This window comes from Myxine glutinosa, chromosome 7, assembly GCF_964187855.1.
Source record: "Myxine glutinosa chromosome 7, kmMyxGlut1.1, whole genome shotgun sequence".
NCBI classification, from domain to species: domain Eukaryota; kingdom Metazoa; phylum Chordata; class Myxini; order Myxiniformes; family Myxinidae; genus Myxine; species Myxine glutinosa.
In genome coordinates this window covers 140888147-141032325 of record NC_136267.1, presented here as the reverse complement: position 1 = coordinate 141032325, position 144179 = coordinate 140888147, and the positions used below count along the sequence as shown (strand labels likewise).

The 144179-nt window shown below is 46.3% G+C and overlaps 1 protein-coding gene across 1 annotated transcript; it reads left to right on the top strand.

The window, feature by feature from the left end:
* Window positions 1-83254: 83254 nt before the first annotated feature.
* On the top strand, window positions 83255-127557 carry LOC137430883 (potassium voltage-gated channel subfamily A member 3-like). The gene is made up of 3 exons (XM_068121652.2): window positions 83255-83670; window positions 121845-122805; window positions 127458-127557. The coding sequence occupies exons 1-3, from the start codon at window positions 83255-83257 to the stop codon at window positions 127521-127523; spliced, it is 1443 nt and encodes a 480-aa protein (XP_067977753.2). The 3' UTR covers window positions 127524-127557.
* Window positions 127558-144179: the final 16622 nt, after the last annotated feature.

Below are 144179 nucleotides of genomic sequence, written 5' to 3'. Positions count from 1 at the left end.
CAGATGGTGAATGCTCTGTACCCTTCAATGCCAGATGGCCTTACTAGTTTGAGAATGACAACAGCAGGATGGTGAGGATCAACGTTGAGCGCTACCGGGCCGTGCTCCAGAAGTTCCATAATGATCTTGCCCAAAAGGTCACCCCAAACCGGCTCAGCATGACTTGGTTTATGCAGGATGGTGCACCCCCGCATACAGCTAGTGACACCATCACTTTCTTGCAGCAGCCCATAGTCCAGACTTGAACACTCTGGATGACTGATTCTGGGGGGCTGCCAAGGGCTCTCTGTCTATGTCAACCGCTCTGCCACACTGGATGATCTGAAGCAGGAGGTGTCAGACTACCTCCAGGCAGTGCCACATGAGACCTACAGGAAAGTTGGACAGAACTCTGGAGTCAGGATCAATGCCTGTCTGAACAGGGGCACACATCAAGAACGTCAATTACAAGGATTTTGAGTAAATGCCAATTTCAGACCTTGGGCTCTCACTAACTCTGGCAGTGACTTACTGCAATAGCATTCAGTGATAGAAAATACCATGTCATAAGCTTTCAATAAATGTTCGGTTCATGTTCCTGGGGTTTCTGTTTTTGTAAATAAACGTTTAAAGTTGTATCACTCTTTTTGAAACACCCTGTATATAGGTATTGGATCAAAATCGCTTGTTTTAAATTTTTTGTTGGTAGTATATTTTAATAAGTTAGCTGAGGTGGTAAGCTTTTTTTCGCCAAACTCTTCCTTCACCCTTGAGAGTTGTGTTTTTAGATGAGCAGTATAATTATCTTTAAATCGATGTATAGGTTGTGTTTGTACCATTTTCGTTTTTTAAATAATTAACGATTAGTGCATTTGAGAGGTCATGTGACTCCTTCACTGATCTTACCAATCCTTGTAACATCGTAATTGTTATTTTTTTCACATCTGATATCATATTTGACAATCGAGCTTACCATATCAGGAATTATGTCGGTATCCAGCCTGAAATTCATAAATATTGGGCTTTTTAAAAAAAGCATTGCAATTTTGGATCTATCTCGGAGATGTAGTAAGGGAAACATATGAAAATCTGTTAACTAAATTGTTACCAAAAAATTTCTTCACCAATATGTTTGTAAAGGTGTGTAATAACATGTGTTAAAATGTTGAAGGTCAACTCCCGTGGGAAACCCAGAAAAAAAGCTGTTGAATTCGGGTACCGAAAAATTATTTTCGAGAATTTTTTTTTTTTTTTTAATCGGCCCTTAAGTAACTTATGAGGGGTCAAATAAGGGTTTTTCATGATTCTCAGTTGATTGTTAACATTTATATTTCACCACAGACACTCCTTTGTGGAAAAATAATTTCTAAATATATCTCATTTTCTACTTTGCAGGACATGGAGTCTAGCAATATGGATGAAGACGTTACTCCACCTGTGCTCAATTGCTTCATCTGTGCACGCTCGGATACACCAGCTGAAAGGCTCATACAGGCAACTCCAAAGGGATACTCAACTTTATTGAAACAAGCAGAAAATGTCAAAAATGTTACTGCTGTGGAACGTATGAAGGAGGCTCAAAAGGAAGGAAAACTGAGGTACCACCAGAAGTGTAAAAATGATCTGTACAACAACTTTGTTGCAACCACCAAGAAGTCAGCTCAAGCATCAAAGGCAGAGAAAGAGTCATCAAAGTTGAAGAGAAGACGCACTACTTGTGAGTTCAGTTCATCAACTGGCTGCAGTTCTAGAAGATCACAGTCAGTTGACCTCCTGTATAAGGATGTATGCATTCTTTGCAACCAACCAGCCCAGCTCTACAAAAATAATACAGCACAAGCTAGAAAGAAATACAGAGTGCCAGATAATTTGACTGCAGATACACTGAAGGCAAGCTTGCTGAAGACAGCACGGAGTCGCGGGGATGACTTGGGCACTGAAGTCACTGGATGCCTGGAAGGGATCAACGACTTGGTAGCAGTAGAAACACTGTACCATTTGCGATGCAAACTTATGTTTGCGAGAGGTGACAGTTTGTCCAAGACTGATGAGGAAGGAAAAAGGAAGAGAGGACAGAGGAGTATTGATGAGGAGCGAGAGGCAGTTTTTATTGAATTCTGCGAATGGTTAGACTCAGAATTAGAGCATGGGGTAATGAACATGGACCAAGTCCATGAAAAGCTGCAGGAGTTTGATCAGTCACCAGAGAAGAGCCTTTCTTATTCAAAGCATTGGCTAAAGATAAAACTTCTAGAGAAATACGAAGACACCTTGTATTTCACAACACAGGAAAGAAGGGCAGATGTACTCTGTCTCAAAGATGGCACCGACAATATTCTGCGAGCGCATCATGCTAATCTTGACCATGGAGATGAGAAGACTCAGATCATAAAGACGGCACTCAAGTTCATATCCAATGATATTGCCTTGATTGATTTAGGTCCAAAGTCATACCCCACCACACACAGTATGACTGACATCGATAGTCAGCTGACACTTGTTCCTGCAAGCCTTCAGATGTTCTTGAGACCGATTGTCAAGACAGACGAAAGAGTTGCCGTTTGGGGGCAGAATTTTATTAAGGCCTGTCGACCTCGGTCTGGAGTATTGCCACACCAAATGGGGCTTGCCATACAACTTGATCATAGATTTGGGTCAAAATGGATGCTCAACAAGTTCCACCGGCTGGGATACACCGAGTCTTACACGGAGACACAAAACTACAAATACTGCTTCCTTAATAGTATGAGTAGAGATGATGTTCCAGATACTTCTGGCACTCTTGACACCATTGTGGAGGAAACCGATGAACAGATCAATGATGAGGTTGCGGTTGATGCTGCGCTTGAGGATCAATCAGTGATGACAGCCAAAGTGCCAGCCAGTGAAAGTGAATTGTCAAGTAATGATCAGGTGGTCTTTATGGAGGTTGGGGAAACAAACAATGCAGTCACTCAGTTTGTTGGAGACAATATAGATTTAAACATTGTCTCTATTCACGGAAACACTCCCTTTCACTCAATGGGTTGGATCGAAGTCACCTCTCTGGCACCACCTTTGCCAGATCCACAGACAACAGCAGCTTTCCCCCGGGTGAAGTTGAAGGCACTCGACAAAGCTAAGATCCTGAGAGGAACTGAAGTAAAGATTATTCCATTTACGAAAAGGAAACAGATCAGATAATAACGAACGCGATCATGTTTCTCCCCCTCGCTGAGCTTTCCTCCTCCCTGGCTCATGATCAGCCACTCCTCACTCCAGGTGACACACTCTGGGCAGCGGGGTGGGTGATCAAAGCCAACGATCCTGAGTTCCCACACTCCAACTGGAATGGCTGGATGAAGAGAATCCATGCTAATGATGCAAAGCAGAGCACACAGATCGAGTTCCCCCCAGTTATTGAAGGAGACCCTAATGACCTCAACACCATCTTCACCACTCTGAAAGAGTGCATACGGCGCGCTGGGGTCGCTATAGTGACCTTTGATCTTCCGATTTGGCTGAAGGCTGTGAATATAATAAAGCAGGCAAATCTACCCGTCATTCCAAGGTTGGGTGGTTTTCACCTGCTGAAGTCTTATCTTGGATCAATGTTAATATCTTGGATAAATGTTAACAATCAACTCAGAATCATGAAAAACCCTTATTTGACCCCTCATAAGTTACTTAAGGGCCGATTAAAAAATATATAAATTCTCGAAAATAATTTTTCGGTACCCGAATTCAACAGCTTTTTTTCTGGGTTTCCCACGGGAGTTGAACTTCAACATTTTAACACATGTTATTACACACCTTTACAAACATATTGGTGAAGAAATTTTTTGGTAACAATTTAGTTAACAGATTTTTGAAATATCTCATAAAATGCCCTTACTAATGGTGACAGGTGGTTGCTCGTGTGTTCATAAGTTACGAATAGTGAAAAAATGACTTTAATGTGATCCTATAAAGTTTTGTCACAATTAATCTTATGCCTAGGTCACACATAGGCGGATATTTTGGCGACTACCGGCGACTGCCGGCGATCAAGATTTTTCGGCGACTACTGGCGATGTCGGGCGGTCAAATATGGTCAGGCGGCAGTATGGCGACTGCAGGCGGCCACATTGCGCCTGCATTGCGACGACGCCCCGAGTGGGATGGCGACTGTCGAAGATCGACGACGACTGCATTGCGGATGCACGGCGGCAGCGTGGCGACAGTCTGGTGGCTAGATTACGACCGATGGCGGATCGCGGCGACTGCATTGGGGCCGGGTGGCGGTTTACTCCGACGTCCGCAAGACTGCAATAAGACCGCCGGCGATTGGAGACGATTCACACATGATGATTGTGTGATCACACACAATCATTCACACATGATTCACACATCAAGAGACGATGTCTACACCGAACCTGCCACCAGCTGACGATGACGATGACTCTGGCAGTCAGGATTATTGACACATTAGTGATTACTTGTGGATATTTGTGCTATTGGATACTTGTGCTGTGCTATTGGATACTTGTGCTATGAACATTGTGATTCATTATTGGATACTTGTGCTATGAACAAATTTGTATTTATAGTAGGAGACCAGCCTGTAGGTCCCGTGACCAAATTCTGGGAACAAAGGTTTGAAAGTGTTTTGTGTTCCCTGATGAATACCGAACAATTTTGACTTGGGCTGCCCCCTTGAAAATGTCAGGCATTTCCGGGAAGGGTCAACAAAGGTCAAACAGGGGTCAAAATTCAAATATATTCCAATCGTGTCGATATGCATATCAAATTACTCGTCTAGTCATGAGGATTCCAAAAATGTATAGTTTGTTATACCTCCGATCTTAAATGAGGGCGCTATGGTCAAAAACGTCGAAATGTCAATGCACTTTTGACTGGCGGTCAAATTCACCAACACAGTTAACATTGTCCGATTCTAATGATTTTAGTGTCTAATAATATGTTTTCTGACATGGCAAATTCAAATAAGCAACTTTTAAAAGTAAAGGTGGTTGCCATAACCTTGAAATTTCAAAATGGCTGCTAAAAGGTTAACATAAATTAGCCAAAAACAACAATTTTTTTCCCAAACCCATGGATAAGAAATTATTAAATGTTTGTCACCGAAACATCACGAACAATTGAAACACTCCATTTTTAAAACAAAATAATGATTTTTAATTATGTGTATCATTTTTCTTTAGAGCACATGTTCGATATAATATTGTGTACCATATAAAGTGTATAGGTAAATGATGATGATGGGCTGTGAATATCTGGTAGTCATTTGTTCTGTTTCATGACGTCCACATACTAGTAATTTTTACAAACATTTCTTCTGTGTATTGATGTAAAGTAAATATGATTAGGATCCCCATAGGATCAAGACTAACATCTGCTCTGTATTTTTATATTTTAGATCTTCTGGGAACAATGTCAGCACCAAAGTCAACACCAGTACTGAAGCCTCAACCAAACAGAAAAAGAAAACGAGAGGAAATATCTGGACTATGTATTTTGTGTAATGAACAATGCGATGAAGATAAAAGCAACATTTCTCCTGAAGCATGGGAATGCATGAAGGGCAAAGCACAAGATTGGAAAGGGTTGCATAAATTTGGAACTGTTTATGATTCAGTCAATTGGGATGCAGGACCAAATGGTGTCTATTTTCATAAGGCATGCAGGACTGCATTGGCAGCTCAACGTGGACTTCAACAAGCATTAAGAAAAAGAGATCAAGAACAGAAACAACAAACAGTGGACACACAAGAAACGCATGCAAAAGACCAGCAACAAGCTGGACAATCTTCACGTAGCACAGGTCTCCTTCATGAAAAGAATCTGTGCATTTGGTGTATGAAACCAGAAGACTTGAAAAATTCCAAAACATTATGTATTATCCAACAGTTGAATGCGTGGAACACCTTCAAGTCACATACAATACACTTGGAAGATGACCAGATGAGAGAAAGAATTTTAACTGTCATAGATTCTACCCCTGATCCCTTTGCGTCAGAAATACGCTATCATCGTTCCTGCTGGATGAAGTATGTGAAGCCTCACTACAAACATTCTGATTCATCTGGTGACCGAATGCACTTACAGAACGTGCGACTTACAGAGGTTAGACAGATGTTTTTAGGCATGTCCGTACAGTTGTGCTGGAGATGAATGAGCCAAGAACATTACAGGGTCTTCTGGTTGATTATAACCAAATGAGTGCAAACTTTGGTTTTGAAACTGTGATGAAAACCAGCACTATAAAACAAATGCTTCAAAATGAATTCAAAGACAACATTGGCTTCCATGATCGTTTCCACAAGAACCAGAGCACAATTGTCTATGATGCATCTGCTGGTGGAAGTTACATTGAAGCAGCCATTTTTTCTTGGGCGTAGTGATTTGTCCACTGATGAGGAGGTAGTTGAGTTGACATGTCAGCATATGGAAGCAGACACCATTCTGTTGTACATATATTCCCAACTAAGAAAGTCGGGAGTAAAAGATGCCGTTGTCATTGATGCAGAAGACACAGATGTGTTGGTTTTAGTATCGTATGTGGCACATCAAATTGAAGGTATGCTAGGACTGAAAAGGAAGAAAAGCATAATTGATTGCGCAACACTCCTTGATAAGGATATTAGTGATATCATTATCCCATTTCACATCCACACTGGTGCAGATGCTATTTCCAGTTTCTATGGCCGTGGAAAACCATCAGTCTTTGACAGCACAATGAAGTCAGAAGAGGCACGAGAGCTACTTAGAGGGCTTGGGAAATGTCTCCCAGTGACATCACAAACTCTTAAACAGCTAGAGCAGTATACCATCAAATACATATACAAGGATAAATCAAGCAAGACACTCGCAGAAGCTCGGGCCAAAAAGTGGGAGGGGATGAAGAGGAAATCGACTCTCAGGATTCCTCCTGATACAGATTCACATAATTTGAAGGTAACACGGGCCAACTATCAGGCATTCATCATGTTAAACTTTATGAATCCAGATGCTCCATCATCTCCCCTTCAGCATGGTTGGAGCTTGAGAGAGGGCAAATGTTTGCCAATATGGTATTCACAGCCGGCACTACCTCAACGTCTACATGATGCCAGAACAAACCGCACTGTAGACTCTGACACAGATTCAGATACTAGTGATTGTAACAGTGATTCTGACTCTGATTCTGATGGATATGACACTGAGTAGGATGATGAACTGGGCAATAAAGCAAGATAAGCATCATTGGACAATGTGTTTAGAAATAACTGTGTTATTGTTGGCCAAGGATCCTGATTCAAGTCTTTCAGTAGCCCTTTTGCCAGCCATTTTGAAATTTCAAGGTTATGGCAACCACCTTTACTTTTAAAAGTTGCTTATTTGAATTTGCCATGTCAGAAAACATATTATTAGACACTAAAATCATTAGAATCGGACAATGTTAACTGTGTTGGTGAATTTGACTGCCAGTCAAAAGTGCGTTGACCTTTCGACGTTTTTGACCATAGCGCCCTCATTTAAGGTCGGAGGTATAACAAACTATACATTTTTGGAATCCTCATGACTAGACGAGTAATTTGATATGCATATCGACACGATTGGAATATATTTGAATTTTGACCCCTGTTTGACCTTTGTTGACCCTTCCCGGAAATGCCTGACATTTTCAAGGGGGCAGCCCAAGTCAAAATTGTTCGGTATTCATCAGGGAACACAAAAACACTTTCAAACCTTTGTTCCCAGAATTTGGTCACAGGACCTACAGGCTGGTCTCCTACTATTAATATGAACAAATAAATTTGTTTGTATTAAATATAAATTTCAAAAATCACTGTTTCGTCCTCGCTACAGGCACTCATCAGACGGCTAAAGCTACCGTTACAGTGTTTCTATTTTGCTTTTTTTTTTTAATCTTTATTTCTCTATTTTACATTTCACTTTATTCATTTCAATGATGTATGACATGAAGCATAAAGAATAAAGATGTTTGATGTACAATAAGAAAGTTAATAAAGATGTATCATTGTAATGTAATAATCAAACTTTTTTGCAGGGAGAGAGAATGGAAATAAAGTCCAACAAATTATTTCCACTGGTCCCAAGTCCCATAAATAAAGTTTCCAAAGGACCAAAGTCCCAAAAATAAAGTTCCCAAAAGTCCCAAGTCCAAACAATAAAGCCATATCCTTGTCGGCACCACAGGACCTCACTTCACGGAGACCCTCACACCATCCTGTCTTGCCATGGAATGGAGCTCAGCATGAGCCAGCAGTAGGTCATTCACAGCAATATCTTGGTCCAGTGCTGCCAAGTCATTCAGAAGGACCAGCTTCATCCTATGTTCATCATCCATGATAGATGTTGGTAGAGAGACCCTTGGTAGACCTTGACCATAGAACATACTGCAGTGAGCTGAAATGTCCACCCCTATTTATACCTGGCCAGAAAATCGTGGTATGTCGTAATGCAGTCGCCAGGCAGTCGTATCTCTGTCGCCAATGGCCGTAACTCGGCCGCCACTAGTCCTACTGCTGTCGTCGTCAGTCTCCCATAGCCGCAGGGGAGACGTGACAGTTCTTCTGTAGTCGATATGCAGCCGCAACAGTGTCGGCCCGTAGTCGGGAAGATGCCGCAGGAAGGCCGTATGGCATTCGCATCTCTGCCGTGCTAGCTGGTGGGGCGATTGCGGAAGACTATGAGCGACTGGGTTGCGGCCGCTTTACGCTCTTATTACGGATACCGACGACAGCATGGCGGTTCCATCACGACAGCATTGCGGATTTTTTTCCATTGCGACTGAGCGCGCCGTTTTTAAACATTTTAAAAACTTTTTGGCCCCTTTGCGACTCTTGCCGACTGCAGCCGACCTGGGGAGGATAACCACGACTACAGGCGACCGTCCATTACGGTTTCATTACGATTGTCGGCGGATGGTGGCGATTTTTTCAGTCGCCAGTAGTCGCCGACAAATCCGCCTATGTGTGACCTAGGCATTAGGAGCTCAGAGGAGTGAGGTCACAATCACCTGCTGCTTCAGTGAATATGTCGAAGGTGGGAGCATACATAGCCTTCCTTAAATAAATACGCTGCTATGCTTAGTTATAAGAATTGGTAATGTCTTAAGATTTGCAGATTTCAATCTAGATTTCGACACTTATTTAGTCTACTAGCTCAGATCCTCAAATATTAAGACTCAAATATTAAGATATACTTTAATTAGTCCGTGAGAGTACATCATGGTTCTAAAGCAAGGCATGCTTGAACATGCTGAAACTAAATGGTGGCTATGATTCATACTAGGTGAAGTTGGGCTGACCAAGGATAAAACCTGTTTTTGTTTTAATTTTAAAAGCTTCAAAATGGGTGTTTAAATTTACCCAAACACTCAGTTTTCATTCATGCACTCCCTTGGAGTTCGCTTAGTATGCATGCAGTGTTGGTTCGCTGGACTTCATGGTTTTGGAGTTACGGATGAGACATTGAGACACATCTTAAGAAATTTGGAGTTATGGATGGAGGTCGCTAGACTGACACTTAGACTGTCTGTCTGTCTGTCTGTCTGTCTCTCTCCCGTGACGCCTAGTCACTTGGAGATGGGAATATGAAGAGAGGGGGGAGAGAAAGATAAGGGGAGAAGGGAGGGGAGGGGAGGGGAGAAAGGATGGAAAGCCGCATGGTCAGGTTGTCGGCGACTAAACCGACATGCCTCACTGGCTTTGCTAGTGGGGAGGCTGACTGTAACACCCTACCAGGACCAAAACCAACACCTGGCAAAGGGCAGATGAGCTCCTCAGGGAGCCACTGGCCATCCAGTGAGGAGACAGTGTCTCCTAATAAACACCCATCCAGTTTGGACCAGTTAAAGTCATACCAAAGACTTTTGGTACATGCTGCTTCCCTGCTTAAAAAGGTAGAGCATGGACAATCCCCATCGGTTGACATCCATGGGGAGGAGGCAATTCCTCTTGAGGAAATGCCCCGCTGGGTACGGTGAGAAAAGCAGTGCCATCGTTAGGACTTTGCTGGCACCCAGAGTATCCTGGGAAGTGACGGTAGTGACATCACTTCCCCCAAGCTCATTGGCTGTGTTAAGTGTTTGTCTCATCAGGGGTCAGGGAGAGAGAGCGGTGGGGGAGAGAGAGGGGTGGGGGAGAAACAGGGGTGGGGGAGAGAGAGGATATTTTTTTGGATACAAAGTCGAGGCTTATGGAAGAGCTAGTGCACTGAATGGATCAGGACATACCAGACAGAAACAGGATGAAACACATGCATGCATGGGGAAGACGAGATTAATACAGACGATGCATGTGCTGGACAAGATGGATACAGAAGGAAACTCCAAGGATGGAAAATTGGAAGGAGGAGGGATTTGGATGGCAGATAACGAGGGTAGAAAAGATCATGGTTTTCGATTGGGGACGATCTGAGATCGTGAGGAACAGCTGTCCTAAAGACCTGGAGAGAAGAATGAGATTAAAGAAGATGTGGACGTTGATTCCACAGATGGGGAAAAAGAGGAACAAATGAGTGGAAGTGAGCAGTGATGCTGGATTTAGGTAGTTTTACCAGAAGGGGGTTAATGGTGGACCATGTGAGCCCTGCAAAAACAGCAGGGAACAAAGCATGGAAAGAGCAGAGGGTGCAAGACCAGAAAGGAGGCAGTAGGAAGACAGAGAGACCACCAACCTGTTTATTACATGAAGGTGGTAAGCTCAGACACTCAGCTGTACCATAGGAGATACCAATGATTTAAAGGCCTTGGTTTCTATGGTGTTAAGCTGAGCAATGTGTGAGTCTGGCGTGCCAGACCAGAGGGGAGAGCGATACGTGGTTTGCCCAAAAATGATCCTGTCTGACGGTGAGGCCCCAACGTTTAAATGACTGAACATCTTCAAGAGTATTGTTAAGGAAGTAGATGCGATGGATTGCCACATGATCTTTTCGGAGAGACTGGGTGAGAGTGTAAGATTTGTCAAGCTGGAACGACATATTCCAAGTCTCTGACTAACTTGTGATTTTATCCAGGTCTGCAAAGATGAAAGAGGCTTCTGCCTGCCTATCTGAAGAATGATACGACAGAGGGTGAAATTATCAGCAAAGGGATAAAGAGCATTTTCAAGAGATCCAAAAAGATCATTGGTGAAGATTAGAAATAGGACTGTATCCAAGACACTCCATTGGGACGCTCCACCTTTGACAGGAAAAGGAAATTAGAGGCACATGTTGTGTGTGAGACTGGAGGAGGTTGGAAAGCCATGTGTGAAAGTGGCCTTCAATGCCATAGGCAGGAAAGTTTGGAGAGCAAAGCAGTGTGCCAGATTGCATCAAATGCTTGAGATGTGCCTGCAGAGACAGTCCTGATTTCATGTCTGAGATTGAGGCCTGCCATCCATTGTAGGGAGAGTAAAAGCAGCCGGTACAAGGTGCAGTGACCGGGTGGGTCTGAATCGAAATTGATCGTCTGAGATTAGGCCGTTGGAGAAAAGGAAGCATTTCATATAAGCTGTGAGGATGGATTCCAGGAGGTTTCCGATTATTGTAGTTAAATGAATTTTAGGTCAATCTTTTTGGACTGCCACTGGTAATATGTAACCCAGTGCTACCTGCCGCATGGTCAGGTTGTCGGCGACTAAACCGACATGCCTCACTGGCTTTGCTAGTGGGGAGGCTGACTGTAACACCCTACCAGGACCAAAACCAACACCTGGCAAAGGGCAGATGAGCTCCTCAGGGAGCCACTGGCCATCCAGTGAGGAGACAGTGTCTCCTAATAAACACCCATCCAGTTTGGACCAGTTAAAGTCATACCAAAGACTTTTGGTACATGCTGCTTCCCTGCTTAAAAAGGTAGAGCATGGACAATCCCCATCGGTTGACATCCATGGGGAGGAGGCAATTCCTCTTGAGGAAATGCCCCGCTGGGTACGGTGAGAAAAGCAGTGCCATCGTTAGGACTTTGCTGGCACCCAGAGTATCCTGGGAAGTGACGGTAGTGACATCACTTCCCCCAAGCTCATTGGCTGTGTTAAGTGTTTGTCTCATCAGTGTGTGTGTGTGTGTGTGTGTGTGTGTGTGTGTGTGTGTGTGTGTGTGTGTGTGTGTGTGTGTGTGTGTGTGTGTGTGTGTGTGTGTGTCAGCTCTATTACGAGCTATATGTGTCAGCTCTATGTGTCAGCATTTGTTTGTCCGTCCGGTGTATGTATGTTCCTCAGAAACGTCCACCATTCAGAGCTGAGGATCTGGTCACATGACAAGGGGACAGCATTTAGTAACCAATAGTTACATATTTTACTAAAAGTAAATATAATAACCTTCTGTGGAACCTTTTGGGGTCCCAGCGGATGTCGTAAAGTAGGTAGGAGCTTTCAGAAATTTCTCAATATAATTATGAATTTGAAATGCAATCACCATGGACCTTGCTCCCGAATCCGGAAGTGAACAGATGATGATGGTTCGCTGGTTTGACATCTCAATACAATCATGATTTAACATTATATATTTGATATATTAACACTATAGTATTAATTTGTGATTGGAATGATGCTGTTTGGAATGAAAATAGAGATATTGAGTTTAAACCATAATGAGGCATTGAGAATGAGGAAATGACGTAAGGGTTTCCATCCGTGACATTCACTGATTCCCCATTTGCAGTTTCGCCATTGACTGCACGTAGCAAAATTCAGACTGGGTACGTTTTTTAATCCAAGTCCTTCACTAACCTGCTGTCAATGCCTGACGGTCGACTGAGGGTGGCACAGGAATGTCGAATTTATTGGAAAAAAAAAAAGTTACATTATTTGCTACCTGGTATTGGTAACTGGTATCCCCACCCAGATCATACTATCCTCTTCAACTAAAGTATCAAACAAGCTCTGCTAAGCCGTTATTAAACTATTGGTCTTTTTTTTGTTCTATACAAGATCGAGGCTCGTGTAGGAGCTAACATCAATCACAAAAAAAAAAAAACGGACACAAAACATACAATAAAGGGAGCGGAAGACAAGATGGGGAGAGAGAGGGAAGCACACAAGTACAACAGCAGAGAACAGGGGCAGCGGAAAATCCGTGGGAGGGAGGGGGCTTGGGGGGGAGGAGGCATGGGAAGGCGGGGGGTTTGGGAGGGAGGTGGGAAAGGTATAAAACACATGGACACTGCTAGAACTTCGAGGAAAGAAAGAAGTCAGAATTTCAAAAAAAAGTGGCTCTGGGGTGAATTAACAGGGGTAGAAGAGATCAAGGTTTTGGATGGAGGAAGCCAAGAGATGGTGGTGAACAGCTGTTTTATAGACCTGGAGGGAGGAGTGGGATTGAAGAGAGTGAGGGAATTTGTTCCAGAGGTGGGAGAAAAGGGGAATGAAGGAGTGAAGGTGAGCAGAGTCTTGATTTTGGCAATTTCACTAGAAGAGGGTTACTGGCAGATCTTGTGCGACCTGTAGGAATATTTGGGGGATAGAGCACAGATAGAGCTGGGGGAGCTAGGCCAGATAGGAGTCGGTAGAAGACAGAAAGACCACCTACCTGCCTGCGGTTAGTGAGTGAAAGGCCCGCAGAGTTAGCTTCATCATGGGAGATTCCAATGATTCTGAAAGCTTTGGTTTCAACAGCGTGAAGACGAGCTGGGTGTGAGGCAGGAGCACCGGCCCAGAGGGGAGAACACTATTCCATTGAGCTGCGGATGAAAGCCTTATATGTGGTGATGAGCTCAGATGTGCCAAAGGAGGACCTCGCATGAGGAGGATGACCTTTGCACGACGGACGTGTTTCAACCTCCTTTCTTCGGGTCTCGCTCCCTCTACATTCTCAGCGCTCAGACACTCCCGACCTCCTCCAAGACATGTTTATCCAATGACCTGGCCAAAGCCCTAATCATATATGCTTTTCACCCATCTCTACTCTTTTGTTGCTCCTTTCTGCGATTTGTGGAGTTGCCATCTAGAGACTTGTGTGTGGGGGAGAGGGGCGGCAGGCAGAGGTGGGGGTGATAGTGGGGGAGGTGGACGGGCGGAGAGTGAGAGATTATAGGGTCTCATTTTGTCACTCCGTTTTAGCTCGTTTCCATGTGTTGCATTGTGCTGTGGCTACTATGCAAATAAGTGCTTCTTTGGGACGTGGTTGTTTTCCAAGCAAGATGACCTAACCAGGAAGTTCTGCTGGCTGAAATGTCTTCTTGCAGCCGCTCCTCCATCCTGAGCTCTGTCCCCACTACTAATATATCCTGTCCATTGTGAATCCTTACTGATACCTCATATTCTTCAGAGGCATCTGCTGTGGGAGGCCTCAATCGTCCTGGAGATGCATCTCTTGTTGGCCCATGTCTCAAACTCATACAAAAACACACCAATCTCTGCAGAACAGTAAACTCGTCTTTGTGTTTTCATGTAAAGATCATTGTCCCTGAATACAGACCTACGAAGGGCTCCAAACATTCTCAAGGCACAAGCAATCCTATGTTGTGTGTCCGATGTGAGACCTCCATGTGATACAATAATTGTCATGATGTATGTGAAGTCAAGTGACTGCTTTGTCACATCACCGTTCAGATGTACTGTATATGGGCTGTGTATCCACCTCATCTTCACATTTCTCCTCCTCCACCAACCACTACAAGCACCTTCATTTTTGGGATGCTTATCACGAACACACACTCTAATGTCTCCTCGTCAAGTATATAAGCCTGGTGTTGGCTTAACGCTTAAGGTAGCTGGCTTAAGATCTCAGGTCCTTGAGTTTGAGCCCCTTTCGTGTCGTTAGATAACGCCAGATGTGTTGACTCAGTCTGTCATCTTTCTGAGGTCTGCAAAATGAGTACCGGCTTACTATAAACAGGGGACGCTGCATCAGCAGCACAGCCACACTTCCAGCCATCTCTTATCTTCCCCAATCCAAAACCTTGATCTTTTCTACTCCCACTAATTTCACCCCAAATCCACTTTTTGAGGTGCCGACTTCTTTCCTGGAAGTCCTTGGTGTCCTTGCGTTTTATACCTATCCTGCCCCCCCCCCCCAGGCCCTCTCCCTCCCACACATCTCCCGATGTCCCTGCTCTCAAATGTTGTGTTTGTGTGCTTCCTCCCCTTCTCTCCCCATCTTGTCGACCACTCCCCTTTTTATATACTTTGTTTGCTTGTTTGTTTGATTCGTTTGTTTGATAAATGTTAGCTTTCACGAGCCTCGACTCTGCATACAAAAAAAATTAAAAAGAAAAAGAAAAAAAAAAGACTGTAGGTGTTGTTGTCCTTTCACCAACTAATCTAATGCTACATTTATTCAGCACATCTACCTGGATGCTGGATGAGTTAGTCGTGTTTCTTCCAACTCTTGCACACCAGATTTAAATAAAGGTTCATTATAAGATGGAATTTGATATGAATTTTTTCTATCGATGAATACGCCTCTGCATGTGTTGGATGTAAACCCATCGCTAGATTTGATATCAACTAATGCACACATGAAAAATTAAAGGTCACGCGAGAAGGGGAGAGAGAGAAAAGAGTTGAGTGCAAGACAGACAACAGAGTTATGGTCTGCAAACGATTTTCAAAGGGTACATGCCCTTTGACTTACTGGGAATCAGGTGAAATCTCCTCCATCACATTCAGCAACCTCCTTTGAATAACCTATGCTGAACACACAAACACACCTACCTTTGTAAGCTAAGCTCTTCTACCTTCTAGTGGGGCATGATAGGTGACAAAAAAATGGGCAGATTGTTCAATTCTGGCAGAAGTTATGAAATTTCTCACAGACATAACTCATACTGCCTTAAAGTAAGAAAAAAAGGAGGCAGCAGTTTTGGGCACTTCAACCCCAAATAATTTTGGGCACGCCTGTAAGAACTGCCCACATACCGCTGAGAAATTATTATAATAGAACAAACGTGAATGGGTATGCATGTTTATATGGGACCAAAACGTCTTCTTCTTCTTCAAATAAAATGAACACACCAAAACACAGTCGGTGAACTTAATTACGTTTAGACTGCCGAGACCCCTCAAACCTCTGACGACCCTTTAAGTCCCCCAAGACCCTTAAGACCACTGAAGACCCAAAATACCCTTAAAGACACAAAAGACCCTGAAGACCCAAAATACCCCGAAGACCCCAAATACCCCGAAGACCTAAAACACCCCAAAGAACCAAAATACCCTTAAAGGCCCAAAGGATCCAAAAGACCCTGAAGACCGGCTTACTAGACCGGCTCCTTCATTCCTCTTTACTCCTGCCTCTGGAACAAACTCCCTCACTCTCTTCAAACCCACTCCTCCCTCCAGGTGTTTAAAACAGCTGTTCACCACCATCTCTTATCTTCCCCCATCCAAAACCTTGATCTCTTCCACACCCGTTAATTCAGCCCAAATCCACGTTTTTTTGAAATACAGACTTTTTTCTATCCTGGAAGTTCCAGCAGTGTCCATGTGTTTTATACTTTTGAAACATGACAGGTCATGTGAAACAGGTGTTGTTTCTAAAGGGTAATATGAAAGAGTAAATCTAAACGGTAATTATAAAAGGGCAACTCGAGAGGGTAACTCTGAAGGGTTATTCTAAACGGTTATTCGAAAGGGTTATTCGAAAGGGTTATTCGAAAGGGTTATTCGAAAGGGTTATTCGAAAGGGTTATTCGAAAGGGTTATTCGAAAGGGTTATTCGAAAGGGTTATTCGAAAGGGTTATTCGAAAGGGTTACTCGAAAGGGTTACTCGAAAGGGTTACTCGAAAGGGTTATTCCGAAGGGTTATTCCGAAGGGTTATTCCGAAGGGTTATTCCGAAGGGTTATTCCGAAGGGTTATTCCGAAGGGTTATTCCGAAGGGTTATTCCGAAGGGTTATTCCGAAGGGTTATTCCGAAGGGTTATTCCGAAGGGTTATTCCGAAGGGTTATTCCGAAGGGTTATTCCGAAGGGTTATTCCGAAGGGTTATTCCGAAGGGTTATTCCGAAGGGTTATTCCGAAGGGTTATTCCGAAGGGTTATTCCGAAGGGTTATTCCGAAGGGTTATTCCGAAGGGTTATTCCGAAGGGTTATTCCGAAGGGTTATTCCGAAGGGTTATTCCGAAGGGTTATTCCGAAGGGTTATTCCGAAGGGTTATTCCGAAGGGTTATTCCGAAGGGTTATTCCGAAGGGTTATTCCGAAGGGTTATTCCGAAGGGTTATTCCGAAGGGTTATTCCGAAGGGTTATTCCGAAGGGTTATTCCGAAGGGTTATTCCGAAGGGTTATTCGAAAGGGTTATTCGAAAGGGTTATTCGAAAGGGTTATTCGAAAGGGTTATTCGAAAGGGTTATTCGAAAGGGTTATTCGAAAGGGTTATTCGAAAGGGTTATTCAAAAGGGTTATTCAAAAGGGTTATTCTAAAGGGTTATTCTAAAGGGTTATTCTAAAGGGTTATTCTAAAGGGTTATTCTAAAGGGTGATTCGAAAGGGTGATTCGAAAGGGTGATTCGAAAGGGTGATTCGAAAGGGTTATTCTAAAGGGTTATTCGAAAGGGTTATTCGAAAGGGTTATTCTAAAGGGTTATTCTAAAGGGTTATTCCAAAGAGTTATTGTAAAGGGTCATTCCAAAGGGTCATTCCAAAGGGTCATTCCAAAGGGTCATTCCAAAGGGTCATTCTAAAGGGTTATTCTAAAGGGTTATTCTAAAGGGTTATTCTAAAGGGTTATTCTAAAGGGTTATTCTAAAGGGTAATTCTAAAGGGTAATTCTAAAGGGTAATTCTAAAGGGTAATTAAATGAAGAGTAGAAAGAAGAGTAGTAGAGTAGTAGTAATTAAATGAAGAGTAGTAGTAATTAAATGAAGATAAAAGCAACTAGAACACGACTCAGTAGAGCGCATACTCCCGCCGTGGGTTTAGTTGGAATAATACGTTTTGTTTAACATCCCCTCTCCCCAAAACAATAAATGAAAAAGAAAGTAAGCCCTAACTGTCAGAGAATTTATTTTGATATATCTCGGAATTAGAGGAGAAAAACATCATTTAAGAATAAGAATAAAAGCTTTAATGCAGTAAAACAGAAAAAATCTTTCTCAAAAAAATTTCCCAAAAAAATTCCTGGATCCGGAATAATACCCTGAGCTTCACCAAAAACTAATCAATTCTTCCTTATCCCAAGGGCAATCATCCCACCAACTTTCATCCAAATCCGTTCAGAACTTTTCCAGATATCTTGTTCACAAACACAAACACAAACACACGGACACGAGTGAATGCATTACTCCCTGGCGGGAGTAATAAACCTGAAAGTCGCAGAGCCAGAACCAGAATTATTTATTTGGTCTGGGAAGCTTATGTGAGGTTTCTTCTTCTTCAGCCTCTCACAACCCTGGCTGAATATGCGATCTTTTTTAAAAAAGTTGGAATTTTGCCAAATCTGTTTTATTCGTTTGTTAATATACCTCAGCCATTGACAAATCTGGAACTAAGTCTTTATAAGTTCATCAAATACTGACACCGCGAATGACATTCGCTGAGCTAAATGTTGATATCTCTTCTAAGGTTATTTTTAAAAATAAAAAAAAATTTAAAAAACCGTTTTAAAGCATTATACGTATCAAACGATACATTTTATGAAACAGCGAAACCTAATAGACACTTTGGTGGTTTTAAAATGACGGAATATGACTTTATTAGAGAAAAAAAAATCAACATTGAAGACGACGCTGCTAAAAAAAATACACCGCTCAAACGCATAACCACGAGTTTAAACTATATTTACAACAAATATGAAAACTATTTTCACATCACAATGTTAAATATAGAATATATAGAAGATAATGCAAAAAAAAAAATGAGCCCTATCTTCCAATGGTAAAAAAATCCTTCAAAATATTCCTGGACCGGGAATAATATCCTGAGCTTCACCAAAATCAAATCAATTCTTCCTTATCCCAAGGGCAATCATCCCACCAACTTTCATCCAAATCCGTTCAGAACATTTCCAGATATCTTGTTCACAAACACACGAACACACACACACGGACACGAGTCCCTGGCGGGAGTAATGAAGGGTAGAAAAGCGGGAGGGCCGACGGGAGTTGTGGGAGATATGTTGAAGGCAGCAGGAAGTTGGGGGTGTGAAGAGAATGACAGAGATCTGCAATCTGGTGGTGAAAGAAGGCCGCATTCCAGTGGATTGGGAACTGAGTACCCTCGTCCCTCTATACAAGGGGAAAGGTGACCCTCTGGAATGTGGCTCATACCGAGCGGTAAAGTTATTGCAGCATGGATTGAAGGTATTGGAAAGGGTGTTGGAGAGGAGGATAAGGAAGAAGGTGAAGATCGACGAAATGCAGTTTGGATTTATGCCAGGAAGAGGAACGACAGACGCGCTCTTTATTGTGAGGCAGTTGCAGGACAAGTACATGGAGAAGAGGAAGAAGTTGTTTCTTGGGTTTGTTGATCTGGAGAAAGCATTCGATAGGGTTCCACGCGAAGTATTGACATGGGCATTGAGGAAGGTAGGAGTGGAGGAATGGTTGATCAGAGTAGTGATGGCAATGTACAAAAGAGCGCGCACAGCTGTAAGGACAAAGGACGGGAACAGTGGTGAGTTTGAGGTGAAGGTGGGAGTGCATCAGGGGTCGGTACTAAGTCCACTACTATTTGTAGCTGTGATGGAGGTGCTGGCTCAGAACGTGAAGGAGGGTTTACCATGGGAGATGTTGTATGCAGATGATCTGGTGTTGATTGCGAAAAGTATGGATGGACTGAAGGAAAAGTTGAACAAGTGGAAGGAATGGAGACAAAAGGTCTGAAGGTGAATATCGGAAAGACGAAGGTGATGGCAAGTGGTAAAGCATGTGGTGAGGTGGAAAGAACTGGGAAGTGGCCATGTGCTGTGTGCAGGAAGGGTGTCGGAGTGAACTCCATTCAATGTACAATGTGCGCTGAGTGGGTTCATCAAAAATGCAGTGGTCTGAGAGGGTCATTAACCAGTGTGGCAGCTATATTCAAATGTAAGGTGTGCACAGAGGGAGCTGCAGATGGAGGAAATGTTGAGTTGGATCTTGGAGACGGCGTGAAGCTGGAAGGTGTGAAAACATTTTGCTACCTCGGAGACATGCTGAATGGAGAAGGTGGATCAGACTCGGCAACGGTTGCTGGAGTGAGATGTGCATGGAAGAAGTTTCGGGAACTGAGTGGCGTGCTGATGAGGAGGGGAGTGTCATTGAAGCTGAAGGGAAAGGTGTATGCTGCATGTGTGAGAAGTGTTATGATTTATGGGAGCGAGACATGGGTAATGAACGTAGAGCAGCAACGAAGGCTGGAAAGGGTGGAAATGCGAATGGTTTGGTGGATGTGTTGAGTATCGTTGAGAGAGAGGAAGACAAATGATGAATTGCGAAAAATGATGGGAATAGAGCCTGTGATTGATGCTGCGAAGAGGAACAGGTTGAGATGGTTTGGTCATGTGTTGAGGAAGGATGAAAGTGACTGGTTGAGAAGAGTGATGGAAATGAATGTAGAGGGAAGTAGAGGACGGGGAAGACCGAGAAAGACTTGGCTAAAGATGGTGGAAGAAGAAATGCGGGCAAGGGGGTTAAACAAGGAGAGATGCAGAAAATAGGGCAAAATGGAGAACATTGTCATGGGGGCCGCAAGGCTAACCCCCACTCTAGCAAGGACAATGGCCTTAAAATGCATGTTGTTGTTGTTGTTGTTGTTGTTGTATTATAAAGGGTGCTTATAAAGGGTGCTTATAAAGGGTGCTTATAAAGGGTACTTGTAAAGGGTAATTGTAAAGAGTAATTGTGAAGGGTGATTGTAAAGGGTAATTGTAAAGGGTAATTGTAAAGGGTAATTGTCAAGGGTAATTGAGAAGAGTGATTGTGAAGGGTGATTGTAAAGGGTAATTGTAAAGGGTCATTGTAAAGGGTCATCGTAAAGGGTAATCGTAAAGGTTAATCGTAAAGGTTAATCGTGAAGGGTAATCGTGAAGGGTAATCGTGAAGGTTAATCGTGAAGGTTAATCGTGAAGGTTAATCGTGAAGGTTAATCGTGAAGGTTAATCGTGAAGGTTAATCGTGAAGGTTAATCGTGAAGGTTAATCGTGAAGGTTAATCGTGAAGGTTAATCGTGAAGGTTAATCGTGAAGGTCAATCGTGAAGGTCAATCGTGAAGGTTAATCGTGAAGGTTAATCGTGAAGGTTAATCGTGGAGGTTAATCGTGAAGGTTAATCGTGAAGGTTAATCGTGAAGGTTAATCGTGAAGGTTAATCGTGAGGGTAAATGTAAAGGGTATTTCTAAATGGTAAATGTAAAGGGTAATTCTAAATGGTAATTCTAAAGGGTAATTCTAAAGGGTAATTCTAAAGGGTAATTCTAAAGGGTAATTCTAAAGGGTAATTCTAAAGGGTAATTCTAAAGGGTAATTGTGAAGGGTAATTCTAAAGGGTAATTCTAAAGGGTAATTCTAAAGGGTGATTCTAAAGGGTGATTCTAAAGGGTGATTCTAAAGGGTGATAGTAGTGTAATAATGTTGCTTCTGGGACACCTCCGTTTAACATGGGAAATCCCTATCTAATGTCATTTACCCCCTTGTCTTTTTCAAAAATCATAAACACCTCTATTTCTCCCACCCTCATCTTTATGAACCTTTTGTCTGTAGTACCTATCCTTAATGTTGTTCATTAGACCACTCAAACACTACAAATATTTGTTTTCTCTTATAGACCTATCATCCTTCTTCTACATATCATCTGGCAGATTAATCTTTGACCCACTCAAACATTGACCCATTCACTTCCATATTAATTCTTTCCCTCCCTCATTGCCCCTAAACACCTATATTTCTCTCACCCTGTTCTTTACGAACCTTCTAACCTTTTGACATGCTATCCTTATTCATTAGACCACTTAAACACCTGTGATCCTTCTGACCTTATGGACCTTTTAACCTTTTACTCTTAATATCATCTGGTGAATATAACCCACTCAAACAACGACCCTACAAATATTTGTTTATGCGTGGGAAATAATTTAATTCTCTTGCCACTCTCTTCACCATCTAATATATTAACAAAAAATATGTTTGAGTTTGGTTCTTTATTAAGATATTTTAACTGAGCTAAGATAAAATGGTAAACCTCCCTCAATGTTCTTGTTTGAGCACCTCCAGTGCCACATACCATTTTAAAATTAAAGTATATATTTTCCTGACAACCATAAAAGTTTTCCGTCCACTCAAAAATATTTCCATCTTTTTTACCCAATTCACCGGTATTTAAATTAATTCTCTTATTTGTTTTGTGAATTTTTTTACCAGTTGCCTTTTCAATTATACCTATTTGATATTTTTCACATTCATTATGTTTTCCATTTATATACCAAGGTTGATTACACCTCCACTCTTTAGTCTGGTTGATACTTGGTTCTATCATTTATATAATAGTAAAAAAGGCGGCGGTAGCCCGTTAAAATCCCCAACCCCCCCCCCCCTTTTTAACTTATCACTTATATATATCTTATCACTTATATATATCTTATCACTTATGTATATCTTATCACTTATATATATATCTTATCACTTATATATATATCTTATCACTTATATACTTATATAACCATAAGGGAGACTATCAATTCCATTTTCTAAAATAAACCTCTTATCATCAAAAGCCCCCAATGCTTTCTTATTTATCTCTTCTGAATATAATTGATGTTTATAACTTCTTATTCCATTAATCTTTCTAAACTCTTCTTTCTTTGTTGTTAAACAGTTATAATAATCCTTAAAGTTTATTGTTTCTTTAATAACATTTTTCTTTACACCTTTTAACTTCTTATCAGTCTTTTCAACGTTATTCACAATGTATTTATAAGCATAAGCCTTTGACCTCAATCCCACAAATTCACTCATAACATTTCCTCCTAATTCATCCTTGAACTTTCCAATCACCTTTTTATTTTTAGAAGAGAACAACTCACTCTCTGGACTGTAATTACTCGTGTCATAGATATTAATGTCTCTTTTCATGTCTGAATAAACATCGTTGGTATTAATTTTCAAAATAAAACTATCTGTATCCATATAAAGTAGATTAACATCATTTTGATATTTCTTCCTCAAGTTATTATAAAAGTAATCATACATTAATGACTTTGATAAATCAAGAATTGTTGTTCCAATATAAATAGGTTTGTTCATTTCAATACTCTCTTTAATCAAATGGATCGCACAAAAGTTCTCAGTAAAGACCTCAGCTCGAGTAAAACTCGGTCTATTAATTAATTTTGATGCTTGTTCCCAAGATGTTGATAGTCTGATATTTTGTCTTTTCCTCACATTCTCCATAGTCTTACCAAAGACCGCATTATTCATCAATTTATAAAAGTCTTTCTCAAAATCTGTTTTTGACTCTGTTCTTCTTTGTGTATTAAAATCAATGTACCCCTTTAACCAATGACTTTGATTGAACTTTAGAACCCTATGGATCTTCTCTACTCTTAGACCTTTTGATAAATATTGTCGCAAATTTCTTTGGTGTAGAACATAATTTTTCTTGTTATATAATGTAGTAAGTAATTTTTCTGTTGATTCACCTATATCAAACGATCGTTGATAATCACTCAACCATTCTTTCTTTGGACTTTCTTTCTCACAAGCAAATGGGAGATCTTTGTGTAGGTTATGGAGTTCCTCTGGATATTTTAAATCAATTTCAAAATAATAACCAACTTTTTCTTCATCCAATTCTTTTTGTGTAGAGATACATACATCTTGTAAAACGTTTTTGTAGTCTTTTTCCTTTACCCATCTAAGTTTTCCATAAGGAAGAGCCTGAGACATTGCCCAGCCATACAGGTTGTTCGCGTCATAGTACATCAAGTAAGAACTCTCTTTCGTTGAATCATAATTTGGAAGATATTTGTTATTTGCTTTTGCGTATCTACTCGAGCAGACTTGTGAAATTCCACCTCTTTTTGCCTTTTCAATCATCAAAAGCATATCAACATCGGTTATCAAATCCAAATCTTGTTTTGTCATTTTCAACATCGCACTCCAGGCCAATCCAGGTGCTGTGTAGTAGTGAGCAGGATCCAATCCATATCCAGTGCGACAAACAGATCTAAAGGCTTCAAATACATCGGCCAATAAAAGCACATCAGTTTTGAGATACAAATCGTGATACTCGCCAAGATTCTTGATGTTATATTTTTCCCAAACATTTTGTGCGTGTACATAATCTTTATCAGATATATGACTATTATTTAATTTGTTATAGAAATTTTCTTTTGAAGGAAGTTGTGTTTCATTGAATCTCTCAAATGAGTCCATATAGTCATAGGGGTAAATTCCCTTTTGTGTTAGAAAATCTTTATCTAAAAAATACTCTGAAAGACATGGAAACTCTTTTAGATTTTGAACCAAGTTAACCAATGGACTTGCCATGAATTTAAATGTATCAAGAAATCTGATATGAGTAATAGGAGATGTGTGAATTGTTTTTGTGAATGAAATGTATTTCTGATCCGTGTTTGGAATTGCTGAGATACTTCCAGAAGTCTTTGAGAGTTCCTTGATAAATAGATGTGTATCATAATGAGCGTTGTTATGAAGAAAGACAGGAATGAAAGAGGGGAGTTGATAATTAATATTACAACTTTGATGAGCCAGACCTCTATATTTACCAGTGAGATGACAATGGTCTCTAACCTTTAGACCTTTACCAATTTTCTCCTCACAAATATGACAGACATTGTTTTTTATAAATTCCCTTTTTTCTTTACTTGTTAAGGACATTGGTTTATTGGTTTCTCTCATTATCTTGGTTAATCGAACACAGTCTTTTTCTAGTCGTTTCACAAACTCCTCTGGGGTATTTGAGCCTCTATACATCTCTAACTTGTTATATTTATCACCAACGGATGATTTGATATAATAACAAAAACCACAAGGAGTATGTTTTTGATATTTATTTGTGTATGATTCTTTTGGATCTGGAGAAGCAGTATCAATTTTTTCTAAAATACTTTCAAAATCAGCATATATAACAAATGGATGTTTGATCTTTTTATTTTCATCTTTGAATGTGATCTTTGAGCCTTCTTTAGGCATATTGATTACCGTTGATTTATGTTCGCCACAATAATTTGAATGTTTATCTAATCTTTCTTGTGAATTGAAGAAGTTAAGACAACGCAAACAAATATATATTTTATTTGTTCTCTTACAGACTTGTGGTTTTATTAATTTAGCAATATCTTTGATGTATGTATAATGTGAATTTTCGTCTGAATTAAAATATAGAAGATTAATATGAGTTTGTTTACAATTGTCAGAAAGCTTTAAAACCTGAATGTTGTTTGTTTCTGTTAGACCATAAACATTAACTGATAAATTATTCATCTTTTCAAATTTAGGAATATCATTTAAAGTCATCGGAAACTTTAGATCTTTCGTATTTAATGTATTCTCATATTTTTTATAATGAGATACTCTTTCATCATGAAAATGTGGAGGATGTAAGTGTGCTAAAATAGACCAGAGAAAACATTTATTGTCTTTATTTTTGATATTGATAACTGCTTTTCTATTTTTGATAACACTGGGTAAATCAATGTAAGAAGAAGCTTTTAGAGGATCTGATTTAAGAATATGAATGTCTATGTAAATAATTTTTCCTATATTGAATCCACTTCCTACGATTGAATTATCCACATCTTGCTCTTGTTTAATAAGTTCATCATAGACTCCTGATGTTTTAAAATCTTGATATGAAGATATAAAGTGTGGCTCAGTTCTCATGTATGGTGCATCTATAACTCCTTCATCCTTTGTCATTTCTAATTTTACTCCCATATAAAATTTAAGTGGTTTCATTTCCTTTAGTGTTTTTTCAATCAACGTTTGAACAGCAGGTTTAACTATTTCTACAGCATCAACTATAGACTCTGGTTCAGGAGGTTTGAAGTTAAAGACTCTTATTTTAATATGTCCTTTGAATGCTCCATCAGAGTTTTTAGTTGTGATAAAATTTGATAAATGTAGATTTGTTTTAAGATGTATTTTGAAGCCTTTCTTGAGGATATTTTTATTACATGTAGAACAGTGTTTTGTTTCAGGTGGAAGAGGGGAAAGTTTGTTTAAAATGTTGTATGTATGTTTTGCGGTGAGAATATGTTGTTTATAATATTTTACTTCCTTCTCGCAAGTATCACAATAAACCATATTTATAGCGTGAGAAAACGTGGTGTTTTATATATATCACTGTGCTTAAAATAAAACACTTTTGAGCTTTACAGCTCCGTTTTATATATATCGCTGTGCTTAAACTAAAACACTTTTTCACTCAGAATCATCTAAGTCATAACTATCACATGAATACTCAGAATCATACTCAGAGTCATCAATAAAGCTACTCTCATAACTATCATTTGAGCACAAACTATTAGTATCATAACTATCATCTGTGTTCAATGAAATACTATCATCACCATCGTCCGAGTTCAATGAAATACTATCATCACTATCGTCCGAGTTCAATGAAATAGTAAAATCTTCACTGCTGTAATGACTCATATTTAATTAGCAGAAAAAACCTTTCCATCTATACCAATATACTTTCTTTCATTAACGGATTCAATCTCTACATTTTTAATATCAAAAGTTATCTTTAAATAATCTCTAACTATCATAGAACGAAATGACATTTCACCAGAAATATTAACATCATTCATTTTACTTAGATCTACACCCTTTGGATTATTAAAGAAAATACAAATGTCTCCTCTAGAATTATTAATGGTCTTATCATTCTTTTTCAAAGTATCGTGGTCAATCACTTTTTCAAGCTTTGAATAAATTGCCAGGAGTAGAGGAGAAACTTTTGTTAGATTTACTTTAATGGATGTCTTTCCAGGTATAGTTAGAGCTCTTCCTTTAAATGAAATAGAGGGGCTCATGTTATTTTCCATAACTGGTTTTACCCAAAAATTTCCATATTTATCTTTGTTCAATTTAACATCTTTGACATATTTTTCTATATCTTCCACCGAAGTAGAGATTGATTGAAATTTGTCTTTTGTGCTTTGAAACATTGTATTTATTAATGAATAAACTTGCGTTTAGTTTAAGTAAAAATTTACTTTATAAATATGATAAGTTCTGAAGGATATTTAGAATTTCCAGACTCTCCATATGATAAATTAGAGAATTGTCCAGCTTGTGATAGAATAGGGCTTAATAATGAGGGTTCATATAAACAATGTTTATTCTGTGATTATATTCTAATTAATGATAATAAGAAATATAAAAAAACATATAACTCTTTTAAATTAGAACCAAAAATGAATTACTTTACAAGATTAATAAGAGAGATGAATGTTAAGCATTATGGTGATAATACACCATTTCTTACAAGGAAAGAGACTCTTTGTATTGAGGAAATGTATAAGGGTTTAATGATATTTATTATTCAAAATAATTTTAATGGAAATGTTAATACAAGATACTATATAAATAAAATAATGAATTATTTTGAAATTAAACCCGAACTCAGGATAAAATATAGAGTTTCTAAAATAGCTCAAAAAAAGTTAGATGACTTGTTTTCCAAATATATAAATGAATGATTTTTTACCCGTTTGGGAAAATAAGATAAAGTTTAATAACCATAAAAACATTCCAAATTCATTGAGATGTCTAATAGTTGGTTCAAGCGGATGTGGGAAAACCTGTTTACTTTTAAAGATGCTCCTTGGTCCTAATTTTTTAGATTATGATAATTTAATAATTTTTACAAAGTCAAGTTTTCAACCCGAGTATCAACTACTCTCACAGGGTTTTAATGCAGGTCTTAAAAAGGAAGACATTATCGGTTTATTTAAACTTCAAAACAAACTGAATGATTATAATATTGAAGATATAATACAATTATTTTGTGATACACAGAAATCAAAATCGAAACCCATAACTTGTATTCTCAGTGATAATACGGATGATATACCTTCACCTCAAGATTTAGATAAATCAAAAAAGAACCTCGTCATCTTTGATGATTGTGTTAATGAGAGAAACCAAACAGTAATGGATAGCTACTATACAAGAGGGAGACATTCTTCTTGTAATTGTATATATCTTAGTCAATCATATTTTCAACTCCCTCGACGCTCAATAAGAAACAATGCCAATACTTTTATTTTATTTAAGTTAAATTCAATAGATGTAAATAATTTTTGGAGAGATAATTGCTCTACGTTATGTAGTAAAAAAGAATTTGAAAATTATATGAAACACACGATTGGAAAATATAAATATATTGTTGTGAAACAAGATGAGATACTAAATGATATTTTTCAATAAATAAATACAGAAAATGAATACCGAAGAAAGAGAAAGAAAGTTTAAGGAACATCAACAATTAGTTTCAAAAGTTGTTAAACAACAGGAAGAGATAAAGAAGAAACGGAGACAGAAACTAACCGGTGAAGAAGCCTTTGAAAGAAAACAAGAGAAATTCTTTAAACCACTTTTGAAAACTCAACACTCACCTACAGTTCCCACGGTAGAATTTACTCCGAAAAAACTTCAAATGCTCAAAGATTTTAGTCAGATAACAAAACAAGAACTTGGTGAATTAGAATATGATGACGAGGGATTATTTCGGAAACTTGAGCAGGTAAATCAACCCCCTAATTATGTTGTGGAAGCTCTTCAAAACAATGAATATTCGGCGGGTTCAAAAACCAGAGCAGGTCTCATTCCAACAGAAGAACCAGCAGTGTTTCATCTTGTGGAAGAAAAGGTATTGATATTTAATGATGAATTGATGTTCTTGAGTTCTACTCAACCAAATGTTAAATTAACTCCAAGATTAATGTTTCTTCTAACAAACCCCGGATTCAGCGGTTCAAAATATTTTGAGGAACCACTTGATATGGAAAGAGAGGAAGATAGGGTATATATTGAGTTGTTAAATGCACTTGATTATGGAGTTTCTGTTGCTGGTAAAAGTAAGAAGAATGAGAAGGAGAAACATATTATTGATGCTTTAAGTAAACTTGGTTCAGGTGTTAGTTTTCTTCCAAATGACCCATCACAATTAGTTAATAGGCTATTATTGTTGTTAGGTAGTAAGAAGGCTGGAAACAACAATTGTTTTAATGAATCCTCAGCCATTTTAGATCAGTTGATGAATATGAAAATAATTAATAAATGTCAATACAAAGATATTTTATTAGATATTAAATAAGATGAGAAGCACAATTCTTAGTTTTAATTTCACAACGAGCGATTACACAGCTTCATTCCCTTACCCACTACAACTTGACCCCCTTACCTCATATGAGGCATCTTTATTGTCGATGGAAACTTATAATACCTTGTTTAATATCACAGAGAAAAACAGCAAGTTTAGTTATAATCCAGGAAGTGGATATAAAACTATAACTGTTTCACCTGGAGCTTACGAGATTTCTCAAATATCTTCAGAAGTCTCTCGCCTTATGAAAGAAAAAGGTGATGAACCAAAAAATATTGTAATAGATATTCAAAAACACACTTCAAAATCAACTATTAAACTTAAAAATAATTATAAAGTTGATTTCACGATTGAAAATTCGTTTAGAGAGCTATTGGGTTTCTCTTCAAAAAAGATTGAAAATAACGGGACGTTTTACAGTGATAATGTTATCCAAATATCCTCCGGTATAAATTCAGTATTAATTCATTGTGATTTGATTGATGGTGCTTATAACGATGGAATAAGAACAAATACAATATTTTCATTCAGTGCATACTCAACCCCGATTGGTTATAAATTTAATATGGAACCAAAAAATCTTGTCTATTTACCTGTGTCAGGAAAAACCATATACAGAGTAAATTTTAGGATAACCGACCAAGATAATCGTATGATATCCTTTAATGATGAAATTATATCCATCAGAATTCACCTACGTGAAGTTTTTCAATAAATAAATAATGGTTATTGTGAGAAAACACGAGTTGGGAAAATATAAAATAATTACAGGGGAGGGCATGTTCCTTTCACCAGACTATACAAGGTATGTGGGTAGAGGATACTATAAACCTAAGAGACAACGAGGTGTAGGTCATCAATTTCGAAATAAAGGAGATGGGATAATTGATACTCTAATGGGTATTGGTTCAACCATCCTTAAACATAAAGACCTAATTGGTTCAACTGCTTCTGCCGTGGGCTCCGTTGCGGGTGCTATAAAGAGTATAAAAGATGCTCAAAAGGAGTCTCATAAATTACAAGCAATCAAAGAAATAAAAAAAGGTAAAACTCAACTATCTTCACAAGAACGACAAAAAATCATTAAAATACTTGGGTCAGGGTTTCAACAATTTTAATGCTATATAAATACAAGTATGGAAGCGATTGATAGTATCTATGATTTGGATGATACGATTATCATTTCAAACTCCACTAAAAAGGAAGACTATTTTAAGGTAAATGCTATAACAGGAACAGACTGGAATTCAAACGGAACAAAAAGTTTTGAAATAAATAATCAACAAACTTACTTGAATATAGCTGATAGTTTCTTGCTGTGTAAATTTAAATTCACTAAGGCTGCGAATAATACTAATGCTACACTCGTAAATGATTTCTTCTGGAAAATGTTTGACAGTGTCCGCCTGTATATTGGAACACAAGAGGTTGAAGCGGTTGATTATGTCTCTGCTACATCTGAAATGATGAAATTTACACTATATTCGTTTAGTGATAGAATGGGTAAGGGAGCTGTTGAAGGTTTTATTCCTGATATGTCAACGGGTACAAACGCAGACCCTGGTTATAGTCAAAGGAAGTCAATGTATAATGATGAAACAAAAGCAGTGAATAGTTTTACCGTAGCAGTACCTCTTAAAGGTATATTTGGATTTTGCGATTATGATAAAGTTTTGTATGGTCTTAAAATTAGATTTCAACTACAAAGGAATGATAATGTAAATAGGTTGCTTTTTGGGGATGAAAATGCTTTTGGAGACAACAATAAATTTGTTATTAATGATTTGTGTTGGTATATCAGTGAATATACTCCTAATCTTAAAACGGAAGAGATGTTAAATAGAAGACTTAACTCAAAGAAACCGCTAAATGTATCATACCTTAAAAGAAGATGTCAACACGTTAAACTGGAACACACTACCTACACTTGGAATTTGGGTGTTCTTCAAGGAAAGCCACGATACCTCTGGCTCATTTTTAAAAAACCAGATGGAGAGGACGGTACTAATAAGAATAATGCGCTGAGTGATAATGCTAAGGTGAAACAACTTCGGGTTTCTCTTGATGGCACATTTTATCCGCGAGATAGATTGGAAATTGATTGGGAAAAAAATGATTATGCGGAAGCCTACAAGTCCTACCAAAAGGTGTGTGAAAGTAATGGTAATAATGATCCTATTTTGGATATGGTTGCATTTAAAGGTTTATATACAATCTACGCAATTGACCTGAGTTCTCAAAAGGAAACTATAAAGTCTAATCGAGTGGATACTTCTCTATACATTGAAAGAGGGGAGAATGAAGAAGTTGATGCTTATTGTTTGCTTTTGGAGGAAACAGAATTACAGATTAATACAGATAATGGTGTTATGATTAATATCACATAGGTTTTTTCTCATAAATAAATGGTTGGGGTATATGTTAATCAAATCAATCTTAATAAATTAACATCTTGTATTCAAAATCAAAAGCCTTGTATTATTAATGTTAATACAATTCAAAGAAAAGGAGCTGTAAGAATTGATGTTTTACTCACACACACACAAGTAAAAACACTAAATGATGTTGGATCACTTAAAATTAAAATGACGAAACCTATGTTAAAGAAATATTCAATAGACGAGTCAAGGAGGATTTCTCCCGTTTCTAATTCCTTTATTTGCTGGTTTAAGTGCGGCGGGAGCATTGACTGGTGGTATTTCAGCAGCGGTAAAAACTGCTAACGAAAGGAAGGCACAACTAAAAGCTCAAAAAGAATTGGAAAGACATAACAAGGAGTTGGAGAAACAAATTAGTGGAAGTGGTGTAATTGTAGATTTTGCTCAAAAACTTGAAAGTCTACCTGATAAAGCTAGATTGTTGGTTGGTGATATGCTTTCCTCTATCGCTCAAGCGGGTGTTAAACTAACTAAACGGGGTAATGGATTGTATCTTTCTCATAAATAAATGGATAAATGGTTTAAACAATTTGGAAAGAATACAACGTCAAATATAGAACTAGCCAAGTATTGTAAAACACTAAAAATTGATAATGTGGTAATCTGTATGAGAGATGAATTAATACATATAAATAAGAATACAAAGAATATTATTATGAATTTAGACACACAGAATGGTTCTCATTGGGTTTGTATTCATAATAGTCAGGATAAATATTATTTTGATAGTTATGGTATGCCACCACCTGTTGAAGTAATACAATTCTTACAGAATGGTGTTTATCAAACATTTCAAGTTCAAGAAATTAATTCTAAATGTTGTGGTCAATTATGTTTATATGTATTATTTCAACTCAACAATAATGAAAAGTTTTATGATATCATTTTTAATCTAATATAAATGACTTATGTTGGAAAAGATGGTTCTATCTTTGGAAAATCCTCTCAGGATATTGATTTATCAAATTATTATACAAAGGCACAGGCTGAACGACAAAAATATAGTGTAAGTAAAAATATTAATATGAAGAATACTTATAAATTAATCAATTATCCAAACCCTACAGATGCGAATGACTTAATTAGATTAAGTGATTTATCACAATATATATTTTTAAAGAAAACAGCACGTTTTGTGAAAGAAGTAAAATTTACAACCACAACACCTGGTTATACTGACCATACACCTTTCCTCATTGAATTTAACTACCTGCTTACAATTGAATTTTATAAAGAAGGACATTTAGTTAATATGCGAATTAATAAATGGGGGTATGATATGCCTGATTTAGGGTATAATTGGTCTTTTTCAATAAACATAGAAGACCTACATGATTTAAATCAGTCTCGTAAAGAAGAATATTATCCACTTGGTGAAGATAAGGATTTATGTGGAAGTACAATTAGTAAACAACAAATACGTGATTTTAAGAAAATAAAAATATATGATAGTATAGCGATGGTTCGCATGACAAAGAAGGAAGGTAATGAGATAAGGATAGAAAGCCGAGGAATACAAACCGATTTGGTAGTGGGAAGATGGGGTGGTATTACCTGTCATAATATTAATCTCACATATATTTCTGATACATAAATGGCAGGAAGAAGACTACAAGAGAATTATAATTTTTGTATTCAAGGATACCTACAAGAAAAGGGTGCTCGGTATTACATACCTTATGATTTGGAGCATATACATGGGAATTTTGTCATAAAAAACTGGCCTTATACTGATATTGTTAAACCCACAAATAGAGACTTGTTTAAAATATTAAATAAAAATGAACTTCTCAAAGTTATGAAATATAAAACTCTTTTAGAAATCGTCAACAAATCTTATTGGTATCCTATTATGAGAAAAATAATTATAGATACAAGAATATCTCAAAATCCAGATGAGTATATGTATAATATTCTTTGGGGTTCAAACTCAAGGGTAGCAAGGGATGAGGAAGGAGTTGAAGAAGAGAAGGAGGAAAGAGAGAAAAAGGAGAAGGAGGAAAGGGAGAGGGAGGAGAAGGAGGAGAGGGAGAAAAAGGAGGAGAAGGAGGAGAGGGAGAAAAAGGAGAAGGAGGAAAGGGAGAAAAGGGAGAAGGAGGAAAGGGAGAAAAGGGAGAAAAAGGAGAAGGAGGAGAGGGAGAAAATGGAGGAGGAGGAGAGGGAGCAAAGAGAGAGGGAGGAAAAATATAAAAAGATGGAAATCACTGAGATTCATAAAAGATTGAGTGTATTAAAGCAAATAAATCAATCTCAACGCACCGAAGAGGAAATTAAAGAATTAACAACTCTTATGAAGATAATGGTTTCAAAAATAAGAACGTCAATGTCTTCAATTTCAGAGATTTAAACGAGAAAGTGGTGAAGAAGAAGAAGAAGAAGAAGAAGAAGGAAAAGATTATGTGATTGATGATGTTGGTGTCATTGACTTTAGTTAGTTTTTATTTGTAAATAAATGGAGGAGAGAGTGAAGGCATTCCTTAGGATTCTTTATGTTTTAAAAATAAAGATTGAAATGTATATGTTGAAAACCAAAAAGGTTTTGATACTCTGTCGGAATTTTTCTGATAAATAAATATGAGTTATTGTCTCAAATGTAAAAAGAAAACTAAATCTAAAAATATCTTATGTTAAAGCTAAAAATAATAGAGTTTATCAAAAAGGAATATGTCAAGTATGTGGCTCTAAAAAGTGCCAATTCATCTCTCCTAAAAGAGGAGGAGACATACAAAAGTTTCTGTCAGGAAGTAAATTTACAACAACTGGAATTCCAGGGGAATTACACCTTCCAGGGTATTCTTTCTGTGGTCCAGGAACAAACTTGGATAAAAGATTAGATGAGGCTGACAATCCTAAACCTTGGTCTAAACCTACAAATAGGGTTGACGAAGTGTGTATGAAGCATGATATTGCTTATGGGAAAACCACTAAGTTGACTGAAAAACATAAAGCCGACAGCGAAATGTTGTATAATTTGTCTTTGATACAAAATCCAACGTTGAGAGAGAAAGTTGATAGGTTTATTGTGAGAAATTTGATAAATGCTAAATTGAAACTTGGTCTTGGTTATTCCTCAAAAAACTATTAGGCTCTAATGATGCCATCAAGACTGAGGAGCTTTTGGCTGAAGAATTACACAAACCTATAATCACAAAGTTTAAAAGAAGGAAGGTTTATTCTAAATACACTGACCACATATGGTCCGCTGATTTAATTGAATTGAATAATGACAGGGGATACAGGTATGCTTTAACCGTTATTGATTTGAGGAGTAGATTTGCCTGGGTTGTCCCTTTAAAAAATAAAAGGGGTGATACTTTAATGTTAGCCTTTAAGCTAATATTTGATCGGGATAAAAGGAAACCAAAGAAGTTATGGACTGATGAGGGAACAGAGTTCTATAACAAAATATTCATGAAATTTCTTAAGGGGAAGGGTATTAAATTATACAGCACCTTTAATGAAGGAAAGGCAGTTGTTATTGAGCGTTTTAATCGTACTTTAAAAGAGAAATTATATAAAAAATTCACACAACTCGGTTCTCAAAAATGGGTGTATTTAATTCAGGATATTGTAGATAATTACAATAATACAGTTCATTCATCAACACAATCAAAACCATCAGAAACATTTACAAAATTAGAATATGAAAAGGAGATTAATTTGAGAAAGCCCAAGTTTAAAGTTGGTGATATTGTAAGAATATACAAATGGAAAAGTCATTTTGAGAAAGGTTATACACAAAAATGGACTCATGAATTATTTAAAATCATTGATGTAATGGATACAGTCCCTTGGACCTACAAATTATATGATTTAAATGGAGAAGAAATCTTGGGTTCATTTTACTCACAAGAATTACAAAAAACACAAGTAAGCAGATAATACCCTTGAAAATAATAAATAAATAAATAAAATGTAATGGGGATACGTTTTTAAATCTGTGAACCCCAAACACAGAATCCCACAACTTTTTAGTTGGGGCTTAACTTTTGTGTGTGTATAATGGGGATACGTTTTTAAATCTGTGAACCCCAAACACAGAATCCCACAACTTTTTAGTTGGGGCTTAACTTTTGTGTGTGTATAATGGGGATACGTTTTTAAATCTGTGAACCCCAAACACAGAATCCCACAACTTTTTAGTTGGGGCTTAACTTTTGTGTGTGTGTGTATGTGCGAGTGAGTCATAATAATATACAAACCCTAACCCAACCCAAGCCCTAACCCAACCCCATCCCTAACCCAAACCCATCCCTAACCCAACCCATCCCTAACCCAACCCCATCCCTAACCCAACCCCATCCCTAACCCAACCCCATCCCTAACCCAACCCCATCCCTAACCCAACCCCATCCCTAACCCAACCCCAACCCTAACCCAACCCCATCCCTAACCCAACCCCATCCCTAACCCAACCCATCCCTAACCCTCACATTCAAAATCCCAACCCTAACCCAATCCCATCCCTAACCCAACCCCAACCCTAACCCTCACATTCAAAATCCCAACCCTAACCCAACCCATCCCTAACCCAACCCCATCCCTAACCCAACCCCATCCCTAACCCAACCCCAACCCTAACCCTCACATTCAAAATCCCAACCCTAACCCAACCCCATCCCTAACCCTCACATTCAAAATCCCACCCAAACCCTAACATAATCTTTCTTTTCTTCTTTTTTAAATACGTATTTCTTTTTTTTTTTTTCCTCTTCCTCCAATTCTGTCTTTCAAGGCTTTTAAGTTTGAAGAAGTAGAAATGGGAAGAAAGAATTTTCCAGCATTTTCTTCCTCGAACTTTCTTGATATTGCTTAAATCAAGCGTCATTAAATAAAGAACATTGTTCATTGCTTTAGAATCCAAAGAGTCTCCAAGAGGAACCCCACAGGTAGAGTCTCCAAAATAAAACCAACTTTCCAAGTTCCCAAGGTATAACCACATTCCTGTTGAGCCTCCAAGATAGGTATCACATTCCGAGTCATCAAAACAAAACCCCCATTCCGAGTCTCCAAAACGAAACCAGTTTTCAAAGTCTCCAAGGTAAAACTCTTTTCCTAATTTTATGAAATTTAGTGAGTCTCCAAGGTAGGCTCCACAGTTAGAACCATCTAGGCAGACCTCATAATTAGTTTTTCCCAAATTTAGTGAGTCTCCAAGGTAGGCTCCACAGTTAGAACCATCTAGGCAAACCTCATAATTTGTTTTTCCCAAATTTAGTGAGTCTCCAAGGTAGGCTCCACAGTTAGAACCATCTAGGCAGACCTCATAATTTGTTTTTCCCAAATTTAGTGAGTCTCCAAGGTAGGCTCCACAGTTAGAACCATCTAGGCAGACCTCATAATTTGTTTTTCCCAAATTCAGTGAGTCTCCAAGGTATAACTCTTTGGCTGGGTCATCAAGGTAGAACTCGTTCAGTGGGTTTTGTTTTGATAACTCACAATAAGTATCATCATGGTAGAACTCTTTTTCAGGATTTTGTGGATCTCCAAGGTATAACTCTTTGGCTGGGTCATCAAGGTAGAACTCGTTCTGTGGGTCTTGGTTGTTCAAAAGATCTTCAAACAAAAAAATAACTTTATCCCAAGTTGTGTTAAAAGTAGAATTTTCATTTCGTAGCTCAGATACAATTTCCTCCATCGACAAGAGGTTCGAGTCCAGTTCATCAATCTGAAGGTTGAGCGCTACACAGGTAGTAGGACTCCAAGGAATAGCAAAGTTATCCCATTCCATTTCGGCATAGGAGTCCATTCTCAAGTGAAGCAGAAAGCGTGTTTGAAAAAGCCTGTGTGGTCGGTGCCTTTTATAAGAAGGGCTGGGTGTGTGTCATTTCCTGTGGAAATTCCCTGGGCGTGTCTTAACTGGAAATGATGTGATGGAAATTCCCTGAAAATGATGTTATGTATTACCTGGAAATGATACAATGCTGAAGAGTTTATAAAGTGGGTGGGACTTAGCAAAAGCGGGAGGAGCTTAGCAAAAGTGGGCGGGGCTTAGTAAAAAGTGGGCGTGGCTTAACAAAAAGTGGGCGGGGCTTAGTAAAAATGGGCGTGGTTTACCAAAAAGTGGGCGGGGCTTACCAAAAAATGGTATGTGGCACTGGAGGCGCTCAAACAAGAACATTGAGGGAGGTTTACCATTTTATCTTAGCTCAGTTAAAATATCTTAATAAAGAACCAAACTCAAACATATTTTTTGTTAATATATTAGATGGTGAAGAGAGTTGTAGGAGAATTAAATTATTTCCCACGCATAAACAAATATTTGTAGGGTCGTTGTTTGAGTGGGTTATATTCACCAGATGATATTAAGAGTAAAAGGTTAAAAGGTCCATGAGGTCAGAAGGATCACAGGTGTTTAAGTGGTCTAATGAATAAGGATAACATGTCAAAAGGTTAGAAGGTTCGTAAAGAACAGGGTGAGAGAAATATAGGTGTTTAGGGGCAATGAGGGAGGGAAAGAATTAATATGGAAGTGAATGGGTCAATGTTTGAGTGGGTCAAAGATTAATCTGCCAGATGATATGTAGAAGAAGGATGATAGGTCTATAAGAGAAAACAAATATTTGTAGTGTTTGAGTGGTCTAATGAACAACATTAAGGATAGGTACTACAGACAAAAGGTTCATAAAGATGAGGGTGGGAGAAATAGAGGTGTTTATGATTTTTGAAAAAGACAAGGGGGTAAATGACATTAGATAGGGATTTCCCATGTTAAACGGAGGTGTCCCAGAAGCAACATTATTACACTACTGGTGATTCTAAAGGGTGATTCTAAAGGGCGATTCTAAAGGGTGATTCTAAAGGGTTCCACGCGTGATTCTAAAGTTCCACGCGTTCTAAAGCGTGATTCTAAAGCGTGATTCTAAATGGTGATTCGAAATGGTGATTCGAAATGGTGATTCGAAATGGTGATTCGAAATGGTAATTCTAAAGGTTGATTCGAAAAGGTGATTCGAAAGGGTGATTCGAAAGGGTGATTCGAAAGGGTGATTCGAAAGGGCGATTCGAAAGGGCGATTCGAAAGGGCGATTCGAAAGGGCGATTCGAAAGGGCGATTCGAAAGGGCGATTCGAAAGGGCGATTCGAAAGGGCGATTCGAAAGGGCGATTCGAAAGGGCGATTCGAAAGGGCGATTCGAAAAGGCGATTCGAAAGGGCGATTCGAAAGGGCGATTCGAAAGGGCGATTCGAAAGGGCGATTCGAAAGGGCGATTCGAAAGGGCGATTCGAAAGGGCGATTCGAAAGGGCGATTCGAAAGGGCGATTCGAAAGGGCGATTCGAAAGGGCGATTCGAAAGGGCGATTCGAAAGGGGCGATTCGAAAGGGGCGATTCGAAAGGGGCGATTCGAAAGGGGCGATTCGAAAGGGCGATTCGAAAGGGCGATTCGAAAGGGCGATTCGAAAGGGCGATTCGAAAGGGCGATTCGAAAGGGCGATTCAAAAGGGCGGTTCGAAAGGGCGATTCGAAAGGGCGATTCGAAAGGGCGGTTCGAAAGGGCGATTCGAAAGGGCGATTCGAAAGGGCGATTCGAAAGGGCGATTCGAAAGGGCGATTCGAAAGGGCGATTCGAAAGGGCGATTCGAAAGGGCGATTCGAAGGGGCGATTCGAAAGGGCGATTCGAAGGGGCGATTCGAAAGGGCGATTCGAAAGGGCGATTCGAAAGGGCAATTCGAAGGGGCGATTCGAAAGGGAGATTCGAAGGGGCGATTCGAAGGGGCGATTCGAAAGGGCGATTCGAAAGGGCGATTCGAAAGGGCGATTCGAAAGGGTGATTCGAAAGGGCGATTCTAAAGGCCTTTTTTTTTCTTTCTTTTTTTTGTATCCAAGATCGAGGCTCGTGAAAGAGCGAACATTAATCACACAGAAAGACAAACAGACACACAAAACAAATAACATCGGGAGCGGTAGACAAGATGGGGAGAGAGGGGGAAGGACACAAACACAACATTTGAGAGCAGGGACCGAGAGACATGGAGACATCGAGAGAACTGTGGGAGGGAGAGGGCTTTGGGGGGGAGGCATGGGAAGGGGTGGGGGGTGGGAGACGTATAAAACATATGGACACTGCCAAGACTTCCAGGAAAGAAGTTGGAATTTCAAACAAGGTGGATCTGGGGTGAATTAGTGGGGGTAGAAAAGATCAAGGTTTTGGATGGGGGAAGATAAGAGATGGTGGTGAACAGCTGTTTTGAAGGTTGGGTTGTTCTAAAGCAGGGGCGGGCAACCCCCGGCCCGCGGGCCACATCCGGCCCGCGAAGGCTTAGCGTCCGGCCCGCCACCCTGCTAGGCTTTATTATTGCAATCCGGCCTCCCAGTAAAACTCATATCATTTGTAAATGTAAGAGTTTATATTTAGCCGGTCTGAATTCAAGAAAGGGACATTTTGTCTTCAGCACCGTCCTCTTCCGGAAGACATGCGCACGGGGAACTGTCTTGCCTAGACACCGCCTGCTTGCTGATAGGCGGTCTTTTCAAATCAGCCGGCATGTGATACGGACGTCCTTCCGATTCAGTCAGCTTGCGACAAACGTTGGTGTCTGGGACAAATAACTTGCAACAAAGAGGTAAGCGACGCAGAGTTCTCTAAACCTATTTCAATTTTCACTTTCTTTCAATTTGCTTTGTTTTGTTTGTTAGAACATGTTATTATCTTTCATTTGCTGCGTTTAAATAATTTTATTCTCCCTTTTTATTTGTAAAAATAAAAATATAACGAACTTTCTATTTGTAAAGAAAAAAAATATATAACGAACTTTCTGTTTGTAAAAGAAAAAAGAAATTGACGAACTTTTGTTTAAAAGGAAAACGAAATTGACGAACTTTTGTTTAAAAGGAAAACGAACTCTTTAAAAAAAAAAGTATGCAGACTGATTCATTTCCTGTATTTCAGTTTTACGGTGAAACTGTGTCATATTCAGCGTTGGCCACGTGCGCGCAAAATAAATACATTCATCTGTACAAATCGTCTTCCGAGATTTTTTGTGCCCCAGATTGCTTGCTGTTACATCATTTATTCATTGCTGATATACCTAATTTTCTTCCTTTTCAGCTCATCATGTCTGCGACCCAGCGTGTTAAGAAGAGGAAAGTGGACCTCGAGCGTCGGATCTTCAACCCTGAGTGGGAGAAGTACTTCTTCATCGAGCGCTTTGGACAGGCCCAGTGCCTCATATGCTTGAAGACTTTGGCTGTCCTAAAAGAGTACAACGTGCGCCGCCACTGGGAGACAGAGCACCGCTCGTCAAACTTCGCGTCGGTGTCTGCCACCGAAAGGAAGGACGCCATGGTTAGACTATCAGGCAACTTGGAGAAACAAACTTCACTCTTCCGCAAGCAGAATACTGAGGCCGAAAAGGTGACGCGCGCCAGTTATGAAGTCTCCCGCATCCTTGCTCGCCGAATGAAGCCATTCGCGGATGGGGACTTCATCAAGGAATGCCTCCTCGCTGTAGTGGACTCCGTCTGTCCAGAGCAGCGTTCCGCCTTTGAGAACGTGAGCCTTTCGTCCCGCACCGTTCGTCGCCGCATCGAGGATATGTCGGAAAACGTGCACGACTCACTCAAAACACGCAGCTCAAATTTCGTCGCCTTTTCCCTCGCTCTGGATGAGAGCACCGACACAAAGGACACGGCCCAGCTGTCCGTTTTCATCCGTGGCGTCACCGCTGACTTTCAAGTGTGTGAGGAATTCCTCCAGCTTGTCCCGCTGCGCGACACCACCACTGGGAAAGACATCTGCGACGCCGTGCTTCTGTGTGTTGATCAGCACTCCCTGGACCTCTCCCGTCTTGTGTGTGTGACGACCGACGGTGCCCCGGCGATGGTTGGTGAGAAGAAGGGCGCCGCTTCGCTGCTAGTGCGTCACTGTGCAGCCGCCGGATACACTCAGCCCATTAACAAGATGCACTGCATCATCCACCAAGAGTCCCTGTGCGCTAAGTCTGCCAACCTCGTTGGTGTCATGTCTGTCATGGTGAAGGTCGTCAACTCCATCCTCTCCCGCAGCCTTAACCATCGTCAATTCCAGGCACTGATGGACGAGGTGAACGTGCACTACAACGACCTGCTCTACTTCTGTGAGGTACGCTGGCTGAGTCGTGGGGCCATGCTGTCTCGGGTGTGCGACCTACAGCAGGAGATTGCCACCTTTCTACGTCAGAAGAACCTTCCCCACGCTGATCAATTCTCTGATCCGCGGTGGCTAGCTCGCCTGGCCCTGCTCACGGACATCACGGCGCACCTGAACACCCTCAACATAAAGCTGCAAGGCAAAGACATTCTCGTGACAGACATGTACGCGCACATCACTGCCTTCGAGGTTAAACTGCGCTTGTGGGAGGCTCAATTGGCTTCTGGTCAGTTTGTGCATTTTCCTCGCCTTGCTGCATGTGCCCCTGACGATGTGGACCTGGGCACTTGCGTTAGTGTCGTCAACTCTCTACGTGAGGAATTTGCTTCCCGTTTTGCAGGAGTCAGGGTGCTGGCTGCGGACTTCAAGCTTTTCACTGCTCCCTTTGACTTCCCCGTGGAAGACGCCCCTGCCTCCTTACAGATGGAGTTGGTGGAGCTGCAGTGCAACGATGAAATGAAGGCGAAGTTCCGCACCTCTTCTCCATTGTCCTTCTTCCGCGACACCGTTCTCCCTTCTAACAATTTTCAAAAATACATTGCCCATGTCCAACGCATTGTGGCCATGTTCGGCAGCACCTACTGCTGTGAACAGCTCTTCTCGAAAATGAAGTACACAAAGTCTCACCTTCGCTCCCAACTCTCGGACCGCCACCTCAATGACATTCTTCTGTTGTCTACCTCAACCATCGAGCCAGACATGGAAATACTTCTTCATGGCAAACAGCACCAGCAGTCTCATTGATTTGTAGAGTGTTCAATGCAATTTTTGTACAATCTATTCATGTAAACAAAATATAGTAATTCTGAGATTTCGTTTTTCACTCCGGCCCGCGATCTCCTTCCAAAAGTCTCATCTGGCCCTCACTCTGAAAAGGTTGCCCGCCCCTGTTCTAAAGGGTTATATGAAGGGTGATTAGAAACTCTAACGGGTTGTTCTAAAGGGTTGTTCTCAAGGGTTGTTCTCAAGGGTTGTTCTCAAGGGTTGTTCTCAAGGGTTGTTCTCAAGGGTCGTTCTCAAGGGTCGTTCTCAAGGGTCGTTCTCAAGGGTCGTTCTCAAGGGTCGTTCTCAAGGGTCGTTCTCAAGGGTCGTTCTCAAGGGTCGCTCTCAAGGGTCGTTCTCAAGGGTCGTTCTCAAGGGTCGTTCTCAAGGGTCGTTCTCAAGGGTCGTTCTCAAGGGTCGTTCTCAAGGGTCGTTCTCAAGGGTCGTTCTCAAGGGTCGTTCTCAAGGGTCGTTCTCAAGGGTCGTTCTCAAGGGTCGTTCTCAAGGGTCGTTCTCAAGGGTCGTTCTCAAGGGTCGTTCTCAAGGGTCGTTCTCAAGGGTTGTTCTCAAGGGTTATATGAAGGGTGATTATAAACTCTCAAGGGTTGTTCTCAAGGGTTGTTCTCAAGGGTTATATGAAGGGTGATTATAAACTCTCAAGGGTTGTTCTCAAGGGTTGTTCTCAAGGGTTATATGAAGGGTGATTATAAACTCTCAAGGGTTGTTCTCAAGGGTTGTTCTCAAGGGTTGTTCTCAAGGGTTATATGAAGGGTGATTATAAACTCTCGAGGGTTGTTCTCGAGGGTTGTTCTCGAGGGTTGTTCTCGAGGGTTTGTTCTCGAGGGTTGTTCTCGAGGGTTGTTCTCGAGGGTTGTTCTCGAGGGTTGTTCTCGAGGGTTGTTCTCGAGGGTTGTTCTCGAGGGTTGTTCTCGAGGGTTGTTCTCGAGGGTTGTTCTCGAGGGTTGTTCTCGAGGGTTGTTCTCGAGGGTTGTTCTCGAGGGCTGTTCTCGAGGGCTGTTCTCGAGGGCTGTTCTCGAGGGCTGTTCTCGAGGGCTGTTCTCGAGGGTCGTTCTCGAGGGTCGTTCTCAAGGGTCGTTCTCAAGGGTCGTTCTCAAGGGTCGTTCTCAAGGGTCGTTCTCAAGGGTCGTTCTCAAGGGTCGTTCTCAAGGGTCGTTCTCAAGGGTCGTTCTCAAGGGTCGTTCTCAAGGGTCGTTCTCGAGGGTCGTTCTCGAGGGTCGTTCTCGAGGGTCGTTCTCGAGGGTCGTTCTCGAGGGTCGTTCTCGAGGGTCGTTCTCGAGGATCGTTCTCAAGGGTTGTTCTCAAGGGTTGTTCTCAAGGGTTGTTCTCAAGGGTTGTTCTCAAGGGTTGTTCTCAAGGGTTGTTCTCAAGGGTTGTTCTCAAGGGTTATATGAAGGGTGATTATAAACTCTAAAGGGTTGTTCTCAAGGGTTGTTTCTCAAGGGTTGTTCTCAAGGGTTGTTCTCAAGGGTTGTTCTCAAGGGTTGTTCTCAAGGGTTGTTCTCAAGGGTTGTTCTCAAGGGTTGTTCTCAAGGGTTGTTCTCAAGGGTTGTTCTCAAGGGTTGTTCTCAAGGGTTGTTCTCAAGGGTTGTTCTCAAGGGTTGTTCTCAAGGGTTGTTCTCAAGGGTTGTTCTCAAGGGTTGTTCTCAAGGGTTGTTCGCAAGGGTTGTTCGCAAGGGTTGTTCGCAAGGGTTGTTCGCAAGGGTTGTTCGCAAGGGTTGTTCGCGAGGGTTGTTCTCGAGGGTTGTTCTCGAGGGTTGTTCTCGAGGGTTGTTCTCGAGGGTTGTTCTCGAGGGTTGTTCTCGAGGGTTGTTCTCGAGGGTTGTTCTCGAGGGTTGTTCTCGAGGGTTTGTTCTCGAGGGTTGTTCTCGAGGGTTGTTCTCGAGGGTTGTTCTCGAGGGTTGTTCTCGAGGGTTGTTCTCGAGGGTTGTTCTCGAGGGTTGTTCTCGAGGGTTGTTCTCGAGGGTTGTTCTCGAGGGTTGTTCTCGAGGGCTGTTCTCGAGGGCTGTTCTCGAGGGCTGTTCTCGAGGGCTGTTCTCGAGGGTCGTTCTCAAGGGTCGTTCTCAAGGGTCGTTCTCAAGGGTCGTTCTCAAGGGTCGTTCTCAAGGGTCGTTCTCAAGGGTCGTTCTCAAGGGTCGTTCTCAAGGGTCGTTCTCAAGGGTCGTTCTCAAGGGTCGTTCTCAAGGGTTATATGAAGGGTGATTATAAACTCTAAAGGGTTGTTCTCAAGGGTTGCTCTCAAGGGTTGTTCGCAAGGGTTGTTCTCAAGGGTTGTTCTCAAGGGTTGTTCTCAAGGGTTGTTCTCAAGGGTTGTTCTCAAGGGTTGTTCTCAAGGGTTGTTCTCAAGGGTTATATGAAGGGTGATTATAAACTCTAAAGGGTTGTTCTCAAGGGTTGTTTCTCAAGGGTTGTTCTCAAGGGTTGTTCTCAAGGGTTGTTCTCAAGGGTTGTTCTCAAGGGTTGTTCTCAAGGGTTGTTCTCAAGGGTTGTTCTCAAGGGTTGTTCTCAAGGGTTGTTCTCAAGGGTTGTTCTCAAGGGTTGTTCTCAAGGGTTGTTCTCAAGGGTTGTTCTCAAGGGTTGTTCTCAAGGGTTGTTCTCAAGGGTTGTTCGCAAGGGTTGTTCGCAAGGGTTGTTCGCAAGGGTTGTTCGCAAGGGTTGTTCGCAAGGGTTGTTCGCAAGGGTTGTTCTCAAGGGTTGTTCTCAAGGGTTGTTCTCAAGGGTTGTTCTCAAGGGTTGTTCTCAAGGGTTGTTCTCAAGGGTTGTTCTCAAGGGTTGTTCTCAAGGGTTGTTCTCAAGAGTTGTTCTCAAGAGTTGTTCTCAAGAGTTGTTCTAAAGGGTGATTCTAAAGGGTGATTCTAAAGGGTGATTCTAAAGGGTGATTCTAAAGGGTGATTCTAAAGGGTGATTCCAAAAGTAATTGTAAAGGGTGATTATAAGGGGCAATTTCTAAAGGGTGATTCCAAAAGTAATTGTAAAGGGTGATTATAAAGGGTTATATAAAGGGTGATTATAAACTCTAAAGGGTAATTGTAAAGGGTGGCACACTCACAAAAACATGACGAAATAGGTTCAGAAAACAGCTCCATCGAGGTGGAAAACGAGGAATTTAGGGGTCTTGGTGATCTTAAGGGTCTTGTGAGTCTTAAAGGGACTTCAAAGGTCTAATGGGTCTCAGCAGTCTAAAGGGTTGAAAGGTACATTCCAACAGTATGTAATTAATAGACATAGGTGTACTCAGGATGCAACTGATGTTCAAACAGTACGTAATCAATAGACATGTAGTCACACGGCCTCACCAACCCAACTGCCTCACCGTATTTTTTGTTGTTATGTACAGTATATAGGTAAAGTAACACAGAAATGACACTGGTGATTTCAGAAGACAGTTCACACAACAAGTTCTAAATGGATGCCCTGGTGCAGCAGGTAAAAATGGAACAAATGGATCCTCCTCGTGAAGTTGTCGACTGCATTTTTGAACCGGAATAACCAGTTTTGAGGTTGTCAATAGAGTGAGGTCTCCCCTGGTACACTCGATATTCTTCAGGTAACCCCAAATATAGAAATGAGGTGCGTTGGGATCCGGAGAATGGGGCACCCATTCAACATATCTCCTTCTAGAGACGATTCAATCATTGAATTTCTGTCATAGCCACCCCACCGTATTGATTTGGGGGAAGTGTGAAGTGTGGCTCCATGTTCCTCAAACCATTGCACAGCCCAGGGGTCGAAATTAGACGGCATCGACGGCAAAAGCCGGCGTGCCCAAGCTATTTACCGTGCTGCCCCCGAACTTTTCATGATCACTACGGCAGAGTTGCAGTGCCCTTTTTCTTCAGTTGCTGCTGTGCCCTTTTTGTCAATAAAGCATAATAATAGAGACCAAAGTATGAATAAAGTAATGATGAAAACAACAAACTGACTTCGTCGGCTTTCGTTTTCTCAGTGCATGTCGGAACTTTAGCGTAGTAAGCATATACATTGTCTAGGCTACCTCGTTTCCCGTTCTCTTACTGAATAGAGAATGTTGCAGTCCTACTATCGTCCTTGGGTACGGGAAACGAGGTTCAAGGGCATCCCATAATTTATATTGGCCCCGCCTACGACCATTCGTCATCCCATACGTCATCCAGCATCATCAATGAAACGCAAAGCATTATGGGCTACTATGAGCGCATAAATTACAGCGTGGCTATTATTGCCGACGTTTGCACACCCACGTCGTTGCCTACCAACCGCGCTGTATTAGCGGGGGTAATACTCATGGTTGGGACGGCCTTCCGATTGCTTCTGTCCCGACTATAGGTATTGTTGCGGATATGAGGATGGCATTTTTTTTATTGTGTGTTTTGGATTGTGGTAAACTGCTGTGTACCATTGGTTGGATATGGCCCCTCTTGCCTCCAGAGTTGTATAAAGGTAAAAAGGGCGTCTCGGTAATTAGTCCATAAGCATACACGTCAGCCAATCATAGAATGCCCCTGTTCGATAGCTTATATCTTATTATGTGTCTTAGGGTAAGGCTGTGTCTCCCATTAACTTAAATACTCCATTGTACCAAGTGAAATAAGAATAGGTCCCCTTTCATTTCATTTCGATGGCCAACTGCATTTTGGGCGGTTTTCTTCAACCACCATTGGCCACGAGGCAGGGTTGGGGAAGAAAGGCGGGTCCCCACCTCGTCAGAGAGGGGAGGAGTGAGCCAGCCCCACTCGACCAACCATGAACAAGGGGTTTGGCTTGAGAGGGCGGAGGAAGAGCGTTTGGGGGAGGTTCGCAAAGGTTGAGGGGCGGGGCCTATATAACCCACCGGCGGGGCGTTCCCGAAGCAGTTGAGACAAGGAGGGAGGAGACAAGAGCTGGGTCGTCAGAGAGTTGCGCTTTTACTGAGTCCAAAGAAAGAGCTGGGTCGTCAGAGAGTTGCGCTTTTACTGAGTCCAAAGAAAGAGCTGGGTCGTCAGAGAGTTGCGCTTTTACTGAGTCCAAAGAAAGAGCTGGGTCGTCAGAGAGTTGCGCTTTTACTGAGTCCAAAGAAAGAGCTGGGTCGCCAGAGCAGATGCGCTTTTACTGAGACAAGCAGCTCCGACCCGTGACTCCGCGCACACGACAGGCTCGGTGGCATCAGCGGCTGTCGAGGTCCAGCCCGACGTCCCGTGCGGGATCCAGCCTCAGCCAGCTCCGTGCCGTCCCCCCCCCCCCCACCCCCCTCCAGCCACACACCTCCTTCCAGCAATCCACTCTGCAATTCCCCGCGTGAGTCAGTGTCTTTGTTTGTTCTGTCCTGGGTAGGTAATTAAGCTTGTATAAGGAATTCACTGTGTCACCTGCGTCTCATGTCCCAGTAAATAATCGTGACTGCTCCTTTTTGCTTGTGTGGGTAAATAATAAATCCCGTTACTCTTCTGTACGTCTTCTTCCTCTTTGCATTCGGTCGCTTTAGAGTTTTCCCGATTGAGTAGCTGTGGCGCGATACGGCCAACGTTTGGGTTGAATCGGGTTTTAGTCGGGGAATAACTGTTCGGCCGCGGTTACACCACCGCTCGGTCAAAATAACATCTAATCCGCGGTCCGTAACAGTATGTTACAATCCCGCAAGGTCAGCGGTGGTGTACATCTGCCGCTGTACCTGTGCGCACATGTCTAGGAGAGGCTGTAGGGATCTCCAAGAAATGCAGGTTTTTCATTGGCTGTCGGAGGATTTAACGAGTTCTATGAGAATGAGGTCCTGATTGCGTTTGAGGTGTTTGACCCCAGCAACATGCCAAAGGGCAAGGACACCCTTGCTGCCTATGGCAATGCCAAAGTCACTTACCGTAGCAATCACTTTCAGCAAATCATTGAAAGAAATGGTTGTGATCCAAGTCAAATACAAAGAGAATGGCTGTCCTTGAAGCTTGACATCAGCAGAAATCATGGAGAGGAGTCCAATTTCCTAGGTCTCTGGAAGACCATTGACAGAAAAGGTCCACAAATACCCTAATATACTTCATCTGGTGCAGATCTGCCTTGTGTGCCCAGTGGCCACATCACATGTAGAGAGGCAGTTCTCAGCAGTGAAGCGTATTCTTGTGGATTGGAGGCTAAAACTGGGGTTGGGTATGCAGGAACACCTTCTGCGCATCAGCACAGAAGGGCCCGACCCCGACGACTTTGATCCTACACGTAGCGTTGCCAGGTGGCATTCTATGAGTGCATTTGGACGTAGGCCTGATACTACACCCCTCTCCCCCAAGGGTGATTGAATTGTAATCATGGATACCTGACTCAAGTCTGAGTCCGTATTGAGTAAAGATGATGTCTGATGATGATGATGAAAAAAGTTCAACTCCGTCAAACAAAAGTTCAACTTTGTTACATGGACATGATGACAATGCAGTTCTGACTGAGTTGAGTTGAGTTTTGAGAGAAATCAAATCTGAAACTGTTATTGAGATTCAAATTCTAAAAATACATTAATAAAAAGTTTAAGTTGATTTACTTGTTCTGTCAAACAAAGGTTAAACTTTGTTACATGGCCATGATGACAATGCAGTTCTGAGTCGAGTTGAGTTTTCTGAAACTGTTTATATTCTAAAAATACATTATTTAAAAGTTTAAGTTGATTTACTTGTTCTGTCAGTAACATTTCCCTGCCTGTTTAAGTTACTGACACACTTTGCCTTGTGCCCACAATAATAATTCTAGATTGCCTTGGTGCCCCCCAAACCCAAAAGAAAATGCCTTGGTGCCCCCCAAACCCAAAAGAAAATGCCTTGGTGCCCCCCAAACCCAAAAGAAAATGCCTTGGTGCCCCAAAAATTTTGAACTCATCAAAGGCAAACATTGCTGTGCCCTCCCTACAGAGTAATTTGACCCCTGACAGCCCTGTTGATGTAGCGATTTCTCGATATTTCAACCCAGAACTTCTGGAAAGCTTTCAAGTACCATTCAGTGGTTACGGTTTACCGATATCCCTTCTTCATTTTGAAACCAGAAAGGCCCAATGATGCAGTGCATTTTTGGCTGTAGTCCAAGAATGTCACTAGGCAAAATGTGCATCATACGTGTTTGATAACTCGTGAACCAAAAACATGGAAGAGATTACAAAACCCTGCTGGCTTGTGCACATTTGACCTTTGACACTTTGACCCAATTATTAGTGTTCTCCATATTCTCATAATAAATGTTAGTTGAAAATGTTATGACAAAAGTTCTAATGGTAAAAAGTTATGCCCTGGACAGCCAGCCACACACCCACCCCCCCCCCCCACACACACACACACACACCCCCCACACACACACACACACACACACACCCCCCACACACACACACACACACCCACCCCCCACACACACACACCCACCCCCCACACACACCCACCCCCCACACACACACACACACACACACCCACCCCCCACACACACACACACACACCCACCCCCCACACACACACACACACACCCACCCCCCACACACACACACACACACCCACCCCCCACACACACACCCACCCCCCACACACACACACACACACCCACCCCCCACACACACACACACACACCCACCCCCCACACACACACACACACCCACCCCCCACACACACACACACACCCACCCCCCACACACACACACACACCCACCCCCCACACACACACACACACCCACCCCCCACACACACACACACACCCACCCCCCACACACACACACACACCCACCCCCCACACACACACACACACCCACCCCCCACACACACACACACACCCACCCCCCACACACACACACACACACCCCCACCCCCCCCCACACACACACACACCCCCACCCCCCCCACACACACACACACACCCACCCCCCACACACACACACACACCCACCCCCCACACACACACACACACCCACCCACACACACACACACACACACACACACACACACACACACACACACACACACACACACACACACACACACACACACACACACACACACACACACACACACACACACACACACACACACACACACACGATTGCAAAATCCCATCTCCCACTGTGTCGGGGAAGAGCTAAAATCTTATAGATTATACAATTCTACATTCAGTGCTCAAAATGTTATATAATTATAAGTACAGACTAAAAATATCAACGTTTCTGTATTTTCATTTATACCATATAAGTATCTAAAAAAAGATGTATTTTCTGTTTTATAAGCCTTGTGACCTTTTTTTGAACAATCGGACTATCGTGAGTATCTCAATCGTATAAGTTGTTGAAAGCCTCTCTTCTATTACAGTCATAACTCATAACTGTGAAATAGCTTGAGTAAACATCCCTATTTAAGATTCCCATTCAGTTATATTTGTCCAAATTATGTTATTTGTTTCATCCATATTGCGGGTTGGGGGTGTGGTGGGGAAAGGTTAATATGAAACAGAATTAGAGGAACTAGTGAGGTACCTGTGGCCTGTGCTACGCACGGGTGGGAGGCCGGAAGCAAACAGACAATGCAGACACGGCGAATGCTAAAGCATGAAACCAATAAATTCCACATTACTGTAGCACCTGCGAACGGTGCGAACGGTGCGAACGGTGCGAACGGTGCGAACGGTGCGAACGGTACGAACGGTTTTGCGGTACCTTCGAACGGACAGACGGACGGACATTTGGTGAATTATAGTAAGATATACCTCAAAAGTTCAACTTTCCAATTGACAGAGACATATAGCATGATACATGAACTCAAAAGCACACGGCTTGGGCCCAGAAACATGAGGACTGAGGAGAGAACCGAAATTAAATAATACTAAAGCTCGACATTAAAACCCTTGAAACCACATAATACTTTGTTCCATAGATGCCCGATATATTTAATAATTTATGCACCGAATTATAATGAAAGAATACCTTGTTGCCTCTTTATGCTGAGCTGGGCTCTGAAGACGAGGTGCCGTGCTTGGATATTATAGGTCGTTCTCCCGCTCAAAGACGTGTGGCGAATGAATAAAAGGCGTACGGACTACTTTCGAACATGGTCTAAATAATCACACACGTACATTACAAAGTATTCCGATGCATAACTCTGGGCTTGACACACACATATTGTGGTAACAAAGTGTTCAACCTAAAGTATATCGATACAAATCAGGGGTAATATACAGCACTATTTCCTGATTACGTATGTACACAAAGTTGCGATGCGGTCTTCGCCAACAACGACGTACTGTATGACCGGAAATACGTCAGAAATCAATCAAGATAGCAGTTGATTAAATTTAACATTACCAGTTGCAGTACAACGAAAATGAAAATATATCATATAATGAGGCTATATTTAACAACCACTAAGGGAAAATATAATTACACGATGTTGTCATTTACAAGCGGTGTACGGATTGTAGGTCGTTCAGGACTCTCCTTCAATCAAGTTGTTTATCTATCTATAATTCCATTAATCTCTGTGTGTATGTGTGTATGTGTGTATGTGTGTATGTGTGTATGTGTGTATGTGTGTTTGTATGTTTGTCTGTGACCGCTGTTTCTCGACAACCACGGGTCCGATATACTTTAAACTTGCCAGGTATATTGCTGGGGACCCGAGGATGTGCCTTTTCAAGGTTTGAAATTAATCGGACAAGTACTTACCGAGCTATGGCGATTTAGCCGTTCGCCGTTCGCTTTGTTTGACGTTGCGAATGGACCAAACCATTGCATGTAAATAGAGGGGGGGGGGGGGTTCTGTGGTCGTTGCGAATGGACCAAACCATTCATGTAAATAGAGGGGGGGGGGTTCTGTGGTCGTTACTGCCACGTGGTTTCAAAGTTTTTTTTTGTTGTTGTTGTTTGCACGCATGTTTTTTTGCACCCACGTACGGGCACGCCCTAGGATGTTTACACACACACACCCCTACACAAATTTTTTTTTTTTTTTTTTTTTGGCAAGGAACGGGCACCCACGTACGGGCACGTCCTAGCTTATATATAGTACGGGCATGCCCTAGTTGACATAAAGACGATACCAAGCTCTCACAGAACACACGGTTGTGTCGTGCTGCCAGCAACCACCGAAGCCACGTCACCAGACGTCACTACGCAGTCCGTAGTACCAATCACAGCATCTCCCAGCCATTGAAATTATTACTCCCGCCAGGGAGTAATGCATTCGATCGTGTCCGTCCGTCCGTCCGTCCGTGTGTGTGTGTGTGTGCGCGCGCGTATGTGTGTTCGTATGTGCCCTTGAGATAAGGAAGAATTGATTAGTTTTTGGTGAAGCTCAGGATATTATTCCGGATCCAGGAATTTTTTGAAGAATTTTTTACCATTGGAAGATAGGGCTCAGCAGCGGCCACGCACGGCGGGAGTATGCGCTCTACTGAGTGGCGTTCTAGTTATGTTTGTATGCAACAAAACACTACTAAACTAAATCAAAACAATAAACACAATCAGACACAACTTGAACCACACATTATTATGTGGTGGGGCGGTGGGGCGGCTTAGCCCAAATATTCAAAAGAATTGTGCATTTTGTGATACAAGCACCAGATTTGGCACAAATGTACATTAATATGTTGCGAACATTTTCAGATATTGGGCCACTTGAAATTCCGCAATTTTTTTTTTCAAATTTTTTAAAATTTCGTAATTTCAAATTTTTCGGGTGACACCGTCACAATTTCGGTCTTCGAGGCCGGCCGATAGGCAAAGTGTGACCGGAAGGGACGAGGTTCTCCTGACCACGTGGCCCTCGATCTGGGAAGCGAGAGGCGCTCCATTAGTGGACGCGCCCCTCACGCCCGACTTTTGGGCGGCCCCGGCAGGCCGTTTGTTTTGACGTTCCGTGACAGGCCCCGCACCCCCACCTCCGGGCCGACCGGAAGCTTGTGCTGAGTACATCATACCTGAACAACTCAGTGAGGCAGAACACAGCAGTGCACACCAGGGTGACCCCTTCAGTGCATAAACCAATTAACCTGTCCACTGCAGGGCATATAGAAATGAAGTTATTTTCTGCATATAATAATAATATAAGTTCAGTTCTATATAACAATTTCTGTTATCACCACTACCACTACAACTACCACTACTACAAGCTTTGTCTGGAATTTTGTGGACTAACAGACAAACAGACATACAGACAAGCTGGGATCAAAACATTACCTCCTTCCACCATTGAGTGTAGAGGTAAACATCATGGAAATTATATCATGCCCTAGATTTAATTCATGCTTACCCGTGTATTTGCTTCACTGGTTCACAAGGTCTTTTGCATACATGTAATTCAGACTCTCGTCTTCATTGCTGACCACACAATGTTCGCAACATATTAATGTACATTTGTGCCAAATTTGGTGCTTGTATCACAAAATGCACAATTCTTTTGAATATTTGGGCTAAGCCGCCCCACTATATCGGCCGGCCTCGAAGACCGAAATTGTGACGGTGTCACCCGAAAAATTTGAAATTACGAAATTTAAAAAAATTTGAAAAAAAAAATTACGGAATTTCAAGTGGCCCAATATCTGAAAATGGTCGCAACATATTAATGTACATTTGTGCCAAATTTGGTGCTTGTATCACAAAATGCACAACAGGTTTGCTATGCTGCTACAATATAATGGGATCTGGGGTTACTGTTATAACTCTTAACCAAAATGTAATTACTGCTCAGTATAATTAGCTAAAACAGATAATCATTCAAACACAGAAAACAGAGAATCATTCAAACACAGAAAACAGAGAATCATTCAAACACAGAAAACACAGAATCATTCAAACACAGAAAACACAGAATCATTCAAACACAGAAAACACAGAATCATTCAAACACAGAAAACACAGAATCATTCAAACACAGAAAACACAGAATCATTCAAACACAGAAAACACAGAATCATTCAAACACAGAAAACACAGAATCATTCAAACACAGAAAACACAGAATCATTCAAATACAGAAAATACAGAATCATTCAAACACAGAATCATTCAAACACAGAAAACACAGAATCATTCAAACACAGAAAACACAGAATCATTCCAATGTCCGCCATTTCAATCAACGCAGTCTCTGCGCCAACATTACAAGGGCTGATTTCTGATGGTCATTATTCACTATCACAATATCTCAATGGTTTTCGAATCACACGGCCTGATCTGGTCGAGTACGGAGAGTTGTCCGGCCTTGTTGTCTCAGCACTCTTGTCATCCTTGGAGCTGGAGCAGCCGTTAGTTTCCATTACTGAAGCATCGTTGTTGAAATGTATGCGTTGAGCAGTTGGTAGACTTTGATGTGTTCGTTGGATCGGTTCGTCTTTCCAATTGACGCAACATTTGGGTGGATGAAGTTCACGCAAGTGTGCCCTGGTTCTTCGAAGACGCGTCCCGTTAGGCGTCTGTACTATATAAGAGCGGGGTTCGTTACAGCGAGCCACAACTTTCCCGGGGTACCAATGTGCGTGTCCTTGTTCAGCATCTGAACCCCATGTCCAATAGCCAATTCAGGTAATTCCGGCCCAGCCGTTCTGTTGTATTGCTTCGCCATCCGGTCTCCACGTTCCTTCAACCGTTCCTGAATTTCCTGATGCCTTTGCTGTGCAGGAACCAACAGACGGCTTGGTAAGTTGGTGTGTATAGGCCGGTTGAACAGCATTTCGCTTGGACTTGGGAAGTGGGAATCTATAGGTGTGCACCTCAGGTGTTGCAGTGCAATATCAATTTCATTCCCTGATCTAATACACTTTTTGATCATGTTCTTCACTGTTTGAACTTGTCTCTCAACCAATCCATTACTGCGTGGATACCTCGGCGATGTTGTCGTGTGTTTTACATTCCATTTGGTACACATATCACGGTATGGCTTATCCACATATTGAGGTCCATTGTTCGATATGATCTCCAGAGGTGGGCCGAACATACTGAGACATTCAGATGTGACCTTGGCTACTGCACTGCTCGTCGTGTATTCCATTCTCTTCACAACTGGGTACTTGGTGTAATAATCCGTCACCAAGAGGTAAGTCTGCCTGTGTAGCTCACACAAAGGCTACCTTTGTCCATGGTACCACTGGTATCTCATAGCCTCACGCCTTTGTTCTGGTTGATTCTCTTGACATGCCTTACATGTTCTGACAACTCTGTCAATGTCCAGATATATGCTTGGCCAGTAAACACATTCGCATGCTAGACGTTTTGTCTTTTCAATCCCCATGTGCGCCTCATGGAGCTGGTCGAGGATATCCTTACATAGCTGCTCTGGAATTAGTACCTGTCGACCTTTGAAGAGAACCCCATCACAAACACCAATTTCATCACGGTATGGCCAGTACGGACGTAGGTCCACAGGCAGCTCTGTAATCCTAGTAGGCCACCCTCGATGAACAACCTGCTGCAATGCTCGAAAGGTTCTATCAGCCTTTCCACACTCTCGGAGTTGGTCCTGTTTCCTTGACCTGAAATCAATGAGTTCAAAGCCATGATGATCATCCACATCATCAAGCTCAATACCATCTACACGTGTGTCCAACTGCAGTTCCTGATTGTTCTCTTGGTTCAGTAGCCTCGACAGTGTGTCTGATAGCATAATCTCATGGCCGGCCTTATACTCTTGATCAAAATCGTAGCCTTGGATTTTTACAAGAAGGCGCTGGAGCCGTGGAAGAGGCGCTTGTAAGCGGGTTGCTGATGATCATGACCAATGGTTTGTGGTCTGTGTATACCTTGAAGCATTTCCCAAACACGTAAGTATGGAACTTCTGTATGCCAGCAACAAGGGCCAGAGTTTCTCGTTCAATGTTTGAATATGCAGACTGAGTGGGTGTCAGAGTTCGTGAAGCAAAAGCAACAGGCTTGTCATTCTGCAAAAGGCATGCACCCAGTCCCTTCTGTGACGCATCAACTTCCAAAACTGTCTCCTTGTCATGATGATAGTATGTTCGACAGGCGTCTGCGTCAACACTCCGTGTCAGTTGCTCAAATGCAAACTGATGGTCTTCCTGCCACAGGAATGGCACTCCATTCTTCAGTAAATATCTGAGGGGTGCCACCTTATCCGCACAGTGGGGAATATATGGTGACAGATAGTTCATCAGTCCAATGAATCGGCTCAAGTCTTCCTTATTCTGCGGTGCCGGCATCTTCCGGATGTCGCAGATCTTCCCAGGATCAGGTGAGATTCCTTGTTTGCTGTAGATCGAGCCGAAGAAGTTGATACGGTCGGTCTTGATGATACATTTCAAAGATTTGAAAACCAGACCCTCTCTTCGTGCTACTTTCATCAGGTTCAGAAGATTACGATCATGCTCCTCTTCAGTTCGTCCTGATACCGCCACATAATCGGAGATACCAATACAGCCTGGTGCTTGCTCGAGTATGCGGTCCATGGCTTGCTGGAACAGATCCTGGCTGACACATAACCCAAAAGGCAATCTCTTGAAGCACCAGTGCCCAAAAGGTGTGCGGAATGTGGTCAAATCCTGGCTTTCCTCATCCAGATGCACAATCCAATAGCCAGCCCGGGCATCTAATTTTGAGAATATCGTGGCGTCAGCAAATTCTGGGTTCAGCTCGTCTAATGTCGGTATTTTATGTGGACACCTCTTCAGCCAAGAGTTCAGGCATTTCGGATCGAGACATACTCTTAAGCTCCCATCTTTCTTTACACTATTACAGATGGAAGAGCACCAATTCATATGATCGTCCACTTTCCTGATGATACCCTGTTTTCCCATTTTCATCAGTTCCTCCTTTATCTTCCCTTTGCTGTGAACACTACACTTCCTTGGTGCGTCAATCGATGCCTTTGCATCAGGCTTTAGATGAAGCCTCACTTTTCCTTTAAAATTCCCAATGCAGTCAAACCTGTCCGGGAACAGCCTTTTCAAATCATCCACGGAATTCACCTTGTAGGGCTGTTCCTTGTGGCGCATTGGTTTCGGAATCCTTGATGCTGGAGGTGCAGCCTTCAGCAATGTCCTCCGTTGTCCAGCAATGCTGTTTATGGTGACGATGTTGAGCAGTTCACATGCTGGTAGTCCAAGTACTGCAGGTCCAGGTACTTCGACCACATAGAACCTGTACTTGAACTAATCTGAGTCTTTATATCGACACAAGAGCTTGAGGATTCCGTGACACTTGATCTCACTGCCATTGTAAGCAGTGAGCTTGGTCCCACTAAGGGGAGTCAGTTTTGACATCCATTTGTTTCCATACATGTCCTTCGCAATACGCGTTGGCAAAGTATTCCCTGACGCACCTGCTTGAACAACTTGAAAGTCTCTGCCAGCTCCGAGCTGGACCAGTCCATTGTCGGGAACTTCACCATGTTGAAAAAACACGGAACGTGCCGCCGTGGTAATCCGCCAAGAAAAACAAGACCAAAAGTCAAACTGCTTGTTGATCTTCACGATCCCGCCGCTGCCACCATGTAGTACGTTCAGGACTCTCCTTCAATCAAGTTGTTTATTAAAGATGATACCAAGCTCTCAAAGAACACACGGCCATCATGCCATGCCGCCAGCAACCACCAAAGCCACGCCCCAGACGTCACTACGCAGTACGTAGTACCAATCCCAACACGGACTACAGACTAACAACCGCAGAAGTAAGGAATTCGCCTCGGTTTTTTGATAGAATGTTATTAACCCAACCCTTTTGGGGTATATAGATTACAGTAGATCTTCCCTCAGTTCTGTAAGTAAAACTTACCTCACGGATGTCGAGATTCCTCCGAATTTCTTTGTTGAATGTTATATACAGAATTAGCGACTGTTTAAAAAGCTAATCATATGTGTTTGTGGTTTATAATATTGTCACGCGGACCCTTCGGTTAATACCAGGGCTCGCGGATGGACCAGAACGGATTTACTTGAGGCGACGACCAAACACGGATTCAGCTATAAAAACGCGGGAGGAAGAAGGAAAGTGGAAGCTGTGGTAAAAGCGCGTACCTGTGGAAGGCGAACCGGCGGCAGCTGCAGGGAAATTAATCAACTCGACAAACAAGATTTAATGTACAAAAATAGAGATTTATTCACGGACCCCGAAACAATGAAACATGACGGTAATCAAATAAAGGGCCTAAATTGGGATCCCACACACCTCACTTCAGAAACGAGACACAGGAAGAAATTACCAAAAGAAAAACGTTCGTTATGTAATTGTGAAGGTGGTGCGTCCTTATCTGTCCTGTCGTCTGGCGTCTCCAAGCTCTGCTGCACACCACGAGCCCCTTCGCTCCAGCACCACAGCACTGTGAAGGCCCGAGCCAGTGCCCACTCCAGGCTCCTCGTCGACCACCCATGAGTTCCGTGCACCACTCTAAGCTCCAGAAGTGCCGATCGCACATGAGGCCACAAAGCACCAAAAGCACCGCTCCAAGCACCACTCAGATGGCGAGCCAACGACCACCAGGACCTCTCAATACCAAGAAGAAAAGCGCAGAGAGCACAAGACAGCCAGGGAGGGACGTGCGCAAGAGGCAGCGAAGAACCCAAAAGCTAGAACTCGAGCAAGAGCGAACTGGATGTGCAAGAGGGAAAATGTCGTTTGGCGCGCCCCTATATAAACCTTGTGGCGGTGATGTCAGCCTTGGCGCACCACCCAATCAGTGCCCTCCACCGAATCACACGTTCCCTGTGGCGTGGTCATAGCTCGTGCTAGTCGATGTGGCTAGGCCTGCCGGAGGTGTAGCTGGCTGCGGCACATGCGGCGGCGCCCCGAACTGGCCTCTTGCCTGTTCCTTCCGAAGTCATTGTCAGGGAAGGGAATTATTTAATGTTGTACTAAGGGCCTATCTAAGTGTCTATGTTGGTGTGCATTGCCATAAGGGACAAAGGTTTGATTACCAGGTGTGACACACAGGGGTTTATCTTAAACCCTACACTATCTAACACACGAACATCCTGGTATGCTCACAAGCAGACATCTTAACCCGACAAACCGGACTAAAAAACAGAACTTATTACAGGTAGATTCCCTAACACGACAGACGAAGCATGTTGCCTATTCAGATCTACCTGACTCTAGATATCGCTTTACCCCACCGACATAACACAGCCAACACCCACCACCCCCCTGGAACCGTAGCTCCTGCTTGGTTCACTGCAGGCGCTACCATTCCAGTCTTAACACATACTATCACACACTTAATTAACCTACGAAATAAATCAGGAGGGCTGTGGGAAGTGAGTCGGACCTCCTACCTATTCTCCTTAACATGCTAATCCCCTTAACAGTCATGCAAATATTTACAATGATCGTATTCGTTGTTCCTGCAGAGGGATGAAACAAACAACACGCAAAATCGACCTTAACCACAAACTTATCATTAACCAAAAATTCAAAACTCTATAAAACATTTGTACATACTTCGGTCTGCAGACCGCGTCCCCCGGTGGATGCCACAAGACTCAACCTTACCTGCGGGGCCATCCCAATGAACCACCTTTAGACACCATTTTTCCCCACAGAGCAGGGGTTGGCCTTTTTCGGGCACCGTGATCCCCTTTTTGAAGCAATGTATTATGGCCGGATGCTCTTCCTGCTACCAACCCTGTTAGTTGCCTCTTGCGACACACAGGGAATTACCAGTGAACTGGTACTCAATTTGCCAACCTCGGAAGGATGACAGGCTGAGTCAACCCTGGTGTTAATTCAGCGATCGACCGGGATTCGAACCCAGGATCCTCGGTTCCCAAGCCGGCACCCAAACCGCTACGTCAACACCAGGCGGGGCCATCCCAATGTACCCCTAAATTTCCGCGGGCCCTGTCCAGATATTACAGGTGAGTGACACGGCTCGGTAGATTTCGCTCACATTCATGCAACACAAACCCCTTATCCATGCATACTCATTCCAAAAATCATCACACACAAAATCATAACAAGCACGTACTTAATACACCCCCCTGCAGGACCATGGCATTGATGTCATTCATGTGTGCATTTCATTTCTCAACTAGGCAGCGGGGAGGTACCGCACAACAAGATGGTGGGGGCGCTTTAGGCTGTGGTGCCCGCAGTCCCAAAACAAGTCAACCGACTTAGAAGTTCATTGCCCCCCCCACCCCCTTTACCTCGGCCCCGTGACAGCCCAACAGCCATTTCCGCCGTTACCCCGCCGGTGAGGGTCTCCAAACCCCAGGCTCCTCCCTGGCCTCCTGCTTCCGCGTAGCTCCACGGGTCGCAGGGGGTCTCCTTTACCCCATGGCGCCCAACCAGACCCTCCACCGACAAGCTACAATTTCCAGATACAACTATTTCTAGATACCCCCCTCTGCGGCAATTACCCCTGCGGCAATTACCCCTGCCAATTACCCCCTGCCAGGGGTAATTGCCCGCAGAGGGGGGCCGCAGGCATCGCTCCTCAGAGCTTGATCCGTACCTGTGGACACACACACCTTCCCCACCCACAAGATCCCAAAACACATTTCCTCCCCCGCTGCCATTCAATTATCCAGCACGATTCCGAGCAGATGGTACAAAAGATGTTACAAAACGTTGCCATGGCCTGCTTAATGTGAAATCCCATTCACATTTAACCAATACATCTCAAAACACCATAATCATCACTCCCCCATTTTCTCCAACCTCACGACCACATAAAAACACATCACCACAACACTAAATCAAACGCCACCCACAAGACTCTGTGGCACACATTCCATCCCCCTCACCGGCCATGTCATCACTCTCACCCGCCTCCAACTCCAAATTACATGTCCCCAATTTCCATAGCAAGTCCTGAAGCCTGGGACAGTACACATCAAGGCCTGACCTCTACCTTGAAGTACAGGTAACTATGGTTGGTGAGGTCCAAAGTGCCATCCACCCACAAAATCCCAAAATTTACCGTTGGACCATCAAATTCTTCCAAATTTCTCTTTTGTCCCCACTATACTGGCAGGCATGTGGATTCGCATCCAGCGGTGATCATCACTACACCACTACCTGTGGCCACGACAGCTCCGCACCTCTACCGGACAAGGGTCATCGGGACAAGGTGAGCAGTCGAAAAGCCAACATGGCCCATGAGTGTCCATAAGGGTGTGACCCACCATCCATCCTTCGGCCCCACCTGCGAGGAACACAGCTGCACTAGCCCCAGCTGGCCAATGTGGTGAGCACCTGCTGCCAACACACACTACCGCACGCACAACCTCGGCCCTGGGGGAGACGGTCGCAGTGCGTGGCATTCCCCTCACGTCACCTATGCCGCCCTCGTCCCCAAGTCCACAGAACTGCAGCCCCCCCCCCCAGTGCCCACCCACACTTGACCACACCAAGGTCCAGTCGACAGCCATGCTCCACCAGGAGACCCACCCAGAAGACATGGTCCACACACCTCGGACACCCATAGCACCATGTTGACCCCCAGACCCCCAACTCCATCCCCATGATCCCGCGTCCCAAATATTGGTGCAGTCACCCCCGCAACCAGTTGAAAGCTGTGTCCTGCTACCCTATCAATTTTATCACAGCCTCCAACACTTTGGTCTACACACCTGGATGAATCATGGTGTCACAAAACAGTGTCCACCTTTTCTCTTCACAAAATTCACCCTTAAATTTACAGCTAACCCACAGATTACCCATGCCAAACATTTTTCATATTTTACTAAACTCACCAAAGAAAGATGCTTTGCCATACACATGCCAGCCGAGCATGGCCCAGATGCTCGGCATGTTACACATTCCCGATTCATCAACCCCACGGCTCTCTTCCCAAACCGAGAGTCCATAAATCATAACGGAACATCTGTGGAAGGTAACTCTCACACCATCACGTTCCACAGATGCCCCAATGGTTGTCCAGCAGGCTACGTCCATCCCTGTCCATTCGGTTTGACCCGAGTCCATAGACCAGCACGGCATGGCAGGTCACCACATGCCGGCTGTCCCAGAGTCTCAGGGGGAGGGTGCCAGGCCGCTTGCCCGGGTGGTCACTACATCAGGCCCAAGTTGGCCATCCGCAGTGCCACCACCAAAGCACGACCCCCAACACCTCCCCCTTGTGGTCCTCAATATTTGCCATCCCAGGCTTGAGAAACCACCTCAGACCCCCTGGAGGTCTTAACCCCCACCAGGGTCTGGTGACCCTGTCGGCCTGAGCCGCCTGTTTGGGTGGTGCCCCGACGGACAAGGGACGCCACACTCCACCAGACCCCCCGTGGGGCCCAGGTCGTACCATGACACCTACGGCTGGACCCCACACCCAAATCTCGCCAGCACAGCCCCCCAGCTAGCTGGCGTAACAAAATTTCCAAAGGGGCAACTTTTGCCCGAGGCCATCACCAATGACCTCTCCATGTCCAAATCCCGCAGCCCGGGGACCAACTCCCTCCATGGCTGCACCAAATCCATTTCCCAATTCCATTTAATTTTAAATTTCCTTTTAGAAATTTTGACTTCCCATCCCAAACCGCAGCTGCAGGTAACAACTCCTTCAGGTTGTTCTACCCCTCCCTGCAACTGCTCCAAATTCCCTACGGGGACCAAATCGTCGGAAGCTCGATCTCCTGATCCCTCTCTGTCCGAATCCAGCCCGGAGCCAAAACACTCCCCAAACTGGTTGTTCAATTTCGGAGCCTCCTGTTCCCAATTGTTATGCACAGTGAGGGTCCCCTCGTTCACTTCAAACCTCCCCCAAACTCCTTTGGGCCCGGTCAACCCCTACCTCCATGGGACTGTCCCAGGTCTCCAGCCGCTGTGTCACATCATACTCATCATCCCCATCATCAACACAAATCATTTCTGGCCCCGACAGGCCTTCCCCAATAAATACCCGGTCTGGCTCCACCACACGGACCCCCAATAATGTTACCCCCTCTCGCTCTGCACCACCGCCCTGGTGCTGCAAGGATACCAAACCATCCCCCTGTTGAGGTGTTGTGGCATCCACCCGGACCCGATAAATATCCAGGCCAGCAGGTGGGAAACATCCTCCATTTACCTCCAAACATTCCAAATTTCCTTCCCCATTCACCTGTGGGCACTCCACGTTCACCTGTACGCATTCCCCTTTCACCTCTTCACATGCCGTTCCCGGTGCAATTCCCAATTTGGCTTCCCCCCGTTCCGATTCAAATTCTGCCACCCTTGGCTTCTCCTGGGCCCCAACGGCACCATTCGTTCGTCCTTCCCTCAACTCACTCGTCCTGGCATCCATTTTGTTTTCCAGTCGCTCATTCTGAGCATCCAATCTAGCCAACCATCGTTCCTCACGCTCCTTCAGAGCATCCATTTTGTTACTCATTCCCCCAATTTGATTTCCCAATCGCTCACTCATTCCATTTATTTTATCACTCTGAGCATTCATTTGATTTCCCAATCGCTCACTCTGCTCCCTGCTATCGTTTATTCCCTTCATTAGTCTTTCATACATGGCCTGGAAATCCATCGGGGCCATCCCTCCGGCGGGGGAAGTTCCACCACTACGCTCAACCCCAACTACCTCCGACTCACCCCCAATGCTTCCCACATCTTCCATCCTTCCTTCCTCCATATTGCCCACCTCCTCCATCCGTAAAGGAGGTCGCTTTCCCGCGCGGCTCTTACAACAGGAATAAAATTAAATTTAATGACGCGCCTTTCGCGTCCCGCGCACTGATCGCCGATGCAAATTTCTCGCCTCCGACTAAAAAAAATTTGTTTCCAGATTCTCCACTCTTGACACCAATTTTTTTTTTTCAGGGTTCTATCCCACACCTGACACCAGTTGTTGTGCGGACCCTTCGGTTAATACCATGGTTCGCGGATGGACCAGAACGGATTTACTTGAGGCGACGACCAAACACGGATTCGGCTATAAAAACACGGGAGGAAGAAGGAAAGTGGAAGCTGCAGTAAAAGTGCGTACCTGTGGAAGGCGAACCGAAGGCAGCTGCAGGGAAATTAATCAACTCGACAAACAATATTTAATGTACAAAAATAGAGATTTATTCACGGGACCCGAAACAATGAAACGCGACGGTAATCAAATAAAGGGCCTACATTGGGATCCCACACACCTCACTTCAGAAACGAGACACAGGAAGGAATTACCAAAAGAAAAACGTTCGTTATGTAATTGTGAAGGTGGTGCATCCTTATCTGTCCTGTTGTCTGGCGTCTCCAAGCTCCGCTGCACACCACGAGGCCCCTCGCTCCAGCACCACAGCACCGTGAAGGCCCGAGCCAACGCCCACTCCAGGCTCCTCGTCGACTGCCCACGAGGTCCGTGCACCACTCTAAGCTCCAGAAGCGCCGATCGCACACGAGGCCCCAAAGCACCAAAAGCACCGCTCCAAGCACCATGCAGATGGTGAGCCAACGACCACCAGGACCTCTCAATACCAAGAAAAAAAGCGCAGATAGCACAAGACAGCCAGGGAGGGATGTGCGCAAGACGCAGTGAAGAACCCAAAAGCTAGAACTCGAGCAAGAGCGAACTGGATGTGCAAGAGGGAAAATGTCGTTCAGCGCGCCCCTATATAACCTTGCGGCGGTGATGTCAGCCTTGGAGCGCCACCCAATCAGTTCCCTCCACCGAATCACACGTTCCCTGTGGCGTGGTCATAGCTCGTGCTACTCGATGTGGCTAGACCTGCCGGAGGTGTAGCTGGCTGCGGCCCATGCGGCGGCGCCCCGATCTGGCCTCTTGCCTGTTCCTTCTGAAGTCATTGTCAGGGAAGGTAATTATTTAATGTTGTACTAAGGGCCTATCTAAGTGTCTATGTTGGTGTGCATTGCCATAAGGGACAAAGGTTTGATTACCAGGTGTGACACACAGGGGTTTATCTTAATCGCTACACTATCTAACACTCGAACATCCTGGTATGTTCACAAGCAGACATTTTAACCCGACAAACTGGACTAAAACACAGAACGTATTACAGGTAGATTCCCTATCACGACAGACGAAGCATGTTCCCTATTCAGATCTACCTGACTCGAGATATTGCTTTACCCCACCGACATAACAATATATTACAAGCCCGGCTATGCCGCTGTTAGACTTTCAATCTTGTTTTAAAACATTGTGAGATAAGTTTTCTAAGTATATTATAGATAGGATATAAACAATTGTAGCGAGCACATTAACATTGTGCAATCCAACCCACGCAAGTCTTATCTAGGCTTTGACTAGAAAACCTGGCTTTGTAGAATGGTGTTAAGATTATAATCAGTGTAATGAAACACAATGACCTAGGTCATCAGTGACCATCAGATATCCGAGATTAAAGAATGCATTCAAACATGTGGACCATGACGTATGTAAGTAAGGTAATTACTTAACCCTTCTTATACGCCTGGGGTCATTGCCATAATATCAAATTTCGCATAAGCTGTTTCAGTAAAAATCTGGCTGGCTCGGCTTAATGGCGATAAAGATAAGTTAATATAAAGAAGATTACTGAATCAAATAAACAATAAAATGAATATTATTTAATATCAGGCCAATGGGGATTGGTAACGAAATTTGGAGCGTAAACTACAACACGATTGGTTAAGAGTTTTTATAGGTTATAATTGATCAACAGAGAGAAGGAATCCGATTCATTCCCAGATAGCAATCTTCAAAAATATAAGGTGCAAAATGCTTTTGACTACCCAAGGCACTAAGGCAGTCTCTGGATTTGGAATCATGCTATAAGGTTTGTCTGATGATGCTGCACTGGTATACAAACTAACTTTGTGTAATTTGTATGTAGAATATCAAGTAGACAATAGACACTACACCATGCAATAAAATGGTATTTTGCCATATATTCTTTTTACTGAGCAATTACCAATGAACAGCAGCATATGATAACTGAACAGATGTGGATCGCTCATTTGTGATCACTCATTTTTGTCTTTTCAGATTCGAAGTTAAGATGAATACTCATCAACAATGTGCTGTATGTAAGAAGCCTTTGGACAATGGTCAAAAAACTGTTGTGTTTGGAGAAAAAGTGGCTCAAAGCATTGACCGTGCCAGCTGTGCCAGAGGAAATGACATAGGAGTCGGAATTGGGCAAAACGTTCATACAGATTGTCGATGAACAAATATTAATAAAAGACTAATTGAATTTGAGCAAAATAAATCTATGCAGTCATGCCATCTGAACTTGCTCTGCGCACTGACACACACATTTAGTTATAAAGAACATTGTCTGTTCTGTGGACAACCTGCCATACATGACAGCAAAAAGCAGGGGGTGACGTTTTTCCAAAAAGAACAAAACTTCCAAAAAACTTAAAATTGTTTAATTTCCAAACGTCTATGGAAGAGATTTGCTCAATACGCAAGGATGACTGGTCTAAAGAAGTTCTGGATCGAATCATGTATTGAGTTTTCGTATACATATTGCATAGTTGGGTGAAAAGAAAAAGAATGTAAGGTGCAAATACTTTATACTGCAGGTACAAATAGCAGGTTTTTTTTATAAATAAAAAATATAGGTTCTCCTAATTATATTTTGGTAGACTTTTTATATGTTGTTTAGGGATGCTGTCAGAACATATGTTAAAAAAAATTATGTTGCAATTAGTGGTGGGTCAAACCATCCAGCTCCTGGAATACTGTGCCTTTCAAGAACCTCATCAGAAAACCAAGAACCCCAAAACACGTTGTTTTTAGAGTTAACATGACCACTTAAAAGAAAGTGGGCCCGTCAGAAAACCAAACATCCACATAAGAGAGCTGTTGGTCTGCCTGTGTCGCCATTTTTCTCAGAGATGGCTGAACGGATCTTCGTCAAACTTTCAGGGGTTTATGAGTGAGTGCCTGGGAGTATTTTAGGCAAAAAAAAAAATTGAAAAAAAAAAAAGTTCGCTTTTTGGAATTAACTAACTATATATATATATATATATATTGTATATATATATATATATATATATATATATATATATATATATATATATATATATATATGTATATATATATATATATATATACTGTATATATATACTGTATATATATATACTGTATATATATATATATATATATATATACTGTATATATATATATATATTGTTGCGGATTCGGGGGTCGGCGCTCCCCTTATCAAGGGGGGGGGGGGGTTAATCCCCTTGTCTTTTAAGCTGGCCGTCCCCCAATCCTGGAAATTATGACGCTCCTCCCGGTCGGAATCAGCTCGGGTTATTGGTCAATGAAGTCCCAAATACGTACTTACTAACCCCGACCGCGAGCAGGGAAATAACTCCCGCTCAAACCACGGATAAGATGGAATATTGCCGAGCGGTTAGCAATCCGCGATCCGAGCCGTTAACAATAAAACTAAACCCGATCCTGAGCGGTTCCAAAATCGTGCCACAGGTACTCAATTGAAAGAAAGGACGGAGGCGATCGGATTAGGGAAAAACCAAGAAATAACAAGGTGAATTTATTTACAAGCAAAAAGAAGAGGAAACGAAAGGAATATACAAGGAAGAAGAAACAAAAGGACACAGGGCAGGCTTATCTCTACAGTCTTAACTTATTACGACCCCAGGACAAACAGACAGACTCACATGGGATGGTAGCTGGTAGGGGAGGAAGGTCCAGGCAGATGGTTCCAGGCTCCTCGTCCGGTCCCGACTCGTGCCATGGCGGTGATGGAAACAGGCCGGCAGCGCGTCGTTAGCGTTGACCGCGAGCGGACCTTACATATGCGAGGGGCTGGAATGCTGCATACATGTAGCGTGCCAAACGCTCTCTCTCTCCCGATCAATCAAGGTCCGTATCAAACAGGCAGTTCGTAACAACGAGCTCTCTCGGCGCAGTTCTTCAATAAACAGTTCGTGCAACGCAATCCCCGGTGTAGTTCGTTACCATAGATGGTTCCCTGTGCAGTTCTCTGCAAATGTGCGCTCCTGGATCAGTTCGTGCAAAAGGAGCCCGCCGAAAGAAGTCCCCGCACGAAGTCCGTCAAAGGGCTTTGCGCGCGCGCTTATATAATGCGCCTGGAGATCAATCCGCGCTCTTTGAAACCACGCCCGCCAGCGAGCTCACCTCAGCCCTGGTTGGGTGGCGAGGGCTCACCGCCTCCGCCCTTGATGGCTCGTTGACAGGGCCACGCCTTGTTCTTGGCGCTCCGCCCCCTTCTTCCTCGGCCTTAGACCGCGTGTTCAATGGCGTTGCCTGAGCGAACGCTGAGGCGGCTGCGGCTGGCAGAGGCGTGTAACAGAATTGGGAGGGACAAGCCCCGACTGTAGGGGCGCATACTGGCATAGCTTGGAGAGAGCGGCTGGCAAAGAAGCGAATGGGGCCTATCTTATTTAATTAATGCAACGCAGATTCAACTATTGGGAACACAGCCTTATCTGAAACGCATACTAAGGAAATAACTGAAAGTCCTATGGTGTCCTACGTGTTGCTGTGGCCTAACTATGGGTGCAACCTTTAACCTTATTAAATGATGGGATATTTACAAGAGTTATTATTTATTTACAAAAGTGAAGGTTCTAAAACCGCAACAATATATATAGAAAAAAAAATCGCTCGATAGTGCCTAAGCCTTTTAAAATTAATGACAGTTATATACAAGTACACATTCGCATAAATAAATAAAAAACAATCACCAGACATTTGAACACAAATAAATCAAACAATTCCGGAAGTGTACAAAGTTGGTAGTAAGGCTTCTTCTTCTTCCTGATCGGCATCACACTTAACTCAGAAACGTGATGAACGGCACATTCACCAGCATATATTCAACGAAAAGGTGACAAACCCCCTTCCACTCCCCCCACTCCCTTCCTCACCCCTCCCTCTCTCCTGTCTCCTCCCCCTCCACCTCCCACGCCCGACAACGCCGGGTACTCCTGCTAGTTACTCATAAAATTTGGATTCCTACACCTTGGTTCCTCAAATTATTCACCCATTGTCACGCGAAGTTGTTTATAATTACCTGATAGTTTTTGCTTTACGTCTATGTGATTCGGGTACATTTTTAGTTCCTGCTTCAGAATTATTTGTGCATTTGATAAAGATAAGTTTAATTATTGAGATCGATGATGCAGCGATTTCCTGGGGTACTCAAAACTTATTTATGGACAGAGTAAATGCCTTCTCGTGATCTTGCAGTCCTCGGGCGACCAGACGTTGAGCAATTATGATTTTGTACTGTCCCGTAGGAAAAAAAATCAGGAATAAATCGGAACATGAACCTGTATTTTAACAGTAATTTAATTCTGAATTTGGCAAATTTTAGTGAATCTCGACCCAAGCATGCATGCGCACAGTGCGACAAACCAATTGCTTCTGTCCATCTGTACAGTGTCCTGCAAAAGTATTCACCCCTTACCCATAATACTGTTGCGGTTTTGAGAACCCACACTCTTGTAAATATCACATCATTAAAGGTTAAAGGTAGCACCCCATAGTTAGGCCACAAGCAACACGTAAGTCACCATAGGACTTCAGTTATTCCTTAGTATGTGTATAGATAAGGCCATGTTTCCAATAGTTGAATCTGCGTTGTGTCAATCAAATAAGGAGTAGGCCCCATTGGTCCATTTTGACAGCTTCCCTCTCCAAGCGACGCCATTAAGCGCACCCTCCTGTCTGTGCCCCATGGCCCTCCCAATTTGTTACGCGCCTTTGTTAGCAGTGTTCGCTGCCCTTGAGGTTGAGCTCGCTCAAACGCCGCCATAAGCCACGAGGTGAAGCCCGGAAAAAGGGGGCGGAGCGCCAGGAAGAAGGTGTGGCCACGTCACCCAGCCATCAGGGCGGGGCCGGTAAACCTTAACCAGCCAACCAGGGCTGAAGTAACATCGCCTGATAGGCGTGGCTTTTGGGCTGGCGGAGCAATCGCTGGTTCACTTATAAAAGCCCGAGCGCAAAGCCCTTTTACAGGACTCAGTGGAAGGTTGGCTTTTGAGAGGACTCAGTGGAAGTTTGGCTTTTGAGAGGACTCTCGTAGGAAGCTTGTGCTAAAAGGACTCAGTGGAAGGTTGGCTTTTGAAAGGACTCTCGGAGGACTCTCGCTAAGCACTCGAGTGAAAGATTGATTATAAGAGGACTTGTTGGAAGGTGCTTGGTAAAGGACTTATTGGGAGCGAACATTTGAGAGGACTTATTCGCTGGCGCTGATTAAAGAAGGATGGCCAAGGACTGTCGTGATTACGAAGAACGCGAGAGTATATGCGCTTGATCAAAGAGGGTTCGCTGGCATTGGGAGTTCACAGAAGGACATTGGAGAGGGGGCGTTTGGCGCGGGTCATGCGCCTATTACGTACGCAAGTACCAGCCTTCCCCCCGTCATTATAACTATCCGTTCACGTCACGCTACACGCAGGGCTGTGTGAGTGTCTGTATGTGAGACGGGCCCATTGTTCCAAGGAATAAGTTAAGCCTGTAATTAAGACTGCCCTGTGTATCTGCTTCTTCCTCTTCCTTGTACATTCCCTTCTTTCATTTCCTCTTCCTTCTGTACATTTGTAATAAATTGCTTTGTTCTTCCTATTTACCGGGTTTCCTCTCCATCCGATCGCATCAGTCTTTTCTCTCATTGGGTAAGCGTGGCACGATTCGGATCCACTACAATCGGGTCTAGTCACCTGTTAACAGCTCGGATCGCGGATTGCTATCCGCTCGGCATATCCCATCATATCCATGGTTCGAGTGGGAGTAATTTCCTCGCTTACTGGGCGGCGTTAATAAGTAGGTAATAAGAAGACGGCTTACAACCCTAGTTAACGTCATCCGGAAGTGACGGCATAACCCCCAGGGTCGAGTCGGCCAGATAAGAGACAAGGGGATTAACCCCGCCTTGGTAAGGGGAGAGCCGATGTTTGAGATCCGTAACAATACTAAATTTAGATTAAGTACAAATTATGTAGAAACAATGTTTCCAAATGAACTTTTTCTACTCATAACTGAAGAAATAAAATTAAACACTGTTATATGAAGGATTTTACGTGTCAGAAATACCTGCAAAAAACATGTACAAATCTAAATCCACTGGTTGCAAAAGTATTCAGCCCCGTAGGTGAGTACATGGTGGAAGCACCTATTAAAGCAATGACTACTGTGAGTCTTTTTGGATAGGTGTCTTCCAGATTTTCACAGTGAGATGGTGAAATCTTTGCCTATTTTTCACATGTAAATTTCTCCAGTTCTGCCAAGTTTGATGGAGATCGTCGATGGATTGCAATATTCAATTCTCGCCATAAATATTCAATAATTGTGTTCAAGTCAGGACTTTGACTGGGCCACTCAAGAACATTTATTTTGTTCTTAATCAGCCACTTTAGTGTGGCTTTAGCTTTGTGCTTCAGGTCATTATAAATATATAAATAACCACCTTTAGAGGCCATTTTTCCCCGCAAAGCGGGGGTTGGCCTTTTTCGGGAACCGTGGTTATTGTTGTTTTTTGGTCCCCTTTTTGAAGCAATGTTTTACGGCCGGATGCCCTTCCTGACGCCAACCCTTTTTGCCACCTTTAACGACAAACAGGGAATTACCAGTGAACTGGTACTCAATTAGCCGACCTCGGAAGGATGACAGGCTGAGTCAACCCCCCTGGCGTTAATTCAGAGATCGACCGGGATTCGATCAGGTCATTGTCCTGCTGAAATGTGAATATCCTACCGAGTTTCAGATGAATGGCCGACTCAAGCAGATTTTCATCGAGAACTCTCCTGCACCATCCATTGTCCCTTCCATAGTGACAAGCTTGCCAGTCCCTGCTGATGAAAAACAGCCCCATAACATTATGCTGCCACCACCATGCTGGACAGTAGAGTGGTGTTGCCTGGGTGATGTGCAGTGTTAGGCTTGCGCCAGAAGTACTGCTTTGAATTTAGACCAAAAAGTTAAATTTTTTCTCGTCTGACCACAAAACATTTCACCACATGCCTGCAGAATCATTAAGATGCTTTTTCACAAACTCCATACGAGTTTTTAGATGAGTCTTTTTCAGTAATGACTTCTTTCTTGCCACCTGTTCATAGAGGCCAGTGTTGTGAAGGGAACAGGTTGTTGTTGATTGATGAACACTGACCCCCATCTCAGGCATAGAGCCTTGGAGATCTTTCAAAGTCATTGTTAGATTTACCAGCATTCTTCTATTTACACTCATTCATTTTATGCATTTTCGGTTTAACGCTATGGAAGAATTATGGAACATTTTTCGATTTATGCCTGCAATATTCGGTTTAACGCCTTTGAATGCCATTTAACACCTTTGACATTTACATTTTAATTAATGGGAAAAAACAGATTAGGTTTACTCCTTTTCGATTTACACCCTGCTTTCCTGGAACGCATCCAGGATGTAAATAGAGAAATACGTGTATAGTGAAATCCCAAACCAGTTTCCTGCTTGCCAAGCTGCTGAGTTTGGATGGGTAACATGATCGGGGTAGAATTTGGCTGTTATGATATGTGTTTCACTTATTAATGATGGATTTCACCATACTCAGAGGGATAATGAGTGACTTTGATATCTTCTTATAACCCTCTCCTGAATGGTGTTTCTCCATCACTTTATGTCTGACTTCCCTGGAAAGCTCCTTGGTCTTCATGTTGACCTTGTTGGTTGACAAATTGAGTTGCACATTAAAACTCCTTACATAAGTGGGGGAGCTTAATTTTTAAGTTAAACCACTGACTACATACAGGTAAAAACTATTACACTTATTTTGTACTCTTTCATACAAACAATTTGCTCCTGAAGTGATTTAGTTTTTTTTTTTTTTTTTTTTTGTATACTGAATCGAGGCTCGTGAAAGAGCTAACATTTATTTCACAAACAAATCAACCAGACAAACAAAATATATAAAAAGAGGGAGCGGAAGACAAGATGGGGAGAGAAGGGGAAGCACACAAACACAACATTTGAGAGCAGGGAGAAGTGTGGGAGGGAGAGGGCTTGGGGGGAGGAGGCGTGGGAAGGGAGGGGGGGGGGGGGGGAGAGGTATAAAACACAAGGGGACCGAAATTAGCGGGGGTAGAAAAGAGCAAGGTTTTGGATTGGGGAAGATAAGAGATGGTGGTGAACAGCTGTTTTAAAGACCTGGAGGGTGGAGTGGGATTGAAGAGAGTGAGGGAGTTTGTTCCAGAGGCGGGAGAAAAGAGGAATGAAGGAGTGAAGGTGAGCAGAAAGTCTTTTAGGCAAAGGGTTTAAATTGTTATGCAACTGAGAATTATCTGATTTTTCTCTGTTAATCTAACTTATTCACATTTTATCTGCATTTTTTTTAAAGTTTTATCATCTTGGAGTAGTTTGTAAGTACTCTCGGGCATATGTATTAAATTTTAATTGAAAGCATCATGAATCAGGTGGCATAAAAATGTGAAAACTTTGGAGGGGGGAATTTTTTTATTTTTTTTTTGTATACAGAGTCGAGGCTCGTGAAAGAGCTAACATTTATCAAACAAACAAATCAAACAAACAAGCAAACAAAGTATATAAAAAGGGGAGCGGTCGACAAGATGGGGAGAGAAGGGGAGGAAGCACACAAACACAACATTTGAGAGCATGGACATCGGGAGATGTGTGGGAGGGAGAGGGCCTGGGGGGAGGCAGGATAGGTATAAAACGCAAGGACACCAAGGACATCCAGGAAAGAAGTCGGCACCTCAAAAAAGTGGATTTGGGGTAAAATTAGCGGGAGTAGAAAAGATCAAGGTTTTGGATTGGGGAAGACAAGAGATGGTGTTGAACAGCTGTTTTAAAGACCTGGAGGGAGGAGTGGGATTGAAGAGAGTGAGGGAGTTTGTTCCAGAGGCGGGAGAAAAGAGGAATGAAAGAGTGAAGGTGAGCAGAGAGTCTTGATTTTGGCAATTTCACCATAAGAGGGTGGCTGGCAGATCTTGTGTGACCTGTAGGAATATTTGGGGGTAGAGCCAAATAAGAATGAATTCTTTTGAATGAATACGAAGAATAAAGAATGAATACTTTTGCAGGCCACTGTATGTCTGGCAATCAAAGACAATAGTAAATCATTCCAAACAGGAAAATTATTGTTTTAGGGACGTCATAAATTAAAGGGCACAAACAACAGGCATGAATAACTCATTTAACGTGTTAAATAAGGTGGTGTAAAATGAGGTGCATCAACGGTGGTAAACCTCCGATTCAATATTTTGTTTTGGGATTTTTTCACTGCCCTTAAAACTTTTATTTTATTAACTCTCCCACCAAAGGTGGATGGAGGTTTTGTTTTCATCCCTGTCTGTCTGTTTGTCTGTCTGTCTGTTTGTGAACAGGATATCTCAAAAAGTTGTGCACGGATTCAGACTAAACTTGGTGGACAGGTGGGGCGTGTGACAAACATGAATTGGTTAGATTTTGGTGAAGATCCAGATCCGAATATGGGTCATTTTATTTTGTAAGTCATTCTTCGCCATTGAGTGATAGGATCAAAAACGATATATAGCAGAATTTTTCAAAAGGTTGTGGACGACTTATAACAAAAACAGGTTCATGAGTTGGGTACATGACAAGAACAAGGTGATTAGAATTTGGTTCTGGACCGAATCCAGATCTGGCCCATCAGTGGGATACAAAACGTTAACGATTCAGCCTGGCGGAGTTATACGCTGTACCGAGTGCCGTTCTAGTTTCAATTGAATTACTGTATATACCCGTATGTGAATACCGAAGAACACAAATAGCCTTGTTCGCATTTCCAGAAACCTCCAGTTTAGCAGTACTTGGGAAAAATGGTATGCCACCTTGACCAATCAAATTAGCCTGTTCTGAGGGCAACCACAATGGTGGCACCAAGCGATGCAACGGCAGAGCTAACTTCGTCCAAAATCTGAAAAAGGCCAAAAAAAATCAGTTTGTCCTTTTTATCATGACTGCGTAGATGAACTCTTGAAGTAGGTAAAGAATCGATCCATTGCATGGTTTTATTCAACTGAATGAAACAGTTCTGAAACAGAAGCACGATATTATAAAACAAACGCTAGGAGCGAGATGAACAGTTATAACGTAGAAACAAGAGATACATTATAATAAGCACTCATTGAATATCTAGTAAGAGTTCGTGTAGCAGATTACCAAATTCACTACAGCTCTCCAGTTTAATGTGGTGTTGGTGTAGCACAGGCATGATGGTCCGAATGTCCTCCTGCTTCAAATTTCCTTGTTAATCCTTGATTATACAACTTTTTTTTGCAAGCATCTTGCATTCCCATATGTTAAAGATCTCTTCCTGAATCTAGATCATGTAGATCTCTTCCTGAATCTAGATCATGCAGATCTCTTCCTGAATTGGATCACCCCGCTGATCAAACAAGCGTTACGCCTCGGTCCCCCATCGGTGAAGTGATGTGAGTTGACAAAGTGGAAGACGCAAGGCGGCCATCTTGGATTTTGACATGGCGACCCAATTTTCAATAGCGTTCTCCCTTATGCATAGATACACCCACACACCAGATTAGAAGTTAGTAGTTCGTTTATTAGTCCCCTACCGGTGGACACCGGAGGGGACTTATAGGTTTGCACGCCGTCAGTCTGTCAGTCTGTCAGTCCGTCAGTCAAAGAACAGTTTTCCGGACTTTTTTTCTAAACGCTTAATGCTAATGATTTCAAACTTGGCACATCGTTTCCTCATGATAGGTTACATATCAAGTTCGAACTTCACGACGTTTCGATCATTTTTGACAAAGATATGGCACTTTGAACTTTGGGAATTCTTCTAATTCTGATGATCCTTAACTCAGTGCCATTTTAAGTTTTAATTTCCTTTAAAAAAGATTTTCTCTGCAATAATAGGACCGATTGAGATCAAATTTTCACCATAGGAGGGACTCGGTCTGTAGAATATTTTAATGGTAATTATGACGTCACAGGTCACGTGGTTCGGGCGCCATATTGTTTTTCGTGAAAACACGAAAACCCCTTTTTCTCTGCAACGGCTGAACAGATCGAGGCCAACCTTTGCAGGCAGAATCGCATACCTATGACGAACAAAAAGGTCAGCGAGCATGACGTCATACGTCACATGGTTTCAGAGTTATGACGTTTTTAAGCATGAACCTTTAAAACCGAGCCCCTCCCTCATTTTTGATCCAATCGAGGGGAAACTTCACAGATCTGTTCCGCATGTCAGTCTACTAAAATGTCCTTTTGGAATTTGCGATAGCTCACGTGGTTTGGCAGATATCGTTAATTAAACGAAAATATTTTTAAAATGGATATCTCTTGAATCGCTTTATTGATCGACGTGAAACTTCATACTATAGTAGAAGTCATGAAGAGTAACAAGTGTGCACAATTTCAAGATGATTGGATGTACGGTCTGGAAGCTAAAAGTTGTTATTGCATGAAGAAGAAGAGGCGTCATGTGTGCGGATTTAATTATTTATCACATGTACAGACTGAAAGCATCGTTGGACACGACCTGTCGCGGTCATTTTAACCTCAAATAAAATTCTAATTTAAGATTTGTCAATAGCTGAGGTATATTAACAAACGAATAAAACAGATTTGGTCAAATTCTGACTTTTTAACTCGATCGCATTTGACAGAGTTGTGACAAGCTGAGGAAGAAGAAACCTCGCATTGGCTTCTCCAATGTGCCATAAAAAAATGGATAGCTCTTGAATCGCTAGTACCTCAGACCGTGAGTTGGTAATAATTTATATAATTCACACAGTGCAATACGTGCAGGCCGCTCCACGGAGCGACCTTGCGGGCTTATCAATGAGGCGAGGCGTGACACACGTGTCTCAGCATACCTCAGATCAAGTTTGACAACCAGCATCAACCGTGCATAAATTTGCATATTCGATCATTTTTGACAAAGTTATGGCACTTTGAACTTTGGTAGGGGACATGTATTGCAGCGCAATACTCAGAATGCTTGTTTTTCAAGATATTCCGCTCACACGGTTCAGACATACATGGCGGTGGCCATCTTGGATTTTGACGTGGCGACCCAATTTTCAATAGCGTTCTTCCTTATGCCTAGACACACCCACACACCAGATTCGAAGTTGGTACTTCGCTTATTTTTCAAGATATTCCGCTCACAAGGTTCAGACAGACATGGCGGTGGCCATCTTGGATTTTGACGTGGGTTGCACCCACACACCAAATTAGAATTCGGTCCTTCGCTTACGCACGCACGTACGCATGCCCGCACGCACGGACGGACGCACGGACAGACGCACGCACGCACGGACAGACGCACGCACGCACAGACAGACGGGAAAACCATAGTCCCCCTTTCACTCCGCGGTGCGACGGGGGACAATAAATGGCTCCTTCTTTACGATGAAATGAAGATATAATATGTTGTAGTGGTTGCCGCTGAACATACACAATCGCCTTACACCTGCTGAGGACGCAACCACGGAGCGATCGCTGTGCCGGGCTCGCCCAGACCGCCCGGAGACGCTCAGCTCGCCTTTCCCGGGCATGCCCGGACTCGCCTTTCCCGGGCTCGCCCGGCCAGTCCGGCAACACCCAGTCTCGCCATTCCCGGGCATGTCCAGACTCGCCCAGGTCTCCCGGACACGCCCAGTCACGCCTTTTAAGGGCAAACGCTCCGGCATGAGATATTCGAGTGCTTGTATATAATGCTGCCCGATAAACGGGCTTTTCAGAGTACCCGAGTTTATTTGATGCAATAAAGAAACTCGGAAGAATTGCAGCTTTTTGTCGCGTCCATTCTTTCGATTCGAGTTGGAGCACAGCTCCTTCATTGGTGACCTACCGACATGGACACGGCAGTTGCCCTCAAACTGCCTACCTTCTGCGAGGCTCACGTGGCGGTTTGGTTCGCCCAGGCGGACTCCCAGGCATCACCGCCGATGACACCCGCTTCCATCATGTGGTAGCAGCACTCGGCTCAGCCACCGCGGCCCGCGCCCTCAGCCTCCTTCAGCACCCGCCAGCCGCTGACAAGTACGGCGCGATCAAGAAGCTCCTCCTCGACGCTTTCGCCCTCTCATTGGCGGAACGCGCACGGCGCCTGCTCGACCTGCCCGAGCTCGGCGACACGCGCCCGTCCGAGCGAATGGATTACATGCTCTCATTGCTCGGGGAGCACGCCCCGGATTTTCTTTTTCCAAGAGCTGTTCCTCCGTCAGCTGACTAGCCAGGTACACCTCGCCCTGGCAAGCACGCAGATCACGGATCCCTGCGCCCTCGCCAGGGAAGCCGACAAGATCTCCCCGGCAGGTCAACGCATCGGGGCAGCGACCTGGAGCCCGCCACCGTCCGAAGCAACGCCCATGGCGCCCGAACACCCGGCACGGTCGGCGGCCGAAATGCCGACGCAATTGGCGGCCGCTACGCCGCGCCGACCGCCTCCAACACGACGACCGGGGCCTCCACCTGACCAGGCATGGTGTTACTACCATGCCAGGTTCGGACAAAAGGCCCGGACATGCCGACCCCCGTACACTTTCAGCAAGTCGGGAAACGGCCGGGCCGGCATTCATTACCAGCCATGAGCGCCGGCCACACGGGCAACTTACTTTTTATCAGGGACAAAGCGTCCGGACGGCGCTTCCTGTGTGACACCAGCGCCCAACTGAGCACCATACCCGCCTCCGATCAGGACAGGCAGTCCGCGGTTTGCGGCCCCTCCTTTGTGGCGGCCAACGGATCGGCCATCCGCACCTTCGGCCCGCGCAACGTCACCGTCTGCTTCGGCAGCCAGTGCTTTCATTGGACTTTTGTGACCGCAAGCGTGCCCATGGCTCTGCTGGGTGCTGACTTCCTCTGCGCACACGGGCTGCTGGTTGACGTCAAACAGCGTCGCCTCGTCAACGTCGAGACCTTCAGCTCCCTGGCATGCACGTTGAGCAGCTCCGCGCCTACCGAGCTAGCATGCGCCCTCCCGGCGGCGAACGAGTTTGCTCGCCTGCTCGCGGAGTTCCCGGCCCTCACGTGGCCGACGTTTTCGGCCGTCGCGTTACGACATGGTATCGAGCACCACATACCAACTACGGGCCCGCCGGTCTACGCCAGAGCCCGCCGCCTCGACCCAGCCAAGCTCGCCGTGGCCAAAGCCGAGTTCGACGCTTTGGAACACCTCGGCATCGTGCGGCGCTCCGATAGCGCGTGGGCTTCGCCACTACACATCGTACCGAAGCCGGTGGGCGGCTGGCACCCATGTGGCGACTACCGCCGCCTTAACGATGTTACCACCCCCGACAGGTATCCGATCCCGCACATTCAAGACTTCTCCGCCCGTTTGGCAGGACGGGTCATTTTTTCGAAGATCGATTTGATACGGGGATACCACCAGGTACCTGTCAGGCCGGCCGATGTCCCAAAAACGGGCGTCATCACGCCGTTCAGCTTATTCGAATTCCTTCGAATGCCATTTGGCCTCAAGAACGCGGCTCAGGCGTTCCAGCGCTTGATGGACGGCGTGCTGCACGACCTGCCGTTCCTCTTCATCTACCTGGACGACATCCTCGTCGCCAGCGCGTCCCGGGCCGAGCACCTCCTCCACCTCCGAACACTGTTCGGGCGCCTCAGCGAGCACGGCCTAATCGTCAACCCGGCCAAATGCCACTTCGGCACGACGGCCGTTGATTTTTTGGGCCACCACATCACCAAGAACGGGGCGGTGCCGCTGCCTACCAAGGTCGAGGCCATCACCGCGTTTCCGCGTCCCCGCTCCATCAAGGCCCTGCAGGAGTTCCTCGGAATGGTGAATTTCTATCATCGCTTCGTGCCCCCGCGTTGCTCAGCTCATGCGGCCCCTCTACAAAGCCCTCTGGGGCAAGCCGGCCAAACACGACGTCGTCTGGTCCGCAGCCATGGACGCGGCATTTACAAGCTCAAAGCGGGCCCTCGCCGACGCAACACTGCTCGCTCACCCGGTGCTCAACGCTCCCATCGCCCTCACCACGGATGCCTCCGACTACGCGGTGGGCGCCGTACATGAGCAATGGGTGAACGGGGTTTGGCAGCCACTCGCTTTTTTCAGCTGGCAACTCCAGCCGAACGAGCTCAAATATAGCATGTTTGACCGCGAGCCCGTCGGTCTACACCTGGCCGTTCGCCATTTCCGCCACCTCCTGGAGGACCGACCCTTCACGGCTTTCGTCGACCATAAGCCGTTGGTTTACGCAATGGCCAAAGTCACGGAGCCGTGGTCGGCCCGCCAGCAGCGCCACCTCTCCGCCGTGTCGGAGTTTACCACGGACATCCGGCACGTCGCCGGCAAAGAAAATGCCGTGGCCGACTGTCTTTCTCGGGCCAGCGCGAACGCGGTCCACCTCGGCGTGGACTTCGCGCTTATGGCGGCTGACCAGACCACCGACACCATGGTGCAAGCCCTCCGGGCGGCGGACACGGGCCTCCGCCTGGCCGACGTCCCCTTCGCGGACACTGTCCTGCTCTGCGACGTCTCCCAAGGCCAGCCTCGCCCCATCGTGCCCGTTACCTGACAACGTCGCATCTTTGCCTCCCTCCACGGCCTTTCTCACCCGGGCCGGAAAGCTTCCCAGAAGCTGGTGTCGGCGCGATACGTCTGGCACGGCCTTCGACGGGATGTCCGCGATTGGACCAGCACCTGCACGGCCTGCCAACAGGCCAAGATCCACCGACACACCCAGGCCCCGCTGGCACCTTTCACCGTGCCCGAACGGCGTTTCGACCACGTCAACGTGGACCTGGTGGGCCCCCTCCCCCCATCACGGGGTTTCACACACCTGCTCACCATGGTGGACAGGACCACCAGGTCCACCACCACCGCCGACGTGGCACAGGCTTTCATCGCCACCTGGGTCGCCCGTTTCGGCGCACCAGCGGACATCTCTTCGGACCGCGGGCCGCAGTTCACCTCCGAGCTGTGGGGCACGGTCGCCCGCAACCTGGGGGTCAGGCTCCACCGTACCACGGCCTACCACCCCCAAGCCAACGGGTTGTGCGAGCGGTTCCACCGTTCCATGAAGGCCGCGCTCATGGCCGGCCTTCAGGACGGCGGCTGGACCGACCGGCTACCATGGGTCCTTTTGGGCCTCCGCACGGCCCCCAAGGAGGACCTCCGGGCGTCCACCGCCGAGCTGGTCTACGGCCAGCCGCTACGCATCCCAGGCGAATTCGTGCCCGACGCTATCAGTCCCTGGTCCGCAGCTCGCCAGCGCTCGGACCTCCAGGAGACCGCCCGACGGTTTGCCCCCGTGCCAACGTCCCACCACGGTGACCCCCAGTCCTACGTCCCCCTAGCGCTTCGCACAGCGGAGTACGTTTTTGTGCGTCATGACGCACACCGGGGGCCACTCAGGCCGCGGTACGACGGACCCTTCCGGGTCCTGCGACGGGATGACAAGTCCTTCGTCATCGACGTCGGCAGCAGGTCGGACTGGATTTCGGTGGACCGCCTCAAGCCGGCGCACGTGGACATCGACCAACCACCTCGGTTGGCCCTTCCTCCGCGGCGAGGCCGCCCCCCGTCCACGGTGCCTCCCGCTCGACCACCCACCCCCACACCGGACCCCCCCCCCACGACCCTCCAGGGGTCGCTTTGGCCGGGTCATCAGGACCCCCCTTAAATTGACCCTGCCGGTACAAGTCGATTCTGGGGGGGCGTGTGTAGCGGTTGCCGCTGAACATACACAATCACCTTACACCTGCCGAGGACGCAACCACGGAGCGATCGCTGTGCCGGGCTCGCCCAGACCGCCCGGAGACGCTCAGTCTCGCCTTTCCCGGGCATGCCCGGACTCGCCTTTCCCGGGCTCGCCCGGCCCGTCCGGCGACACCCAGTTTCGCCGTTCCCGGGCATGTCCAGACTCGCCCAGGTCTCCCGGACATGCCCAGTCGCGCCTTTTAAGGGCAAACGCTCCGGCATGGGATATTCGAGTGCTTGTATATAATGCTGCCCAATAAACGGGCTTTTCAGAGTACCCGAGTTGATTTGATGCAATAAAGAAACTCGGACGAATTCCAGCTTTTTGTCGCGTCCATTCTTCCGATTCGAGGTGGAGCACAGCTCCTTCAATGTTGAAATATTCAACAGATTGTTGTTGATAAAGTTTTTGGTGTGCATACAGTTATAAGTACATTGGGCCAAAAACGAACTTAATTAAAAAGAAGTTTAAAAAGAAGTTTGTTCACCACCATCTCTTATCTTCCCCCATCCAAAACCTTGATCTTTTCTACCCCCACTAATTCACCCCAGATCCACCTTGTTTGAAATTCCAACTTCTTTCCTGGAAGTCTTGGCAGTGTCCATATGTTTTATACCTCTCCCATCCCCCCCCCCCCCCCCTTCCCATGCCTCCGCCCCAAAGCCCTCTCCCTCCCACAGTTCTCTCGATGTCTCCATGTCTCTCGGTCCCTGCTCTCAAATGTTGTGTTTGTGTCCTTCCCCCTCTCTCCCCATCTTGTCTACCGCTCCCGATGTTATTTGTTTTGTGTGTCTGTTTGTCTTTCTGTGTGATTAATGTTCGCTCTTTCACGAGCCTCGATCTTGTATACAAAAAAACAAAAAAACAAAAAAAAAAAAAGTTGCTGTTTATTGAACAATTGTATACTAAAATTCCGACAACTTTTTAAGCGCCTTTTTAAGCGCAGCCGCGTGAGACCCAAATGATTAATTGAAAGGCTGCTCAATGCGCATGCGCGGCGGAGCCGGCGAGCGGACTCGGCAACAGGGTGTCCCGGCGCGCGTCTGTGTTTTTCGGCTGAGGTTCGTGTAACACAGAATCGTTAATGCAATTCCCATCAGTCAGAAAGGATTTTTTTCGTCGCAATTTGTCCTCCGTATATAAACAGGATTCTGTTTTGTCCTCTCGCAGCGATTGCAGAAAATTGCAGACCGACGAGGTTTTGAAACGTGACCAGATTTATTTAGTTTTTTTTTTTTTTTTTGTCTTTCGCCATGACGGTCGCGTCAGGAGAAGACGCCGCGGCATCCTCGGAGCCGTACGAGACCGGTGCCTGCGAGGCGGCAGAGGAGGGGAACGATGACGACGAAGACAATAACAGAGCACTGGGGGCCGCGGTCTCGTCGGGCTTTGAACGGGTCGTCATTAACGTGTCCGGCTTGAAGTTCGAGACGCAGCTGAGAACGTTGGCGCAGTTCCCGGACTCGTTGCTTGGAGACCCTGAGCGTCGGTCGCGGTACTTCGACCCTCTTCGCAACGAGTACTTCTTCGACCGTAACCGGCCGAGTTTCGATGCCATCCTGTACTATTACCAGTCTGGAGGGCGCGTCCGAAGACCGGCAAACGTCCCGTTCGACATTTTCACTGAGGAGATCAAGTTTTATGAGCTCGGGGACGAGGCGATGCTTCGGTGTGTTGCTGTTTGTTTGCTTGTTCACTCCCACAATCATGTACGTGTGCGATGCGTTCAGTTGATAGTTTTATTCACAGTGTGTTTCAATCGAACCGACCGAAACCATGCGGCGCTTAAAGGACTTAAAGCTAAACCATTAAGTGTGAATGTAGAGCAAGCACACGGTTTTTAAGTGCACTGCCATCACCTAAGATATATCATAGGTGAAAATATTTGATGGTTCCCAATATAAATTGTGTGTATATATAATATATATAGGCTAATTATGCACCACTAACTGTGATTGGTGAGACCAGATTGTATTTGGAACCTACAAGTACCATCTGCCACATGGTCACATTGTGTTTCGCCCACCAATCACAACCAGGAAGCATCACCGTTGGTTTTGAGCAGTCATACATGTACAAATGGAAGTATTGAAGTGCTCCAAACTTGCACCAACACCGTGATGATGTCATCACCATAATGTCATGACTGCAAACCCAGAAGGGCCTCAAGTAGTACAAGATTGTCAAACTCAAAAGCTGTCACCAAGTTCGGAGCACTTCAATAGTTCAATAATCATATATACTAGCGTGACTCGGCGCGCTCCGCGCGCCTCACCACACGTCGTTTCAGAGGGGTAGACATCTTTGACCATTTTGGTGTCTTGGGTTTCATGGTGTTTTGGGTCTTCAGGGCCATTTGGGTCTTCAGGGTCTTTTGGATCCTCTGGGCTTTTAAGGGTATTTTGAGTCTTTGAGGTGTTTTGGGACTTCAGGGTCTTTTGGGTCTTCGGGGGCTTTTGAGTCTTAATGTTCTTTTGGTTCTTCTTGGTCTTTAAGGGTCTTTGGGTCCTTTTGGGTCTTCGGGGTCTTTTTTGGTCTTCGGGATGTTTTGGGTCTTCGGGGTGTTTTGCGTCTTCCGGGTGTTTTGGGTCTTCGGGGTGTTTTGGGTCTTCGGGGTGTTTTGGGTCTTCGGGATGTTTGGGTCTTCTGGGTGTTTTGGGTCTTCGGTGTGTTTTGGGTCTTTGGGGTGTTTTGGGTCTTTGGGGTGTTTTGGGTCTTGGGTGTGTTTTGGGTCTTCGGGGTGTTTTGGGTCTTCGGGGATTCATGGTCTTCAGGGATTCCGGGTCTTTGGGTATTCAGAGTCTTTGGGTATTCAGGGTCTTTTTGAGCCTCAGGGCCTTGAAAGGTATTTGGGGTCTTCTGGGTCTTCAGGGGTCTTGGTGGTCTGAAGGGTTTTGGGGGAATAAAAGGTCTGAGGGGTCTCAGCAGTCTTAACGCAATTAAGAGGGTTAATTAAGAGGGTGGTAATTGTATTTGAAGAAGACGTTTTCATCGAATATAAACATACATACATAGCGACATACATAACCATATCCGTTTGCTTTATTATAATAAGATATTGTTGTGGATCTGCCGCCGGCCTTCTCCCCTTATCAAGGGGGGATTAATCCCCTTGTCTTTACTGACCTGGCGCGAACCGAGACCTATTACGTCCCTTCCGGGCGAGCGCGAAATAGGGTTCCGGGACCAAATTCGCTGTTACCTAAGTACTCGCGCTGCCCTGGAAATGAGGAAACAAGCCTCGCACGAACCACGTGAGGTTGGAATACGCCGAGTGGTTTGCGTACACGTGATCTGCGCAGTTACAATTAATGGACCCCGATTTAAGCGATCTTATTCGTGCCACGCCTAGTCAATGGAGAAATCACGGGAATGATCGAATTCAGAAGAAAGGAAGAACAGATTGATTTAATGAGTATCACACGTATATACAGTTCAGGACGAAGAGACACAGGGAAATCCTTTTTCAGTCTTATTCTTAGTTCCCAAAGACAACGGGCCCGTCTGACACACTCACACGGGGATTGCAGATGGGCAGGAGTTCTCCAGCGCGTCCAAGGGTGGTTCTCGTCCAGCTCTCCACGGTCACCGGCACGTCCGCGAAGATGGAGATCGGCGAAGGCAGGGCCACGTAGCGTGTCTCTCGAGCAAAGGCGATATATCCGGGCGAACGGCAGGGAGGGCTTTTACGGCAAAGGCGGGACGGCTTTTACGGCAAAGGGGCGGTTACGCTGCCTCGTTCACTCGCTTGGCTGAAATGCACAAGTTCATTACAATTGCGCCTGGCTGCACCCGTGTATATCTAGTAACCAACTCTTCTTCCTCAACGCCCTGGTGTTGGTTAGCGTGCGCGTTTCTCATGCGATAGACAAGTTCATCAAGCGGTACAGTGCGAGTGTGCAAGTCCTCTCCCTCTCCTCTGCAAGTGCTCTTCCCCCGGCAAGTCCTTGCCTCTGCAAGTCCTCTTTGCCGCACGTCCCCTTCTGCGAGTCCTTCCCTCTCTGCAAGTCCTGTTGAGGGCTTTGCGCATCGGGTTATATATGCCCGCCCCGCAAACCTTCTGGAACTCACCAGACTCTTCTCACCACGCCCTCTGATGCCGTCACCTCTGAGCACTGATTGGCGGCTCATTCTTACCGTCATCGCCTCTGCCGCCCCCCGACCTCAACGCCGGCCCCACCCTTTCTAGGCCTACCTCTTGTTAACTCGACTAGTGAGCGAGCAAAGGGCAGCAAAATGGATTGCGCCTACCGAGGTAGGATGGTTAGCCAAAGTAGGACCTATTTTCCTGTCTTTACACAACGCAGGATTAACACTGGAAAAGGCCTACTCTCACATATACTAAGACATAACTATACGACAAATGAGGCTACATGTTGCTTGTGTGACTATCTATGGGGGACAACCTTTAACCTTTATTGAGCTCACTGTACACATCTCAAAACCGTAGCAATATATACATATACAGTCACGTGAAAAAGTAAGTACACCCCATGTAAAGTTTTGACTTTTTCAACATATATCAACATACAGCTATTTGATCTTCATTTCAACAATATTGAGAAATAAAGGTGATATAATATAATAAATATCATGAAACATTTACATTTTGTAGTCCATTGTATAATTTAAATAAACATAAATGCAAATTTCACATGTGGAAAAAGTAAGTACTTGACGATACTCCAGAAATCTAGACTCGTCACTGAAGGTCATGTGATTATATATATATATATATACAGACTTGGCATTTAATATGGATTTTTTTTTATCTATCAGTTTTTATCTATTAATATCTATCAGTTCATCTCCATCAATAACTGCAAATCCCCCACTGCTCCCCTCCCCCAAGGTGTCCCCCAAGGTTCAGTTATTGGCCCCCTCCTCTTCATCCTTTACCTGTCCCCCCTCGGTCACTTAATCCGCCGTCATGGTCTCCAATTCCACTGCTTCGCCGATGACATCCAGCTTTTCATCTCCACCAAGTCCATCTCCACCGCCACCCACTCTATCCTGACAAACTGCATCACTGAAATAAAATCCTGGCTTCAAATCAACTTCCTCAAACTTAACTGTGATAAATCTGAAATAATCATCATTGGCCCAAAAACGCTCACCAAGTCCACCCATAACTTTGCCCTCAACATCGACGGTTTCCCAGTATCCACCTCCCCTCACATCCGGAATCTTGGCATCATCTTTGACCAAACCCTCTCCTTCGACAAATACACTAAACAGATCACAAAGACAGCCTTCTTTCACCTGAAAAACATCGCCCGTCTCCGTCCATCCCTCTCCTCCGTGGCTGCAGAAACCCTCATCCACGCCTTCATCACTTCCCGTCTGGACTACTGCAATAGCCTCCTTTATGGTTCACCCTCAACAATCACCAATAAACTCCAATACATTCAGAACTCCGCTGCCCGTCTACTCACCCATTCCCGGACCCGTGACCACATCACCCCCGTCCTTTACAAGCTTCACTGGCTCCCCATCTCCCAGAGAATCCAGTACAAAATCCTCCTCTTGACCTACAAAGCCCTCCATAACCTGGCCCCATCCTACCTGGCTGACCTCCTCTCCAGACACACTCCCACCCGCAACCTCCGCTCTGCTGGTACCAACCTCCTGACCCCCCCCCCCATCCGGACCAAATTTAGATCCTGGGGGGACAGGGCCTTCTCCATCGCTGCTCCCACCCTCTGGAACTCGCTACCTCACACCATCAGAGACTCCTCCTCACTCACCACATTCAAAACATCACTCAAGACCCACCTGTTCAACACTGCATTCAACATTTAACCCACAGCATCTAACCCCTGACTATCTCCTCTCCTTCTCCCTCCTTTGTGCTTTGAATATTTCCCTATTGATTCTTCTTTTTTTTGCAATTGTCTTTATGTTTTGCTATGCATTATGTTTTGCACTCTGTCAAAGCGTCTTTGGGCTTCCTGAAAAGCGCTATATAAAATAAATGCATTATTATTATTATTATTATTATTATTATTGTATATATATATATATATATATATATATATATATATATATATATATATATATATATACATACAGACTTGGCATTTAATATGGAATTTTTTTTGTGGGGGTGAACTTGCTTTTCAAGATGTCTTAGAACCAAAAGTTCATTGGAATTATGTTGAAATTATTCTAGATTTTGTTAATGTGGCCTTTAAAAGAACAAAAACCACATTTGACATTTCGAAACAAATAAATTGATCCTTGAAAGTGATGGAAACTGATATTGAACTCAATTCATGGACAGTACTGTGTTAAACTTCTGTACGTTTTCCAGAAGTATCTCTTTATTTTGCACATTAGCCAAAAATTTTTTTAACAAAAACAAAATTTAAATTACGACTGGGATTACGGACAGTAAAATTACAGTTCAGTACTTCGTGTAACCCCCACGAGCATTCAGGAGAGCACGTACACGTTGAGGCATGCTGTTCACGACATTTGCCAAGGTTTGGACAGGAATCTCTTGCCATGCAGTGACAATAGCCTGCTGCAATTCACGCAAAGAGGTCGGCTGCTTGTCCAAGTGGTAGATTTGACGCGTTAATTCTGGCCACAAGTTCTCTATTGGATTCATATCCGGGGACATGGCAGGCCACTCCATATGCTCTACACCACGGTCAGCAAGAAAGTGTTGGATCATGCGAGCACGATGAGGCCATGCATTGTCATCTTGGAAGACGAAGTTTCCTCGAAAGGCTGCACGAGCAAATGGAAGCAATGTTTCTTCCAGAATGGCTCTGTACTTGAACTGGTTCAGGTTTCCATTCAGAAAAACCAGGTCAGTTTTGCCCCCTGCATGAAAAGCAGCCCAAACGGTCACCCCACCACCTCCAGCTTGGACTCTTGGCACGAAACATCTTTGTTGTAAGCTTCATGCACTTGTCTGCGCACTCGGACGCGGCCATCTTGACGATAGACCAGAAATGTAGACTCGTCACTGAAGATCACATGATTCCAGTGTCCTGGCTGCCATTGACGGTGCTCTCTGGCCCACTGCAATCGGCGCTGGCGGTGTTGTCTGGTCAGGCTAGGCTTTCTCAGGGGACGCTTGGCACGATAGCCTGCTTGAACCAGTCGTTGGTTGACTAGCCTTCTGGATACAGGCACATTCGTCAGTTGCTGCCACTCAGCCCTAAGCCGATTAGCTGACTTGGTACGGCCATTGTGGACTAACCGGTGTAGCTGGTGATCATCCCTCCTTGTGGTTCTGCAGAGACGTCCTGGCCTCGGTATTGGAGTCAGAATACCCCTCTGAGCCTTTAGTTTCAGGATCTTTGACACCTGACCTTGAGTGATGCCATACTGCCGAGCAATAGTACGCTGTTTTATGCCGCAATTTCATAAAGCCACCACTCCATGACAAACAGCATTGTCGAGTTGACGGACCATCTCCAGAGGAAGCGGCAATAACTTTTGGAGACGTGCAGCAGTTGTTTTCCACTAATACAGAACGCAACAACCCTTGTATACCCGACTGTGAAGCCAATCATCAAATGCACCTGTCCGTACATTTTGCCACGCCACCTCTGATATAATCCTGTTGTTGACTTCTTGCTGCGACAGACAATCAGTGACATGGTTCTTTTAACAAATAAATCACCAAAGTGTAAAAGAAACTCACCAGATTGATATACTGAGTTAAGAAAGTAAACTCAAGTCAAGAAAAAGAAAATATTCCATATTAAATGCCAAGTCTGTATATATATATATATATATATATATATATATATATATATATATATATATATATATATATATATATATATATCTCTATATCTCTATATCTAAAGGAGGAGTGTCTGTCTGTCTGGATGTCCGCTTATAACTCAAGAACTACACATCGGAGAAAAGTTTTAGACACAGATTCGGAATCAGCATAAAATTCTGGTGGTTATAGGCTACTTTTTATTTTAATATCAATGGTTAAAAACACCAGGCCAGCTGCAATTCCATGGTGTAGTTTGTGGCGGCGCTATTGCCCCTTTCCGATCCCATGACGCATTGCGGTTCCGATTCGCGATAAGGTCTATGCGCTATCACCGACACTTTTCCACCTTTTCCATACCTTTTAATCAGATTTACCTGATCGTCCATCATAACCACATTACGCTTGGAAACACTAGCATTATCCTTCTTCGGACCCATGGCTAACACAGACACAGTAAAGGAATACTGTACGTCGCCTCTGTTTTGAATGCGAATCAGCGGTTGCGCGTACATACAGTATACTGTACGTACATATTTATATATTTTTAATGTGCTTTTTATTGTATTTTAAATTGTTTTTTAGCTTCTTTTATTGTTAATTTATGTACTATTTCATTTATTTTAAATATATTTTTAAGGAAAACAAATGTTTTCACGTCCGTAGGAGTGACGTAAAGTCGCACATAATGACAAAATGCACGCCATTTTTTCACGCCAAGAACGAATAAACGTTTTTTTTTTTTAGTCGAGATTTTATTCGAATTCAAATTTCATTAAATTTCAACTGTTGGAAACAATAATTATTCCAACTGTTGAAAATATTTTTTTGGTTTGTTTTTGGAGTTGAGATTTAAAACAACAACGTTTTAAAAGAACGAAGTTAACAAAACGTCACGTGACGTGTGAACGTGGATAAAACATAGGCGTGGATAAAATTACTGATCCACGTGATCAACGTGGATTGGATGATTTCAACTGTTGGAATATATTTTTCGCGCCATTTTTTCGCGCCAAGAACGAATAAACGGTTGTTTTTTTTAGTTGAGATTTTATTCGAATTCGAATTCCATTAAATTTCAACTGTTGGAAACAATAATTATTTCAACTGTTGGAAATATTTTTTTGGTTAACCAACGACGGTCGATTTAATCTCGACCTTCCCCAAGCAAAACACGCCCACTTTGCAACAGCATTAAGGTATAAACCGCTAACCATCGCGCCTCAAGTTCTCTTTGGCTGCTGATCAACGTTTATATTCGAGCTGTTTCGTTCTGCCTGTGGTGATTTTTCATCACAAGTAGATCGTGGCCTGCGTTAAAGTAATCGTTGCTGGAGCAAGGATCGTCTGCTGAAACGTAATTATTGTCATTGTATGTGTGCATTTTCATACGAAATGTACAAATACAGGATTTTCGTTTATCCGTGTCGATTGGCTCAACATTGTGCGAAAGATGACAAACATTTCATTTATGCATGTGATCTTCTTTTCTTTTTATATAAATAAAGGAGGAGTGTCTGTGTGTCTGTCTGGATGTCCGCTTATAACTCAAGAACTACACATCTGTAGACAAACATGCATGCATGCTGACATTTGTGTTTTCGTCATGTAGGAAATGTACTGTGATATTGCTCTAAAATATACATGTTCTTTTCATCATATATTTGTCTTATTCTTATTCAACCCGGCCGAAGCCGGGTACCTCAGCTAGTATATATATATATATATATATATATATATGTATGTGTAGGTATATATATATATATATATATATATATATTGTTGCGGAGTTGAGGACTGTATATTTTTTGATTGTGTGCTGTACTATTATTATTATTGTTTATTCTGCGCCCCCCTACCTCCGGAGCTGTGTAAAGGTGAAAGGGCATCCCATAATTAGTCCACAAGCATACACATCAGCCAAATAATAGAATACCCCTGTTGATAGTTATCTCTTATTCTGTGTTTTAGGGTAAGGCTGTGTCTCCCATTAATTGAAGTACTCCATTGCACCAGTGAAAGAGAATAGATCCCCTTTCCTTCCCATCCCCAAAATCTCCCTTTCCTTCCCATCCCTAAAATCTCCCTTTCCTTCCCATCCCCAAAATCTCCATTCCCTTTTACATCCCCTCTCGTGATTGCCAACCCTCGATTGCTAATTACATCCCCTCTCGTCATTGCTGAGCCCTCGATTCTCAATCACCTCCCCTCCAATAACCGCCATTGACCACGAGGCTCGAGTCGGGGAAGAAAGGCGTGTCTCCACCTCGTCATAGAGGGGAAGAGGGGCGTGCCCGCCCGTCGTCATCCAGGGGGGAGCCCGAGGGTCGCGCGACCAACCAGGGCCGAGGTGAGCACCCCGATGGGCGTGTCCAAAACGCCAGCGGCTGAATCGCTGGAGGCGCTATAAAAGGCGCAGACGGAAGTGAGTTGTTGAGTTGGTCTGAGTTGGTTGAGAGTCGGTCGTCAAGTGGAGAGTGGTGAAGAGTCAGTCAGTAGAGGTGGTGGTCAAGTGGTTGCGTTGGTTGCGGTGAGGAGTCGGTGGTAAAGAGTGAGGGACCAAGAAAGAGTTGAGGGTGTGGACCAACGAGTCAGACAAGTCCTGGGAACGCAGCGGAGGCCGCCGCAGCAAGAACACCCAACTGCCAAAGGGGGCCTGAACGGCGGTTTGGAGCAGGACCGTAAAGGAACGGCGGCTGCTAAACGCGCCGGTTGAGCTGCAGGACCCCCTTGGACCTTTCCTCTCCCTCCAGCCATCCACCTCCTGCCTTTCCACCCTTCTTGTATACGTGAGTTTGTTTTGTTTGTTCTGTCCCTGGGTATTTAATTAAGTCTGTAGGTAAGCTAAAATTTGCACTGTGTCACCTGCGTCTTATGTGTTGTAAATAAACCTTGATTGCTCCTTTTTGCTTGTGTAAATAATAAATCAAATTACTCTTCTGTCCGTCTATTCGTTTTATTCCTTTTCCTCTTGCATTTCGTCGTTTCAGTCTTTTCCCAGATTGGGCAGCTGTGGTGCGATACGGCCAAAGTTCTGGGTGAATCGGGTGAGTCAGGGATCCTGTAACGGTCGCGGCAATACCACCGCTCAGTAAATAACATCTTAATCCGCGATCAGTAACAATTGGTGTCTGGGAGTGGGATTCGAGGCCCGAACCAAATTTTTAAAACGAATAGAGAAAAAAAAAATTTTGGTCAAAATTACGAGCTGCCGAAATTTGTTTTTTTTTTAAAGAAAAACCCGAATTTTGACATCGCGCCATGGCTGGTCAAGGCGACGGGATGCCGGTGGGAGAGCTAGAGGAGGGGTTAGGAGTAACCCAGGATCAAGTGGAGGAGAGTAAAGAAGGTGTGGTTGAGGGGGTATCAGGTGCACAAAATGGCGCTCTCGCGCACGTGGTTACAGCGGCACCAAATTTTGCCGCGCCCGTGACCGTAGTAGCGGGCTTTGATGTGGGGGACTTCATGGCGCAATTCGCCGAGATGCTGAGAATAAACGGGGAGAAATTGAGTAATAAAATGGAAGCAATAACGAACGAAATGGAGGCCCTTATGGAGAAGAATAGTGAGCAATTGGGAGTAATGAGGGACGAAAGGAGGGCTAACAGTGAGCAATGGGGAAACCAAATTGAAGCAATAACCAACAGAATGGGTGACCGCATGCAAAAATGTGGGGAGACCATGGATCGCATGGTGGGCGAAAGGGTCCCAGGGGTGCACGAGGAGGTAAAGCGGGTCGAAAAGCGCTGGTTGAGCGAAGCGGAGGAAAGCACGGGTACAATGACGGGGGTAGAAATCGCGACCCGGGGTTTGGAAAAGCCGGCGACGGATGAGGTAGAGGGAATGTTATTAAAGCCAACGGTCGTCGAGGTGAACAAAGATATTATGGGTATAGTTGAAATTGGAGAGACCGGGGACTTAAAGTTAAAAGAGCAACAATCGGAGGAAGGAATGGAAATTGCTCAAAGTCTAAATGCACATCCTGATGCTGTACTCGCTAATCCAAATGGAAGTTTGCAGGTTTTGGTGCAGGGAGGAAGAAGAACCCCGAAGGTGAGACGTGCTGTATATTGTGCGGGTAGATTTTGTAAGAGGATGTTTAGCGACAAAAGAATTTTCGCGCGCTTGGGATCGAGGAAGCATCCGGGCGTTGGTGAAGGGTCCCGTGTGAGTGGAAATGGCACGCGTGGGAGGAAAAAGTGTGCGTCGGCGAGTGGGTGTGTTATAAAGTGTGGGAGTGAAACCGAGTGCGAGCGAGAATGCACGTCAGTGTGTACGGGGTGTGACACAGGGAGTGAGAGCAATACGGAGTGTACGTGCGAGGGTGAGTGTGACACGGAGAGTAAGGTGGTGGTGGAACGTGTGCGAGAAAGCACACCTGAATTGGTGGTGGCGCGGGTGTGGGAGAGCCCATGTGAGCGCGTTAGTGGGTGGATGCAAGAGTGCACGCCCATGGTGAGTGTTACGGAGGACGTAACGGAGGAGAGGTGTGGACCAAAGTGTGCGCAAGAGTGTGCGTGAGAGGTGTGGTGTGTAACAGGGAGAGCGTTGGTGGAATGTACGGACGGCGTTGGAACGCCAGGTTTTGTGAGGGTGAAAGGGGTAGCGTATGCTTGTAAGCATGCAAGTAAAGCATCGACGGTAACCGGGTTAGTGGTTAGAGCGACGGATAGCCGATGCGAGCACTCGGTGCGAGGGGTGCTTTGTTGGGTGCGAGGCCCGGCGCGGGTCGATGCTGCGTCGCTTCTCTTCGAAGCGTCGTTGCCGATTCGGGCTTGGCCCCGCCCCGCACGGTCGAGTCCGGGCCTTGTCGGGCGAGGCGACCGGTCCGGTTCGAGGGCGAGTGGGAGGAAGCGGAACGGTGCCCCCTCGTGGGGACGGGGTTCCGACCAGGGGAGATTGAGCCATCGGGCCCGGGACCGCAAGGTGCCGCGCCGAGACGGTGCGTGGAATCTCGGCCCAACCAAACCACCTCCCTTGAACTGAAAGCCGGACGGATTCAACCTGCAGGCAACCAAACCACCCGAATTCATTGCTCGGCTTTACGAACCGAGTTTAATGATGTCACGACGCACCGAGGCTAGAATATAGTGGACTGTGATGATGATGGTGATAGTGATAGTGATCGTGATTTAATACGAAATTTATAATAGTGAATAGAATTGGCAGTAAATGGAAAATTTTTCGTTTATTGAATTTGGACGAACAAAATTTATAGGGAGAGACCCCCGATGTGGTGGGATGGCAAATCCACCATCCCTCACAGTGGGGGCAAATGCGCAATAGTTTATGGGGTGGCTATGACAACCGAGCCAGGGAGGGTTTGGTTATATTGATAGGGATCTAGCGAAGATGACATTAGGTAACGTTAAGGTTTAGTTAGTGACTGATACCTGTAGTGGGGACGCAGGTAGTTTAGTGTGGATGATAATGACGTGGGAGCGCAATAGTTTAAAGGGACGACTGGGGAGCGCAAGTTTCAGAGGGGAGTAGTTAGCTGAGATGATGCCGTGTGTGTGAGGATTGAACAGGTGTGATTGCACAGGTGTGCAGCTGAACAGGTGTGTGGAGCAGTGTATGAGGGAGTAGTGGTGATTGCGTGTTGTGTTGACCAACTGGTCCAGGAAGAGGAGGAGGAGGGTGCAGGTGGCACCACCAGGTGGCACCAGGTATGATTGCACAGGTGTGCAACGACAGGTGAATGGAGGACAGGTGTATGGAATAAATGGTATGGAGTATTGGAATGGATGGTCGTGGAGTGAGTATGGTGGAAATTGTGGAGTGGAGTGGATGGTGCGAAGGTGTGAATGGGGGAAGAGTGGACCCCCATCACGGATACCCGGGGCGGGTAGTGTAAGTGTTAGGTAGAGGGTACAGGTAAATTGTGGTTGGATATTGGCATCTGTGGTGCGGGTGAAAGAATGGTCTGTGGATGGGTGCATTAGTGTTGTGGAAATGGCTGGGCGTGTAGCCTGTTAGTGTGTGTAGTTGGTTGGGCGCTCCACCACTGTGAGGATGTCGGCCAGGTGAGGCCGCAGGTGGGCTCTGGGAGCCGGTAGTAGTTGTTGTGGATGGGGCCCGAGGATCCGGAGGACGGACCCGGGTAGCCCAGTGCCAGAGGGCACCGAGTGGGGTGACAGAGCCAGGAGGGGCTGTCCCCAGTTAGTTAGGTTAGGGTGAGGAGCTAGGTAAGCTCGGGTGGCAACTACAGTGGTGGAGGTGTGCAGGTGGGTAGACCTGCTGGGAGAGCTACACGTCGCAGCCCAGAAATTGTGCGAGGCACCGGGAGATGAATCGGGGGAGTGAGACCCCAAATTGAGAAGCACCACAGTTTGGTCAATGGGAATTGGTTTTTAGAACCCGTAGTGTAAGTTCGCCAATGGATTGGCAGGGAAAGACCCCGGGTAGTGTAAAGTGTGTTAATGTCATTTAGAAAGTAGTTAGGATGAAGTCTCCTCGCACCATCTGCATCCACTCACCTGAGGTGACAGGTACTCCGCACCATGCCATGTTTAATTATTTTTGATGCAAATGTTTTGGAATGTGAGACGCATCATGACGTGGGTGTGACATTGTGCTTTGATGTTCCATCTCTGCCTCCTTATGAGGATTGATGATGAATTTGGTGATGGCAAATTTTGAAGTAGAGGGATTGTGGAGACGAATTTGGTATAGGGGAAATATGGGGAAGACGTGACAGTAGTGACGAATTTGTAAATGTGTAGATTTTTGTACATATGGGGTAAGGGCAAGGGTAGGGTAGGTGACAGGGGGGTGACGTACGGTAGGGACGAGCTTTCTCACTTCGCCCTCCGTACGCATTTCGCCTTGCATTGCCTTATTGATGTGTACCCTTGTGACCTTACCCCTCGCTCAATTGTCTTTCCCCTTTTGTCTCCCACATGACCTGTGCACCACTGGCTGCCGAGGGGAGCGTGCGTGGGGGGGCCATTGTGCGCCCGAAATTCCCAGAACCAGCTGTCTGCATCGATGCACCACATTATGGACCACATGTCTGTGGTCGAGCACCACCTATGGACCCCATGGGTTGGGGCATGGCCCCTCTGCTGGAACCGGCCATGAGGGCCCGAAATCTTGCTGGCGGACCTTGGCCACAGGGCACCGATGCCCCACAGGTGAACCACACGTAGTCGGCCCCTGTGGGCCATAAATAAAATAAAAACGGACACGTTAGGTGCATTCTTTTATAGCAAATAGGCCGCCAGCAAGGGAAGATGACAACACCAGGAAAATAATAATAACCAGCAGAGGGAGCCGAAGAGCAAGAGATCACCTGCAGGGTTAGGGGTTGTTGGTTTATTTTTATTGATGAACAATGGTGACTGCACCGATTGGTGCTTAAGGGTGCTTGTATTGGTGCGTTTTTGGGTGCTTTAATGGTGCGTCGATGCAGAGCAGACTGTCTCCCCCCCAGAAAGAACAATTACAGGTCCTGGGTTAGTTTTGTAAATAAAAATAGCGTCATTGTAAATAATGCTTCCCACCGTCAGTGTATAGTTTGAAGACCATTCCGCAATTCGGTTAACTGTGGGCGTAAGTCTGTTAGGCAGGGTGCAATGGAGCAGCGGGACACATTTATTTATGTTTTAAAACTGTCGCACTCAGGGTCAAGGTAAAACTAGAGGGAACTACACCTACATGTCACACTAAAAGTAAAAGTTGTAGGCCCGGGACATGCCTAAGAGGAGGAGGGTGCAGTGTTGCGGAGATGAGGACTGTATATTTTTTGATTGTGTGCTGTACTATTATTATTATTGTTTATTCTGCGCCCCCCTACCTCCGGAGCTGTGTAAAGGTGAAAGGGCATCCCATAATTAGTCCACAAGCATACACATCAGCCAAATAATAGAATACCCCTGTTGATAGTTATCTCTTATTCTGTGTTTTAGGGTAAGGCTGTGTCTCCCATTAATTGAAGTACTCCATTGCACCAGTGAAAGAGAATAGATCCCCTTTCCTTCCCATCCCCAAAATCTCCCTTTCCTTCCCATCCCCAAAATCTCCCTTTCCTTCCCATCCCCGAAATCTCCATTCCCTTTTACATCCCCTCTCGTGATTGCCAACCCTCGATTGCCAATTACATCCCCTCTCGTCATTGCTGAGCCCTCGATTCTCAATCACCTCCCCTCCAATAACCGCCATTGACCACGAGGCTCGAGTCGGGGAAGAAAGGCGTGTCTCCACCTCGTCATAGAGGGGAAGAGGGGCGTGCCCGCCCGTCGTCATCCAGGGGGGAGCCCGAGGGTCGCGCGACCAACCAGGGCCGAGGTGAGCACCCCGATGGGCGTGTCCAAAACGCCGGCGGCTGAATTGCTGGAGGCGCTATAAAAGGCGCAGACGGAAGTGAGTTGTTGAGTTGGTCTGAGTTGGTTGAGAGTCGGTCGTCAAGTGGAGAGTGGTGAAGAGTCAGTCAGTAGAGGTGGTGGTCAAGTGGTTGCGTTGGTTGCGGTGAGGAGTCGGTGGTAAAGAGTGAGGGACCAAGAAATAGTTGAGGGTGTGGACCAACGAGTCAGACAAGTCCTGGGAACGCAGCGGAGGCCGCCGCAGCAAGAACACCCAACAGCCAAAGGGGGCCTGAACGGCGGTTTGGAGCAGGACCGTAAAGGAACGGCGGCTGCTAAACGCGCCGGTTGAGCTGCAGGACCCCCTTGGACCTTTCCTCTCCCTCCAGCCATCCACCTCCTGCCTTTCCACCCTTCTTGTATACGTGAGTTTGTTTTGTTTGTTCTGTCCCTGGGTATTTAATTAAGTCTGTAGGTAAGATAAAATTTGCACTGTGTCACCTGCGTCTTATGTGTTGTAAATAAACCTTGATTGCTCCTTTTTGCTTGTGTAAATAATAAATCTAATTACTCTTCTGTCCGTCTATTCGTTTTATTCCTTTTCCTCTTGCATTTCGTCGTTTCAGTCTTTTCCCAGATTGGGCAGCTGTGGTGCGATACGGCCAAAGTTCTGGGTGAATCGGGTGAGTCAGGGATCCTGTAACGGTCGCGGCAATACCACCGCTCGGTAAATAACATCTTAATCCGCGATCAGTAACAATATATATATATATATATATATATATATATATATATATATATATATATATATATTGTTGCGGATATGGGATTTGCATCCATCCATATCCGCTTGTAAATATTCCCCTATTTCCTCAATACTTCCCAACTATCCCCAATCCCCCATTCCCTAGTCCCATTTTCTGTAAACAACACTCTGTAGACCCGACCTCCCCCTATTTCCCCCATTAAATGTCGTGCCCAGGTTCACCGCATCTCATGTAAGACAACTATAGGACATCTTGCTAGTTATTCTTAGTCTATGTCAGTTAAGGACTCGTTTCCATTAATTCTGACCCTTCGTTGCACCAGAATGTGATTGTATGGCACCGTTAGGAAGTTTAGGACCTCCCAATACCTCCCCGCAGCTCTTCCTCACGGTTCAGCAACAACAACAACAACAACAGCAACGGCGGCGGCGTGCACAGGGAGTGCGCGTCCTCACTCCGGCTTGGTTGGTAGGGGGTGTTGGGAGGGCATGAGGCCTTCCCAGCGAGCCGCCATCGAACATGTGCTCGGCGGGGTTACCAAATAGGGGCTCCCTGTCAGCTCCTCGTCAAGGGCGGAGCCCGGTAACCCCCGCACCCAATGGAAGCGGCGGACCGGTCCCATCTGGGGCGGAGCCAACCAGCCGAGGGCGTGTCACTCCCCGCTGAGCATGCGCAGGAAGAGGGAGGTGACGTCAGATGCGCGCTGAGCTTGGAGAAAGAAAGACGCCACCTCCGAGCGCTGTGAGGCCTCCCTGCATCTCTTGGACCGTGCTTGATCCTGTCCCTGAGCCAAGGTGCACCTTGTGCTATCGACTGCCTGTCCCTTCCTGCCATCAATCCCTGTGTAAGTCAGCCTTGTTCCGTTTGTCTGTGGTCTGTCTGGGCTAAGATAAGATTGTATTTAAGTGCCCATCTCTTCTGTGTCTTTTACCTCACTCTACCTTGTAATCTACCCCTTTTCTCCACTACTAATTATACCCTCCTCCGGAGGTCTTGAGAACTGTACCCCTTGCGTCGTTTCATTTATCCCAGTCGTTGTGTCCTTTCCAATCATTGATTTAGCGTAGCGCGATTTGGCCAACGTTCGGGTGGAATCGGGTGAGTTGGGGAAGAGTCGGGGAATAACTGTTAGGTCGCGGTAATACACCACCGCTCGGTCGAAATAACATCTAACCGCGATCCGTAACAATATATATATATATATATATATGTATGTGTACTGTGTAGGTATATATATATATATATTGTTACTGATCTCGGACGTCAGCTCTCCCCTTATCAAGGGGGGTTAATCCCCTTGTCCTTTCATCTGGCCGACCCGAGACCTGGAAGTTATACCGTCCTTCCCGGCGCGGCGTTAGGTAGGGTTTGTTAGGCCTAGGGGTTCACTACTACCTAATTACTAACGCCGGCCGGAAACGAGGGAATAACTCCCGCTCGAACCACGGATATGATGGAAAATGCCGAGCGGATAGCAATCCGCGATCCGAGCTGTTAACAAATGACTAAACCCGATTCTGAGCGGTTTCTAATCGTGCCACGTTTACCCAATTGAGAAAAGACTAATGCGATCGGATAAAGTGGAAACCCAGAAAATAGGAAGAACAAAGATTGGTTTATAAACAATTTACAAGAAGGAGAAGAGGAAACTAAAGAATGTACAGGATAGGAAGAGGAAGAAGAAGAACACAGGGCAGCCTTAAACAGTCCTATACTTAATACGCAGGACAAACATACACACTCACACGGGGATTGTAGATGGTTGATGGTCACCAACGCGCCCAGGCTCCGATCCAGGCTCCGGTCCAACGGACGAAACCCGGCAGGCAGCTTCGCATGTAGTTGGAACGCGGCCGGACAATTATATAACGGGGGGGAAGCTGGTGTCCTATGGCGTATGTAATAAATGCACACTCGTGCCAAACGCCCCCTCTCTCCAAGGTCCTTTCGCACAGCGCGTTTCCAACCAGTCCTTTACAACGCCAATCATACGACACTGTCTTGGACAGTTCTCTCATCAAGCGCGCCGTATATCTCTTCACAAAGGTGCGCTCTCCCGATAAGTCCTCCTTTAATAAGGTCCTCCTGTAATCAGCGCCACTGCATCAGTCCTCCGGTAAGTTCTCTCATCAAGCGCGCCGTATATCTCGTAAGTCCTTTTGCAACGCGCGTTTCCCATTAAGTCCTGTGAAAGGGCTTTGTGTTCGCGCTTTTATAACACAACCAAGCGATCGCTCTGCGAGCCCCAAAGCCACGCCTGTCGGCGATGTCACTTCAGCCCTGGTTGGCTGGTAATCGCTTACCGGCCACGCCCTGATGGTGGGTTGACGTGGCCACACCTTCTTCCTGGCGCTCCGCCCCCTTTCTCGGGCCTTGCCTCATGGCTTATGGCGGCGTTGAGCGAGCGCTAAGACAGCTGCTGCTGGCTGAGGCGCGTAACACTTGGGAGGGGCCATGAGGTACAGACTGTAGGGGCGCGCTTAATGGCGTGGCTTGGAGAGGGAGGCTATAAAAATGAACGTATTGGGGCCTACTCCTTATTTGATTGACACAACGCAGATTCAACTATTGGAAACACGGCCTTACCTCTACACATACTAATGAAATAACTGAAGTCCTATGATGACCTTCGTGTTGCTTGTGGCCTATCTACGGGGTGCAACCTTTAACCCTTTAATGTCATATTTATTTACAAGAGTGTGGGTTCTCAAAACCGCAACACTGCCCCCCCCCCCCTTTTTCCAGGCTCGCCCTGAGCCGAAACAATCAGGACTATCTTTTAAATTAGTGTGACACTTAGGTGTGGTTACCCTCTACTTTTAACCTTCTACCCTGAGTGTGACAGTTTTAACACTATATATGTCCCCCCTGCTGCGTTGCGTCCTATCTAAATGACTCACACCCACAATTAACCGAATTACGGAATTGGTTTCCAAACTACACATTTAGCCTTACATTTAGCCAAACTACACATTACGGAATGACAAACAGCATTGTCGAGTTGACGGACCCGGCCGAAGCGACCCCTGGCGGGTCGTGGGAGGGGGTCCGGTGTGGTGGTGGTGGGCGGTCGAGTGGGGGGCACCGTGGACAGGGGGCGGCCTCGCCGCGGCGGAAGGGCCACCCGTGGTGGGTGGTCGACGTCCACGTGCGCCGGCTTGAGGCGGTCCACCGCAATCCGGTCCGACCTGCCGCCGATGTCGATGACGAACGACTTGTCGTCCCGTCGCAGCACCCGGAAGGGCCCGTCGTACGGCGGCCAGAGTGGCCCCCGATGTGCGTCGTGACGCACAAAAACATACTCCGCTGTGCGAAGTGCTGGGGGGACGTAGGACTGGGGGTCACCGTGGTGGGATGTTGGCACGGGGGCAAACCGTCGGGCGGCCTCCTGGAGGTCCGAGCGCTGGTGAGCTGCGGACCAGGGACTGGTAGCGTCGGGCACGAATTCGCCCGGGACGCGTAGCGCCTGGCCATAGACCAGTTCGGCGGTGGATGCCTGGAGGTCCTCCTTGGGGGCCGTGCGGAGGCCCAAAAGGACCCACGGCAGCCGGTCGGCCCAACCGCCGTCTTGAAGGCCGGCCATGAGCGCGGCCTTCATGGAGCGGTGGAATCGCTCGCACAACCCGTTTGCTTGGGGGTGGTAGGCCGTAGTACGGTGGAGCTTGACCCCCAGGTTGCGGGCGACCGCGCCCCACAGCTCGGAGGTGAACTGTGGTCTGCGGTCTGACGAGATGTCCGCCGGTGCGCCGAAGCGGGCGACCCAGGTGGCGATGAAAGCCTGTGCCACGTCGGCGGTGGTGGTGGAGACGAGGGGAACGGCCTCCGGCCACCTGGTGGTCCTGTCCACCATGGTGAGCAGGTGTGTGAACCCCCGTGACGGGGGGAGGGGGCCCACCAGATCCACGTTGACGTGGTCGAAACGTCGTTCGGGCACGGTGAAAGGTGCCAGCGGGGCCTGGGTGTGTCGGTGGACCTTGGCCCATTGGCAGGCCGTGCAGGTGCTGATCCAATCGCGGACGTCCCGACGAAGGCCGTGCCAGACGAATCACGCCGACACCAGCTTCTGGGAAGCTTTCCGGCCCGGGTGGGAAAGGCCGTGGAGGGAGGCGAAGATGCGGCGTTGCCAGGTGACGGGCACGATGGGGCGAGGCTGGCCTTGGGAGACGTCGCAGAGCAGGACAGTGTCCGCAAAGGGGATGTCGGCCAGGCGGAGGCCCGTGTCCGCCGCCCGGAGGGCTTGCACCGTGGTGTCGGTGGTTTGGTCCGCCGCCATAAGCGCAAAGTCCACGCCCAGGTGGACCGCGTTCGCGCTGGCCCGGGAGAGACAGTCGGCCACGGCGTTGTTTTTGCCGGCGACGTGCCGGATGTCCATGGTAAACTCCGACACGGCGGAGAGGTGGTGCTGTTGGCGGGCCGACCACGGCTCCGTGACCTTGGCCATGGCGTAAACCAACGGCTTGTGGTCGACGAACGCCGTGAAAGGTCGGCCCTCCAGGAGGTGGCGGAAATGGCGGACGGCCAGGTGTAGACCGAGGAGCTCCCGGTCAAACGTGCTGTATTTGAGCTCGTTCGGCCGGAGCTGCCGGCTGAAAAAAGCGAGTGGCTGCCAAACCCCGTTCACCCATTGCTCATGTACGGCGCCCACCGCGTAGTCAGAGGCATCCGTGGTGAGGGCGATGGGAGCGTTGAGCACCGGGTGAGCGAGCAGTGTTGCGTCGGCGAGGGCCCGCTTTGAGCTTTGGAAGGCCGCATCCATTGCTGCAGACCAGGCGATGTCGTGCTTGGCCGGCTTGCCCCGGAGGGCTTCGTAGAGGGGCCGCATGAGTTGAGCAGCGCGGGGCACGAAGCGGTGATAAAAATTCACCATTCCCAGGAATTCCTGCAGGGCCTTTATGGTGCGGGGACGCGGGAACGTGGTGATGGCCTCGACCTTGGTTGGCAGCGGAACGGCCCCGTTCTTGGTGATGTGGTGGCCCAAAAAATCAACGGCCGTCGTGCCGAAGTGGCATTTGGCCGGGTTGACGATGAGGCCGTGCTCGCTGAGGCGCCCGAACAGTGTTCGGAGGTGGAGGAGGTGCTCGGCCCGGGATGTGCTGGCGACGAGGATGTCATCCAGGTAAACGAAAAGGAACGGCAGGTCACGCAGCACGCCATCCATCAAGCGCTGGAACGCCTGAGCCGCGTTCTTGAGACCAAACGGCATCCGCAAGAATTCGAATAAGCCGAACGGCGTGATGACTGCCGTTTTAGGGACGTCGGCCGCCCTGACAGGTACCTGGTGATATCCCCGTATGAGATCAATTTTCGAAAAAATGACCCGTCCTGCCAGACGGGCGGAGAAGTCTTGGATATGCGGGATCGGGTACCTGTCGGGAGTGGTAGCGTCATTGAGACGGCGGTAGTCGCCACATGGGCGCCATCCACCCCCCGGCTTTGGCACGATGTGCAGTGGCGAGGCCCACGCGCTATCGGAGCGCCGCACGATGCCGAGGTGCTCCAACGCGTCGAATTCGGCCTTCGCCACGGCGAGCTTGGCTGGGTCGAGGCGGCGGGCCCTGGCGTAGACCGGCGGGCCCATGGTTGGTATGTGGTGCTCGATCCCATGCCGTACTGCGACGGCCGAAAACGTCGGCCGCGTGAGGGCCGGGAACTCCGTGAGCAGGCGAGCAAACTCGTTCGCCGCCGGGACGGCGCATGCCAGCTCGGTCGGCGCGGAGCTGCTCAATGTGCATACCAGGGAGCTGAAGGTTTCGGCGTTGATTAAACGACGCCGTTGGACGTCCACCAGCAGTCCGTGTGCGCAGAGGAAGTCGGCACCTAGCAGAGCCATGGGCACGTTTGCGGTTACAAACGTCCAAGCAAAGCGTTGGCCACCGAAGCAGAGGGTGACGTTGCGCGGGCCGAAGGTGCGGATGGTCGATCCGTTGGCCGCAACCAAGGAGGGGCCGCAAACTGCGGACTGCCTGTCCTGGTCAGAGGTGGGTATGACGCTCAGTTGGGCGCTGGTGTCGCACAGGAAGCGCCGTCCGGACGCTTTATCCGTGATGAACAGTAAGTTGCCCGTGTGGCCGGCGCTCATGGCTGGTAATGAACGCCGGCCCGGCCGTTTCCCGGCCTGCCGAAGGTGCACGGGGGTCGGCATGTCCGGGCCTTCTGTCCGAACCTGGCATGATAGTAACACCACGCTTGGTCAGGTGGAGGCCCCGGTCGTCGTGCTGGAGGTGGTCGGCTCGGTGTAGCGGCCGCCAATTGCGTCGGCAGTTCGGTCGTCGACCGTGCCGGGTGCTCGGGTGCCATGGGTGTTGCGTCGGACGGCGGTGGGTCCCATGTCGCCGCTGCGATGCGCTGACCTGCGGCGGAGATCTTGTCGGCTTCTCTGGCAAGGGCCCGGGGATCTGTGATCGTCGTGCTTGCCAGGGCGAGGCGTACCGGGTTAGGCAGCTGACGGAGGAACAGCTCCCGGAACAGGAATGCCGGAGAGTGCTCGCCGAGCAGTGAAAGCATGTAGTCCATTCGCTCAGAAGGGCGCGTGTCGCCGAGCTCGGGCAGGTCGAGCAGGCGCCGTGCGCGTTCCGCCGATGGGAGGGCGAAAGCGTCGAGGAGAAGCTTCTTAATCACGCCGTATTTGTCAGCGGCTGGCGGGCTCTCGAGGAGGCTCAGGGCGCGGGCCGCAGTGGCCGAACCGAGCGCTGCTACCACATGGTGGAAGTGGGTGTCGTCGGCCGTGATGCCTCGCAGGGCGAACAGGGAATCCGCCTGTGCGAACCAAACCGCCGCGTGAGCCTCCCAGAAGGTAGGCAGTTTAAGGGCGACTGCCGTGTCCATGTCGGTAGGTCACCAATGAAGGAGCTGGGGCTCCCACGTCGATCGGAAGAATGGACGCGACAAAAAGCTGGAATTCATCCGAGTTGCTTTAATCAAACCAAACACTCAGGCACTCTGAAAAGCCCGTTTATCGGGCAGCAATATATATACATATTATCCCGGAGCGTTTGCCCAGGAAAGGCGAGAGGGGGCGTGGCCCAGCATCCTGGCTGCGGCCTGGCAAGTTGAGGGCGAGCCTGCCCGGGCATGCCCGAGCGTCCCGACCGAGGCCTGGCAAGTTGAGCGCGGGCCTGCCCGGGCGTCCTGGACGAGCCCGGCATGGTGATCGCTCCGCGTCCTTGATAGGTGCAAGGCGATTGTGAAAACCCAGCGGTAGCCGCTACACTAAAACAGTAAAAACTTCACTTATATATACAATATTGTACAGTATGATATCCTTTATTTATTATATCGTGCTAGTGATTAGGTCCAGTGTATAAAATAAGCAATAGAAGTTCAGAGAGCGACAATAATCATAGCATGCGGCATATGTACGTATTTTAACATGGGGCTAAATGGAGAAAACTTGATTGCATTATTTGAGAGTCACCCCATATTTTTAGACCTTTGTACTTTTAGTATGTTATAAAGGTACCTTGAGGGTAATCAATACTAATGAGATCGGTAGTGTTGCAGTTTTTTCCCCGTCAAATGCTAAATGGCTTGGACTATATATGAGGCCAACTGTGTAACCCAAGCAAGCAACAGAAGCAAATATACAAAGAAGTATGGGAGTCTTAATGACTGCAATGAACACAACATTCAACTAGAACGTTACTCAGTAGAGAGCATACCTCTTTCTGGTTGGCCATATCACTCAATGGTGAAGAATCACTTAAAAATTCTACTCGCTGGATCCGGATCTGGATCTTCACCGAAATTGAATCGATTCTTCCTTGTCACACACATAACCTGCCCAAAAAGTTTCGTCCAAATCCATCCATAATTTTTTGAGATATCCTGCTATGTATCGTTTTTGGCCCTATCTCCCAATGGTGAACAATTACTTTAAAATTAAGTAATTCTAGTAGCCGGATCCGAATCCGGATCTTCACCAAAATCTAATCATTTCGTCCTTGTCACATACTAGTGTAGGCTGCTATGTCTTAAAAATGGCTGTCGTGTTTTTTTTTTGTTAAAAGCAAAATTCCACTTGACTCCTTGTCTTTGGGGTGTCACATGTTCGAAAAAATAGGTTGTTAATTTTTTTAAACGGATTAAGGGTGTCAAATCCAAGATGGCCGCCAAAATATATAAATTCCATTAAAACTGGTATTCTGAACACAGTATGAGGTCCAAATTAATGATAATACCCATAATTTCAATACCAAGGAGTTCAAAAACAATTAATTTCAATATGGCAGTCAAATTCAAAATATCAAGCTCTTATCAAGTTTATCTTACTGAAGCTCTTATCAAGTACTTCTTTGCTCACGACCACCTGAACTACACACGTTTGCTCCCTTTGTACCTGTCAACAATGCAGCAAACAGAACAAGTTTTTCCAGATGTCTGGGCAGAACTCCTGAAAGGAAATTTCTGTGTGACAAAGGGGATTGCTGCATTCACTTCAATAGGTCCAGATCACGGAATTGAGCAGGAGAACCGCAAACTCAAGGTCATTGGAGGCATTACTGGAATAACCCAAATTGAGAGAGCTCTAGACCGTTTCTTCCTGATTGCACTTGACTTGTCTAATCTAGTAGAGGAGTTTCAAAGAGAATATGGCATGGAAGGTGCTGATACCAGAGACCAACACCACGAGATCACAGGGGGAAAGTCCACCCGAGTAATGAGAAATTCCGCTAGATTGACAGAGGTATTTGTTGTTCATGGAGACCCATTCGTAACCGATGAGAGTGACCTGTGTAACCTTCTTACCAAGAAAGTAATTGAGGAAAAGGTAACAAAGGACATAGTAGACCGCGATGCCATCGGACAACAGTTGTTCCAGACATTTGTCAAAGAACGCCTTACAGAAGGAAAACTTTCAGTGTGGGATCCAATGAAGAGAAAGAACATAGGCACTTTCAAAAGTGCCAACACAGTGAAGAAAGTGAAAGCAGGTGACAAACTCATTAAAGTCAAAGAAGAACGAGGACTCCTACAGAGGTTTATAGTAGCATCAAGAAGCCGTCCAGACCTTGATCTAAAGGACTGTATTGGGAAGTATGAATTTGGAATTGTTCCACGTGCCCTTTTCGCTTCGGATGGGTCACTTCTCCTAGCATATGACAAGGCTAAGGTCCTTCATCATCTTGAAGCGCTAGTTACCAAGGAGCAACCTAGCCCAACAGAAGCCACAAGCGATCCAGCTAATGCCATACCGAGTGTTTCTGGCGACCAAGTATTGAGTGAAAACTCCCAAACTGAAGTACCACCCCAAGCCGAGGCGCCTGAAGTACAAGAAGCGCAGCCTGAGCAAGAAGCTTCAACTGACATGTCCGACATGTCTGAGAAATTTAAAGTTGTAGTCATAGATGGCATGGCCCTCGTTAACTCCATCTCCAAGACAGACAAAATGAAAACATGCAGTGATTTTGCCATGTCATTTCTTGAAAAGCTTATCAGGATTGCAGCTAACTACGACGAAGTAAGACTGGTATTTGACAGATACGTCGAAAGTTCTCTGAAAGAGCAAATGAGAAAAAAGAGAACAAAGGGAAACTCGACCTACTATCACATCCAAGATAGTACACTGATCCAGAATATTTCCTTGAAGGACTTCCTTTCAAGTGTCAAAACCAAGGCAGAACTTGTAGAGTATTTAGCTGCAAAGACTCTGGATCACAGCAACAGCTCTGCCAACAAATTGAAGAAGTTCATGGTAACCTTCGGCACTGAGACAAAAGGCAATGTAAGTGTGCCTGATGAATTGGTAAAACACGGTCATGAAGAAGCGGATACGTTACTCTTGCTCCATGCCCTAACAGTTAACGGCGATGTAGAACTTGTAATAGACTCTCCAGATACCGATGTCTTCTTGCTGATGATCCACATGTATCCACAGCTACCTGCTGAGACATATTTCCTTACCGGAAAAGGAAAACTGAATAGGAAAATTGCAGTCAAACCTATCTTTGAAAAGTTAGGAGTTAACCGCGCCTCAGCTATTCTCGGGTTTCATTCTTTCACAGGATCAGATATGTGTGGCAGGTTCGCCGGCAGGACAAAGGACTGGTGTATGAAGGTGTTCATGTCCTGCGATGATATGATACTGGATTCACTTGCTTCACTTGGCAAATCTGCTGCTACACCCTCTCCAAACGCAATTGACCAACTGGAAAGGTTCGTTTGCTTGTTGTACAGATCCAAAACACACACCAAAGTAAATGCACTACGATGGTTCTTGTACTCAAATCGACAGGCCGAGGGAGAGAGTCTGCCTCCAACCTCTGGATCATTGACACCACACATTCTGCGAGCACATTATATTGCAATGATATGGATGCAGGCATGCGAAAGTCAACCGTCCCTTCCTTCTCCCACTGACTACGGATGGAAGTCAGAGGAAAATAGATTTCTTCCGGTGATGTGTTTGAACCCTCCAGCACCAGAGGCCGTGACTAAGCTGGTAAAATGTGGCTGCAAATCAGGATGCAAAGGAAACTCCTGTAGTTGCCGCAGCAATAAACTCCCATGCACAGAGGTCTGTAGCTGTTTGAACTACGGCTGTAGCAACAATGAACAATCAGCTCAGAACATTGTGGGAGATGAACACGAGGACTTGTAAGGTAAAACGGATGATTGTGAGACAGGAATATTTAAATATGGTCAAACAGGAAATTACATTACGCTATCATTGTTATAGCAATGTGGACCTTTGTGTAAAACAATGGTAGCCATATTGGATTTTCTCACTATTTCTCACTATGGCTGGCATCCACCGATTTCAACGAATCAGTAACATGTTTTCCCAACGGCCTAGCATTACTTATGTGGGCATTACCACCAAAATGGACCTATTTCATCATTCACAATTTGTGTTATCAAGAACATTAAGTTTTTGTACTGTGGTTATTTAAGAAGTGGCGGCCATCTTTGATTTTTCCACCATTTTGAATTTGACTGCCATATTGAAATTAATTGTTTTTGAACTCCTTGGTATTGAAATTATGGGTATTATCATTAATTTGGACCTCATACTGTGTTCAGAATACCAGTTTTAATGGAATTTATATATTTTGGCGGCCATCTTGGATTTGACACCCTTAATCCGTTTTAAAAAATTAACAACCTATTTTTTCGAACATGTGACACCCCAAAGACAAGGAATCAAGTGGAATTTTGCTTTTAACAAAAAAAAAACACGAAATGACATAACAGCCTACACTATACGCTACATCTCTGCTAAATTTCGTCTGAATCCATCCACAACTTTTTGAGATATTTTGTACACAAACAAACGGACAAACAGACAGACAGACAAGGGTGACAAAATAACCTTCATCCACCTTTGGTGGTCAAAATAATAGTATTCATTGACTAGTAACCCAAGCAAGCCCTCATAACAATGTAAAATAACAAACTTTACAACAACTGAACTGAAAATAGTCCGACCGGCATCACAGACCTTACAGGAGCAAAACAGGCCTTGTCTGCACACTTAGATGTGGACTCGTCATCAAAATGGAACAAGAGATCATACATAAAAGTTGTTGAAAGTTTGTTTATATAAACTAGAAATAAGAAAGGCTCCAAGAGACTACATTTAAAGATAAACACACCACCTTTGACAAGGGAGAGTACACGAGAAGATGCCATTGTATTGTAATGGCAGACTGTGTGATGGACACACGGTCTGATCTTCCACCCAGACCATCTCTAATTTAGTGACGAATTGTCCTTAGGGATTATATGTCATCTGCCGGGAAAACTGAACAGATTTTTTTCTTCGGTTTTTGACTTGCAGAACCTCTCACAAGATCTGTCGCCGATAGTAATTTCCCCATTTAATTAGGATTTGGGGCCAAGCAAACCGTGGGGAATCGAACCGTGATTTTACTCCTAATGAGGATTTCACGCGGAAAATTTCCAATGGCCCGGAGTTCAACTCTCATCGTGGTTATTATTCCAAATCACGAAATGTGCACCAGGCCGACGGTCCAATGTTGGTAACAGGTTTAACTAGAATAGCACTCTGTAGTGAGCATACCTCCACCATGATGTACAGGTTTTTCTTTTTTCTTTTATGTTGAAGGCTCCTTGTTAAAGCTCGGCTCCTCGGCTTCACATACTATATAGTCCTCATCGAGGCCAGGCCTTAAATAAAAGAGAAGAAATGTGTATGATGAAAAGTGTATGATGTTTGTTTGCCAGAAAGAGATTGAAGCTAGCCCGATAACTATCGTTTGAGTGAGACAGAAAGTAAGACCAGAAATCCTGACACGGAGAGTGTAAGATGGCTCCGGGCACCACTTTAACGCTCCTAAGTCAGAAAGATAGTACTCCCCTGAGCGGTTGCTATTTACAACCTACTACCTAAAAAACCGGTCCAACCGGATGGGTGTTTTTTTTAGGAGACACCATCTCCTTACTGTATGGCCGTTGGCTCCAAAAGGGAACTCATCCGTCCTTTACCAGGTATTGTTTTCAGTCCTGCAGGGTGTCACAGTTACCTTCCACACTGGCAAGCTAGTGAGGGTAGACAGTTTAGTTACCGACTACCCGACCATGTGGCAGGTAGCACTGGGTTACCAGTGGCATGTAAGTGTTACCAGTGGCAGTCAAGAGACTGATCTGACCTAAATATGTGTTGTATCCCACTGATGGGTCAGATCTGCATTCAGGCCCGAACCAAAATCGAATTGGATTGTTATTGTCACCTAACCAACTCATACACCCAGTTTTGTCATAAGTCGTCCACGACTTTTTGAAATATCATGCTATATATCGTTTTGGCGCTATCACTCAATGGTGAAGAATCATTTTAAAACTTTAAAATTCTCGTATCTGGATCCGTATCCGAATTTTCACGAAAATCGAATAAATTCTTCCTTATCACACACACACCCTGTCCACAAAGTTTCGTCCGAATCCGTCCATAACGTTTTGAGATATCCTGCTATATATCATTTTTAGCCCTATCTCTCAATGGTGAAAAATCACTTTTAAAAATGTTAAGCTTCAGTTCATGGACGGATGCCTGGACATTCTCTTGTAAAATTGACATTCTCTTGTAAAATTTGTTGGTTCAACCCAGAATTAATGGTTCCGTCAATGATGGCAAGCTGTCCGGGTCCTGAGGCAGGAAAGCAGCCCCAAACCATGATACTCCCACCACTACCATGCTTCACGTTTGAGATTAGATTATTATGTTGGAATGCAGCATTTGGTTTTCGCCAAAAATAACGTTTCTCATTTAAGCCAAAAAGTTCCACTTTCGACTCATATGTCCACAGAACATTTTTCCAATAGCCTTCTGGATCATCCAGGTGGTCTTTGGCAAATTTGAAACGGGTGGCTATGTTCTTCTCGCAGAGCAGTCATTTCCTCCTTGCTTATCCACCCATGCACACCATTCTTGTTCAGTGTTTTCCTGATTGTGGACTCATGAACACTGCCAGCCAATGCAAGAGAGGCCTGCATATCCTTAGACATTACCCTGGGGTTCTTTGTGACCTCCTGGATTATTGTACGCTTTGCTCTTGGAATGATTTTCGTTGGATAACAACTCCTGGAAAGAGTAACAATGGTGTTGCATTGTCTCAATTTGTACACCATCATGCCTGATTGGTGGAGCCCAACATCTTTAGAAATGGTTTTGTAACCGTTTCCAGACCAATGAGCATCGCCAACTATTTTTCTGACGTCCTCGGACATCTCTCTTGATCGGGCATGACACGCTTCCACAAACCTGTGTTGTGAAGACCAGACTCTGGTTGTAAAGAGCAAAGTTTATGTTTTTCATATAGGGCAGTACCACCCAAACTCAATCCTGATTGCCATCCCATTGATTGAAATGCCTGACTGGAATTAGCCCCTTAATTGAGCTGATTAACCTAGAGGTTCACATACTTTTTCTGTCAAGGAAATTGAATGTTAGATCATTTTGCTCAATATATAAATAAATGAAAACGTAAATTTTTTTGTGTAATATTTGTTTGATCGTGTTCTCTTTATCCATTATTGGGACTTAGATGATTATCTGATCACATGTTCGGTCAAATTTATGCAGAAATACAGAAAATTATAAAGGGTTCACAAACTTTTTCTCACCACTGTAGATGTAGGGCTGTTAATAGTTCCTGTTTGATTAACATATTGTTACGGACCGCGGATTGGATGTTATTTACCGAGCGGAGGTCACCGCAGCCGAATAGTTGCTCCCCGTTTCTTCCCTTACACTCACCCGATTCACCCATACGTTGGCCAAATCGCGCTATGCTAAATCAATGATGGAAAGGACACGACGACTGGGAAAGAGGAAACGACGCAAGGGGGGTACAGTTCTCAAGACCTCCGGAGGAGGGTATAATTACAGTGGTGGAGAAAAGGGGGTAGATTACAAGGCAGAGCGAGGTAAAGACACAGAAGAGATGGGCACTTAAATACAGTCTTATCTATTCCCCGACAGACCACGGACAAACGGACAAGGTAGACTTACACAGGGATTGATGGCAGGAAGGGACAGGTAGGTCGATGGCACAAGGTGCACCTTGGCTCGGGGACAGGATAAAGCACGGTTCAAAAGATGCAGGGAGGTCTCACAGCGCTCGGAGGTGGTCTTGCTTGCTCCAAGCTCAGCGCGCATCTGACGTCACCTCCCTCTCACTGCGCATGCTCAGCGGGGAGTGACACGCCCTCGGCTGGTTGGTTCCGCCCCACTGGGGCCGGTCCGCCGCTTCCATTGGGTGCGGGGGTTACCGGGCTCCGCCCTTGACGAGGAGCCGACAGGGAGCCCCTGTTTGGTAACCCCGTCGAGCACATGTCCGATGGCGGCTCGTTGGGAAGGCCTGGTGCCCTCCCACCACTCCTACCAAGCCGGAGTGAGGACGCGCACTCCCTGCGCTCGTTGTTGTTGTTGTTGTTGTTGTTGAACTGTGTGGAAGAGCTGCGGGGAGGTATTGGGAGGTCCTAAACTTCCTAACGGTGCCATACAATCACATTCTGGTGCAACGAAGGGTCAGAATTAATGGAAACGAATCCTTAACTGACATAGACTAAAAATAACTAGCAAGATGTCCTATAGTTGTCTTACATGAGATGCGGTGAACCTGGATGCGACCTTTAATGGGGGAAATAGGGGGAGGTCGGGTCTACAGAGTGTTGTTTACAGAAAATGGGACTAGGGAATGGGGGATTGGGGAGAGTTGGGAAGTATTGAGGAAATAGGGGAATATTTACAAGCGGATATGGATGGATGCAAATCCCATATCCACAACAATATATTTATTTGGTGTTAAGTGTAACATGTGTTGTGGAAATGTAAAATATATATATATTATCCATACTCTTCCCCACCCACCCCACGCCCTCAAGTTTCCGGGCCTAGTTGGCCTATGCGGTAATCCGGCCCAGTGCACACCACGATCAGCTCTCGTCTGCCACAATCTCATTCCTGACACATGCCCTCACCTGTCCTTTTGTTCGTTGTGGGAAACTGGTGTATGGCACCATAGTTGGGTTAGGCTTTATTTATTTATCTTGTACATAAATTCGGGTTTTTCTTGCCTTACCTTTCCCATTTGTTTGTCATCGTGTTAGTTACGAATATTTTTGTCTCGACCCCCCATGTCTCATTTATTTAACCATTTTAATTACAAGGAACGTTTTCTCGCCTTTTGCCTTTCACGAGCAAACACTGTAGATGCCTCAGCATAATCACGAGCAAATATCTCAATACGGGTGTCTTGGACTTCATTCTTCTCACAATACAGCGCTTGCACACCGTAAGGAAGTTTCGAACTCATATTGACACCGCAGAAACTATTACGGTGCAAACAAAATACAAATAGTTAGAACAATGTCACATTATCTGATATATACGTCAATAGTTCAACTTTCCAAATTGACAGAGACATATAGCATGATACATGAACTCACAATTACACGGCTTGGGCCCAGAAACATGAGGGTTGAGGAGAGAACCGAAATTAAATAATACTAAAGCTTGACATTAAAACCCTTGAAACCACAAAATACTTTGTTCCATAGATGCCCGACATATTTATGCACCGAATTATAATGAAAGAATACCTTGTTGCCTCTTTATGCTGGGCTCTAAAGACGAGTTGCCGTGCTTGGATTATAGGTCGTTCTCCCTCTCAAAGACGTGTGGCGAATGAATAAACGGCGTTCGGACTACTTTCGAACATGGTCTAAATAATCACACACGTACATTACAAAGTATTCCGATGCATAACTGTGGGCTTGACAAACACATATTGCGGTAACAAAGTGTTCACCCTAAAGTATATCGATACAAATCAGGGGTAATATACAGCACTATTTCCTGATTACGTATGTACACAAAGTTGCGATGTGGTCCTCGCCAACAACGAAGTACTGTATGACCGGAAATACGTCAGAAATCAATCAAGATAGTAGTTGATTAAATGTAACATTACCAGTTGAAGTACAACGAACATGAAAATATATCATATTAAAGCGCGGCGTTACGCGCGCTGCTTGTGAGCAAGGAGGAAGCGGACAAGCGGTAACATATAAATGTCTTTATTGTAAGACTACACTGTAACACTGTACTGTCCCGGGCTGGGCGCCCGGTGTATATCATGAGGCCACGCCTACCCCTGGTGCGTGGCCACCGCCCACTTGGTGCGCGGAATGATGTCACCACGCCAGTGGGCTTTTGTGTCCGCCACACGCGCCCCCCCAGAATTCCCGCGCACCTGGAGGGCCAGTTTGCGGGGCAGACGAATGACCCGGCCGAAGCGCCCCCTGGCGATCGGCGGCGTCCGGGGTGCAGGGATGCCAGGTGGGATGCCCCTGGCTGCCCCTGGGATGGGTGCAGGACCGGGGGGCGGCGTGGCGGCGGGGCTGGGCGGTGCCGGGGGTCCGCCCGCAGGAGGGCGGCCCCGACGTGGGGGTCGGGCCACTGGCGGTGGATGGTCCACATCGAGGTGGGCCGGCTTGAGGCGGTCTACCGAAACGCGGTCAGGAGTACCGCCGATGTCCAGGGTGAAGTGCTTCGCCCCGGTCTCCAGCACGCGGAAAGGCCCGTCGTACGGGGGCCGCAGTGGTGTCCGATGGGCATCGTGGCGGACGAAGACGTACTCCGCCGTGCGAAGCTCCGGGGCGACGTGCGTCGGTGGGTGCCCGTGGCATGCCGTTGGCACCGGGGCGAACCTCTGGGCGGTCTCTTGCAGAGCGGAGCGCTGCTGTGCCGCGGACCATGGTGCCGTGGAGTCGGGGAGGAACTCGCCCGGCACCCGCAGCGGTTGCCCGAAGACCAATTCCGCCGCGGATGCGCGCAGGTCCTCCTTGGGCGCCGTCCGGAGGCCCAGCAGGACCCAGGGGAGCCTGTCGACCCAGCCGCCGTCGCGGAGGGTGGCCCGGAGCGCGGCCTTCAATGAGCGGTGAAATCGCTCACACAGGCCGTTAGCCTGGGGGTGGTAGGCCGTGGTTCGGTGCAGCCGGACCCCGAGCCCCTGCGCAACCGCCCCCCAGAGCTCCGAGGTGAACTGGGGGCCGCGGTCGGATGAGATGTCTGAGGGGGCGCCGAACCGGGCGACCCAGGTGGCGATGAAAGCCTGCGCGACATCGGCCGCCGTTGTCGACGCCAAGGGCACGGCCTCCGGCCACCGGGTGGTGCGGTCCACCATGGTGAGGACGTAGGTGAAACCCCGCGAGGGGGGCAGAGGTCCCACCAGGTCCACGTGGACGTGGTCAAACCGGCGTTCCGGCACCGTGAACGGGGCCAACGGGGCCTGGGTGTGCCGGTGCACCTTGGCGCGCTGGCACGCGAGGCACGTCCTGGCCCAGCCGCGGACGGCCTTCCGGAGGCCATGCCAGACGAACTTGTCAGCGATCAGCCTTTGGGAGGCCCTCGCGCCCGGGTGGGACAGGCCGTGGATGGCGTCAAACACCTGGCGCTGCCAGCCCGCGGGCACGATGGGGCGAGGACGCCCGAGGGAGACGTCGCACAAGAGGGCCGCGCCCGCGCCGTCAAACGGCACCTCGGTGACGCGGAGGCCCGTGACGGCGGTCCGCAAGGCCTGGACGTCGGGGTCAGCCGCCTGGTCCGCTGCCATCCGGGCATAGTCGATGCCGAGGTGGACTGCGTGGGCGACGGCCCGGGAAAGGCAATCCGCCACCGGGTTGTCCTTCCCCGCGACGTGCTGGATGTCCGTCGTGTACTCGGACACGGCCGAGAGGTGACGCTGCTGCCGGGCCGACCACGGCTCGGTGACTTTGCCCATCGCAAAGATCAGCGGCTTGTGGTCGACGAAGGCAGTGAACGCCCGGCCCTCGAGCAGATGGCGGAAGTGCCTGACCGCCAAGTGAAGTCCGAGCAACTCGCGGTCGAAGGTACTGTAACGGCGTTCGGGCGGGCGAAGCTGCCGGCTAAAGAACGCCAGCGGTTGCCAAGCTCCACGCACCCATTGCTCATGCACTGCGCCCACCGCGTAGTCCGAGGCATCGGTGGTGAGGGCGATCGGTGCATCGGGCGCCGGGTGCGCGAGCATGGTGGCGTTAGCCAAGGCGAGCTTCGCGCCCGTGAACGCCGTGTCCATCTGCTCGGTCCAGGTAACGTCGCCTTTGCCCGGCTTACCTCGGAGAGCTTCGTGCAGGGGGCGCAGGAGCTGGGCGATACGGGGCAGGAACCGATGGTAAAAGTTCACCATGCCCAGGAACTCCTGCAGCCCTCTGATCGTGCGGGGGCGCGGAAACCCCTTCACCGCCTCCACCTTGGCCGGTAGGGGGACGGCTCCGTGCCTGGTGACACGGTGCCCCAGAAAATCGATTGTGGCGGCGCCGAACCGGCACTTTGCGGGGTTCACAATCAGGCCATGCTGGCCCAGGCGTTCGAAGAGCGTGCGGAGGTGGCGTAGGTGCTCTTCGCGGGACGCGCTGGCGACGAGGATATCGTCCAGGTAAACGTAGACAAAATCCAAGTCGCGCAGGACGCTGTCCATCAGTCGCTGGAACGCCTGAGCCGCATTCTTCAGACCGAAGGGCATGCGCAAGAACTCGAAGAGTCCGAATGGCGTGATGACCGCCGTCTTCGGGACGTCCTCCGGCCTGACGGGGACCTGATGGTAGCCGCGTATGAGGTCCACCTTCGAGAAGAAGGACCTGCCCGCCAAACGGGCGGAAAAGTCCTGAATGTGGGGGACGGGGTAGCGGTCGGGAGTCGTGGCGTCATTGAGACGGTGATAGTCCCCGCACGGTCGCCATCCCCCGCCGGGCTTCGGCACGATGTGCAGCGGCGACGCCCAAGCGCTCTCTGAGCGCCGAACGATGCCGAGTCGCTCCAGGGTAGCGAACTCCGCTTTTGCCACCGCCAGCTTCGTCGGCTCTAGGCGGCGTGCCCGGGCGTAGACCGGTGGCCCGACGGTGGGGATGTGATGGGCCACCCCGTGCTTGACGGCCCCCGCCGAGAAGGTGGGCCGCGTGAGGGCCGGGAAGCCGGCGAGGAGGCGGGTGAATGCGTCCGCTGCCGGAAGCGTACAGACCAACGTGGCCGGAACCGAATCGTTCGGCAAGCCGCTTGGCAAGCCGCTCGTTGAGCTGGGCAACGCACAAGCGAGCGAGCTGAACGTCTCGGCCTGGACAAGCCGTCTGCGCTTGACGTCGACCAGGAGCCCATTAGCGCACAGGAAGTCCGCGCCAAGCAGTGCCATGGGCACGTCGGCGGTGACGAACGTCCATCGGAAAACCTGCCCTCCAAACCGCAGAGAGAGGCAGCGTTTTCCGTACGTACGGATGGGCGTCCCGTTCGCGGCAAGCAGCGCGGGGCCCCCACCCGCGGCGTGCTTGTCTGACGTGCCGGCGGGAATGACACTCACCTGCGCTCCCGTGTCGCACAGGTAACGGCGCCTGGAGAAGGTGTCCGTTATGAACAGCAGGCTGTTCGAATGGCCGGCGCTCATCGCCACTATTGAGCGCCGGCCCGGGCGTTTCCCGACCCGTTGAAGGAGCACGGCGGATGACACCGCCGAGCTTCGTGGCCGAACTTGGCGTGGAACCAGCACCAGGTGGTGGAGCTGGAGGAGCGCGGCTGGCTCCGCCAGGCCGGTGGAGTTGGCGGGTTTCCCCGCGGTGGCGGTTTTCGCCGCGGCGGTGGGCGGGGCGTGGCGGCGTTCACGAGGTGCGTATCAGCATGCTGCTGAACATCAGCGTGCTGTAGAAGCTGATGCTGTGGAACATGCTGCTGAACATCAGCGTCGAGGGCCGTGACGGCCACGCCGACGCTCGCCCGCATGTCCGAAGCGGCGAAGTACCTGTCCGCCTCGGCCGCCAATGCTCGGGGTTCCGTTAGCTCGGTCCCGGCCAACGCGAGGCGGACCTGCGCTGGAAGTTGGCGCCGGAAAAGCGCCCGGAATATTGAACCGGGGGCTTCGTCGCCCAACAGTGACAGCATATGGTCCATTCGGACCGACGGGCGCGTCTCACCGAGCTCGGGGAGATCCAGGAGGCGGTCGGCCCGTGCGTCGTCCGTAAGGCCGAACGTGGCTAGGAGTAGCCGCTTGAGTGCCTCGTACTTGTGGCCGTTCGGTGGGTGGCGAAGGACGGACACAACTCGAGCGGCCGTGCCGGGCCCGAGGGAGGCGACGACGTGGCAATAGCGCGTGTCATCGCCGGTGAGGCGCCGAAGCTGAAATTGGGCTTCGGCCTGGACGAACCAGACTTCGGCCTGAGCCTCCCAAAATTCCGGAAGTTTGACGAAGTCGGCCATGGCGATGGCGTCGCGTGTGGAAGGATCGCTCCAGCAGATCCAACGTCGAGGGTCACCAGTAAAGCGCGGCGTTACGCGCGCTGCTTGTGAGCAAGGAGGAAGCGGACAAGCGGTAACATATAAATGTCTTTATTGTAAGACTACACTGTAACACTGTACTGTCCCGGGCTGGGCGCCCGGTGTATATCATGAGGCCACGCCTACCCCTGGTGCGTGGCCACCGCCCACTTGGTGCGCGGAATGATGTCACCACGCCAGTGGGCTTTTGTGTCCGCCACAATATAATGAGGCTATATTTATGTGGTGTTGTGCATAGAAGGTACGCTAGAGGGGGCGTGACCAAAAGGAGGAGTTCCAGGTAGAGGACGGAGCATGGAGAGGATGGGAACGGGACGTGCGTCCGATGTTGGATTGAATAAAACAGTTGGAACTTACTGAATTCTTCATTGTTGGAGTACTTTACGACACAACAATTTAACAACCACTAACGGCAAATATAATTATACGATGTTGTCATTTACAAACACCACCAGTTTCAGATTTGTTTGGTTAAGTAAACCTTGGGGTTTGGTAATAGTATGTGCCTTGCCAAAATCAAGGCTCTCTGCTCACCTTCACTCTTTCATTCCTCTTTTCTCCTGTCTCTGGAACAAACTCCCTCACTCTCTTCAATCCCTCTCCTCCCTCCAGGTCTTTAAAACAGCTGTTCACCACCATCTCTTATCTTCCCCCATCCAAAACCTTGATCTTTTCTACCCCCGTTAAAACACCCCAAATCTGGCTCTTTCAATCACCGACTTCTTTCCTGAAATTCCGAGTCGTGAAATTCCTATCATTTGCTTTATACCGTGTACCCCTCCCTCCTCCCCCAGCCCCCCCCCCCCCCCCGCCGTCTTCCACAGATATAACGACGTCCTTGTTCTCTACTGTTGTTGTGCTTATGTGCTTCCCTCTCTCCCCCCCCCCTTGTCTCTTGCTCCCTTCATTGTATGTTTTATGTGTCTGTGCATGTTTTCATGTTCAATGTGTTAGCTCTTACACGAGCGTCGATTCTGTTAACAATAAAAAAAGAGCAATAAAGAATGCAGTAATTTAAACACCATTTCAGCCACTCACAAGGGTTGTACTCGCCTGGTGCAAAGTGGTCCGTGTACGTGACAATATTTGTTTTATTAACCTATCCATTAGCTTGTTTATCTTAATATACTCTCCTTATTCATATTATTAATATTAGTTTGGTGTAATTTACATCTATATTTCTTTATAAATATTTTTCTGGCATTTCACAAATCAGGAATGGCTTTGCATTTTTCTTCAACCAAAGGAAAGTTTTAAGTGGTTGTAAAATTTTGAGTTTTTGTATAAAGCAATTGCATTTTTATCTGTCTGCACCATTAACCGTACACACATAGCAAAGGTTTTCAAATATTTGTGCATTTGCAAGCTCTCCACCATGACTACCATTCCACCTCCTCTGCTTCATAATCAAGCACAACATCAACAGCATCACTGATTATATCTGGTTGAGGGTCGAAGATGCATTGGAGATAGTTTAATCTGTCTTATTTGTTGTATCTCTATTTGCTATTTCTTGGGGATTTTATTTCATGTAATGAAAAACTCCTCTCATCATGAACCCTCTGATTAATTTCAAGCTTCCTCCTCACATTGACTGTTTTATGCTTACTGTTTTTTTCATCTCTGGGACTAGCTTAGTTGTGTTCTTCATTTCTGACTCACTGGATTGCCATACATCAACATTTTCCATCAAATAAGTTGCTCCTTTGACCTTCCATGCTTTCCTGCCTTACTGAACTTCCTATTTGACAGGAAGTATTCATCTAGCCTCATACTTTTGATTTGTTCTATATATAGTTCGTTTTAACTTGTCTTTCCTCCATCCTTCTGTTGTGCGGCCTTTACTCTTGTTGGAAAATTGTGCTGTTATTATGTATCGATGAAATGCAAGAGTATATAGTGAACTTGATTAAGAAATGACTGAAAATTTGAGAATATACCCATCAAGTATAATCCTTTGGATTTATATCACCTTGTTTTTTTATTTTAATGCTTTATAGGAAAAAGAATTGTGGACATATGTAAATTATTCCACACCATTTATTTTTAGCAGTTTATAAACAGTATATTTGGCTTTTAATACTAAGAACATTAGGAGAGAGAGAGAGAGAGCAGAGAGCATTTTAAAGAACATTAGGATAACTCTTCTTGACTAAATGTGCAAGTGTTATGCATTTTCTAAACTCTTATAAATACCAGAGCAATGGTGAAATCATTCTTCGACAGGTATCGTGAAGATGAAGGTTACATAAAGGAAGAAGAGCGACCAATGCCCAAATGTGAGTACCAGAGACAGGTATGGCTTATGTTTGAATATCCTGAGAGTTCCAGCACAGCACGGGCCATAGCCATTGTCTCCGTGCTAGTCATTACGATCTCCATCATCATATTTTGCCTCGAGACACTCCCGGTGTTCCGGGAAGATGATTATCCAGCGCAAAATGTCACAGCTGTAGCTGCATCTAAAGAAAACGCCTTCGCCGACCCGTTCTTCATTGTGGAAACCATCTGCATCGTCTGGTTCTCTTTCGAACTCCTGGTGCGATTCTTCGCGAGTCCCAGCAAGCCCGATTTCTTCAGGAACATCATGAACATAATTGATATTGTTGCTATTCTTCCGTACTTCATCACACTTGGAATGGAACTTGCTGAGCAGCAAGGTAATGGTCAGCAGACAATGTCTCTCGCCATCCTGCGCGTCATTCGCCTTGTTCGTGTCTTCAGGATATTCAAGCTCTCGCGCCACTCGAAGGGTCTCCAAATCCTCGGGCAGACTTTGAACGCGAGCATGCGAGAGCTGGGCCTGCTGATCTTCTTTCTCTTCATTGGTGTTATCCTCTTCTCCAGCGCCGTGTACTTCGCCGAGGCAGATGAAGCAAAGACGAGCTTCAGAAGCATTCCCCATTCATTCTGGTGGGCAGTTGTCACCATGACAACTGTGGGATATGGAGACATGTGGCCGATAACTGTCGGAGGTAAAATTGTGGGGTCACTTTGTGCTATCGCTGGTGTACTTACAATTGCACTTCCAGTGCCGGTCATAGTTTCCAACTTCAACTACTTTTATCACCGAGAAACAGAAAACGATGACCAGGCACAGTACTTACACATTTCCAGTTACAACTGTGATACTGCTGCAGAACTCCAGAAGAGCTCTAGCACTTCAACTGTGGGAAAGAGTGACTATATGGATGATGTCTCGTACACTGACATGGTCAAACAATGCTACATGCCCAACAATGTTCCATCTAAAAAGGTTCAGAGAACAGATGTGTGAGTTATCACACTGACTACATGCTGCAACCTCTTTGCACTTAATTTGCGAGGCACAGTAATGTCTCGGTTATTCCTTCTTAACTGTTCTTCATTTGGCCATCTGTAATTGCCTGGTCTACAGGCTCTGGTTGGGAACATTTACTTCAACATTGAGCAAATCAATATGATATGCATTGAACCCCCTCAATGTGAAGGGTAGACTCATCAAGATTAAATTGTTGTTGACATCTACAATCACAGGTCAATTGAATTTTTTTTTACTATGTCAACATATTTTGCACCAACGGACTTGAAGATCTTTGAACTCAATTGTTTGTTTGTTTTCCTTCCACTTACATCTTGCCTTGCCTGAGACTTTGAGGAATGAAAGAGTGCCGTGCATGTTTGGGTGTTGAAACCATGCTCCCAACCATTAGCTCGTGGTTGACAAACATTATATTTATAAATACAGCGTGCATTCTTCTTTGTAAGCTTGCATCAGTTTATGAATGTTTTTATTTACGTATTTATGTGTGCACAGGTTGTTTACATTTATTTTGTTGAATAATGCGCATATGTTCTAAAGTTTTGCACTCAAATGTTGGGCATTTACAAGTGCAATGTTACTTGAGCTGAATATTTTACCTGCTTATCTTTTATTTGTTTTGAACGAGGTTTTTGTGTTGTCATTTTTGTTGCCAACCATGTGCGATACACATTTTAGTTCAAAAGATAAATTAAAAAGTCCCAAAAATAAGTAAACGAAGCACAAAGACACAATGCAGTGATTTAAAATGAAGGAATTTACTTGAAAGAAAGAACAAATTATCTAACAATTTTACATCCACAAGCGTTAAGACTTCTCTTGAAGTCTGGCACCTGTAAAATGTATGCACAATGCACTTTCCATCGTCGTAATCATTCTATTTTCACAGTTAGTGTTTGCTCTATTTATACAGACTGCAAGCACAAAACATGCAGACCCGATGCAAGTCAAGCAGACTCGATGCTTTCCGCAACCAAGACTGATAACACCAATTTTTAAGAAACGATTTTACCACATGTTTTGACGATTTGTGTTGTTGGTGCAATACACTCGTCCATGTAATTAGTAGTGTATAAAACTGCCATAAGCAGGATATGTTAAGCTTGGTTTTAAAGGTCAGAGTATAACAACTTTGACCACCAACCGAGAAATAAGTTAGGTCAATAATCTTCTTAGCTTTTCTGCTCTACTATATTATGGTGTCAAATGTTTTAGACAAACATTATCAGCATTAGGGTGAGGGAACCAAAGTGCTGGTTTGCTGCCAAAATAGCAGGATCCCACATCATCTCCACACAAAGGAAAGGGATGGTCAGGAGCTCGGGAAGTGGGATGGAAAGAGATGTGGGTGGAGGAAGCGGGTGGATTCATGATAATGTGTAAAAGGTAAAAGAAGCATCAATAACGGGGGGGGGAAATGAAAAAGAAACAATCTGTGAGATTGAGTAATTATCTTTGATCACCAATTGGCTGTTCATTTTATTGAAAGTAGAACATTTTTCATTAACCTTGTGTTTTTAAGCTTTACTTGCCCTCTTCTTTTGTTGTCACAGTGCTTTACATCCTCACTCCTGACATGGGGCATTATCCTTTCTGCTCAACTAAGTAACTATTGTAAATCTTTCCTCTTTTACTTTGTCAGTTATTTATCTGACTTATAGTATTTGTTTTTTATGGATCCCTTTCTCTCTTTGACATAAGAATGTCCAATTTACCTTGCATTTAGGCATCATTGGCAGGTATTATTGTATAATTTTCTCATCTTCTAAATACAGTACGACCATGTTTTTTTTTGCATACAAAGTCGAGGCTCACGGAAGAGCTAAAACACAGAATGGACTAAAACAAAGCAGAAAAATAGCACAGTGGACGAGTGTTTTGGGTGGCAGAGTAAGGTAAACAGGGCAGAGGTAAAACAACAGGACACTTGGAGAAGAATGAGAGCAAGAGGAGGACACAGGGGGTGAACAAGCTGAATAGAAGCTCAAACACAACAAGAACAAAAATAATGGAAAACGGGGGGAACAGAAAATAGGACACAAAAAAACTGAAGGGAGGGGGGACATGCTAACCTGCAAAGGAATGTATGGGTTAAGGGAGAGTTAATGAAGGTAGAAAAGACCATGTGTGTGGATGGAAGATGACCTCGGGTGGTTGTGAACAGCCATTTTGAAGCCCTGGAGGGAGGAATGAGATAGGACAGACCAAGCATTGGTTCCACAGATGATAAAAAAAAGAGGAACAACTGAATGAATGTGATCAGTGAGTCTGGAATTTGGGAGTTTCAACAGTAGTGGGTGGACTGGCAGACTGGCAGACTGGCAAACAACTGGCAGACTGTATGCTTCCTGCAAAAACTTGGGGGAGGGGTGGTGTGGGAAGGGGAGGACAGACAAATGGGTGGAAAGTCTCGAGGGTGCAAGACCAGAAAGGATGCGGTGGGAGACTGGCCACCGACCTGTCTTTAATGTGAAAGTAACAGACAGGGAGACTTTCATTGTAGGAGATTCAAGTTATTTTGATGGCCCTGATTGCTATGACATTAAGAAGGGCAAAAAGTGAAGCAGGGGCACCGGGCCAAAGGGGAGAGGATCTGGTCACATGCTTGTGAGACGTACATTATCTTTAGATATTGTCAAAGAGTTGCCTCAGCACTGGAGAGTCTGGCAGTTCAATCAGGCTGATCGGCAGGGACTGCAAGATGCACTCTCACTTCAGGAATGGTTTTCTATCTCTGCCGCCCTTAATACTACTGCCGCCAGGGAATTCATCCTCAAATGCATGCTCTCCTTTATGCACACATTTATCCCATCTCACCACATGTATAACCGTGCCGTTGAAATAACATCAGGTGGGTTGACCCAACCTGTCATCCTTCCGAGGTCAGCAAAATGAGTACCAGCTTACTGCTAAGAAGGGCACTGCAGAGCCACACTTCCAGAAGATGATGCAACCAGCAGGCACAAGCTGCATACAAAACAACAACCGCAATTGTCATACACATCCTCTCGCCCCTGATACACTGAATCCAGTGGCGTAACAGATGGTGCCTTCAAACAAATTGCCTTCTCTTCCTGGAAGGCAAATATGACCCAAGGCAACCTCAGAGTAATCCAAAAATTCTGCAAAAGGTGTGTCCACTCTCGGAAAAGGACAGAAAACAAAATCTGGCCAACCTCATGGCTGAACTTTGAAACCTGTGTCTCTCTCCTCAAAGATCTGGTGGCAACTTGTCAAGTCTGTCTCTGGTGTATGCTCTCCCTCTATCCATTTCCTTACTGCAAATGGCAGCACAGATGACTGCTTGTGAGAAGGCTCAATGCCTCAATTCTGTGTTTCCTTCCAAATCTCGCATATCCAACGCCATTGCTCTCTGTACATACAATACACTCTCATACCCAACTGCCTCTGGACACTGGACACTGAAGTTTCTTGTAACCATTGACTCAGATTCTGTGACAGGCTCAGATGGCATCAGTGCACATGTCATAAAAACCTGCCCTGCCATTCTTGCACATACTCTTTCTGCTCTGTTCATGCAATAATTTGCCCGAGGTCACCTTCCATCTACTTGAAAGTCAGCCAACATCACTGCATTATACAAGCATGGTGCAAAAACATAGTCTTCACTACAGGCCTATTAGCTTTCTTCACATTATCAGCAAAATCGTGGAATACATAATCACAGTTGAAATCAAACCAGATGAAACCATTTGAGCAGTGGAGGAACAGAAGTCATGTATTATGTCCATTCCTCCATTATTCTCTTCTTGACATAAAAAAACGACAGTTTCCAGTTCAATTTCTGTTGGAGAGAGAGAGAGAGAGAGAGAGAGAGAGAGACTTTTGAAGCTCTTTTATTATAAAGGTAAGAAAACCATACAAGTCATGCAAATAATAAAGTCACCACAATTCAAAACATGTGCAGCCAAACAACAACAATAAAAACACCAAGCACTAAAATAAAAAACTTAACAAACCATTATCAAGTTTACAAAACCCACCCTTTGCACACCATTTTTCCACAAAGGTTTGTAAATCATCTTTCATTTGGCAAAAAGAAAATTCCAAGCGTAACCTTGCCATGACCAGAGCCTTAAACACAATTACCACATCACATAAAATATCAGCATTTGCCAGGAGCTTTGCTTTTCTTGTTTTGTAGATTGCTAATTTTCCAATAGAAATTAAGAAATTAGCAAGAGCAGTCTCAGAGCGTTTTTTATAACTAAGTGGTGTTCCAAAGATAAAAACACGTGTAGAAAAAGAAAAGTTCATACGATTAAAAAAAGTTGATAAAAAACCAAAGAAGGGAGAGAGTCTTGCACAATCTACGTAAGCATGGAAAAGGTCTTCAGAAATCAGAGGGAGAGAGAGAGAGAGAGAGAGAGAGAGAGAAAGAGAGAGAGGGTGGAAACACAGTAAACTGCATGTAAGAAGTTTGGATTATGTAGGGCAATTGGGGAAGAAAATATTGCATGTAAGGATGGTGGATTATCCAAAATGGTGGTGGACCACTACTAAGCCTTGGAGGGAACATTGAAATCCAGCGTTCTCCTGACGGCAGTTTCACAAACTGGCGAAAAGAGGAACGAAAGAGTTGATATGGGTGAACAGCCTGGATTTTGGGAGTGTTGCCAGTAGGGCATTACTAGAATAACTTGTACATCTTGGAGGGTGGGGATTGTTGGAGGGATGAGAGAGCAGGAGCTAGACAAGAGGAGACGCTGCTGACCTATCTTCAATATGACAGCAATAGGCCTTGTGCATTGGTCTCATCATGAGCGATGCCAATAATGTTAAGAGCTTTAGGTTCCACAAAATCCGAGAGATGTATAATGCTGGAGTGCCATCCATTGGGGAGAAAAGTATAGCATTGAGCTCTGGGCAAAGGCTTTGGAGGCTGTGATTAGTTATTATTTAATTTATTTGGAGTGATGGAGGATTCCTAGTCTACAGCTGCTTTTGGAGATTATATTTGCTGTACGGTTGGCCCAAGATAGGTTGTGGCTGATAGTGAAGCCTCAAAGTTCAAGAGAATGAACCTCTTCTCGTGGCTGACCATGGAGATAGAAATGTGGGTTTGCTTGAGGATACTTTCAGAACGACAGGGTGAGACAGATGTGATAGCATTGGAAGTCTGAAGGTGGCAGACTCATTAACTATGACTTGTTAATTGGCAAGCTTGGCGGTGGTTTAAGAGTTAAGGCCGAAATAGCCAAACGTCGACTGGGCATCCTCCATCGTGCGAAGTCCTTCCTTGGCACACCTGAGCTCCTATCCACCTGCAAGGCTTTCATCCACAGCTTGATGGAGTACTGCTCTTCCCTCCGGGCCCTCCGGCCTGATTAGGGTTAAGGTCGGAGTTTGTAATTTGTTCAGGATGCTGCAGGTGACGCCTACTCTTCTTGAAAGACTGTGGGATTTTAACATCTGACTAATGGCTGGTAGACGAGTCCTGTGGCTGAAGGTCCCTCCGATGGATGGCGCACACATTGACGTATCACCCTGCAGGTGAAACGCCAGAGTGGCAGTTCATAGCTGGGTCAGGATTCGAACGCAGGCTGGAAAACTCGGAGACTATCAGTGTGCATACCTCTAGATTATTCTGCCATTATAACAGGCATGTTGTTGTTGTTTTTTTAAAAACCAATTTGCGTTATTTGTCATGAGATCGATTTGTTACCACTCACTGATATCTGTAGCATGATATTCGTTGAGGTTTTATTTCCATTATAAATTAGTGAAAGTTCGGATACACATTTCATTCTCCATTTGTCTTGCATCATTCTATGCTCTCGTTTTGGTTACAAAGATGTTAAAGTAGATAGCATCAAAAAAAATTTTTTTGTAGTTGTACAAGCTGAAATGCTAAAAATGAAAAACCATGAATCACAACATTCTTAACTTCTGTGACATTCCAGGGTTCCTCATGTGTAGGTAGACTTGCTAAGTCACTTTTGCGCATGTTGATAATGCAATAATTAAATGTACAGCAGCTGCAAATTACTCATTTACTTGACTATCACAACATGATTTACCAACCATAACTACATTGAAAGAGTCGGTTAGATCGTTGTCCACGTTGTCAGCCTAATGTGAAGCTAGAGTAAAAGTATAAATGTCCTAGACAGTATGTAGAGAAGACCAAGGTACTGTTGATGGCATCGCAAAAATATTCCATTTCTAGACACAAGGACAATTTCAAGTTTCATCTTCTTTCCGACACCTCCAGATATTCCGCAGTTCACTCGCTCGTGGCTATTTGCTCACGTTTTGAAGCACCTCTTCCCGGCTAACTCGATGATGAAGTGGGTAAACCTTGTTACGTTACCCTCGTCTGAGTGCGTCGGTCCCCACGGTTCGTCAGACACCTGTCCCGGAGGGATGGCCACCACTGGCTCTCTTAGGTCGCCCATAGAAACGCCACCAGGGCACGACAATGACCTTCAAAATGCTTTGGGGCCTCCACCGCCTTTTCCCTCTCCGCACCGTTTCTTGATTTGAACAATTTCTTTATTACTTGTGTTATACACGGGTAATTTGGGGCGAGAAGTGTGCCAAAGGAAAGCTGCATGAATTATCGGTATATGTGCATGTTACATGGTGATCTTATGCAACGGTGTAGCGAGGTCCATTGGTGTGTGCATTTGTGTTTTGCAATGTTGTAATTTTCATTTGTGATGTGTTTTAGTCTTTTACATTCCCGTTGAGTTGTTAACCCTTTGAGTACGGGATTTTTTTTTTGATAAAAATACCCCCGGGTACGGGATTGATTTGGCATTTTGGTACCGGAATGCAACCACGTACTGACGATCTATTTATAGGTATAGTCGATGACGTGTAGTAACGTCATCCGTACACAAAACTTTTTCGCGGGTTGCGGCACTGGACGTCATCCGTACTCAAAGGGTTAATGCCTCTTGCGTGGCTGGTTGCACTTAATCTAACAGAAAATTTTAACTATATATATATATATAGTATCGAATTATTTTATTGATACAGTACTTGTATTCTTAGTGACGGTTTTTAAAGTGAATTTCTTAAGTTATTCCCAAACAGCTCGGTAGGCTTTACTACTACACATAGATATCCTTGATTTCGGTTTTCCCCAGGGTGTCTTAACAAGGGAGATGTGCAATTGGATGAAACTCACTGCTGTGTTTCAGCCTATCATGCCGGACTCTATTGTGCGCACATGACGTTTTATAGGAAAGACAACAATGTGTCTGCACGATCTGTTTATGCCTAGTCGAGGTGTCTGCAGCTTGTGTGATGTCGGGTTTAGGTAAACAGCATATTGTGCAAGACATATAGGTAATGCAATCAATAATAATTAAAAAAATCTCATATCTGCCCTGATTTCTTGTTCTGCATTTTGTTTCTTATACCATAATGTGTTGGTAGATGCTGCCCACACCTATCTCCTGCCCACCACCAGGTGACCTCTCTGTAGTCGTGAACCATTCATTAGCTAACGAGAACAGCACTCGGTAGACGGCATACCTCTGTCAGGCTGAACAGTTTACGTTTTGCATCCCACTGATAGGTCAGATCTGAATGTGACATGAACATAATTGGCTTATTATTGTCATCTACCCAACTCATTCACAAAGTTTTTGTCATAACTCGTTCACCACTTTTTGAAATATGCTATATATCGTTGTTGGCCCTATCACTCAATGATTTAGAATCACTTAAGATTTTAAAACTTCTCCCATCCAGATCCGAATTCGGATCTTTACCAAAATATAATTGATTCGTCCATGTCACACATTCAACCTGTCCACCACGTTTCGTCCAAATCAGCACGTAACATTTGGAAATATCGTGCTATATATCACTCTAAAGTGAAGAATCACTTTTTTCAAAATCTCTGATCCGGATTCCAATCCTCACCAAAATTGAATCAATTCTTCCTTGTCACACACACAACCTGTCCACCAAGTTTAGTCAGAATCCGCCCACATATTTTTGAGATACCGTGCTATTATATCTTTTTTTTTTTTTGCCATATCACTCAATGGTGAAGAATCACTTAGAAAATTCTCGGATCTGGATCTTCACTAAAATCTAATAATGTCGTCCTTGTCACATACTCAACCTCTCCACCAACTCTTGTCCAAATCTGTCCACAACTTTTTGAGATATCCTGTTCACAGGCAGACCGGGATGAAAACATAACACCAATCCACCTTCATCAGCGGAGGTAATCAATTACCCTGACACATTGCTACTCCACGGTGGGATGCAACTGACGCCAGGATACCCGCACACAGTGGCATACTATTTTTGAAAAGTGCCGTCTGATCCTTAAAATTCACCAGCAGTTGGGGTAGGTGCCTTTATGCCCCCCTCGGAAGGATGGCATACTCATAAGGCTTGCTTACACGTTGTCGAGGCTACCTGTGTTGGGACCGGGCCAGCAGTGAACGTGAAAGTAAGTTTGGCATTCATGCCGCACCTGGCCTCCAAGAAATAATACATCAGATGTATTGTTTACCTGTGATGTCACGCACCAATGGAGGCTGTTTAGTGACGTCGGCTGTTTGTGTGCTGCCACCATATTGGAGTAAGGTACGAAAAAGAAGAAGAAACCAACGTCCGGCCATTGCGATCGGTTGAGTTATTGTGCTTTGAGTGTTGTCGTGGCCAAACAATCGGGGCCAAAGCTTGTCCGGCCAAAGCTTGGATATGTCGGTACGCTGGACTCTTTGTCTTGGGAGTGTTGCAACAAAATACAGGTTATAGGCAACACAGACCCGTATGAATTGCTGAATACAGTGAGGTACAGAAGACGAACTTTTCAACCATTTTATACTGAAGTATCGTGAATTATCTTATGTTTGCTAAAACTAAAAGTATTTATAGCCGGCGAAGCCGGTGTTGTGAATGAACGCATGCGTATTATGTTTAAAAGCCAGATTTTCCTGGATCCCTTGAGAATTTCGAAGCTTTGACGCACCAAATCGCTCCATGGAGGCCGCCATCTTGCGAATGCGGAAGTATGCATAAAAAATTGTGAAAAAGTTCAATAGGAGTTTGTTTCACCGGTCTTTGTTTGATTCACAATCTTATGCACCTCTAATTTGTAATTAAAATACATTAAGACCAACCTCGACCCGCACGGGCCTGGTTACCTTCAACGAAAATCGTCACCAAACACCGGAACCAATGAGATTCGAGCATTTGAAAAAATATTTCAAAAAAGCCTATTACCGTTTCGGAGGGTGAAAACGGCGTCAAATATTCTAAAATTGACGAATAATTATTTTTTAGAAATCTCGCGGCCGTAGGGGATAGTTTTTCACGGCCGGAAATATCCGAAGTTGAGACGAAAATAGTGGCCAGAGGCTTTGGCTTCACCGGCTCATTGCGGCTTTGCAGTAGTACCCTGGAAGACATGAAGACATGGAAAGTTTGGATGTCCACAACCAGTTGATGTCTGGCTGGATTCGTGATGGGGCTGTTCTCGTGAAGAATGGCTTATCACGTTGTTCGAGCAATATAATAATACATCATGTATTATGTATATAATACATGTATATAATACATCAATGACATGGACTCATGTTGGCAAAGCAGATAAGCATGACATTACTGTACACATGTTAACATGATGCTTATTTGATCTGCCAAGAACATGCTTACTACTTTGCCATCTTCAATGCTCTCAGATGTTTATCTGGTCCCAAATCTTTATCTTCTTTTGCCAACTCTTCAAGAAAGACCACCTGAAACACACCAACTAAACAAATAAGGCTAGCACACCATACACACAGCAACACCCTCTGTGAAGCACCAAACGGACAGTTTGTAGTCGGATCGGGAATCAAACCCAGACTAGGCAGCCTAAAGGTAAGTGTGCTACTCCTGTAACACACACACACACACACACACACACACACACACACTGCTTGGAGATCTCGCGAGATCTCGGAGACGGTGGGAGGGATTTTCGAAGCTCCACACGGTCTCCACGTTTTTCGAAGTTAAGTCTGTTCACAATTGTATTTTGTCGAAACTGTATTTATCTTTCGGTGTGTGAAGTTATTGTGTGCAACTTTGGTTGTTTCTCGGTGTTTATCTTTCATAAATTGATCGTCTGTTTGCCGTGTCGTGTCTTGAGGCCTTGTACAGTGTGCACTGTACAACCTTGAGGCTTTGTTTTTCTCTCAGCGGTCCGTCGTTTGTGATCCAATAACTTTCGTTCTCTGTATTCCCAGGCTTTTCACCCATAGCCTACTTCCTTGTGTAAATCTCAACTAAAAAAAAAAAAAAAAAAAAAAAAAAAAACATTTCCTTCTCTGTTCTCATTCGTTTATTCATTCTTATTCGTTCGTTCGTTCTTCGACCACGTGTTTCTCCCCCATTTCCCCAGATAGTTTTCACTCATTAACCTTCAATGTTTACACTTTCCCCTCAAGTTATGTATTCCGTCATATTTTATAACACCTTTTTCTTCTTCTTCTTTAAAAGGCTGCTTTCGACTTGCTCACCAAATCAATTCATCCCAAAAAAAATATCCATCTCCTATAGTGCCTTTTTTCTACATTCCCTAAACTCTCCTGCACTCCATCCTCCATCCAGCGTCCTTAAACGTATTTTTAACTCGAAGGTCACAAGAAACTCATTTTGCAATAAATGTTCGTTTCCCATAAATCGTACACTTTCAAAAATCCAATCTCACCCCTCCCCTCCAAATCTTCCCCATAACCCCTCCCCTCCAAATCTTCCCCATCACCCCTCCCCTCCAAATCTTCCCCATCACCCATCCCTTTCAAATCTCCCCCCTTGCCCCCTCCCTCCTAAACTACCCCCTCACCCCTCCCCGCCAAGACGCCCCCTCGCCCCTCCCCTCCTAGACTCCTGCCTCACCCCTCCCCTCCAAATCTCCCCCATATCCCATCCCTTTCAAATCCCTCCCCTTGTCCCTTCCCTCCCAAACTCCCCCCTCACCCCTCCCCTTCAAATCTCCCCACCCTCATTGCTTCTCAATTTCCCCCCTCCCACTCCCCCTCCTCAAAGCGTCCTCCCCGCTTCTTCCCCCTTCAAACTCTCACCTCCATCTCCCCCAACCTTCTGCCTCGCTCTTCCCCCTCCTCAAATAACACCTCATTGTGGCTCACCCAATCACCATCAAACCTTTTGTCCGCCCCATCCTTCCCTTTCTCCGAGCTATTCTGAAATCTCTGACACACCTTCAACAGCTCTCCCTATCTCTTCCACCTCTTCCACATCTTACCCTACCCCTCCTCCCCCCTGTTCTGTATCTGATGCTCCCCCTTCCTCTTCATTAACGGTATGGACCTCAAACATCCGGGGCCTTCGTTCAAACTTAACTGATCTCTCCATACAGGTTGCTTCTGTCAAACCAGACGTGATCTGCTTAACAGAAACTTTCCTCCTTTATGATGTCTCTGATTCCATAGTATCTCTCCCGGGCTACTCCCTCCTCCGGTATGATAGACCTGAGCCTCGTCCTGGAGGCGGGGTTGCTATCTTTATCAAAAACTCTCTTCCTCACTCGCCCTGCACTGCACTCTCTCCACCTCACCCCCAGGAATACCTCTGGCTACGGCTTCCCCTTCGCTCCCACCTCTTGTTCATATGTGTGTTGTACCGTCCACCAAACAGTGATGACTCCATCTACATCTCGCTGTCTGATGATATGGACCAACTTCTATCTACTCATCCCAACTCTCTCTTCCTCATATGTGGTGATTTCAATTGTCACCATGCCAGTTGGCTGGGTGTGGGTACCTCTCTCACCAGCCATGGCTCTTCAGCAAAGGACTTCTGCGACTCACTGGGACTGACACAATTTGTCAATTTCCCGACCCGGATCTCAGTCAACGGAACATCTTCTCTTCTGGACTTGGTTATGACTAACTTCCCTGAAAATGTCTGCTGCTCTTCTTCTGCTCCGATCGGATCATCTGATCATGTCCTTGTTAAAGTGGACATCTCTCTGACCATCCTCAGGGAGCCTGCTCAGCGTCGACGAGTCTGGCATTTCACTCAGGCCAACTGGCACGGTCTTCAAGCAGCCATCAATCATCTGGACTGGTCTCCCATCTCTACCACCTCTGACATCAACTCATCCTGGGAATTCTTCCAAAGTAAATTGCTCTCTCTCATGCACAGATTTATCCCATCTCGTCTTCAGTTGTCATACCCTTCCTCCCGTCCATGGTACACGGAATCTTGTGGTGAGGCTGTTGCCCAGAAACAACTTGCCTTCGTCTCCTGGAAAGCAAATCCAACGGAAGGAAATCTCATTTCCTTTCACAAAGCCCGAAACAAGTGTGTGTCCACCCTCAGGAGAGCCAGGAAACAATATCTCTCCGTTCTCAAGACCGAACTCTCTTATCTGTCTCCCTCTTCCAAATCCTGGTGGCGTCTGGTCAAATCCGTTTCTGGTGTTTGTTCCCCCTCCATCCCCTCCCTTACCTCAAACGGCTACACAGCTGACTCCGCACGTGAAAAAGCTGAATGCCTCAACTCTGTGTTTGCCTCTAAATCTTGTGTCCCAAACCCATCCCTCTCTGTACCCACCATACCCAGTCGTACCCTGCTGCTCCTGGACTCCGTGTCCTTTCCTCCTGACAAGGTGGAAAAGTTTCTGTCAACCCTCGACTCTGATTCTGCAACTGGACCCGACGGCATCAGCCCACGGGTCCTAAAATCCTGCTCTGCTGCTCTATCTCACCCTCTCTCTGTTCTCTTCACCCTCTCTTTTGCTCAAGGTCAACTGCCATCTGCTTGGAAATCAGCCAACATCACCGCTTTGCACAAAAAAGGTGCAAAAACAGATCCTAGCAACTACAGACCAATCAGCCTTCTCCCAATTATCAGCAAAGTCATGGAATCCATCATTGCTTCGGATATGAAATCTTTCCTCTTCTCCAATGGCTTGATCTCTGATCATCAATTTGGTTTCAGACCAGGTCACTCTACTCTGGACATGCTGCTTCTGCTGTCTCAACAATGGATGGAGGTCCTCAATGCCAAACAGGAAATTAGAGCTGTCTCCCTCGACATATCACGTGCCTTCGACACGGTCTGGCACCCCGCTCTGCTCACCAAACTCTCCTCCTTTGGTATCCATGGAAATCTCCACGCATGGCTGGCGGACTTCCTCTCTAGTCGTCGTCAACGTGTGGCCCTGAATGGGTTTCTCTCATCTCCTCTTCCTGTTCAGGCTGGAGTTCCCCAAGGCAGTGTTCTGGGCCCCGTGCTTTTTCTGGTTTTCATCAATGATCTCTCTGACTCTCTCGAAAATCCTCTCTATCTCTTTGCTGATGACTCCACTCTCTGCCGCTCCATTCCTCTTCCCTCAGATCGGCAGTCTGCTGCCTCCTCACTCTCTGAAGACCTGGACAAAATCACAGACTGGTCAAACAAGTGGAACATGTCTTTCAATCCTGACAAATCTCACACTCTTACTATGTCTCTCCGAAAAGATCGACTGGACAACCCTCCCATCTACTTTCTCAACAATCCTCTCCAAGAAGTTCTGTCGCTCAAGATTTTGGGTCTCACTATCTGCCATGATCTTTCTTGGGAAAACCACATTTCCAAGCTGGCCTCCAAAGCCAGTCGCCGACTGGGCATCCTCCGTCGTGCGAAGTCCTTCCTCGGCACACCTGAGCTCCTCACCACATACAAGGCTTTCATCCGCAGCTCAATGGAATACTGTTCTCCCCTATGGGCCGGTGCTCCTGCCTCACACCTAGCTCGGCTTCACGCTGTTGAAACCAAAGCTTTCAGAATTATTGGAATCTCCCGCGATGAAGCTATCTCTGAGGGCCTTTCACTCACTCACCGCAGGCAGGTAGGTGGTCTTTCTGTCTTCTACCGACTCCTCTCCGGCCTTGCACCCCCAGCTCTCTCTGTGCTCTGTCCCCCAAATATTCCTACAGGTCGCACAAGATCTGCCAGCAACCCTCTGATGGTTAAACTGCCGAAATCTCGGCTCTCTGCTCACCTTCACTCTTTCATTCCTCTTTTCTCCCGCCTCTGGAACAAACTCCCTCACTCCCTTCAATCCCACTCCTCCCTCCAGGTCTTTAAAACAGCTGTTCACCACCATCTCTTATCTTCCCCCATCCAAAACCTTGATCTTTTCTACCCCCGCTAATTCACCCCAGATCCACCTTGTTTGAAATTCCAACTTCTTTCCTGGAAGTCCTGGCAGTGTCCATATGTTTTATACCTCTCCCACCGCCCCCTTCCCATGCCCCCCCCCCCAAAGCCCTCGCCCTCTCTCAGATCTCTCGATGTCTCCATGTCTCTCGGTCCCTGCTCTCAAATGTTGTGTTTGTGTCCTTCCCCCTCTCTCCCCATCTTGTCTACCGCTCCCGATGTTATATGTTTTATGTGTCGGTTTGTCTTTCTGTGTGATTAATGTTCGCTCTTTCACGAGCCTCGATCTTGTATACAAAAAAAAACAAACAAAAAAAAAACCACACACACACACACACACACACACACACACACACACACACACACACACACACACACACACACACACACACACACACACACACACACGATGTATATCATCATCACAGTGGTTCTTGGGAATGAAAGACACTTTTTAGACTATAGACTGAGGATGTGGTTGGAGGGTTGAAGCAGCAGAGAATAGTGAATGGAAGGGAAAGGTTGAAGGTGCTGTACATGAATACCAGGAGTTTGAATGGAAAGATGGAAGAGCTGGAAGCTAAGATGGATGACAAGGGGTATGACATCGTTGTAATAAGTGAGATGTGTTTTAGTAAGACGAGCAGAGACCCACAAAACATCCTCGCAATGTAAAATGTGACTTCAGGTCCTCAACTCTCCCCTCGCCCCTCCCTCCCAAACCCCAAGTCCTCAAGCTCCACCTCTAAAACCCAAGTCCTCACCCTCCCCCTCCAAACCCTATGGGACCAATATCCACCCCACTCCAAGCTTTCAAACCCCCTCCCCATTCCCACCATCACCATGACTCCTAAACCCCTTCCCCAACCCCGACAGAAAGTCCTCCCTCCGACACCTCCACCTCCCAAATATGTCCCATTTTCTTTGCTCTCCAGCCCCTTTTAACCTCAATCCTGTCCTCCCCTCCTAACCACTCCCCCCACTCCTGCCCTCCGCTGATAAAAGCAGAAACAGGCATTCCCTCCCCGAAACAGCGGAATATTCAAGGGTCTGAACAGAAGGGTAAACATGGTGAGAGGCCTCAGCGAGTGTATTGGGCTGGCAGGATGCCCTCAAGGTGCGCACCCTGGCCTCTAAGCCATCGAGCCTGGGTTTGAATTCCAATCCAGCTATAAACTATATGGTGGTCATAGAATACTTGCGCACTCAACTTGGTGCGAGCCAACTCTTTTTGTTTTTGAAGGGATTTTTTCTTTGATCTAATATGGCTGCTAGACCATGTGAGCGATTACATCATAAATTTATATTCTCTTGTAGCGGTTACCGCTGGGTGTACACCTACCAAGGACGCGGCCAGGGAGCAATCACCATGCCGGGCTCGTCCAGGCCGCCCGGACAGGCCCAGACGCGCCTCTCCCGGGCATGCCCGGACTCGCTGTTCCCGGGCTCGCCCGAGCCTCCCGGGCATGCCCGCTCTCGCCTTTCCAGGGCTCGCCCAGGACGCCCGGGCATGCCCGCTCTCGCCTTTCCAGGGCTCGCCCAGGACGCCCGGGCATGCCCGCCCTCGCCTTTTCAGGGCTCGCCCGGGCATGCCCGGGCAGGTCCAGACTCGCCTTTCCAGGACTCGCCCTTGACGAGCGGGCATGCCCGGTCTCGCTTTTCCCGGGCAAACGCTCCGGCATAATGTGTATATATATTGCTGCCCGATAAACGGGCTTTTCAGAGTACCCGAGTTTGATACGTGCAATAAAGCAACTCGGACGAATTTCTGTCTTTGGTCGCGTCAATCCTTCCGACTCGCGTTGGAGCATAGCTCCTTCATTGGTGACCCCAAACATGGACACGGCAGTTGCCCTTAAACTGCCTACCTTCTGGGAGGCTCATGCGGCTGTTTGGTTCGCCCAGGCGGACTCCCTGTTCGCCCTGCGAGGCATCACCGCCGACGACACCCGCTTCCACCATGTGGTAGCAGCGCTCGGCTCCGCCACCGCGGCCCACGCCCTGAGCCTCCTCGAGCGCCCGCCAGCCGCTGACAAGTATGGCGCGATCAAGACGCTCCTCCTCGACCCTTTCGCCCTCTCACCGGAGGAACGCACACGACGCCTGCTCGACCTGCCCGAGCTCGGCGACACGCGCCCGTCCGAGCGAATCGACTACATGCTCTCGTTGCTCGGCGAGCACTCTCCGGATTTTCTGTTCCGAGAGCTGTTCCTCCGCCAGCTGCCTAACCAGGTACGCCTCGCCCTGGCAGGCACGTCGATCACGGATCCCCGCGCCCTCGCCAGGGAAGCCGACAAGATCTCCTCGGCAGGCCAGCACATCGGAGCGGCTACCTGGAGCCTGCCGCCGTCCGAGGCGACGCCCATGACGCCCGAGCGCCCTGCGCGGTTGGAGGCCGAACTGCCGGTGCAACTGGCGGCCGCCATGCCGCGCCGACCGCTTCCAACACGACGGCCGGGGCCTCCACCTGACCAGGCGTGGTGTTATTACCACGCCAGGTTCGGACACAAGGCTCGGACATGCTGACCCCCATGCACTTTCGGCAAGTCGGGAAACGGCCGGGCCGGCGTTCATTACCAGCCATGAGCGCCGGCCACTCGGGCAACTTGCTTTTTATTAAGGACAAAGCGTCCGGGCGGCGTTTCCTTTGTGACACCGGCGCCCAACTGAGCGTCATACCCGCCTCCGAGCAGGACAGGCAGAACGCCGTTTGCGGCCCCTCCTTGGTCGCTGCTAATGGATCGGCCATACGCACCTTCGGCCCACGCAACGTCACCCTCTGCTTTGGCAGCCAGCGCTTTCAGTGGACCTTTGTGAGCACAAGCGTCCCCATGGCTTTGCTGGGCGCCGACTTCCTCTGCCCGCACGGGCTGCTGGTCGATGTCAAACGGCGTCGCCTTGTCAACGCCGAGACCTTCAGCTCCCTGGCATGTACGATGAGCAGCTCTGCGCCGACCGAACTGGCATGCGCCCTCCCAACGGCGAACGAGTTTGCTCGCCTGCTCGAGGAGTTCCCTGCACTCACGCGGCCGACGTTTTCGGCCGTCGCAGTGCAACATGGGATCCAGCACCACATACCCACTACGGGCCCGCCGGTCTACGCCAGAGCCCGCCGCCTCGACCCGGCCAAGCTCGCCGTGGCCAAAGCCGAGTTCGACGCGTTGGAGCGCCTCGGCATCGTGCGGCGCTCCGATAGCGCGTGGGCCTCACCATTGTACATCGTGCCAAAGCCGGGGGGCGGATGGCGCCTGTGTGGCGACTACCGCCGCCTCATCAACGCTACCACCCCCGACAGGTATCTGATCCTGCACATCCAAGACTTTTCCGCCCGTTTGGCGGGACGGGTTACTTTTTCAAAAATTGACCTGATACGGGGATACCACCAGGTACCTGTCAGGCCGGCCGACGTCCCAAAGACTGCCGTCATCACGCCGTTCGGCCTGTTCGAATTTTTGAGGATGCCGTTTGGCCTCAAGAACGCGGCCCAGGCGTTCCAACGCTTGATGGACGGCGTGCTGCGCGACCTGCCATTTCTTTTCGTCTATCTGGATGACATCCTCGTCGCCAGCACGTCCCGAGCCGAGCACCTCCTCCACCTCCGAACGCTGTTCGGACGCCTCAGCAAGCACGGCATAATTGTCAACCCGGCCAAATGCCACTTCGGCACGACGACCATTGACTTTTTGGGCCACCGCATCACCAAGACCGGGGCCGTGCCGCTGCCGACCAAGGTCGAGGCCATCACCAAGTTCCCGCGTCCCCGCTCCATCAAGGCCCTGCAAGAGTTCCTCGGCATGGTGAATTTTTATCACCGATTCGTGCCCCGTGCTGCTCAGCTCATGCGGCCCCTTTACGAAGCCCTCCGGGGCAAGCCGGCCAAGCATGACATCGTCTGGTCCGCGGCCATGGATGCGGCATTCACGAGCGCGAAGCGGGCCCTCGCCGACGTAACGCTGCTGGCTCACCCGGTGCTCGACGCTCCCACCGCCCTTACTACGGACGCCTCCAACTACGCGGTGGGCGCCGTCCATGAACAATGGGTGAACGGGGTTTGGCAGCCACTCGCTCTTTTCAGCCGGCAACTCCGGCCGAATGAGTTAAAATACAGCACGTTTGACCGCGAGCTCCTCGGTCTATTCCTGGCCGTTTGCCATTTCCGGCACCTCCTGGAGGGCCGCCCGTTCACGGCTTTCGTCGACCACAAGCCTTTGGTTTACGCAATGGCCAAAGTCACGGAGCCGTGGTCGGCCCGCCAGCAGCGCCACCTCTCCGCCGTGTCGGAATTTACCACGGACATCCGGCACGTCGCCGGCAAAGACAGCGCCGTGGCCGACTGTCTTTCTTGGGCCAGCGCGAACCCGGTCCACCTCGGCGTGGACTTCGCGCTCATGGCGACCAACCAGACCACCGACACCACGGTGCAGGCCCTCTGGGCGGCGGACACGGGCCTCCGCCTGGCCGACATCCCCTTCGCGGACACCGTCCTGCTCTGCGATGTCTCCCAAGGCCAGCCTCGCCCCATCGTGCCCTTTACCTGGCAGCGCCGCATCTTCGCCTCCATCCACGGCCTTTCTCACCCGGGCCGGAAAGCTTCTCAGAAGCTGGTGTCGGCGCGTTTCGTCTGGCACGGCCTTCGACGGGATGTCCGCGACTGGACCAACGCCTGCACGGCCTGCCAGCGGGCCAAGGTCCACTGCCACACCCAGGCCCCGCTGGCACCTTTCACCGTGCCCGAACGGCGTTTCGACCACGTCAACGTGGACCTGGTTGGTCCCCTCCCCCCTTCGCGGGGTTTCACACACCTGCTCACCATGGTGGACAGGACCACCAGGTGGCCGGAGGCCGTTCCCCTCATTTCCACCACCACCGCCGACGTGGCACAGGCTTTCATCGCCACCTGGGTCGCCCGTTTCGGCACACCGACAGACATCTCTTCGGACCGCGGTCCGCAGTTCACCTCCGAGCTGTGGGGCGCGGTCGCCCGCAACCTGGGAGTCCAGCTCCACCGTACCATGGCCTACCACCCCCAAGCCAATGGGTTGTGCGAGCATTTTCACCGCTCCATGAAGGCCGCGTTCATGGCCGGCCTTCAGGACGACGGTTGGGCCGACAGGCTGCCGTGGGTCCATTTGGGCCTCCGCACGGCCCCCAAGGAGGACCTTCAGGCGTCCACCGCCGAGCTCGTCTATGGCCAGCAGCTCCGCATACCGGGCGAGTTCGTGCCCGACGCTACCAGTCCCTGGTCCGCAGCTCGCCAGCGCTCGGACCTCCAGGAGGCCGCCCGACGATTTGCCCCCAGTCCTACGTCCCCCCAGCGCTTCGCACAGCGGAGTACGTCTTTGTGCGTCATGAGGCACACCGGGGGCCACTCCGGCCGCCGTACAACGCGCCCTTCCGGGTCCTGCGACGGGACGACAAGTCATTCGTCATCGACTTCAGCGGCCGGGTGGACCGGATTTCAGTGGACCGCCTCAAGCCGGCGCACGTGGACGTCGACCAACCACCACGGTTGGCCCTTCCTCTGCGGCGAGGCCGCCCCCCATCCACAGTTCCCCCCGCTCGACCACCCACCACCACATCGGACCCCCCCACCCCCCCACGGCCCTCCAGGGGTCGCTTCGACCGGGTCATCAGGACCCCCCTTAAATTGACCCTGCCGGTGCAAGTCGATTCTGGAGGGGCGTGTGTAGCGGTTACCGCTGGGTGTACACAATCGCCTTACACCTACCAAGGACGTGGCCAGGGAGCAATCACCATGCCGGGCTCGTCCAGGCCGCCCGGACAGGCCCAGACGCGCCTCTCCCGGGCATGCCCGGACCCGCTGTTCCCGGGCTCGCCCGAGCCTCCCGGGCACGCACGGTCTCGTCTTTCCCGGGCATGCCCAGACTCGTCTTTCCAGGGCTCGCCCAGGACACCCGGGCATGCCCGCTCTCACCTTTCCAGGGCTCACCCAGGACGCCCGGGCATGCCCGCTCTCGCCTTTCCGGGGCTCGCCCAGGACGCCCGGGCATGCCCGCTCTCGCCTTTCCAGGGCTCGCCCAGGACACCCGGGCATGCCTGCTCTCACCTTTCCAGGGCTCGCCCAGGACGCCCGGGCATGCCCGCTCTCGCCTTTCCAGGGCTCGCCCAGGACGCCCGGGCATGCCCGCTCTTGCCATTCCAGGGCTCGCCCAGGACGCCCGGGCATGCCCGCCCTCGCCTTTCCAGGGCTCGCCCAGGATGCCCGGGCAGGTCCAGACTCGCCTTTCCAGGACTCGCCCTTGACGCCCGGGCATGCCCGGTCTCGCTTTTCCCGGGCAAACGCTCTGGCATAATGTATATATATATTGCTGCCCGATAAACGGGCTTTTCAGAGTACCCGAGTTTGATACGTGCAATAAAGCAACTCGGACGAATTTCTGTCTTTGGTCGCGTCAATCCTTCCGACTCGCGTTGGAGCATAGCTCCTTCACTCTCATATAAATGTTGTATAGATCACGCTCAATAAATTTCAAACTGATCAGACTAAGCATTGTCCCTGTCGAATTATGACGTCATAACTAAGGCACCAAATGACGTCATCATTAACAACACTTATTCCTCATATGGAGTTCTTTACAATGAGTCAAGTTTAATTTTTTTCCATGGAACAGTTTCAAAGATATAGAGGCACGTTTTTCGATTTTTCGAAGATGGTGCTGTACCACGTGACATATGACGTCATAATTATCATAAAAAAATTATAAAGGAGGATTTGCTCCTGTGGTGAAAATTTCGTGTCTATCGGACAAACGTTTGTAGAGAAATTTTTTTTCATACCGATCAGATCAAGGGTTGTATTTGTCGAATTATGACGTCATAATGAAGGCACCGGTGACATCATCATTAACACATCTTATTCCCCATGGGGAGTATTTCATAATGAACCTTGTTTCAATTTTTTCCCATTGAGCTGTTTCAGAGATATAGAGGTGTAACGTTTTTCAATATGGCGTCCGTACCACGTGACCTATGACGTTATAATTATGAATAAAAAAAATTCTACAGGTGGAGGCGCTCCTATGGTAAAATTTTGTGTCAATCGGACCAACAGTTGCCAAGAAAGTAAATTTTAAAAATGCAGACATGTACGC

What these genes read in the sequence shown, in the direction of transcription:
- LOC137430883 (XM_068121652.2), top strand. Translation starts at nt 83,255, where the DNA reads ATGACGGTCGCGTCAGGAGAAGACGCCGCGGCATCCTCGGAGCCGTAC. An exon ending in GGGGACGAGGCGATGCTTCG is followed by an intron (nt 83,671 to 121,844) that starts GTGTGTTGCTGT and finishes ATTCTTCGACAG; the next exon opens with GTATCGTGAAGATGAAGGTT. An exon ending in CTGTGGGAAAGAGTGACTAT is followed by an intron (nt 122,806 to 127,457) that starts ATGGATGATGTC and finishes CTTGGAGGGAAC; the next exon opens with ATTGAAATCCAGCGTTCTCC.